This window comes from Podarcis filfolensis, assembly GCF_964270895.1.
Source record: "Podarcis filfolensis genome assembly, chromosome: 17".
Lineage (NCBI taxonomy): Eukaryota > Metazoa > Chordata > Lepidosauria > Squamata > Lacertidae > Podarcis > Podarcis filfolensis.
The window spans coordinates 26,859,457-27,003,635 of NC_139621.1; the positions used below are offsets into that span (position 1 = coordinate 26,859,457).

The 144,179-nt window shown below is 43.5% G+C and overlaps 1 protein-coding gene and 1 long non-coding RNA gene across 2 annotated transcripts; one reads left to right on the forward strand and one right to left on the reverse strand.

The window, feature by feature from the left end:
* Positions 1-284: 284 nt before the first annotated feature.
* Positions 285-107,667, reverse strand: GRIN3A (glutamate ionotropic receptor NMDA type subunit 3A). The gene is given in 11 exon segments (XM_083592919.1): positions 285-2,558; positions 6,428-6,501; positions 7,696-7,860; positions 19,750-19,901; positions 33,493-33,608; positions 34,394-34,539; positions 48,027-49,074; positions 52,783-53,387; positions 105,271-105,687; positions 105,690-105,830; positions 105,832-107,667. Coding segments are annotated over 11 exon segments (3,417 nt in total). The 5' UTR covers positions 106,015-107,667; the 3' UTR covers positions 285-2,188.
* Positions 4,006-6,264, forward strand: LOC310753169. The gene is made up of 2 exons (XR_014543252.1): positions 4,006-4,097; positions 5,799-6,264. It is a non-coding gene; the product is annotated as an uncharacterized lncRNA (long non-coding RNA).
* Positions 107,668-144,179: the final 36,512 nt, after the last annotated feature.

Genomic DNA, 144,179 nt, shown 5'->3' on the forward strand with positions numbered 1-144,179 from the left:
GGCAACCCAATCAGATGGGTATAAGTATATTATTTATTTATTTACTTATTTAGGGCCAAATGAATCCATAAGAACTGTAGAGCCCTTGGAATGCGTCTAACTCTTTGAAGTGTGATAATTCCTCTTGCTTGTCTTTATGGAGAGATGTGGGGATGCCTCTGATTCTCTCTCTCCCCCTCCCCCCCGTATAAAGGTCACAGTTACCCCGATAGCTCCACCCACTTTTGTCTCTTGCCCCACCCACCCCTGGAACACACCCCTTGTGAAGGAATATGTCCCTCCACCCCTTACCTATGGAAACAGGGATATAGTATGTCTCAAAGCAACATGCTAAATGGCCCACACTGGTAAAAGAATCTTTGTCCCTTATCAGTGGTGTACAGTGAAATTTTTCGTAGGGGGAGCAGCTCACAAGGGCGATGGGGATGTTGTGTGTGTGAGCATCGTACCTCCCTCCCTAAGCCAGACAGAAGCTTCCTGGGCTTTGGGAAAGAGTCGTCAGGCCTGATGGGATGCTGGAGCCCTGCCGCCTCCTTCCCAAAGCCAGTTGGACGTTGGGAAGAGGGTAAAAAATGGTTCTTGAATCCTTCAAAGCATCGTGTCTCTTTCCCTAAGCCAGGCAGAAGCTTCCCGGTTTTGGGGGAAGAGGCGCCAGGCTTTAATGCTTTAATACTCTAATTTACTGGGAACGTTTAGGGAACTAATCTAGTCCCCTTAGTCCACCGACTGAACGTCACTGCTCCTTATGTATGCATGGGTTGTGGGGAAGTGTAGGTGGGATGATTTGCCTGTTTGGTTGTATGCCGTTGGACATTTTTTTGCACCCACTGCTTGCATAGCACCCGCATAAAGAACAAACACCGACAACTGGAGAGCAAGCCACCACCGGCAACTTACACAACACATTTCACGGAAGGATACCACGTCGTGCTTCAAAAACATTTAAAGCCATGGCGCCGGCTTTTAGACCAACCCAATAAGCCAGAGGTTCCCCATCAACAGCCTTAAAACAACAGGTCCCGAAATCATGACTGGGAATCTTAGGCAAAATAGATAAAAGCACTCTGGAAAACTAGAAACACTCCAAGATAAACCATACAATAGATAATTTTATCTGTAGCTTTTTTCAAAAAATAATAATTTTAAAATATTCTTTTTTTGTGTGGAAAACCGGAGTACAAAGCCTGCTGATTCTCTGAAAGAACCTGAGGGTGGCTGGGCCCTGCCCTGACAACTGATTTTTGAGAAGGGAACAGGGCAGAAGTTAGCAAGGAGATGTCTGATTGTATTTGATCGCTGAGAGCTGATCCACACACCAGAGCCAGGATGTGGCAGTTGAGTTCTGGACTGTACCATTGAAGACGGGAAGAGCGGGAAGCCACATTTTGAGTGCTCCCCTACAGGGAAAAAATGAGAACCCTGCCTGCATGTTGGTTAAGGCTTGGTGCTGATAACACCAAGGCTACAGGTTTGATTCCCATATGGGACAACTGCAAAGTCCTGGCTTGCAGAGGGCTGGACTAGATGATTTCTTGGGTCCCTTCCAACTCTACAGTGGTTCGGTTCAGCAGCCCAGCATAGGGGGATATCGATAGCAGTGTTGTTGAGATTGGCTAATGAAATTAACAGAAAGGTTTCACGCTAACAACGCCTTGGGGTTCCTCGGCACGCAAAGGTGTATTTCCCCCCCACCCACCCCCACCCCCCAGGCAGGCCGTAACAAATTCCACTAGCAAACTCCAAGCAAAGCACCACCAGGACGCACAAATCTGAATCATCATTTTAAGTCTTTCAAAAAATAAAATAAAAAGCACAGAAAGGGCTAAAAAGTGGGGATTCCATTTGAGAGCGTGGCAAGAAGAAAACCAGGGAGCTGTGTGTTCTGGATGCTTGGAATAGTCCCCCAGAGGCTTGGAAGTGTTTCCTGCAGCCTGAGGGTCAACCCTTCTTCAGATGGAGGGCGAAGTTTTCCCACGGAGCTGTTGCCTCTTTGAAACGTTCCCGGAAGAGGGAACCAAGGGTGCTGGTGCCTTCTGCAAAAAAATGCTGGTTTTGCAGGAAGCAGCCGTATTGCTTGTTGATTCCGGTGCCGCTTTCTGGCATTACAAAAAAAAGGGAGAGAGAAAGAAAAGTGCATTATGAATAGTTACAGGGAAGAGAGGGCTTGTGAGGGCCGGAGCCCAGCCACTTAGGGCTCCGCAGTCCTGTTTGTCCTCTGAAACTCTTCCAGCTCCAGTTTCCTGCTCATGGCCAACTGCAGTTCCTGCTTGATAACCTGAATCTGCTTCTCCAGCTCGGAGAGCTCTTGGATCACAGAGGTCCTGGCCACGTTGAGGGAGTCCGCTTTCCCGTTTGTGGTCAGCGATGCTGGGGAGTCTCTCGTCAGGAGGGGGAGAGGGATGTCTTGCTGCTGCTGCTGCTGCTGCGGCGGCGGCGACTGTTGCTGCTTAAGCACCACTTCGTTCTGGCTCTCTTCACTGCAGATGTATTTCTTCCGAAGGCAGTTGCCTGGGCTGGCTGTGTTCCAGACTGAATGCTGGCTGTTCCCTGCGTTGGACCTGGAAAAAAAAAGTCAGTTATTTCTGCCCTACCTACAGTGATGGAATATTTGCTGAAAGCACTCAAAATTTCACAAATGGCCAAACAGATACAATCATACCTCGGGTTACAGCCGCTTCAGGTTGTGTTTTTTTTTGGGTTGTGGACCGCTGAAAACCGGAAGTACCAGAACGAGTTACTTCCGGGTTTCGGCAGTCGCGCATGCGCAGAAGCGCTAAATCACGCTTTGTGCATGCGCAGAAGCGCCGAATCGCAACCTGCGGTATTTTCAATTACCATGGAAAATATGGATTGATATAATAGAGTATGGAATAAGATGCAGCTTTAAATGTTTAAAATGGGACTCCAGGGAGGGGATAGGGGGAAGTCCTGAAATTTGGAGGAATCTCTGTATATGTATTTGATTTTTTAAAAATAATTTTGTATTGTAAAATCAAATAAAAGTGATTTCATTTTTATTTATTATTATTATTATTATTATTATTATTATTATTAAACAAGACTTCCTTATTTTCATAGGAGAAATGTTGGAGGGTACGTCAGGAGTGGGGATGGTGTGGCTCTCCCAATGTGAATGGACTCCCACCAGGATGGTCCGGGATGATGGTTTCCCAGCCCTGACTTACATTGTGCCAATGGTAAAGTAATGGGAAATCCCCACCTCTTCCTCCGCCTATTCTCGGCCACCTCTTGCTTCCAATGTGTGTATGCAGGTGATGCAAATGTAGGAATACTGCTAGATCAGTGGTTCTGAACCTGTGGGTCCCCAGATGTTGTTGGACTACAACTCCCATCCCTGAGCTCTGGCCTTGCTAGCTAGGGGTGATGGGAGTTGTAGTTCAACAACATCTGGAGACACACAGGTTGAGAAAGGCCGTGCTAGATGAAACTAAGGGCCCATCAGGTTCAGCATCTTATTTTGAACAGCATCCAGCTGGAAAGTCCACCAGCCCCCCCTTCCCTTGTTTGCTTTCCCACGAGGCGGCATCCATCAACAAAACTACAGAGAAAATGTCCAGCCCATAGGGCATCAGATTTCGGTTCTACAGACTCTTTTTAAGAGGTAAGAGCTGAGCAATAAACAGAAATGGCCCGGGGCATATGCTAAGCACAGACACACTGTGGGGCAGTGCAGAATCCACCTGCAATGAGCTTTTGTTTTCAAAAAAGAAAACAGGGGCCAAAAATATGCCACAGATCCAGACTGTGTATGAACCACGTAGAAGAAACAAGCATACAGTCTCCACTGATTCTAGAATAAAATGTTGTGTGTATGCAGCCCTATACTAAAATATGCTCCACTTATCAGACGTTGTTTCATTTTCATCTTAGTTATTTTATTACAACATTTTAATCACATCATTTTCTAAACGTTTGCAGGCCTTATTACTCAAATTTAAGTTTGTTTTCTTCTTTTGCTCTTATTGTACGGAGTATTTTCAACTGGTGTATTCTTTGCAAATCTTATATATTGTGTGCATGTTTACAATAGACAGTTGAAGAAGACCTCTGGTCAAAACATCTTTGGTTTAGGTATGGTAAGTTTTCCGAAAACGAGTTCATATTATTCTGTTTCGTGGAATTTTGATATCCAGATCCCAATTTGCTTGCAGAGGTTCGTGTCCCCACTCAGCCATGAAGCTCACTGGGTGACCTTGGGCCATTCCCGGTCTCTCAGCCTAACCAACCTCACAGGGCTGTTGTTAGGATGAAATGGGGAGGTGGAGAACCATACACATCCTGGTCTGTGGGATGCAGGAGTTGACGGCAGATGGCGAACATCTTACCCGCTGCCAGCTAACAATCTCGCTTGTAAGATTTTTTGCTTCTGCTAGATCCACATAGAGAATGTTGACCCCTAGGCCAAAGAATTTGCACTTAGCAAAATCTATGCTGACTGAAGCAAATGAATCCTGATACACTTGAAACCGTCAAAGAGGCAAGGGTGTGCATGTACTCTGTTTTTTATAGGTAAAAGGTAAAGGACCCCTGGGCGGTTAAGTCCAGTCAAAGGGGACTATGGGGTTGCGGCGCTCATCTCGCTTTCGGGCCGAGGGAGCCAGCGTTTGTCCACAGACAGCTTTCCAGGTCATGTGGCCAGAATGACTAAACCGCTTCCAGCGCAATGGAAGTGCGCAATGGAAGTGCGCTGGGGAGTGCACAGAAGTGCACAGAAATGCCATTTACTTTCCCGCTGCAGCGGTACCTATTTATCTACTTGCACTGGTGTGCTTTTGAACTGCTAGGTTGGCAGGTGCTGGGACAGAGCAACTGGAGCTCACCACGTCACAGGGATTCGAACTGCCGACCTTCTGACCGGCAAGCCCAAGAGGCTCAGTGGTTTGCACCACAGTGCCACCCGTATATGTTTGTGTGTGTGTGTGTGTGTGTGTGTGTGCACGCACGCACACCCTATGCCTTCTGGGAAATGTATGATTGAAGAAAGTGCCAGAGTATTATTCCCTAGAGAAATAATAATACAGTAGAAGCTACTTTCATCAATCCTCTGTTTCTTCTCGTTTTCCAATGCAGCAGCTATCTAAAGGAATAAATGAGTTTTATCGTGGGATGGAGGGGGAGTTTTGCTACACTGTTCGACTGCATTAATTCATTATAGTTTGGTGCCTATGCTCTGGGTCAGCAGCATGGCCCTGTGGACATTCTCGGTGAATCTGCAACAGAAACGCTGCTGGTTTGAACAGGCTTGGGGCTGGGAGGGTTCCAATTAGACCCAGCAAATGTAAAAGGGATATTTTTTATGATGGTGCACGACCCTTCCTGCTGGAGAGATCTTGGCCCCGGCATCTCACGCAGAATTGTTCTTTCTATCAAGAGTGTTTGGGAAGTCACATTTGCCCCGGGGATTTAGTTCTGTCAGATTTCCCAAACTTGCCCTACGGTCAGGCTGGGTTTGTTACGGGGACATGGAAAGGGAAGGCAAAATGGGCTCCGTGGAAAAGCAGAGGCAGGCACAGTTTGTGTGACTCATGGCATGAGTAACGCCAGGGCACTAAAAACACAGCTGTCAGACTTGACACAGTGTTGCGGTGCCAGCTTGTATACTTAAGCCTTTTAAAGAGCAATGGCATCATGTTGTAAACGACGCATTATTATTATTTTTTAAAAAAAGGTCCGTGGTAACAGTGTTGGAGAAAACAGGTTCACAACTGTGGTGCATTTTTCCAACAAGTCTGAATAGGCCGAAAATAAATGTATGCCTAATTATAATTTCTGAACAGATCGTACAATGCCTGGCATTGCGAGGCTTTCTCCATTCCTCAGTTTGCACATAAGGAAAGGGATTTGAGCACACAGAACAGCTTGGCCTACATCTGCAAACCTGCACTGGGATGCTGACCTTTTGGTGGGGATGAAAGGGCAAATTCAAAAATTTGCCTTCCGTGAGTGTGCTGCTGCTACAGATGAGGAAGTCGACTGAGGGGTGCAGCTGCCACTGTGGGTTGCTCCCCCTGTTTTTCTAGACGTGGTTGTCTTAATGGGAAGTTTGTGTGCCAAGCACATTGAAAGGAAAAAAAGTGATTACATGTCTGACTGTCATGTCACTGCTGGGTCAGACAGCTATAGTGTATATATAATAAAATGATGTGAATGGAATTGCTCCCTCATATAAAGTCATACAGCCAAAGGCCATTCTTTATGATTTACGATTCTCTTGGCACAATAATAAAAATGATTTTCAGTTTCTCTTCAGTGTGTGACTCACATTATACACTACAGTTTTCCCAAGTGTTTCTCTTTCCTTTTCCTTAACAAAAAAAAAAAAAGGGGGGGGAGTGTTTTGTGTCATGGGAGCCAATATCTACAGATTCATCTGGAAACAAGGGGTTTTAAAAGTCATTTTTCTTACCTCTTTTCAACTCGCTTTGCTTTAGGCTGGTGTTTGTCTTCAATAAATGAACTATTTAGAGCACGGTGCAATCTCTAGAGGAAAAGCAGGGAACAAATTAATCAGTAGCGTAATCAGCCTTGCATTTTAGGGTGGAGTGGACAGGAAAAATGAACGCTGCATGTAACAGGCTGCGGTTTTGTTGAAGCGAAGCACAGTGGAACCTTGGTTCTCGAACGGCTTAGTTGACGAACAAATCGACTCCCCAACACTGAAAACCCAGAAGTAAGTGTTCTGGTTTTCAAATGTTTTTGGGAAGCCAAACGTCCGATGCAGCAGTCTGCTATTGTTTCCAGGACGCCTGCACCAGTTGGAAGCCACACCTTGGTTTTTGAACGTTTCGGGAATCGAACGGACTTCCGGAACGGAAGAAGTTCGAGAACCAAGGTACCACTGTACTGAGCTGTTGGTGTATGACCCCCACCATGTGATTCTCAGAGCGATCCCACCCATCCCATTTTCACCGATGCTGTATGGTTTGGGAAGAGACCACAGAAGATAGCTAGAACCTTTCTCATTTAGACAAGATGCTTAGAAAGTTGAAGTAATTTTGATCCTTTCTAGTATTTTAACATTTGTTTGTATGTATGTTTGTTTAATTTGTATACCGTCCTATACCCGCAGATCTCAGGGCGGTTCACAACATAAAATCACAAAATAAAAACACAAAATACATAATAAGAACAAGAACAAGAACAAGAATTCCCCTGCTCCCCAACACATTTCAAAAGGGCATTGGATGTCAATCGGCTGAAGGCCTGGTTAAAGAGGAATGTTTTTGCCTGGTGCCTAAAGGTACATAATGAAGGCACTGGTCAAACCTCCCTGGGGAGAGCATTCCACAAACTGGGAGCCACTGCAGAGAAGGCCCCACTCTTGTGATGCCATTCTCTGGACCCTCATGGAGTAGGCTCATTAAGAAGGGTCTCAGAAGATGATCTTAGGGTCTGGGTAGGTTCATATGTAAAGAGGAGGTCCCTGAGATACTGTGTTTTGAAGTATGGCTGTGATTCCCCTCCCCCATTTTCTTGTTTTGTCTTTTTGTAAACAGCTTTGAGGGTTTTCCCCACTCAGTTAAGTAGTGTTAAATTTTTATGAAATAAAATAAATACAAATTAAAAAAATTAAACCTTTGCTTCTCTGGATGGAGGATATAGAGAGGTTACCCAAGGCAGTTTTGTGGTGTAATCCATTGAGAACAAGAGTGATTTAATAATAGGAGGACGTACCTGACTTGTATGAAGCCAGTATCTCAGCTTGGATTTCTTTTTGATTCGTGGGATCACCAGCCTGTATACGATGTGCTCTCCAATAGTAGTGAGAATTGACAAGCCAAACCCAATGCATAGCATCACAAAGAGTCCAGAAAAGTGCTTGATGCCCATCTGCAGTGTCTGTTAAGAAAACAAAGGAAGTGAGCAACATTAGAAAAACTGGAATAAGGATATAGTCTGGTTGATTTCCTTCTTGCTGGTTTAGTCCTTGTCCCACCCAGGTCTAATCAGACCCAAGACCCACGATTCACTGCTTCTGCGCACGTGCGTGACGTGATTTTGAGCGTCTGTGCATGCGCGAGTGGCGAAACCCAGAAGTAACCTGTTCCATTACTTCTGGGTCTCCGTGGGACGTATCCTGAAAGAACGTAACCTGAACCGAACATAACAAGAGGTATGACTGTATAGGGAAGTTTTTAATGTTTGGTGTTTTATTATGCTTTTATGTTTGTTGGAAGCCTCCCAGAGTGGCCAGGGCAACCCAGTCCGATGGGCAGGGTACAAATAATAAAATCATCATAATCTTTTAAGCTCACTACCTTAGCCACAGGAAAAAAGGTAAATTTACCTTGTTTACCACCTAGTAACCCTTGTTAAGTACCTGACCAATTTGTAGCTATCTCTGGAGACAACCAGGGATTGCAGACAAAATGTATGACATGCGATTAATACCAGCTTGATGCCCTTTTGTCCATTAGGACATTCTCCTCAATAAGCCCCCATGAAATACGTAAAACTTTGGTGTTTCTGCTATAATATTCTGTCTCGTGTTAATTAATGAGTGAAGGGTGCTATTGAATGACGCTCTCAAATTTGTCTTGACCAACCCTATGCAAAACAAATAGATGGGTTCCTAATGGAGGCACTTCAATGTATGGGTAGTTTTCGGTTAGTAGGTAGGTGTGCATCAGAACAAATATCTTTCTCTGTTCACAAAGGAGATGCCAAAACAAAGCATGAGCGAAACAGCCGATAAATATGCTGTGACAGCTCTCTTGAAAGCCTACATTTCAGATGCACATTTAAATAAAAATAGAAGAAGAGGAGGCAAATATAATTACAGCAACAGCAGATTTACAAACTGGCAATTTTCTTAGCTGTATATATCATAACACACACACACACACATTTTGGGCAATCATAGAGCAAAATATGTATAAATTTCAATAAAGACAACAGAGCCTTGTGGCACCTTAAAGAACTGACCAAAGCAGAATAAAGTGGTATTATTCCATTCCTTGATCTGGACGCTATGTTGATGAAGCCTAGAATAGCATTAGCTGTTGTTTTGCTGCTGTATCACACTGTTAACTCATATCAAACTTAAGGTTTACCAAGACCTCTAGAACTTTTTCACGTGCATCGCTAACAAGGCAGGTGTCACCTGTTCTAAATTTTGGCATTGGATAATTCCTGCCTTAGGGCTTATCCATACACCTGTTTGTCCTGAGACTTCCCCCAGGAAAACCTTTCGTTTAGTGCTGAATCAGAACAAAGGGAGTGGGCTTTCTGTGGATTACCATTTGTTTCGATTTAGCGCTAAAGAGCTGGGGAAAGTGGCGGGTCAAAGGCAAACTTGCTTGGACCTGTGTCTAGAAAACACAGGGTGAGCAAAAAACATATTGGACCCATGTTTTCTATGTATGGGGCAAGCAGAAAGTATGGATGACCCCTGAGTATAGTACCTTACATTTGAAATTCATTTTGTTTATTAGTCTGCCCCCACCCCCCGTAATCAGCTCTGGTAAGTAGTCTAGCCACAGTCTCTTAAAACTAAATGCTCCCCAAATGCTATTGTTGTTATTAAAATGCATTACAAAATGCAATTCAGAGCACGACTGTGATGGAGGGAAAAGGATAAAAGCAACCACAACAGCAACATCACCACAAGCCCAAAGAATGTGGCTAATACAACAACAACAGCAGCAACAATTTTATTATTTGTACCCTGGGTTATCATGCCCAATTTGGCCCCAGGACTGAAAGAGCAGGTTCTTTCGATGGCACAGATAAGCTCCTCCAAGCTGAAAAAACCAGAATTGATCCAGCTCCAGGGTATGCCAATCTCAATAAAAAAATTTTTTGTTTTGTTTTCGTTTCACCCCCTTTCTTTTCTATATACCGCATTAGCGAAATCTAATCTTGCTCACTTGCTGAAGCAAGCTTTGTAATGAAAATGCACCACTGCAGAAAAAGTTTCAATATCATTCCCTTCCTATTCAGAACTGATAGCAAAAAAGTGTGGCATCTGTGCTTGATTAATTAAGTAATGAGCTTAATGATTCTAGTTACTTAATGGAGGGGGGGCCCTGATCAATTTCAATGAGCTGAGGCCAAATCAAAGTGAAGGTGGAATTCAAAGTGAAATATCCGAGTAGACCGGACACCTGTGGGGTTTGGGTTTTTCTTGCAGGGATTCCACTGTGAAAGTATTCCCTTTAAATGGGACCTTTGTAAAACTGGATGGCTTCTGGAAAATAGAAAATAGAAGACCTTGGAGGGTCTGAATGTACAGAGTTATGTGATTTAGAGGAAAGCGTCCAGACAGATCCTGCAGAGGTGCAAAAGTTGTCCTCTTCCATGCCTGAGTTGGGAAGAGGAGGAAGATGCAAAATGCCAAGAAAGGCTTGGGGTTCAGGCAGAGAACTGAGCCGCCCATTGAACAGTCAGCAAAGTCCGACTCCAACGAAAGACTCAGCAAGACACTTTGTGATAGAAATGGGAAGTAAGGCCAGCTGAGGAGTTGCCAACGGTAGACATTTTGGCCTAGACATTTGCAAATTTCTTTGCAAAAATGTGTCTGTTAGGAGAAAACCAGGGCAAAATGCTGGTGAATTTTCAGGGTGTGTATGTGTGTGAATCTGTGGGATGTCACACATAGAAAGCAGTCAAGTACAACATTCCTAGAGTGGACATGAAAGGGGATGTTTGCTCCAGCCAGTCAGAACTTCCTGTGTCCTCCTGAGCTGGTACAAACTTCCTCTGCATGCGACTAGGGGGGGGGGTGACCTTGCCTGCTCAGGTAACAAAAAGACAAGGCACACTTCCTTCTTTTGGACTTCTTTTGGACTAACTTTTCCATCTTGTTTTCGTCGTGTGAGCAGCAGTGACTGCCTGTGGGGTAGTTCCACATGTATATACTTTGTAACCTAAGTCTGCCTTCGGGGATCCATCTGTGAACTGAATGTGTGAGTAAACTTCTTTTATAATACTTTGCACAAGACTGTGTCGTGTCTATTCTTTTTAAGGGGGAGAAAAGGGGATTACCAGGAATCCTATATTGAGAAGCTTAAACAAGCTTGCAACAAGTTAACTGTTGTGCGTTTAAAGGGGAATGTTAAAACTCTGCTAAGTTATAGAACTTGCTGATGCAAGTTAGGAAGGATATTATAAAACAATATATCCTCTCCAGCCTCCTTGAACATTCCAACAGAATCATAGACTGGTGTAAAAATGTAGAGAACTAATATAGGAAAAAAGAGGAAGCAAGAGAAACTGAAATTGATAGATTTGCCCATCCCTACCACAAACGTTGTGCAAAAAAAGCAGGGTGAAGGCACGATAAACAGGTCTCCTAGCCACAACCCCTGTGTTGTGGGAGGCATCTAGATATTCTTTGACCTGTGCTCTACCCACAAGACTGTCATTTCCTAATAAAACTTAAATCGATCAAGCAGCTAACACATGATTAGATGAAGCAGGCAAACAGCTCTGCCCAAGGAAAACAGCACCTTTCCCCCACAGAACAAGTTCAACTGTTTGCTTTTTTTAAAAAAAAATGTAAGGGAAAGCAAAATCTAGAAATCAATTCACAGAATATTTCATCTGGGAATAAAGTGAAAATGCATTGTGTGTCTAAAAATGGGTTATAACACCACAGAGGTAGCAGTGAAAGCACAAAGATGGATATTTTGCTGTTTAAAAGGGTCATCACAATCAATATTTCACTTACAGATATGAGCAGGGTTGTGCCATTATTCTTTGCTGACACGTCCTTGTAGACCAGCCAAAAAATTCATTTAAAGAAGAAGAAAGATGCAAGGGGAAAACTGTATGGAACCTTGCACTGGTTATTACAAATATCCAGGTTCCCATTGTAGCATGTAGCAAGGGAGAATATCCTCTTTGCCAATTCTTTCAGCCCAGAGAGATTTGCAGTGGAGCCAGCAGAAATGCAGAGAATAGGCTGAGGGGATTGTTATGAGGCTTAGGCGGCAGTCCTGTGCCCACTTACCTGGGCGTAAGCCTCACTGAAATCAATGGGATTTACATCCAAGTAGACGTGTATAAGGGACATGTATGAGGGATGCGGGTAGCGGGAAGCCTATTTCCAGACCAATTTGTAGGCTTTGCGCTTAGAAACCTAGTGGGGAGACCAAGATCCACTGGGCTGTTAATGCTGTGAGCCCTTCAATCTTATACTCAGCCTAAATACAGTGGTACCTCGGGTTAAGAGCTAAATTCGTTCTGAAGGTCCGTTCTTAACCTGAAACTGTTCTTAACCTGAGGTACCACTTTAGCTAACGGGGTCTCCCATTGCCGCTGCAGAAAATTTCTGTTCTCATCCTGAAGCAAAGTTCTTAACCCAGGGTACTATTTCTGGGTTAGCGGAGTCTGTAACCTGAAGCATCTGTAACCTGAAGCGCCTGTAACCCGAGGTACCACTGTATATGTGCAAATAGAACCATACATCACCAAGGCACCATTCTTGTAAGGAAATCAAACCTGAGGTATGCACTGGAATGCTTGAAATCTCTCACCACCTGGAGCAGGCTTCCTCAACCTCGGCCCTCCAGATGTTTTTGGCCTACAACTCCCATGACCCCTAGCTAGCAGGACCAGTGGTCAGGGATGATTGGAACTGTAGTCTCAAAACTTCTGGAGGGCCGAGTTTGAGGAAGTCTAGCCTGGAGACTGGGGAGCATATAACAAAGGTAAACAAGCCAATCCTAACATTTCCTTAAAAGGATTTACTGCTGAGACTAGACAATACATTTCCCATATGATCATATCTCTCTCTCTCTCTCTCTCTCTCTCTCTCTCTCTCTCTCTCTCTCTCTCACACACACACACACACATATCTATATCTATCTATCTATCTATCTATCTATCTATCTATCTATGAATAGTATTGCAGATTCAAGTGGTAACAAGAATAGCACTATCACATAAGTGTGTTTGTTGTGTAACTGTGACTCTTCCATCTTATTTCCTCCTTTGCTAGGCCTCTGGGAACTGGACATGCACACACAGCTTTCGCTTGGCAAGTGTAAAGAAGGATGCAGCCTTGAGCTCGACAGATAAACTCAATATCCTGCCTTTAGCCTGCACAGATATCTCAGATGTAAGCGACGGTTATCTAATCTGCAGAAGGATTTTTCAGCTAGGGTTATGTTCTGCTTTAACAGTTCACATCTCCTCTAGTATAAACTTAACATTTTTTTGTTGTTACATAGAATCATAGAATCGTTGAATTGTAGTGTTGCAAGGAACCATGAGGACCATCTAGTCAACCCCCTGTGATGCAGGAACCTTTCAGGCTCAAACCCACAACCCTAAGATTAAGAGACTCATGCTCTACCGATTCAGCAAGGCTGGGAGAATATTCGAAGCCACTTCACCTCATGTTCCAGGGCCCATGTTCAATGGCCAAGATCTTCTGTTCTAAAAGGCTCATCACTTAGCAGGAGCGAGAGAAGCTTCTGCCTGAAACAATGGACAGCCTTGGCCAGTATATAATTCTAGGCTAAACGGATCAATGGTGTGACTCAGTAGAAACTCCCAAAACAGCGAATTTTTTTATGAGCCAATATATTGTGTTGGTACTTTATAAACAGTAGAAGAAGAAGAAACACCATTCATGCTAGTTCAGTTTATTCTCTTTCTGCTGCCCATGCAGAAGGATGATATTTAGCTTCTGAGACTTGAAAATAAGTTGTCTAGATAATTTCCACCTGATGCTTTGTAACTGAAGAGCTCAAGGGGGAGGTGCTTTTTGTCAGGATTGTGACTGGCGAGGGGAGGGGAGGGTGAAGCCTCCCTCCCCTCTGGTGTGTTGCTGCCCTGATGAAAATTGGTATTAAGTTTTTAAAAACCCTGAAACAGTTGTTAACAAAGCATTTAGCAGCACATGTAGTTTGATGCTCTTTGGCAGGGGTGTCTAATCTGTGGTCCTCCAGGACTTGTTGGGACTACAACTCCCATCATCCCTGATTTTTAACAAGGCTGGCTGGAACTCCAGCATCATCTTGGAGCCACCTCTGCTGTACAGACCAAAAGGATGCTGAAATCCTCTAGAATCAAAGATCACAATTCATGGTTACATTTAAAAAATACATAGAGGGCTGCAAAGCATGGTTCTTAAGCAAGCAAGCAAGCAAGCAAGCAAGCAAAATGCATGCAATCCTTTACTTAAATTTAGAAACACAAAGATTGCTTTTCAGCATTCCTAATAGGCAATTTTGTGCAATGCCTCAAAGGCTCAACTAGATGTCTCTCTTCCAGTACAGATTAACTTCAGCTTTTGAGTGTCATCACACATTTACTCCATTGTGGTTTAACTTTTAATTCAATAGGAGGCTTCTAAATAAATGCCATTACATTTTTGCAGGAGTTGCCAAGAAGTGTTGCCCCCCGCCTCATTTAAACAACAACAACTTGACAGACTTTTCTTTCTGACCTTTTAGCTCCTTACAGGGGGGAAAAAGGAAGAAGAAGAAAGTTATATCGTTTTTGCATTTCGCAGGCCAGCTTTTTCCTGGCAAAGGTACTGTTTCCTCTGTAAGTACCTTGATGCTAATGGACGGCAATTGCCTGTTGTTCCTTTTAATACAATTTCATCCAAGAGGACAATATTCCAGAGTATGTAAAGGACCAAGAGGTCAGAGATTATAGAGTTTGCTGGGTGCAGGTGTGCTGCCTTGAAAACTGGCATCCCCCCAATAACATTTTATTTAGGATGACACTGTTGTTGGAGAATGTGGAGTGCATCTTGCTTTCAAGAAACATCTCGAGATCAGCAGGTTGTCGGTATTAACCTACTCTGCTTAAAGCCTACTGATTTCTACACAGCTGCTGCCATGAGTGTTGGAGGGAAGACCACTCACTGCTGCAAGGCCCATTTCTACCTGGCCTAGGGGGCAGGGCCCACACTCACCCTGAACAGCTAAAAGAGGCTCCTGGGAGGCCACTCGGACATTGCCGGAGCAGCTCTTGGGTTGGGGCAACTGGCTAAAATGCTTTAAATGTTTCTAATTTTGGTTCCTCTGTTTCATTTTTGTTGGGTTGGTGTTGGTTAAATGTTTAGTTGGGGTTGGTGGTTACTTTAATTTGGGTATAACTGTAAATTGTTTATTCTGATTATTATTGTTATGGATTTTTATTGATTTGTTTGTTGCTTGTATAGGATATCTTGTTTTTTATGTTTGATGTTTTGTTGTGTTTTATATGTTGTAAGCCGGCCAGAGTTGCTGGGGAAACCCAGCTAGATGGGCGGGATATAAAATAATAATAATAATAATAATAATAATAATAATAATAATAATAATAATAATAATATAGCCCCATCTATTTTTCTGTGCTCTACAACATCCAGAGCTGGAGAACCACTGGCTCTCTAAATGTTGTTGGGCTCCAACTCCCATATACTCCAGCTAGCATAACTGCTAGTCAGGGATGTATTGGGGCATGGGCAAAGTGCCCATTCAACACGCCAGCGGAGTGTGCCAATGGAACAGAAAAACACGAGACAGTCCCAGGTAGGGTCAGTCCCTTTACTGATAATATAATGCAGCTTCACAGCTTATAGGTTGCATACAGTTGTAATATACAGTCCTTCCAGCAGTATGCAGGCTGGATCTAGACACATCCAAAAAATGTTTCTGAAAAACGTATTATAAACCTCATCATGGGAAATCACATTGCTGAAAGACGTAATATCACAGCGGCATCTGGTGTCATGGCATTATAATGCATTTAAAATGCCTTTTTTTTCCCACAGTCTCATTGCAGTGTTCCAAGACAGACTAGGCTCTGGCCAAGGCAGTAGTAGAGCATATGCCCTCACTGCCCAGGGCAGACACGCTCCCAAGGGGTGCGGGGCACAGAGGGTGCCCTCCCAAGAACGGGATAGCTACTCGGGTGCACGGAGCAGTGCACATGCCCTGCAGCCAGGGGTGGAGTGAGCCACGGATGGCATACATTTCGCCCGCAGCCTGCCTGCAACTTCCAAGCCTCCCCCAGCTGTCAAAACAAAGGGGGAAGGGGGGGAGTGCTGCTGGCAAAGTGGCACAGCTCCTCTGTTCCCCCGACGACTCGGGGTAGGCTTGGGAGTCGCAGGCAGGCAGTGTTTCCAAATGTCACCCCCCTCAGCGAAGGCACCTGGGATGGTCCGCCCCCACCTCACCCCTTCCTCCGCCCCCTCGGCCAAGGGCAAGGGTCAAGAGCAAAATTTGCTTCAAACACAAGTGCATTTATACTTCAGATTGTGCTGACTCGCTCTCAGATGCTTGCTGCTGCAGGACAAACACACTCGAAAATCAACCAAAACACCTAACTCAACCCTTTCTTGTCCTTTCTCTTTGCATGCGCCAACCCATATACATTAAACAGATGATGGGAGTTGGAGTGCAGCATCCTCTGTGGGACCACAGGTTCCCCTCTCTTGCAACATACAATCCAGTTTTGCAAGTTCACAAGCTGCGTATCTCTCAGCCTTAGAGATGAATCCTGAAGTTTCCTTCCCTTTTAAGGTGCCATTCCATCAAAAGGCAGCAGCGATTGTTCTCATAGTTCTCGCCACACATCACCATAATCCCCAAACTGTAAAATTGCTACGTTTGTATTAGCAGAGGGCGTTTATTTTCCCGGTGTTTTTCACCCCACTGTCCCTTGCATTAACAGTGATTTGTCCTACTTTTTGCCATGCTGAAGCACAATTATTCACTTTAGCATATGGCTTTGGATTAATGGAAGCAGCTACATTTTGCCATGGTAACTAATACGGCTGTAGCTCAGCAGCAGAGTGCACAGACGGCAAGCAAGAGGTCTCATGTTCAACGTGACATCTCCAAGTAGGGCTGGAAAGGCTCCAGCCAAAACTCTGGAGAGCCACCGCCACTCAGCATTGCCAATGAGCTGACTTTGCACAGGCCTGATGACTATTGGGCTGTGATAACGCAGAGGTGGGATTTTCCACTGCATTATGGAACTCATTCCCTGAAATATGAGAGGCCCCAGCTTTTGAAGACGGAAGAAGTGCCTATTCACCTAGATCAGTGTTTCCCAAACTTGGGTCTCCAGCTGTTTTTGGACTACAGTTCCCATTATCCCTGACCACTGGTCCTGATAGCTAGGGATGATGGGAGTTGCAGAGACCCAAGTTTCGGAAACACTGACCTAGAAATTTCTAAGGTTTCTCATCTCGAATCACCTGTTTTCAATTGCTCTACAGTGGTACCTCGGGTTAAGAACTGAATTCGTTCTGGAGGTCTGTTCTTAACCTGAAACTGTTCTTAACCTGAAGCACCACTTTAGCTAATGGGGCCTCCCGCTGCCACTGCGCTGCCACTGCGCAATTTCTGTTCTCATCCTGAAGCAAAGTTCTTAACCTGAGGTACAATTTCTGGGTTAGCGGAGTCTGTAACCTGAAGCTTCTGTAACCCGAGGTACCACTGTATTGTCTTAATGCTGCTACTTTAATGTGCATCTTAATAGTGGATGCTTATATTGCAACGTTTGCACAACTTCTTATACTTTGTCGACCATGTGGCTGCTTTGCTTACACAAACCCCACAGCAGCGTGGGTTCACAGCCACTGAAAAGGGTCACCCAGACCACTGTGTGGCTGCATTTTGAAATGAATCAGTAGAGTAAATCTTTGGCATTTGACTGGCTTACATTGGTCCTCTGTATTCATCCTGCTGCAGCTTCCAAAACCACCTGGGTGTGTCAGGGATTGGCTGGATGAGGAGGAGTGGTGGAAGCTGCCCGACCCAGAGCCCCCTCAGGAAAAGCACAGAGGGAGAGAATTTGGATCCTGGCTCCTGGTGGTGAGAAACTGGCCACACCCCAGAGGAGGGGAGGAGCTGGGAGGTAATGGAGGCTGAAAGCTTGAAGGATGACAAAGAGGAAACAGGTAGGTGCCCCAGTACAGGACAGGGACAGGAATCAGACTTGGCAGCTCCACCACAGAGCCACCTGGACAGATTCTGTGCTGACAGCCTGCAAGTCCCTGCTCCCCACCCCGCTCCCAGAACAAGGCATCTATTGCATGTTACTGATCAGAGAGCCAGGCAGAAACAAAGAGGGTCCCTTGGGGCTCACCATTGACAGAGGGAGGGGCCTGACACAGAGGGCTAAGAAGTGAAGGGGGAGCTACAAGCCAGTCCAGGCAACTGCTTCATTAAGACAGGAGCAACCTTTACAAGTCTCCTTGTGTTCTCTGTTCTGCTTCCTTTATAAATAAACTAACTCTAAGTTAGCCGGTGTTTCACTGACTTTCTCTGATCTGCAAACGACCTGTTCTCCTTGTCGGCTCCCTGACAATGTGTCACTTAACCGTACATCATACAGTGATACCTCGGTTTAAGAACAGCCCTGTTTATGAACTATTCGGTTACGAACTCCGCAAAACCGGAAGTAGTATCCCAGTTTGTGAACTTTACCTCAGTCTAAGAATGGAAGCCGAACAGTGGAAGGGCACTGGCGGCAGGAGATCTCATTAGGGAAAGCGTGCCTCGGTTTAAGAATGGTTTCGGTTTAAGAACGGACTTCTGGAACGGATTAAGTTTGTAAACTGAGGTACCACTGTATTAGCATTTTACCAAAGTCCTGCTCAGAGGCTTGTCGTATTATTTCTCTCTCCACCAGTTCTAATAGTCATTGTTATTCAGACCTCCAAACACAAATACAAAGGACAGGAGCCCACCTACATGAACAGCTACCTCTATTCACTCTGTTTTGCTCCCTTGACACCTTTTTAAACCCCCCCTGTAATTTCTGTATTTTTTGTTTGGTTTTATTCTTTAATTCTCAAGAAGCACACATGGTTTGCTTTTCGCGCAGGGCAGCGAGAGCAATTGCTGCCCATTTATGGTCCGTACTTAGAGGGAGCCACCGTTGCACCTTGGTGCATCGAGGTTTGGGATTTAGCAATACTGGAAAAGCTGATTCAAGAAGGCCTGATTGCTTAAGGGGCAAATTCAACATGACAAGGTTTCACAATACATGGTTTTCTTTTATTAAATTTCCAACAGGACACAAGGAGTTCAGAAAAAGTTCCTTTGCAGTACACATTTCTGTGGAATGAACATGTATTGTTGCTCTGGTGGATACCTTGACAGGTTAACAGAACATCTATACAAGAAACATTTGGCCTGGGGTAAAAGCCAGGAGAAATATAATTGTTAGATGGTTGCGTCTCTCCCCACTTTACTTTGTATTATTTTATTTCCTTCTAAAGAAAAGGAAAATCTTTTTTTAAAAGAAACACACCACATGGTCACATTGCAGCTGCCTTTGCATGCTAATCCCACACACTTCTTGGAATAACTCTGCAAACAGCACTCTTTACATCAACCAGAGGCAGAGGAAGCTGCTTGGGCTCCTGGGACGGTGTGCCCAGGATTGGGGTGAGCTGCCCATAGGGGGGTCTCTGGAGTCTGCCTGCCTCCTCCCACTCAGCTGCCCTATAGCTGGGGGGAGGCAGTGGGCGGACCGTTTGGGCAGCACGGAGCCTGAGCGAATCCAAGCCACTGTGTGTCTCCCAGGAGAGATGTGTGACTCAGGCGCAGAGTGCCGTCTGGCATTTTGTCACCCCCCTCAGTGGTGAAACCTGGCACGGACCGCATCCCCCCTTCCTCCACTCCTGACATCAACACCAATTATCTTTTAATTTCCCCCCTTGCTGCATGCCATGTACTGAGTATGTGTGCGTACATGTAAGTAAGAATCTGAGCCAAGAGAAAAACAAGGATGCTGTCGGTTGGGTAACTATGAAACGTCTCTTACCTCAGTCACAGCAAAGCTTCTTTTCCCACACGGTACAACCTTGTACCACTTGTCATGCAAGACATCCATGAAGCCGTGGGACTTATACTGGCTTATCAGTTCAGAAATATTTGAGGTTAGTGGAGAGTTTGGAGGAAGGCCAATACCATACCCTATGGAAAGACAAAGCACAGTGCAATTAGAGAGGCACAAACTTGGAAGACATCTCACGAGGTCACCCTTGTCCATTGTTTTGCCATGATGACCATAATAATAATACCCACATTTTCCTGAGTACTCTTCAGCTTGCTTATATATTCCATGAACAGTGGATGTTGCCAGCTGGATGTCCAAACTGAATTAGGACTAATCCAATTTAAAATTCAGTGTCTATCCAGGGGTCTCCTGAGAACAATTGATTGGCTGCACAGCTGAATGTGGGTTGCTGTTTTTCTTATAATGAAGCAAAGGTTCCTCTCCCTCCCCCAGATCATTAATTAAGGCTTTATTTGTCTATTAGTATCTTCATTTTGGCAATAAAAGTCCAATAACAGATGCTGGTTAGCCAATCATCATACCTTCAAAATGTCAACAAATTTGCTTCTCCCACTTTCTCACATCAGCTGTGGGGGGAGGGGGGAAAGCATAACTTATTTGTCCTTCCTGATCCACTCCAAACAGATAATATGCAAGGGATATTAACCCTAACCCTAACCTACCATGGAGGGACGTGGGCGGCACTGTGGGTTAAACCACAGAGCCTAGGACTTGCTGATCAGAAGGTCAGCGGTTCGAATCCCCGCGACGCGGTGAGCTCCCGTTGCTTGGTTCCTGCTCCTGCCAACCTAGCAGTTCGAAAGCACATCAAAGTGCAAGTAGATAAATAGGTACCGCTCCGGCGGGAAGGTAAACGGCGTTTCCGTGCACTGCTCTGGTTCGCCAGAAGCGGCTCAGTCATGCTGGCCACATGACCCGGAAGCTGTACGCCGGCTCCCTTGGCCAATAAAGCGAGATGAGTGCCGCAACCCCAGAGTCAGCCACGACTGGACCTAATGGTCAGGGGTCCCTTTACCTTTACCTTTAACCTACCTTGTAGAATGAAGGTAAAGTACCTCCCCCCCCCGTTCCACAGAATAATGTTTTAAAATATAAATGTTAACAAATATATGCATATGTATTTATTCAGTTCCCTGGAATGCTGTGTGGTGCTTGGGATATAGTTTTGTGACTGGTGAACAATCAACAAAATTCTATACCTCCCCCATCGTGGACCCCCAGTTCTAAACACACTATAATTCTATTATGCGAAATAGGTCGCTTGAAGATGAAATGTCTCCACTATTGTATGAGGGTTTTCCACCCTAATTTGCTTTGTTCAATTTTGATGTTCATTGTCAACTGGCCAGAATCAAGGATCTCTCTGTGAGCCACAAGAATAAGTGATAGCTATTGGCAAATGTGGAGGCTTTTCAAGGTCACATAAGTAATAATGAGGTAACCCAAACGGGGAGCTCATCAGAACCACAAGATTGAAGCTATTTCCACCAGAGCAGTCACAATCTCCTCTAGTACTACTTCAGATTGTGTTGTGATTTGCAGACAATACATCTGTTATTGTGCACAAATGTGAATGTGTGCGTGCATGTACACCCACACACCATGTGGATTCTTTGTCCCCCATCCCCCCCGTGTATACACATAAGTTCATTTGTCTCTTCATCTACTGACAAGCTGGATACAGACAAGGAAAATGCTGTCATAATGACTGATGGGGGTGTTTGCAGAGGGTTCGTATAATGCAGAGGTGGCCAACTCCCAAGAGTCTGCGATCTATTCACAAAGATAAAAGTTGACTGTGATCGGACTTCCGGAGGCGGCGCGACCGGTAATGGCTGCCTTCTCCGAGTAAGGAGAAGGGAGCTCCGCTGTAAACGGGTCGTCCGCTACGGCGAAGCGGAGACCCATTCAGGAAAACCACAGGTGGCAGAAGCCTGTGGTCTCGGGACCCGGCGGGCGCCAGAAGCAGCCCCCAAAACGCTGAAGGGACCCCGTAAGGGGCTCCGGATCGCGGAGGGGGTAGCGGCGCTGTGGGTCGTTGCGCAAACAGCGAAGTGAAGCCGCGTTGCTGTTGCCGGTCAGCGCTGTCCTTTCTTCCTGCAACTTTTCTGAACTTTGGAAACTACAACCCGTGAGTAAATTTGGACATTGAAAACTTTCTGAAACTTTTGTCAACTTTCTGAAACTTCTTGAGAACTTTATGAAACTTTTAAAACTTTTTTAAAAAGTTGAAATCTGGCTGAAAACGGAGTGAGGATAAGCAGGAAGCCCATCTCCCGCTATACTGAACTTTAAGCAAAGAGCAGGAGGAGTGGAGACAAAAAGTTATGCGTTAACTAAATGCTGGCACCCTGTTAAAGCAGTTTTCTGAGTGAAAGACTTTGAGCTATTGACTTTTGCTGGTCATATTCGGGGTGCATTGATATCCTTCTTCTGTGGCACCAGTGGATTATAAAATAAATAAGAATCTCTGGTGCTGGAGCTGCCTGGATGAGCACCAGTTTGCAACTTTGGATACATTGAATTCAGGTTTTGAAACATTCTGAGTTGGAACTGGATACTTTGAAACTGTTGCAGTCAAGGCACTGTAAGAAACACTGTTTTGCTTTAAGTTTTACTCTGCTAAAAATAATACATTGTGGAGGCGATAGACATGGATTTAAATTTATAAGTTTAACTTGGATTTGATCTTTTCCCTGAAGACGTATTAAGCTCCCTCTAGAGGATTTTGGACTTACAGCAGTGACTTTGTTTTACTTTCCCTTTCCCGGCCTCTGTTTGACTATTGTATCTGGGACTCTGCTTTCTCATGGGAACAACTTGGATTGACCTTGGATTACAGATAACTTTGGAATGAGTGGCGCAAGGAGAAGAGGAAGGACTAAACAAACAACTCTAACTTTATCTGCAGCCTCACAGCGTAGATCTTCTGTGCCGGCCTTGCCTTCCACTTTGCCTCCAGACATAGAGGCGGCCTCCCTAATACAGGCAGGGGAGGGTGAGACAGAGGAGCTGCACCTGGGAGATATGGCTTCAGGGACAAGTAGCTCTGTCTTGGAGAAAATTTTGGAGAAACTGGAGGCTCTGGACAAGAAGGCTGATTTGCATACAGCTAAAATTGAACAGAACACAGAAAGCTTGAATAAGCTGACTGGACAAGTTGCACAGAATGCCCAGTCTATTGGAGAATTAAAGGAGGCTGTAGGTGAAAATCGTAAACTGGCTGAAGATACTAGTCAAAGATTGGAAGAACTTGAGAAAGAAGTAAGACCACTCAGCAAACAAGTTGGAGAACATCAGATTTACTTTTTGATGACAGAACTGCGAAACAGGGAGACCAACTTGAGGATACGGTCAATACCAGAGGTGGAAGAAGATAATTTTATTGAATTTCTAACTAAGGAATTTGCCAAGTTTTGGAAGTTAGAGGAAAAAGACTTTAAAATTGTATCTGCTTTCAGGCTTGGCAGAGTCAGAAGGACAGAGAAGCCCAGAGATTGTTTGATAACACTGAGATCAAAGGAGGAAAGGGACAAGATTTTGGGCCTGCACTACGAAAAGTCACTAGACATTTTGGGCAAGAGAATTGAAATCTACAAGGACATTCCTAAGCAGTTGCTGGACCTTAGATCTAACTACACGGAATTGGCAAGACTGTTGAGAAGCAACGCAATTATCTTCAGGTGGGAGTTTCCACAAGGATTATCCTTTACCTACAGAGGGAGAAAGATCAAAATCAAAACAGTGGAAGATAGAGACAAGTTTTTGGGAGCACACGGAGAAGACCTCCACAAAGGACTTGGATTGCCAGCGCCAGAACTTCCAGGGGAGCCCGCCCCCTCGGATCCTCAAGGACCGGAGAACAAGGTACCACCCCAGAAAGAATAACCAGACCTATCCAGGATGTCTCTGCAGCTTTTGAGCTGGAACATAAATGGCTGTAACAGTCCCGAAAAAAGGTCTAAAATTTTTCATATTTTAAAAAAGGAACAATTGGACATTATATGCTTACAAGAAACACATGTGATTAGGCTCCATAGAAAGGTGTTAATAAATAAAAGGCTTGGTCAAGAATTTATATCATCGGATACAGTTAAAAAGAGAGGTGTAGTGATCTATGCAAAAGAGAGCCTTTCACCAAAATTTCTCTTTAAAGATGAAAGTGGAAGAATCCTCGCAATAGAAGTACAGTATCAAGGAGAAAAAATTTTGATATTAGGAATTTATGCTCCAAATGAAGGAAAATCGGATTTTTATAAGAAGTTGCACGAGACCATGCTGGATTATCTGGATTACAACAACGTCATCATGATGGGGGACATGAACGGGGTCGTATCAACAAATATGGATAAGTCACAGAACCAGAACATTACTAAAGAGGGAAGACTACCTAAGACCTTTTTTGAAATGACTGACAATATGGACTGGGTTGACATCTGGAGAGTTAGAAACCCCCTGGGAAGAGAAGGAACATTCTTTTCTGAAGCTCAACTGACTTGGACACGAATCGACCAAATATGGATAACTAGAAGTCTGGCACCTAAGGTGAGGAAGGTGGAAATCTGCCCCAAAACATGCTCCGACCATAACGCCTTGAGAATGGATATGACATTGATCCCAATCGGCTCCTTTAGATGGAAGATGAATGATGGCCTGTTTAGAGACCAAAGAATTGTAAAGAAGGCCCAAAAAACCTTAAAGGACTATTTTGAGATTAATTTGAACACTACGGTGGAAAAAAGAACTATCTGGGATGCAAGTAAAGCTGTGATGAGAGGGTTCTTGATTCAACAGAATTCCTTAAAGAAAAGACTGCAAAATGAAAAGAAAGATAAAATTCTGGAAAGTATCAAAGAGTTGGAGAAGAAGTTAAGATCTAACCCGAAGTCCCAACCGATTCTGAGAGAAATTAAACTTTATCAGGCGCAATATTCCAAGCTGATAAATCAGGAAATAGAATGGAAGATTAAAACAATGAAACAAAAAACTTTTGAATCGGCAAATAAATGTGGGAAACTGCTAGCTTGGCAGTTGAAAAGGAGACAAAGATTAAATACAGTAACAAACTTAGAGGTTGAAGGAAGGAACATTCAGAACCCGGGAGAGATTAGAAAGTGCTTCCAGAGGTATTTTAAAAAGTTATATACTCAAGGGCCACAAGATGAAATAGAGATTACACAATTTTTGGAGAGAAATGGATTAGCAAAGCTGTCAGAAGAAAATAGAACAATTTTAAATGGCAAAATAACACGACAAGAGATTGAACAGGCCATCCTGAGTCTGAAACAGGGCAAATCACCAGGGCCAGATGGACTGACCTCTAACTACTATAAGACATTGAAGGATTATTTGATACAACCTTTGTTGGAGGTCAGTAATGAAATAATGGAGGGGAAGAAGGCGCCTGAATCGTGGAAAGAAGCATTTATCACATTGATTCCAAAGTCAGAAACTGAAAAGACACAACTCAAGAATTACCGTCCCATCTCCCTTTTAAATGTGGATTACAAAATATTTGCAGATGTTTTGGCACGAAGATTTAAGAAAGTTTTAAGTGAGATAATCCATAAAGACCAGGCAGGCTTTCTCCCGGGCAGACATATGTTTACTAACACAAGGAACATCATAGACATATTGGAACTTTTACAAACAAACATAAACACTAAAGCAGTTTTAATTTTTATAGACGCGGAGAAAGCCTTTGACAACATATCTTGGAAATTTATGAAGGGGAATTTAAAAGAAATGGGAGTGGGACGGGGGTTTGAGAACGGGATTGAGGCAATATATTCAGAACAAAAGGCTAAACTGATAGTTAACAATGTGGTTACAGAAGAGTTTAAAATTGAAAAAGGTACACGACAAGGCTGCCCGATTTCCCCATTACTGTTTATTTCGGTTCTGGAAGTGCTCCTGAATATGATTAGGGGGGACCGGTTGGTGGAAGGGATTCAGGTCGGAGCGAAACAATATAAACTTAAAGCTTTTGCAGATGACCTAGTTCTGACATTACAGGAGCCGGAGTCTAGTTTGAAAAGAGTACTACAACTGATTCAAAACTTTGGTCGAGTGGCAGGATTTAAGTTAAATAAGCAAAAAACTAAAGTTTTGGGGAAAAACGTGACAGATATTGAGTTGGAACAGCTTCAGAAAGAGACAGAACTAAATGTGGTTAAAAAAGTTAAATACCTAGGGGTAAACATAACAGCAAAAAATCTGAGTTTATTTAAAGATAATTATGAAAAATGTTGGTCAGAGATTAAGAGAGACTTGGATAGTTGGTCAAGACTAAAACTTTCTTTGTTAGGCCGAATAGCTGCCATCAAGATGAATGTATTGCCAAAAATGTTATTTTTGTTTCAGACACTGCAGATTGTAGACAAGACAGAGTGCTTCCGGAAGTGGCAGAAAGATATTTCTAAATTTGTCTGGCAGGGCAAAAAGCCCAGAATCAAATTTAAAATATTAACAGATGCGAAAGAAAGAGGGGGCTTTGCCCTGCCAGATTTAAAGTTGTATTATGAAGCTGCAGCTTTCTGCTGGTTAAAAGATTGGTTACTTCTTGAAGATACGGATGTCTTGGATTTGGAAGGTTTTAATAATGCGTTTGGATGGCATGCATATTTATGGTATGATAAAGCTAAGATAAATAAGGCCTTCAAGAACCATATTGTCAGAAAATCAGTTTTTAATGTCTGGACAAAATATAAAGACTTACTGGAGAATAAAACTCCGAGGTGGCTGTCACCCCTGGAGGCTAAGGCTCGGAAAAGAGCCAATATGGAGGCCAACTGGCCAAAATATTGGGAGATAATAGAAAAGGATGGTGACAACTGGAAATTGCAGAGTTTAGAAAAGATGAGAGACAAAGTGCGAGACTGGTTACACTATGCTCAGATTAAAGAAGTGTTTAAAAATGACAAAAAGCTAGGATTCCAAGTGGAAAAGTCAAAGTTAGAAACTGAACTGTTAGAACCTAAGACTAAGGTACTTTCAAGAATGTATAACTTGCTGCTGAAATGGAACACACATGACGAAATGGTAAAATCAACAATGATAAAATGGGCGCAGGATATTGGGTATAATATTATGTTTGAAGATTGGGAAAGGTTGTGGACCTCTGGGCTGAACTTCACTGCATGTAATGCGTTGAAGGAAAATGTGATGAAAATGATGTATAGATGGTACATGACCCCTGTTAAACTGGCTAAAATATACCATTCGTCTGATAGCAAATGTTGGAAATGTAAGGAAAATGAAGGAACATTTTTTCACCTCTGGTGGACCTGCCCTAGAGTGAAGGCCTTTTGGGAGAAGATATATAATGAATTAAAAAAGGTGTTTAAATACACCTTTACTAAGAAATCAGAGGCCTTTCTCCTGGGTATTGTCGGCCAGAGTGTGTTAAAAAAGGACAGAACATTCTTTTTGTACGCAACAACAGCAGCAAGAATATTAATTGCCAAGAATTGGAAAACTCAGGAGCTACCCACTGTGGAAGAATGGCAGATGCAACTGATGGACTATATGCAATTAGCCGAGATGACCGGCAGAATTCGAGACCAGGGAGAAGAAAGGATGGAAGAAGACTGGAGGAAATTTAAGATTTATTTACAAAAATATTGTAATTTGGCTGAGTGCTGAATTGGATGCCAGTGCAGACAATTGTCTACCATTAAATTAGATTTAAGGCTGAATTATATGTCAAACCAAATTAAGATTATTAATTAAGATGAGTTAAATGATAATTTGTTTGAAATTAATTTAATAATGATGTAAGTGTATGCGGGAGGTGTGGGGGAGTCCCATGTAACAATTGAGAGATGTTAAATGGACAATGATAAGTGGTGTTTATCTAATATATGCTTTATTTGAAAACTTCAATAAATATATTATAAAAAAAAAAAAAAAAGTTGACTGTGATCAACCCCATTTTGGGGGGTTCAGGTCAACGTTGAGGTTTTTTTAGGGGAGCCAAGGTTCTTGAGCTTCTTGGGGGGGGGAACCGGTGATCTATCGCTGATCTACCACAGATGTCCAGTGATCTACCGGTAGATCACAATCTACCTTTTGGACGTGCCTGGTATAATGCAAAGCAAACCTCTGGTTCCTTTGCATCTAGAGACATTTTGAACCTCGGATCCCAGTCAGCGTGCGTTGGGTTCCCCCCACTCCATCACAGCCCCAAAGCGTAGCACTTTACGTTTCCCTCAGATGGAAATGATAACTGTTCACCTATCTTGGAACAGAGGCAACGGCTTGCGCCAAAGATTGGGGCAGCGTTGCATGCATGACATGTGACGTCGCATCACAACGGTTGGGAGGAGGCAGAAGCAGAGCTGAACACAGTGCCAGAAGCTCCTCCTCTCAGGTGCTCAGCCTCCTCCTCCTGCCATTGGGGGGCCGCCTCCCCACCAAAAAATATTGGGGGGCACATGAGCCCAGCCCTTAGGAGATGGCACCCTTGTCTTGCAGAAGGTAATGGGGAGTACTTGGAATGGAAGCTTGACCAGCTCCTTCTCTCATCAGAAACCAGCCATTGTGAATCATGGCTGCTTCCATCCTCTCAGCCCCAAGGCGGATTCTATTCCTTGGTCACACTATAGGGCAACAGAGTGCTGGGAACTACTGCAATGCACTCTACGTGGGACTACCTTTGAAGGTGACCCGGAAGCTACAACTAATCCAGAATGCGGCAGCTAGACTAGTGACTGGGAGTGGCCGCCAAGACCACATAACACCGGTCCTGAAAGACCTACATTGGCCCCCAGTACATTTCCAGGCACAATTCAAAGTGTGGGTGCTGACCTTTAAAGCCCTAAATGGCCTCGGACCAGTATACCTTGTTGTAAACAAAAATCTGCCCTTTTCCCCTTATGGGGTATCCAAGAGCCCATATAGAGTCCTTACGTAGGTTCCCTATTGGTAGGAGAAAATAACAGAGGCCAACCAGAGAATATTGAGAAGCAAAGCAGCTAGTAAGCCTGATCTTTATTGATCTGTTGCAACAGGGTCCTCACTCACCATACGCCGGAGGGAGGAGGAACCCAGAACAATGGCACGCAAGGCAAAGGAGCGTCTCCACTCCTATCGTTCAGCCTGGACACTGAGGTCCAGCTCCGAGGGCCTTCTGGCTGTTCCCTCACTGCGAGAAGTGAGGTTATAGGGAACCAGGCAGAGGGCCTTCTTGGTAGTGGCACCCGCCCTGTGGAATGCCCTCCCATCAGATGTCAAGGAAATAAACAACTATCTGACTTTTAGAAGACAGCTGAAGGCAGCCCTTCAGGGAAGTTTTAAATACCGGTACCTGGTGTTTTATTGTATTTTTAATATTTTGTTGGAAGCCACCCAGAGTGGCTGGGGAAACCCAGCCAGATGGGCGGGGTATAAATAAATTATTATTATTATTATTATTATTATTATTGGAAAGTGGGGCAGAATATTGGAAACTATTTCTAGTAAGGTGTAGATCTCTTTGCATGTATGTATGTGGAGGGGGATGCTTGTGGTTTGCCTTGTCATAAACTGGATGTACAATAACTATGCTACATTGCTTCCCACTAACTATGCATGTGAGTCCTGCATTCAAATGCCAACTCATAGCTTCAAACATCCTTTGTATGAAGGGGTGGGGGAGGAAATTGGGCTGGCTGGGGTCAATGAGAGTTGTAGCCCAAAATAATGCAGGGTACCAGGTTGATGAAGAGTGGTACTGATAGGCATAGGGGTATGTTTATGTGTGTGTCTGGTAAGAAATAAAAAAACTACATGTATTTTGCGTGCCACAGTTAGTTCACTGTCACAACACCTCTAAGTGCACAGAGAGAAGCAGCAGGTTCAGACTAGTAAAACAGAAGAAGCAAAAAGCTTTTATGCCTATTAAGTGGGTGAATTCACAAACAACTCTGCAAGTTGCCAGTGGGAGATTGCTAATTGCTTGTATAATCACCCTTTTTAGCACATGCAAATTCATGACTATTTGCGGCAGAAGAGTAGCCCACAAAGCCATGAGCACAAAGCCAAGAAGCAGCGGGAGGTCGGCAGCCCCACTGCCATGTTATACAACTAGGAAATTAGGCGACGTTGTAGTGTGTGTTTATATATTTATATATATATGGGTATATACACATGAAGCTATATTTAGCTGGTTGAGCTGGCCTGCTCTAGGGGCTTGCCCGTTCTAATCAGCTAAACACACATAGGCGGGAGGGGAAAGTCAGGCTACCGAAAGTTTAAAGTCCAGTTCTAGAGAGAGGCAGGCAGGAAACCCAAAGAAGGCTCAGAGAAAGAGAACTGCGTGTTCAGGACTTGTGCACTTGGATTTGGCAACTACGGATGCACCAGGGGAGTGAAACAATTGCCCGAAGGAACAGAGGAAACAGACCAGTTTCAATGTGCAAACCAGTTCCTGGATTGCATCTCTTTGTCACACTACAGCGTGACCAGAAGAAGAAGAGAAGAAGAGTTTGGATTTGATATCCTGCTTTATCACTACCCTAAGGAGTCTCAAAGTGGCTAACAATCTCCTTTCCTTTCCTCCCCCACAACAAACACTCTGTGAGGTGAGTGAGACTGAGAGACTTCAGAGGAGTGTGACTGGCCCAAGGTCACCCAGCAGCTGCATGTGGAGGAGCGGGGAAGCGAACCCAGTTCACCAGATTACGAGTCCACCGCTCTTAACCACTACGCCACACTGGCTCGCTGACCAAAAACCTGAATGCCGGGCAGATCTATGGTTGATTCGAGAGCTGCATTAACATTCTATGGGCTGTCCTGCAGGCTAACGGTACACTCATTCTCTGAGTGTTGATCCTTAAGTCACCAAAACACCACCATCAACAGACAAGAGGAAGGTACCAGCAGAGTGCATGGGTGAGGAATCCCAAGGCTGGCAAAAAAGCAAAAAGCAAAACCCTTGGGTTTTTTGGGGGGGACCCCTTAGGTAGGAAATTGCAGAACAGCTAAATGAGGACATGCTCTGTGGCCACAAAAGACTGGATAGTTCAAATACATAGACCCTCCAAGTGTTCCTATTTTCCAGGGACAGTCCTGGATTTTACAGAAGCCACCCTAGTTTCTGATTAGACCCCAGAATGTCCCACTTTTCCTTAGGAGGTCCTTATTTTCATCGGAGGGTGTGGAGTTATGCGACCCCTGAGCCAAGGAGATATACAACCTTTTGAAGACATCAGGAGGCAGCCCTGTATAGGAAAGGTGTATACACACACACACACACACACACACAACATTTAATGTTTTATTATATTTTTGTATATGTTGGAATCCACTGGGTTGGGGCAACCCAGCCAGATGGGTGGGGAATAATAATAATAATAATAATAATAATAATAATAATAATAATAGCAGCAAGGTCCCTCTTTTCATCAGAGAAATGTTGGAGGGGATGTAACCTTTCTGCTTTTATCTGTGGAAAAAATAGAGAGTAAGTTACTGGTGCTGAGAGCCTGTGACTGCTGCATGCAAGCCATGGCTCTAAAGGACATTTAAAACACACCCGAAGGATTCTTTGAGTTATCAAATGTGTGGTGTGTTTGCAGCCAAGGGCTGGGGGACCTCTGACTCTGCAGATGCCATCGATCTACAGCTCCTCTCATCCCTGACCACTGGCCATGCTGAATACAGCTGATAAGAGTTCCCCAGCCCTGGCTTAAGCCTTGCAATACGAGCTTTCAAGGGATTCGGTAATCTGAGACAGCAGCTACCATGTCATTATTCATCCACAGCAACAGAGAGCTTAAAATGGCTTTTCAAACTGTCAGGTGGGACCGCAGCACCGCCAAAGTCTTTAAAATGGCAGTGCTCGAGTTACAGATAGAACCACTCGACTTCTCTTGGCTTCATTTAGCACATCAAGTGGCAGAAAGTGTGCTTGGTCCAGCACAAAGGTCAGTGGGTGTAGAGTTTGATAGATTGTCACAGAAAGCGGGGACGGGAAGTGGTGAAAGGGCATCAATCACGTCCAGCTTGGATCATTCTTCCCAGAAGAGTGAAGAAGCCCAAAGTCTAACGGCTCCTATTATGGTCCATGGTGGTTATGTAACTGTTGCTGGTCCTTCAAGCTGTTCTTTTGAGTTTCCTTCATGTCAGCCTCAAGGGAGCACAGCGGTGGGAGAGGCAGAGGAAGAAAGTGAGCCACTTAACTCAAACCACCCGTTTGGTTGAAAAGTCAAGACGTCTGTTTGGAAGAGGTATCGGGGGAACCCAATTTAGGGTGTAGTTGTGCACCAACAGCACCAGTGAAACCAGGACTCTGAGTCGTGAACCACTGGAACTTTAGTGAGCGCCTTCAGTTGCAATCCTGTGCCACACACACATTTACTTGGAGTAAATCCAATTGAACTCACCGAGACTTCTGAGTAGACATGTGTTGGATTGAGCTGTTTTGTCATTTAATGCCCAAACAGACAAACCCCAAAAACCTGATTATAAAAGAAGTGAGATGTACTGGAAATGATGGAAGTGATTAATGTTGTGACAAATATCAGTGACGATTATGGATGGTAGGCAGCCTGAAATAATCCCAGAGAGGAAAGCATACAACAGCAGCACAGTCTCATGTCTAATCAGAAGTAATCCCCGTTAAGTTCAACGGAATTTACTCCCAGGTAAGTGAGTTAAGGATTTCAGCCAAGACGGCTTTGGCTTGCATCCAATGTTAGCATAGATCCACCGAAATCCAATGTAGCACAGATCCACTGAGATTAAACAATATTTTTAAATTTGATCCATTCAGTTCAATGGGTCCGATCTGAGTATACAGCCCTTTGATTCCAGAGGCTGAATTGATGACTCATTACACAGACCCAAGACATACTGCTTTTCATGCTACATCCTGGGCTGTCGCTTATTTATTTAATTGTATTCTAAAACTTTAAATGATTGCTATTCTTGTACTGTTTTCAATACTGAAATGCTTCGAATTTTATTATTGTAAGTCGTCTGGTGGGCTTGTGTAAAAGAGAGAGAATCATAGAATTGTAGAGTTGGAAGGGACCACGAGGATCATCTAGTCCAACCCCTTGCAATGCAGGAATATTTTGCCCAATGTGGGGATCAAACCCCCAACCCTGGGATTAAGAGTCTCATGCTCTACTGACTGTTAGGCTTTGGGGAATTGGCTTCCTCCCCTGTGGCCGTAAACGAGCAGATCAATGAAAGGGAATTCTTACCAGTTTGTTTCTTTAATAAACACAGCGAAGGACAAAAGAAAGCATCTAACCAGAATGGCGGTGCTCCCAATTAAGGTCTCTCCCCTCTCCATCCCTATTAATCCATGTCACTCCCACATTTTGTAATCTGAGCTTGTACCCTCTGTGCTTTCTGTTCTGACACTTTCTGAGCTCTCCAGGACTTTGGGGAAGGGGGTGGATACTATCCAGAGACTGTGAATCTGTTAACTCTCTCTCTCCCTGTGCTTCTTCTCCTAGCTGTTCCCCATGCAGTATTCCCCAGCTTCTGCCTTCTGAACTATGCCCCTCTGCAAACCATTGTTCCAAATCTATACTGTCCTTCTGCTCCTGGGAAGATCCAGGATCAGGGGGAGGGGGTGGCTCCCACCATTATTCCTCAGTGCAGCCCTCCTCTGGGGTAGCACACTGACTGAGCTACCCCAGTTAGCTGAATGTATGTATAAGAAATAAAGAATAACTGAGTGCCCATACGCATTTGTAGAAAGATATTTCCTACCTTCAATAGCAAATGGTTTCCCCACTGTTAAAAGTTTGCAGTCGGCATCTATTGACACTTCATAATCCAGGAGCGCTTTGTCCATGATGAAGGCATCTAGTTTCTCTGGATCATGCCTGCAAGTCAAAGCATAAAACCACCACCACCAAGAAAAATCACTTGATAAGGAACAAGAAGCTATTCCGCTGTACTCATCTGCAGAGGCCTTATTGTTTCTGGATGGAAATTCTGGATCTATTTTAGCTAATCCTCAAGAAGCCTTTAACATAAACACTGTACAAAATCAAACAGAAATCTAATTTATAAGTCAATAAACACAAGTGCTTGATGCTGATGTCAGAACACATAGTAGTCAATCGATTTATTTATCTGATTTTTTGGTGTGTGTGTTTTTAAAAAACACACCTCTACGAATTGAAACTAAGTTGGTTTATAAATGCTTAAAAATGCATTTTATCTAAAATATAATTAAAAATAACCAGAGATTATTTTAAAGGAAATGGGTAATATTTTTTTTAAAAAAACAATTAAAGGTTGTCTGGAAGGATTCCCTAAATAAAAATGATTTGATGGGTCCAGAAGGCTAAAAATATATTGGCCACAACACACCTGTAGTTAAGAATTTCAGTGGGAAATATTTAAAGGCATGTATAATTCATTACAATTGATGGAGCTTTCAAGTACTTAACTTTGACTTTGAGTTCATAGAGCATTGTACAGACTTCTCTGGTGGCTTAGCTTTGATGGTTTTTAGTAATCTCTGCCAATTTACACAGGCTAAGCATCTAGGTGGAACTGAGCCAAACAGTGGCAATTAAGTCAATCTATAGGAAACCTACCAGATCCCAAAGGTCCACCTCGAGATACAGTATCTTTATGTGAAATTGCAATGTGCACTTACTTCAGGTATTCCACTCCATCGGGAGTTGCAGGCACATTGAATCTTTTCATGTACTCGTGCATGTCTGGAAAGCTTTGCTTGAAATAATCTTCCGCGCTGCTTTCTCGCACAGTTCCAAAGCGAAACCCTTGTGAAGGGTGGTGCAGCTAAGGAAAAACGCGGAAACATTTTTTTTCAAAAAAGACGAAGGAATATGTATTATGATTTCTGTGTCCTGGGCAGCTGTCTACCAGCTCTGTCTGGTACGCAGACTGAGACCCTACCTGCCTGCAGATTGTCTCGCCAGAGTGGTGCATGCTCTGCTTATCTCCAACTTTGACTATTGCAACGTGCTCTATGTGGGGCTACCTTTGAAGGTGACCCAGAAACTGCAACTCCCGAATGCAGCAGCTAGACTGGTGACTGGGAGCGGCCACCGAAACCACATAAAACCGGTCTTGAAAGACTTACTTTTGCTCCCAGGACGTTTCCGAGCACAATTCAAAGTGTTGGTGCTGATCTTTAAAGCCCCTAAATGACCTCAGCCCAATATACCTGAAGGAGCGTCTCCACCCCCATTGTTCTGCCCAGACACTGAGGTCCAGCTCTGAGGGCCTTCTGCCGGTTCCCTCACTGTGAGACGTGATGTTACAGGGAACCGGGCAGAGGGCCTTCTTGGTAGTGGCACCTGCCTTGTAGAACACCTTCCCATCAGGGAGTATAAATAAAAAAATATTATTATTATTATTATTATTATTATTATTATTATTATTATTTGTGAAGGGCTGCACAGTCACTGTGGGATCATTATCCTGATCTAGGATTCCAACATTCTCCCAATTGAGAGAACTGTATGCTTACACTTTGCTTTCCATTCTCTTCCTTCTACATTTTATTTATTTATTAAATTTATTTCTTGCCCTTCTTCCCAAAAGAGCCCAGGACTCTAAATGATAAAACAATGGAAGTATCTAAAAACAATTTAATTGCAGATGCAGACTGTTTTGAGGAGTTTTTAAAAAATCAACCTTGGAGGTAAGCATGTAGGCAGGCAGGCGCTTTGAAAGCTCAGTCAATACTCAGGACTTAGCTATACAGATGCAAATAAAATGCTACGTGTTGTAAGGTGCATTTTACAAATGTGACACTAGATGGCGATGGTGAGCTATGGAAAAAATTCAATACATTTTTCAAAACTTTTTTTAAAAAGCATTTTCACAGTGTTTTTTAAATACCTGTCTAGATTCTACCTCAGTCAACATATTGTTTCAACGGAGGAGCCAGATCAGAGTCAGCTTCTTTTATAGGAACAGCTACAAACTTTGGGTGTCACCTGTCCTCTGTTCAGCAGGTAGCTGCAATACCATTTTCTGTCCATCTATGGTGGTGGCACCAAAGTACAGCAGAGACCAGATGCGCTATCATTTGGCAAGTTTATACTGTGGCACAGACTATAAAGTATCTGAATGACAAAACACCAGTTGCAAAGAATAAAGTATTCTTTTAAATCTATATTACGCCTAATTTTCCTACAGTTAACAAGAGAAAGCCATGGTCTTTTAGAATGTTCAGTATCCCCTCCCCCCACCCTTTCATACAGTTCAACCAATTTTCAGATTTTAGATACAGAAGGTGCCAATACGTATGCACCCTAATATACTGCATTGTTGTATGTCCCCCCCCTAATGTCTTCACTTTCCTGCACACTTTCCCCCTAATATATGCAATTTTGTGAACAGGGTTTTGTTGGAGAATTGGATTGCAAAATTCAAAAAAGTGTGAACTTCAAAAGATAGCTGTGTTTTAGTTCACATATTATTTCAGAAAGTGTGAATTTGATACATTCAAAATCTCCCCTTTCCCCGAAATTTTAATCAAATTGCACATGCGAAATTCAATACGGAATTGTGTGACTGTAAAATTTTGCAACAATATTCCATGTTTTTGAGTACTTTAGACTTGATGGAATCTCTTTATAGTTCAAGCATAAAATATGAATCTCAGCTGTCAAATGCTACAGACCATTGCATATTAAATACCAAATACCATTTCAGGCCAACTACCAAATTCGAGAAGATATGAAATACCGTTGCATTCCAACATATTAATGCTTCAGTTGCAACACATGAAAAAAAAATTATGTCAAAGTACTGAATGCAATGATCAAATATTGTAATAAAATATCAAACAGGGAAATTCAATACTTTCATATTTCAGGTACAAGTATCACTTGTTCAGCAAATGTTCAGCAAACATTTGAATATTCAGAGAATATGGTGAACTTCCAATACAAACACTTGCAGAGGAGAATTGGAAGAATATGTTTTGCGAGCAAATTCATTTCCACAATAACTCTTCTCTGTGGCCAAAGTCCCTCAGGGGAAATGGGACTGATTTGGGAGACCAGGCATACTTCACTACAGAGCTACTTCACATTACCTCATCTTTTCTCAATGTTTTTCTGATCATAAATAAGACATGGAAAAGCTTGTGAGGAGAATGTTTAAGTCTCCTTCTCCTTAATGTTCAATGTCATTTAGTGCCATTTGGAAAATAGACCTGTACTATCATCAGGCTAGTTGTGGGCCTACTTCTGTCTTTTCACTATGCTTGCAATCATTATTACATCAAAACACCTCTGATGCTCCTTAACTGAGTGACATGATTCCAGAGTTTCAGATACAGTGGTACCTCGGGTTACATATGCTTCAGGTTACATATGCTTCAGGTTACAGACTCTGCTAACCCAGAAGTAGTGCTTCAGGTTAAGAACTTTGCTTCAGGATGAGGAGAGAAATTGTGCTCTGGCAGCATGGCAGCAGCAGGAGGCCCCATTAGCTAAAGTGGTGCTTCAGGTTAAGAACAGTTTCAGGTTAAGTATGGACCTCCGGAACGAATTAAGTACTTAACCCGAGGTACCACTGTACTTAACAAGTCCTTGAAGGACACTTCATGTCTAAAGTCCGTTTCGGTGGCCCAATTTGGCCTGGCGGTCGGTTTAATCCGGCCCCTGTGGCAGTTGATTTCCTGGGGTAAAATCCTAAAAAAACCCTCAACAACTTCAATCCTAAAAAAAAGCTCAACAATGTTGGTTGGCCCTTTACTTCATCAAATCTGGCCCTCTTTGAAAAAAGTTTGGACACCACATAACCACTTGCTAGTCAAAGAGCTCACAACTGTATTGTGAACAAGAGTATTTGAAAACTGAATATGCATGCCTCTCTGTAGCATAGTTATTTCTCCTCTTTATCAGTTAAGGTGTTTGTCAAATCAAGGTAACAGAATTGCCCAGCAAACCTAAAGAGGTTCAAATAATATTTCCAAGACATGCACACATGCCCCATCTTGATGACCCCTCTGCTGTTCTGTTCTGCTTGTCTGCCATGACCCCGATACACACTCTCCTATTTTCCAGGGACAGTCCCGGAATTACAGAAGGTGTCCCGGTGTCTGATTTGATCCCAGAATGCCCCAGTTTCCCCTTCTTCCTCCCCTCCATGTCTCAGAGAACCACTAAAAGTGGGGTATGTGGAGATGCAAAAATGGAGTCCTGTTTATATTGAAAATAAAATTCCTGCACTAAATGAAGAAAATGGTGAAGCTGGCATACGAAGCCTTCCCTATAATTTTGAAGGAAAATGTCACCAAGACACCTTAAATTCTTTAACTGCAATGCTTCACCAGCCAGCCATTTTTTTTAAAAGGAAATGTGTAAAGTGTTTATTCTTTTATTGTAAATGGAGCTTTATGCTGCAAGCCTTTATATGTCTACTCAGATGTAAGTCACACTGTATTCAATGGTGCTTACTCCCAGGTAACTGGGTAAAGGCTGTGAAGTCTTACACTGCTATCCTAAGCATTTTTATACAGAACTAAGTCCCATCGAGTTCATTCTCTCAGTTTCTTCTTCTTCTTCTTCTTCTTCTTCTTCTTCTTCTTCTTCTTCTTTTTCCTCCTCCTCCTCCTCCTCCTCCTCCTCCTCCTCCTCCTCCTCCTCCTCCTCCTCTTCTCCCTACTACTATTACTATAATACCTTTTCCCCTGGCAGGGGCCCAAAACAGCTTACAGCCAAATTTTTATTTCATTGTATTTATCTATGTAAGATGTTGTACGTGATCCCTTCCCTCACACAACCATCTTTCTTTTGAACAATCCTGTAAGGTAGGATTGGCAGAGATCTTGTAATTGGTTCAAGATGACAGATTTATATGTGTACAATACGTCTAGGTGTCTGTCAAGATCTAACACAGGAGAAGCTTCCTGATGTAGAATAGAAACACTTCTCTTTTTACTGGAGAAATGTTGGAGGGTATGATCTAAAGGCACCTCTGCAGCTTTAGATAACAGAAATGCATCCCAGAAATTAGCTATTTCCCCATTTAATTTGCAGTTGAGCCAAACAGAAAGTTGAATAATTGCCCCATAAACGCAGCAGGGGGGGCAATGCTTTATTGGGGGACGTACAGCGCACTCTCTCATGCGCTTGGCAAAGGCTGCTTTCATTGCAGTCATGTGCTCACTGATTCACTCTGATTAAATCTCTCTGAACTAAAAGGCTGCAGATTCATCTCCAGCTCTGTGACACAGCCGGTCTTGCAAAAATGCAGATAGGGTGCCCAAGGCTGCTGTAAAAGTCAGCGACATTAGCACGCACGGCTGTCAGGAACGGAGGCCTGGGCTAGTCCAGAAATCACTTTTCCTAACATCTGTAGCAGAGCTCTTTCCAAGCAGTAATCCAAATGGGTCCTTACTTTAAAATTTGATCTTATTTTTGCCTCAGGGATTTCTGAGGTCCAGTTCTTAATAGCTTTGTTGTTGCCACCTGGAACGCCATTGCACAAGGAAAGATATATGTGACAGTTTTACCACACCACTGCACCTGATGCTGTAAAAAAAAATATTGTTACTGCTGTGTGGGATGATACAGAATTTTGGGAATGACATGTAGCCAGAGAGGCTCATGGGACGCCCATGCAGATGTGGTGATTTTCATCACTCCAAGGCTATCTCTTGCAACCATAAAGGCTCCTTCTCAAAAGAAAGGTTTACAATGTCTGATGCTGCTTCCACAGGGCTGTCAGGAAATTGGCTCTTGACTATGAGGGCAATTGGAAATGGGAATGATGGGCAGTGACTCTGAAAGACAAGGACTTACCCTCCCAAAATGGCTGAGCACCCTGCCCCCCAAGCTAAGCATGGTATTGAAAAAAAGAGTGCTGTTGTAGTCAAGGCTAATTCACAATGTACATTATAATACACGGTTGTCATATTTCTAGAAGTAAAATACAGGACACAAAGCTTTTTTTGGGGGGGAGCATGGAACTCAAAGTTGTTAAGCATTTTGGGGGAAGAGCTTTGTCAAAGAGTAAGTAGCTCAGAGCAGCTGAACTCAAGCCTTTTTCAGGGTGTGAGGAGGGGAAGGAAAATAATCCTTTTTGAAATCCTGGAGGGCAGCTGCAGGACCAGGGCCGGATTTAGGTTTGATGAGGCCCTAAGCTACTGAAGGTGATGGGGCCCTTTATATGTTCTTTGTCAACAACAAATTGTCGCTTTTTTGTGTTGAATATATGCTATATGGTAATTTATGGACCTAATAGGTATCTGAAGCCATTTGCACATGCAGAATGTAGGCACCCTATATATAGAAATGAGCAAACCCGTGATATTCTAGGGAGCAGGCTAGCAGGCGGGGCCCATTACTTACATCATAGGAGCCTACACAACACAAAACACTGTTGCTGTATGTAAGATTTATTTCATTTGTTTTTCATCTTATATTTTGGAAATGTACATCCAGGTTTTTTCCTTTTTTGCCCCCCCCCAAGAGAGTGGGGCCCTAAGCTATAGCTTATTTAGCTTATACATAAATCTGGCACTGGTACAGGACAGTGCAGCTCATGGATAGGCAAACTAAGGCCCGGGGGCTGGTTCCGGCCCAATCGCCTTCTCAATCCGGCCTGTGAACAGTTCGGGAATCAGCGTGTTTTTACATGAGTAGAATGTGTGCTTTTATTTAAAATGCATCTCTGGGTTATTTGTGGGGCATAGGGATCTGTTCCCCAAAATATAGTCTGGGCCCCCACAAGATCTGAGGGACAGTGGACTGACCCCCTGCTGAAAAAGTTTGCTGACCCCTGCTGTAGCTGGTCCTCGACTCGGTGCAAGGCAGCTTCCAATGTTCCCTGTCCTTAAGGAGCAGGTCCTGAAGTCCGAGGCTCATCGCTGTAGGATTTGTTGATCCAAAGAGCTCCTAGTGCCCTCCTAATCCTTCTTGACAGTTCCTGAATGTACATCATCATCAACTGTCAGATTACATATCTACATAGAGAATGGCAGGAGATGACAAAGAGCAATTTCACTTCTAATATTTTAGGGCCAAATTAGAGGAGGGGTGAAAATGCATGTATAGTGGTACCTCGGGTTAAGAACTTAATTCGTTCCGGAGGTCCGTTCTTAACCTGAAACTGTTCTCTCTTTTTTTGAATTTTTTATTAGGAATTTAAACAGAACATATTATCTTAAAACATATCATCCTTAATTCCTCCCCATTTCCCCCTCCCTCACATAAAACACCCCCCCTCCCCGCCCCCCGACTTCTCTCAGTTCTAATCTCTGGTTTCTCTCACAAACTTTTTATTGATAATAACCAATTAGACAAATTAAGGATTTATACAATTTTGTAACATGCAGAGAATAACCTGAAACTGTTCTTAACCTGAAGCACCACTTTAGCTAACAGGGCCTCCCACTGCTGCCGTGCCGCTGCCGCCCGATTTCTGTTCTCATCCTGAAGCAAAGTTCTTAACCCGAGGTACTATTTCTGGGTTTGTGGAGTCTGTAACCTGAAGCGCCTGTAACCCAAGGTACCACTGTAGTAGGGGTATGTGTTAGATGCTATTTATTGAAGGGTTTCTTTTTGGGGTGGGGTGGTAGAATGGCTAACGATCCAGATTGGTGGAGGAGGATTTAGCCCTGTCCTCCCTTGCTGCAGTTGGTTAGAGCTTGGTGCTGATGACGCCAAGGTTGCAAGTTAGATCCCCGTATGGGGCAGCTGCATATTCCTGCATTGCAAGGGGTTGGACTAGATGATCCATGGGGTCCCTTCCAATTCTATGATTCTATGAAGCTGCTTGTTTGCATAGGGAGCAAATCCCCCACTAGGGCCAATGACGGATTTCCCCAAAAGCAAATCCCAGCTTGAGAGGTGGAATTTTCTTCAGGAGCAGAGTTAGAGTTAAGTCCCCCCCCCCCCACCTCTCTAGGAACTCCATCATTATCAGCTACCACCCTTTCAATGATGCCATTTGCATTAAAAATATAAAATAAAAAACTGTATGTGGTTTGACCCGCAGAAAAATCTGTTTTTGGATCCTGTTCTATCATACCAAGAATACACAGTGTTTCGTATGAGTTATATACCAGTGATTTCTTCACTGAAAATTAAGTGGTCTGCCTGTAGCCATCACTGACCTTAGACAGTGGAAGTCGCTATGCTTGACATACTGGTCTTGCAGTAGTGGGATTTGCAACTGGCTCATCAGATGCAAAAGATCTAACCTGATTAAAGTAGGACTCTGTTATTGCCGTTTTGCAATGCTGGCAATTTGCTGCTAATGTAATAAGGTTTTTGATTCTGGAAGCAGTTACCTATCTTCTAAAAACACACACACACACAAAAAAACCCCAACTCCCTTTCAAAACAACAGTGATGGCTAATGGTTCTTACTTGGTGCTCCTTCCCTTTTTAATTCTTCAGAGTGCAAACGTAAAGCCCATTTGCCATGCTCCAGTGCTTTTGATCTTTATCTGAATTTAGATTGCTTTTTTGCTGCTACTGTTCTAGTTCACACACAGTTTAATTGCCAGGAGATTCCATTTTTAGAAACACATAGAGAAGGGTGGGAGAAATGTCAGGGGGCTAGGCTGGTGACTGCCTGATCCCAATCTACATCTGGAAGCCCTCCCACACAGGGTCCCCAAGGCCTGTGACCTATGCTGGAACAGATGTGAGGAACCATTGGTCCTCCGTATGCTGCCGAACTACAACTCCCATCAGCCCTAGCAATCATGGCCAATGGCCAGGGATGATGGGAGTTGGAGTTCAGCAACATCTGGAAGCCCACCAATTTCTCACTCATGTTCTCTGACTTGATCCATTGAAATGAATGGCAATGACTAACTAATGTCTATTCATTTCATTGGGTTTTAGTCTGGGGTAAAGCTAATAGAATACAACCCTTTCTATCACTTTCTCTTATAATCTGTCCCTCACTATCTGGAAAAGATGAAGAGACATCATAAAATACAAACACTATATTATAAAATATAGTATGTAGCCAATCATGTATGGATCCTGATATTCAAATGTTTCTTTTAAATTATCACCACCATCATCATTAGTCTTCTGAGTTTAAGAGCCCAGTATCAGGGCGTGATATCAGTGAGGACAAAAATTTGGCGCCCCCTAAATATTTCCTATTTTCATGTTCTCCTCCCCTTTGCCTTCCATTCTGCACATTTTCTAAAGTGCACTAGGTCATAGTGGTGGCAACTCAATTTCCTCTATGACTTGGGCCTAACGTTGAGTAAGGTAAAGGTAAAGGGACCCCTGACCGTTAGGTCCAGACGCGGATGACTCTGGGGTTGAGGCGCTCATCTCGCTTTACAGGCCGAGGGAGCCGGCGTACAGTTTTTGGGTCATGTGGCCAGCATGACTAAGCCACTTCTGGCGAACCAGAGCAGCACACGGAAACGCTGTGTACCTTCCCGCCGGAGCGGTACCTATTTATCTACTTGCACTTCGTGCTTTTGAACTGTTAGGTTGGCAGGAGCAGGGACCGAGCAATGAGAGCTGACCCATTGTGGGGATTCGAACCACCAACCTTCTGATCGGCAAGCCCTAGGCTCTGTGGTTTAACCCACAGTGCCACCCGTGTCCCAACTTTGAGTAGGTACCCGTATAAATATAGGTATCATCATCATCATCATCATGCACCCCCTCGGCTTGGCTCTCTGTGTGGGGGAACCCCCCTCACTGCCGAAAATCGGGCACTGTTAGCATTGCAGGGTAGCAAATTCTCACCTCCCATATAGCTATTTGTGTCATTGGATGGAATGAACAAGCTTTACGAATTTTGCTCGGTCAATACTTAATGTATTGCCTGAAACCCAGAGAGGAATGTATATACTGTTACTTACATGGATGAAGACCTTCATTTCCCTCCCAGAGCTACAATTCCTTAGAATGATCGAACAATCAATCCCTCTTCACAGGAAAATCTGATGATGCTTGCTCTCTGCAGAGGATAGGAATTTCCTAAGAGCTCTTAGCACCCTTAACAGACTAAAGCTCCCAGGATTCTTTGGGGGCAGCCATGACGGTTTAAAGTGGTCTCATAGCGCTTTCAGTGTGTGATGTGATTGGGCCTTGGACTGAGGAGACCTGGGTTCAAATCCCCACCTGCCTATGGAGCTGAACACAAGGCGTTGGGCTAGTCTCTCACCTGAGGCTAACTTACAGGGAGGATGTGGGTAGCGCTGTAGTCTAAACCACTGAGCCTCTTGGGCTTGCCGATTGGAAGGTCACGGTTCGAATCCCTGCGACAGGGTGAGCTCCCGTTGCTCTGTCCCAGCTCCTGCCAACCTAGCAGTTCGAAAGCACCCCAGTGCAAGTAGATAAATAGGTACCGCTTGGGCGAGAAGGTAAACGGCGTTTCCATGTGCTCTGGTTTCTGGTGTCCCGTTGTGCTGGAAGCAGTTTAGTCCTGCTGGCCACATGACCTCTGGACAAACGCCGGCTCCCTCAGCCTAAAAAGCAGGATGAGCGCTGCAACCCCATAGTCGCCTTTGACTAGACATAACTGCCCAGGGGTCCTTTACCTTACAGGGCTATTGAAAAATGACTGTACATTGCTCTAAGCTCCTTGGAGGAAGAGGAAAGGGGTTTAATTTTTTAAAATAAATAACATGTAGTTTAAATGTCTGGAAAAGGAATGCAGGTGGTGCTGTGGGTTAAACCACAGAGCCTAGGACTTGCTGATCAGAAGGTTGGCGGTTCGAATCCCCGTGACAGGGTGAGCTCCCGTTGCTCGGTCCCTGCTCCTGCCAACCTAGCAGTTCGAAAGCACGTCAAAGTGCAAGTAGATAAATAGGTGGGAAGGTAAATGGCGTTTCCGTGCGCTGCTCTGGTTTGCCAGAAGCGGCTTAGTCATGCTGGCCACATGACCTGGAAGCTGTACGCCGGCTCCCTCGGCCAATAAAGCGAGATGAGCGCAGCAACCCCAGAGTCGGCCATGACTAGACCTAATGGTCAGGGGTCCCTTTACCTTTACCTTAAATGTCTGGCAGGAAGAAATGAACAGGAGCTTTTATCCTGCATGGAGAAGTAGTGATGGGCAAACTCCACCTGTTGATGTCTGCCTCCTTGGCACTTGTTAAAGAGATGGAGGACTTGTGAAGAAAAATAGTTGATGCTACATTTCAAACACCCTTTAAGACTCTTAGCCCCTGTGATGGTGTGACTGATGAGTTCTTCACATACCTTAGCATGCCTTCTTATTGTGCATTTTGATAGGGAGACAGACAGCTTTGTTTCCATCTGACCCTGCTTATCTCTTGGAGGCACCAATGTACCCTGGCAATGGCGACTTTGGATGGGAAAGTTCTTAATCTCCTTTTTTTTCCGGGGCAGAAAGTCTGTTTAATATTTCAGCGCAGACTGCCGACTCGCTTGAGAGCTCGCAGGGGATTTTATTTCTGTGTCAAACCTGCCATCTGCCAGCCCCAAATCATACTTGTCTTCCACCACCTTGAAAAGGTTAGCATTTGTTAAAAGATTTTTTTAATGCTCCCCACTAAAACCAAAAAAGGATCCAAGAGGCAATTTGAGTGGGAGGAGGCCATCAAGAAGAAAGCCTTGAGAAATGCAGTTTGATACTATTTGATCTGTTTGATTTTTTTCCTCATTCATACTACTGGTTTCAAAGTCAGGGCACAGTTAGAGTTTTTGTGGTGATATGCCCCACAGCTATTTTTAGATTTATTAGGTCTTTTTATTGTACATGTAAGAGTCAAATTAGATGCCAGCAGCCATTTGTCTTCCCCAATCATTATAAAGTAGGGTGGAATAAGAACGTAAGAAAAGTCTGCGGGATCAATTCCAGCTTCTTGTTCTCACATTGGCCAATGAGATGTTTTCTAGATTATACTGCAGCCTCTGCGTGCTTAGTTGGTGGAAACCAGAAGGAGAGTCTTCTTTGCGGTGGCCCCCTTATTGCAGAACTCCCTTCCTTAGGGCTCTTCCAGATACCATTTCTATTGCACATGATGGTTGGCATTGGGCTGGTGGTTATATGGTTGGTATTGCTGGGTAGGGATAGTGGGAGTAGGATGTCCCTATTGTCATCAGAGAAATGTTGGGTGGTATGCAGCTTGCAGAAGACGAAGCAGCAGGACCCAGAAGGAGAGGACGTGGGGCAGATTTGGGTGTGCTGTGGACCACACCCAGCCCACAGCCAAGCAGTTCCCCACCCCTATTTTAACTGGGCCCACAACATAAACAGGGAGAAGAAAGGAGAAGAAATGTAAGGAGTGCATTTCTCCCATGTTTTCCTTTCACCTAATGAATAGATTCCACCCACTGCAGGAGCTAATTGTGCACAAAGGAGAGAGGAAGGATTTGTCATAGCCAATCAAGGAGAGGGCAATAGTCACCCAGAGGCTTTCCAGTTAATTAAACACTTCTGGTGGGGGGGGGGGAGGGAGAGAAAGCCAATTAATTTGATAGGAACTGGTCTGGACTTCCCTTGAAAGTAGCTGCTGTTTTATCACTACATTTGCCAAGCTTCTAACCAATATTAATATCGTAAGCCATCTCACCACTGTTCTCTTCAGCTAGAACAAAGAAACCCTGTTCTACATTCTCGTCTGGGCTAGAAACGGAATGAAGAAAGGAGCAGTAGACATTATGGGATGACATGCACAGAAGTAATTTCAAAGTGATCTAAGAACTGAGATGGCTTTTCTCCCAAAGAAAGGTAAATGCATACATATTTCCAAACCGATGAGAAAAAGACAGAGCCAACTCTTGTTAACTGCAGTATCTCAAAACCAGAGGATGCTTGAAATTCATCCATGAATTAAAGTATTACAATGGACCCTACATGAAAACTCGAGTCCTATGCATGCTCAGAAGAGCATAGTGAGACACACTTGCAAGTAAGTGTGTTTATTATTATTATTATTGATTGATTGATTGAATTTATCTACTGCCCTATATCCACAGGTCTCAGGACAGTTCACTGGATATAGGATTTCACTGAACATAGACAGAAATTTCATTTGAAACCTTCCTTCTAGAAAGAAAACCCAGACATTTTGTCGAAACATTTTCCAGCAATATTTTGAGTGCTAACCTGTCACTTAATTTCAAAAGCAATCCTGCATTTATTTATTTAATTCCACCCCACACATCCTCAGATCTTCCCATTAATATTCTTTTTGCACACAAGAAGATCCTTGCTGTAAGAGAGCAGAGATCCATCTAATCTAGCAGTCTGTTCTCACAGTGGCCAATCAGATGCAACAGCCAAGCACAACAGCCCTTTCGCCTCTCTTGTGATTCCCAACAACTGGTAGCCAGAGGCATAAACTATTTTAAGTTAAGACCTGCTAGTACAATCCACTCCAATGGAACCAACTGGAACCAATTTGGTTCTCATTTTAAAAGCTGCTAATGCAAGAGAAGAAGAAAAAAGAAACCTAGATTTTTGCCCTCTAGCATATGGAACCATGTTCACACACCACCTTTGTGAGGACTATCCAAAATGTCATAAAATAACCTTTCTGTTTCTCCAGAACTCATCACCAGGCCAGATGTTAAGCAAAGTAAAGGGGTGAATTGGGCTCTATACTCACTACCTCAGGTTTGAGAAATCCATGACCCTCCCTACATAGGTGGACTCCAGTTCCCAGCAGCCAGCATGACCAATGGTCAAGGATGATGGGAGCTGTAGTCCAGCAGAAGTTTTCCCACTCCTCTGCTATGTGTTATGAATGGGGATGCACATTTCCACTTGTACTGCAAGGTACATAGGAATGTGTAGGGTGTCCAGGTCCCATGTCAATTGTGGCTCATGATTACGTTCAATCAAGGCTGCTGCTAGTGCATGTATTGCATACATAGTTTTTCATCACTTGATGACTCAACCATTGCAGTCTCACCGCTGAATGTACAACGAGCACTCAATTTGAAAGCAGGCATTGGAGCTGACATGTGGCACAAAATCTTGTCCGTGATGATTGATCCGTGGTGGCTCATTCATACATAGAATCACAGAACTGTAGAGTTGGAAGGGAACCCAAGGATCATCAACCCCTTGCGATCCAGGAATCTTTTGCCTAACTTGGGGCTCAAACCCACAACTCTGAGATTAAGAGTCTCCTGCTCTACCGCTTCTTGCTGCAGTCATCAAGTGATGAACAGTATGTCTGAACCAGCTCCCTCAAAGGCCTTACAATGGGGAGACATGAAATACAGTTCTAAATGTGACACTGAGGCATAACGAAATAATTTGCACAAACAGAAGTAGGGAAGACTTTTCTTATAATGAAAATAACCAAAAGCTGACTATATAAATAAACAGCTGGTCCTTACTTTTGGATCGTGTATTCCAGACAGTTCTTCGTAGATTTTCTCTCCCACCATGACAGCAGCCAGATTAGCTGTGTACGTCGACAGACAAAATAAACAAAAAATGGCCCAGAGGTTCATGAGAAACCTTCCAGTCCAGCACTTGGGGGGTTTGATGGCAGCTGTTCTACCAAACAAGATGGCGTAACAGACGTTCAAGGCAGAGGAGAAGGAGAAAACTTTATCCCTGTTTCTTCCCTTGGGGGTCATCCCAAAGGGGCTTTTCCATTCATACAGGGTGAGGAAGATTGCAGTGATGTGCAGCGCCACAAAAATCCCCAACCACATGGTCCAGTGGAGCGGCCACATAAAAGCTCCAATAGGAGCCGCAGTGTCTTTGGTTCTCACCAGGATGCCCAAGCTGGTGGAAAAGAATGGGCTGGTGAAATCAATCACTTGGCTACGGGCTGTGTTGATGCTGAATGATGTCACAGCCATGTGGGCTGTCCCAGCCAGGAGGTCGCCTACAAGCCCTGTCCACTGACCGTTCTTCAGAGCCCCATATTTCCCGTCGCCGACAATGTACAGGTCGAAATCGAAGTTCATATCCTCCGCTAATTTTTCCAGCAAATCTATAGTGTAGCCATAGCAGCATTTCTTCAGCTCTGTGGGCACTGTGTCATTGCCCCCTTGGAGGCTTTCGAAGAGGGCATCCAGCACCGCTGAATCATTGGTCAAGGGGTCCAAGCAGAGCTGTCCAGCTGGGCATAGTCCTTCATCATCCACAGCCCTTGTGAACACGAAGGGATGCTCAATGAGGGTCACCACCCTCAGGTGCAGCCGGGTGGGATGCTGGTTGTGATTCTTGTGCCTCTGGGCCTGCTCTGGCCAGATCCCGTAATCCATTATGATCTTTCCTTCTTGCCAGCTCCCCAAACGAGTCCACATCGGGTTCCCTACCGGATCGTGCTGCAGATTCCAAATGAAGAAGTTGTTTTCCGAACTGATGATGGAGGAGCCTTTCACTTTAATGTGGCCACTGAGCCCGTGAAAAGTGGTATTGGCTAAAAACCTATGGGACAAATGCAAGATGTTACAAAGAGAGAATCAAGACAACAGATCTCCCACAGCAGAAATTTGCTTTGCCCGCTCCTTCCTATGCTTTTTCTTCAAAAGAGCCTAAAACTGTAATCCAAAAGCTATCTACTCAGAAGTAAGCCCCCCTGACTGCAGTGGTAAATGGGATTAGGACTGAAGTTTAAGGCCAAATTCAGATTTTTCTCTAGGATGATCCTTTTCCCATGATGGAAGAGTGGGGATGCTGTATTTGTGGTTTTCAGACTCAAAAAAAGAAGGCGAGACGTCAGGGTTATTTAATCATGGGAGCATCTGTGTGGAACACCTGCATCATATATTACATTATGGATCTGATAGAATATTGAGGGCATGTCTGCACACCCAGTGGCGGAGGAAGCTTCTCTTGCACCTGGGGCGGTGTGTCCAGGGGTGGGGCGAACCGCTCATAGAGAGGGAGGGGACGGGGCACGTGGCACCCATTCCAGTCCCCTGGTTTGTTTGCTTGCCTGCCTCCTTCCCATCCTCTCCCCTGCCTGCCTGCCTCCTCCAGCTGGGAGTGCGGGGCAACGGTGAGCCACCCACCTGCGACTCTCCCCTGACTCCCGGGTTGTCAAAATGAAGGGGGAAGGGCACCAGCAAAGTGGTGAAGGCTCAGGACTCTACCCCGAGCTGTTGGGGGAAGGGGGGGAGCTGTGCTGCTTTGCCCGCAGCCTTCCCCCTTTGTTTTGACAGCTCAGGAGGCTTGGGAGTTGCAGACGGGGAGGGGGGATGCCGAATGTCACCCCCCTCAGGATGACACCCAGGGCAGACCGCCCCCCTGACCCCTTTCTCTGCTACTGCCTTTACCATGGGAGAAAGATCTTTGGCCTGGGCAGAAATATATGAGATTTGTCTAAGGCAGGGGTGGCCAACTCCCAAGTGACTGTGATCTACTCACAGAGTTAAAAACTGGCAGTGATCTACCCCCTTTTTGGGGGGTTCAGGTCAAAGTTGTTGAGCAGGGACAAAGTTGCAGTGCAGGGACAAAATGTTGAGCTTTTTTAAGGCGGACCAAAGTTGTTGAACTTCTGGGGGGGGAGCCAGTGATCTACCACAGACGTCCAGTGATCTACCGGTAGATCACAATCTACCTGTTGGACGTGCCTGGTCTAAGGCAATGCTTAAGGCCTTGCTGGCGTAAAGTGAATGATAAATGCAACAAAGGACTTCAGCTTTGGCCAACTACATCTCCCTAGTAGTGTGCTAGTATGATACATACAGTGGACGCTCGGGTTGCGAACGTGATCTGTGTGGAAGGCACGTTCGCAACCCGCAGCATTCGCAACCTGCAGTGCCGTGTCTGCGCACACACGGGTCATGATTCAGTGCTTCTGTGCATGTGCAAAGTGCAATTTGGTGCTTCTGCGCATGTGCGAGCACCAAAACCCAGAAGTAACCCTTTCCAGTACTTCTGGGTTCAGCGCAGTGCGCAGCCCAAAAACGCGCAACCTAAAGCGTCTGTAACCCGAGGTATGACTGTACTTGTCATCTTCACACTTTACATTTTAGGTGGACACTTATTTTTTTTAAAAAAAGCTTAGTTGTGTGCCTAAAATGTAATGTGTGCAGCCAGTAGCTCATAAACACAAAGGCACTGCATTTTGGTTCTTTTCATGAAGATTTCAAAACACTGGTGCTTCTCTCCCAAAGAGTCACAGTAGTCAACATTCGCTGATGGGTTAATTCAATTATTCTGCATTCATTAGTCTGATGACTTGGTCATTCTGTCTTTATCTCGCAAAGTTTAGTACAGAATGAGAAAATGAGTATGGGCAGCAAGTCAAATCACCCAGTGCTTTAATTACCTAAATAGCATAGTTAAAACACCATAATTTACAGATGAGATGGGCCTTTCAAGTCCTAATGCTTTTTACCCTGTTACAAGGGTGATCAGCAGAAATTCTCTCATCACGAAGCCTCTAATGCATGTGATCCACTGCAAAAGCGCAGCCGCAAACTTATGCGAGAACTGTTGAGAGACCCCAGTTTTTAAACTACAGAGATTGCTCTCCTGTACTAGCAAAGAGTGTGGGTTTCATCTGCAAAGTACAATGTAATAGCTTTAAAAAATAATTAGCCTTTAGAAACTTATAATGACCATAAATTCCACAAATAAGGAATAATACAATCATAAAATAGGAGAGTTGGAAGGGACCCCAAGGGTTATCTAGTCCAGCCCCCTCCAATACAGGAATAAGAATACTGTCATAAATCAGGGATGGGGAATCCTTGGCCCTCCACAGGTTTGGCCACCCAGTTTCCTGTTTCCCTGGCCATTGGTCATGTTAGCCAGGGCTGATGAGACTTGAAGTCCAATAACTTCTGGGAGCAGGGTACAGGCTTCCTACTGCTGTCCTAAAATTTTCTCATATCCTCTATCATTACTGTTCTCCAGTCTTCCTGAAAAAAACCAGCAACTCAGTTTAGCTCCTATGACTGAACATACCAAGGTGATTAATCATAGGAGGTAAATGGAGTCCCCCCTCCCCTTCCAGGATGGCTTAATAAGCCTAACAAAAGTGACTGTGCTTTTCAAAATATCCCCAGGTCAAAGGGGAGGTCAGGTTGAAACACTACTATTTTGAGGGTCATCACCTGCCACCATATTTTTTTTTCAAACCATTACAAGTTCTATTCTAAAAGCAAGCTGTACACCTTTAAATGGAAGCTGTCACATCACAGAATTTAAAAGTCAACTTAAAAAAAAAAAAAAAAAACTTAGGTGGGGCAAATCATCTGGATAAATCCTTAGATATCATAGTGTAATAGTCAAATGGCTTAATTGCCGCAGCAACATCATGGTCCAAAAGCCTCCCTTGTATTTGAGAAAGCCAGACTTGTGAGAGAGGAGATGTTTTGTTACTTTATATAACCATTCAGAAAGCTTCTCTATAATAGGTGAGAATAGGCTAGCTCTTGGTTCTGTATGGCCACTGAGTCCTGTGATCACTGGAAATGGCCATAATGTGTTGATATTCCCTTGACGCCATCATAGTTGGGTCATGCCAGCTGTCACATTATTTCTGCTCCTGGTAAGGAGAGTTCTCACATCAGCACTGGCATTTCTGGAAAGGAAGTGATGATGTGATGGCCATAGTCATTTCCACCAGACTCTCCATGATGTCATTATTGTGTGTTCTGTCTAGTACTCCACTGAGGTCAACATGAAAATCCAAGTAAAATTATTATACAGTCAATCATACAAATAATAGCCTACAGAGCACATGAAATAAAAAAGAAGCTGTTTCACTGGAAATAAGGGCTAGATTGAATGGTTGGCAGAAGACCCAGGACTCCACTGAGCAGCTGCAAAGTGAGTGAGGATGCAAGTTATAGTGGAGAAGTTGCAGTTGGGTTAACAGTGCTTTAATTCCCTCTCCCCATTGCTTTCCTCCTACACTTCAAACCCCAGCTCAGGTTCCCAGGCCCAAGTTTCCTGAGGCTGAGAGAAAACTAGCTGGAGAAGTAGAGCTCCAGGGAAAAACATGAGGCAGGGTCAGGGTTAAGCACCTCATCCTTGCCCTCTTGCTTCTGTTCTCTAAGTCCCACCCTACTCAGTACCATCTGGACCTTTAGGCAAGTCCTGACTGAACCCTTAAATATGGAGTGTCAGCATCACACATTCACAGTGCTTGCAAGGAAATTAATTGAGAAATAATCTTACTTTGATAAATACTGGCCCGAAGTGAGATTTTTTCTCTCAGTGTTCAAGCAATTGGTTGTACTTGGAATAAGCGCCAGTTCTGGTTGGATCATTGTAGCGGAAGCAACAGCTCTAGCTACAAGCTCCATTGCATCCTGTACGTAGTCTTCAAAAAAAGACTGTGTTGTTTTCCCATGAGCTATGAGACCCAACGGCAAGCCTTCTGTCCTCAGCTCTTCCACGTTGTGCGAATCTCCAAGAATCCAGTGGAGATCAGGAGGCATCACCCCAAATTGGGTGGTAATTTCAAAAATCCTCCTTGTGCTTTCCATGTCGCAGCCAAACATCACCACCGTTGACGTTGTGTCCTTAATGTTCTCCAGATGAACTTGCAAGTAAGTCAAGAGGTTGCTGGTTGACGTGAGGTTCCCTGTGATATTTATAATGGATCCCAAATGAAACTTGGAGCTCTGCTGTGTGAGGAAGAGAAAATCTGTGATGTTCCACTCTTCCTGGCACACCATCAAGCTAAAGTTATACCAGTTGTTCAAGGCCAAGATGGAGAAAGTGACATCAGCGTCAAAACTTAATGAGCGCTCTAAGCTCAGCTGCAGGTGAAGGGGATTCTGTAAAATAAGAAAAATATTGGTTAGGGAAAGCCTTGACCACAAATATATTATACTTGGAAGGGGATGTTTTGTGGGGTGGGGAAGCAAATGTATGCAAAACTCTGTTGCCATAAATCATAGAATCCTTTAAAACTATCTAATTCACCTTGGTGTTTCAATTTTTATTGACCTTGTAGCATATGTTCAATTTACATCTGCAATCAAGTATCCTGTTCCTGGCTGCTATTTGAAATAGCTCATCCCCTAAGAAAACTCCCACAGAATGAAAACCCATCTTACATATGCTTGCTTGGCTCTGGAGTCCTAGCTTCCAAAATGAGGCAAACCTATCTTCCCATGTTTTGACTGTTCATGAAAACATTCCATGTCCAGCCTTTCCTAGCTTTTCAGGAAGTCTCACAGGCTATGTGCCAATCAAATTCAACTTTTCTATCTAGCTTAACTATTTTGGGGTACTCTTCATATTTCTCATTTTGAGGGAGAGATGCAGAAATGTCCTATTTTCAGATTTATTTTTTTAAAAGCACACAATTAGGGTGCACCAAATTCAAGGCTTTATATCGTGTGGAGGCATCCAAATAATTTTGGTCAAGGTAAGTGAGTGACTACCAAGCATCATTATATATATGCCATTTTGTAAAAGGTAAAAGTAAAGGACCCCTGGATGGTTGAGTCCAGTCAAAGGTGACTATGGGGTTGTGGCGCTCATCTCGCTTTCAGGCCGAGGGAGCCAGTGTTTGTCCACAGACAGCTTTCCATGTCATGTGGCCAGCATGACTAAACAGCTTCTGGTGCAACAGGACACCGTGATGGAAACCAGAGCGCATGGAAACACCATTTACTTTCCCGCCACAGTGGTACCTATTTATCTACTTGTACTTCATGTTTTCGAACAGCTAGGTTGGCAGGTGCTGGAGCAGAGCAACAGGAGCTCACCCTGTCATGGGGATTCCAACTGCTGACCTTCTGATTGCCAAGCCCAAGAGGCTCAGTGGTTTAGACCACAGTGCCACCCACATCCCTGTGCCATTTTGTATAACATGTTGATCACTAGAATCATGCAGCTTGGAAGCATCAAAAGGCTACTGAATGTAACCTCCCATTTGAGTGCAAGACCAGCCACACACTAAGCTCCAAATACTAAGAGGTGCAGCCTAGGCTACAAGGTTTTACAAGTCAAAGTGAGTAAAAGCAAGACATACCCCATACATTTATTTTGTTTTGCCCAGTGCTTGTGGCCTTTACATTTTCAAAACACCAGAGACAGGTATACGGATTTGCAGTGTGGAAATCACATAAGAAAGCTTATTAACATGGGAAATGTTTGCAGCATGTTAATCCACAGCGAGATGAATATGCAGTAGCAAGAACAGATTTGTAATGAGCCAATGATGTAATTCCCAAAAGTGTGATAAGAAAAGCTTCAGTTCAGGATATTCAGTCTTCCCCCTCCCCTACTCCTCCTTTAAGTATCCAAAACCTCTTTCACAGACCAGCTAATTAAATGGATAAGAGCAACACAATCAATATGCATCTTGTAATAGCAATAATTTACTTGGACTGTAGAATGAATAAAATGTGCTGATGGCTTGGAATTGCACAAAACCAGCAGCCACTGAAGAGGGCATGGCATACTCTCCAATGGTACTATTTCATAAATAGTTCAGTAATCTTTTCTCTCTATGCATAAAGTGATGCTTCCACACCAGAGTTTATCATTGATGCTGCTCAGGTTTTGTGCAGCATCCACACGCTATCATCGTCTTCAAAACCTCGTCCCATATTATTTTTACAGTTTAATCTGGATTTACCATAGAAAACCCAGCACGTAAATAAAAATGCAGAAAAAGTAAATGCAGATTGAAATGGGGGAGGTGGCAGGAGGAGAAATATGGGATAACACTTTGAAGAACACAATATCACGTGGTTCCTGCAAAAATTTCACACGCATCAACAGTGCCAGGTCCACAATAAACCACAGTTCGGAAGTGCCTTTAGTAATCTAGAATATAGCAGCAAAACTGTTACAAAACAACAAACATGCAAACAACCCATTACATATTAGCAATGGGCTTCAGCTTACAAATTTTGCTCTCCACTGATCCAAGGGTGAGACTTTAAACATCTTTACTAAAATGTAGATTCTCTGCTAAAATCACGAACGGCACCTCTCTCCTTCCGCTGTGTCTCTGTGTTGTAAGCATCCTCATTTACATATATACACACAGGCAGGTCCTCATGTCTTAGTTCTCCTGTTGAGTGACAGACCTAAAACTTTTGATGCATTCACAAGATTTAGTCACAAGTCACCTTACCACACCCAGTGGAAAGTTACTAGCTCTGTCCCTATACCCAACACACACACACACAAATCAACGCTTATAATACACTTAAACACAGCTTTGTTATGCACATGAAATTTATAACTTCAGCACTGGGGACATGGCCCAGATGCATCAGACGATCTCTAAATTTGCCTCACTGTGCTGTGATGCTGAGCCTGGGTCCTATATAGATATCTAGAAAGGCTGTATGCCATCTTAAGATAAGGGACCATTGCAGGCAGGAAGTGAGAACCACAAGAGGAAGGAACAGCAAGCTGCAACTAGGATAGGTGAGTGTACAGTGGTACCTCGGGTTAAGAACTTAATTCGTTCTGGAGGTCCGTTCTTAACCTGAAACTGTTCTTAACCTGAGGTACCACTTTAGCTAATGGGGCCTCCCGCTGCCGCCATGTGATTTCTGTTCTCATCCTGAAGCAAAGTTCTTAACCTGAGGTACTACTTCTGGGTTAGCGGAGTCTGTAACCTGAAGCATCTGTAACCTGAAGCATCTGTAACCTGAGGTACCACTGTATATGTTTGTTCAAAGTGGTATCTCAGTGCTTAAAAAGTATGGTGTGAATGTGGCCTAGGACTGAGGAGACCTGGGTTTAAATCCCACTTTGTCATGAAGCTGTCTACATGATGTTGGGCCAGTCTCTTGGCTGAAGCTCCGTTACAGGGCTATGGTGCGAGAGAGAAATGGCCATTGTACATTACTCTGAGCTCATTGGGGGTTTCTTTTTGTTTTGTTCCCCCCTGGCATTAGCTGAATCATATGAAGATGATCCCATTTAGTTCTCTTAGTCACAAAATGCATATTGGAGCACAGTTCCAATATTCCGTTTATGTGCTTGGGGATCTGGCTCAGGAAATGTAAGCCTGCTGCAACTGCAGTTTTGGCCCACAAGTCTCTGGAGTTCTTCCACTTATATTAATAGGCGTTGGATCAAACTCATTACTCTGATTTACTGATCATGTTAAGCCTGCCTGATGTATAGTGCTATTTCGTTTCTTAGATGGGAGTACTTCTAGAACTTATTTGTTCCTTTTTTTGATGGCTTCAGGTTTTGCTACACCACTGTAGTAAGAACTGTTATTTCATTTAACAAGCAAAGGCTTGTAGCTGTGCCTTGATCAGCGACTTCCTTGTGCAGGAGTGAGTCCCACAATTATATTGTCTCCACGTGATGCAGCATGAGCTATCTTCAGTTGTAAAACTTAATTATTTTTATACCTTTAAGCTGCTGTAATCTCCCCTGGGACCTCATGCTAGAGGGTGGGCAAATAACTGAACAACAGCAAATTCTTTTCCGACCCACTATTTAATTCAGAAGGAGCCATGTTGAAATTGCCCAAACTCTTTGATCAAAACCACCAACATATTACCTCTCTCTTTGGGAAAAAGATTTCTCTCCAGGATGTGTGAAATTTTCTGCCTTATTTAGAAAGAATTTTCCACTGTCCCTCCCTCTGTATCCTTCATAGTGTTCAATATTCATGTGGCATGGCTCAGATACCTTCATGTGCGCAGGGGTATGGTCAGCCCTGCGTGATTGGGGAAGGGGGGTTCCCGGCTGTGTCACTGCCCAGGCAACCAAGCCAATTGCTCTAGGGGTGTGGCCTGCTTGATTTAAGCAGGACGCAGCAGGAATCTCACCCCTTTTCATGCTTCCAGGTGCTCTGGCTTGGCGGTTAGGAATTGGAATATTGCTGGACAAGAGAGGAGGGGAGGTAGCGCCATCACCTCCCCCGCACATTGAAGGGTATTCTGTTAAAGGATTCAGAGTGCGTGGCCCTGTCCAAAGCCTGGGGAGGCTAGGGCCTAAGGCATGACCCCTATCGGTGGCATTGGGGGAGCTCCTACTGGTGGTTAACCCTTCCTGGACTCCGTGCAGATGGGCAGGAGTCAGATATAGTCAGTTAGGTGAGAGCCAGTGTGGTGTAGTGGTTAAGAGCGGTAGTCACGTAATCTGGGGAACCGGGTTCGCGTCTCCGCTCCTCCACATGCAGCTGCTGGGTGACCCTGGGCCAGTCACACTTCTTTGAAGTCTCTCAGCCCCACTCACCTCACAGAGTGTTTGTTGTGGGGGAGGAAGGGAAAGGAGATTGTTAGCCGCTTTGAGACTCCTGAAGGGGAGTGAAAGGCGGGATATCAAATCCAAACTCTTCTTCTTCTTCTTCTTCTTCTTCTTCTTAGGTCCAATGCCTAAGCCAATACCGCTCACAGTCTGTAACCAATAAAGTTGTGGCCTTTTTTTTAGCCCATTAAACTAAAATACTGTTGTCAAGTGTCTTATTCAACATCGTGGGGTGGTGGTGGTTTGGGACCTTGCCACGCAACATCTGCCGACAGACATGCACTACCGTATCTCTAAAATAAGAAAGCAGCAATGAAACTCTTTGCCTAAGGAATCGTGGCCCAATGCAGACAAATGTATGGATGAACAGCAGCAAGGGGGGGAAGAGTGGTTCAGCGAGATCCATTCCCACCTGCCTATTCTTGGAGCTGCTCCATATATGCGCCTGTAGGAAGCTGAATATGGAACTATGTTTCTCTGTGTATTTAGCAAGCTAGATTTCAGAATCAACTTCTGAAATGTTCACGAAGGGAGCTTCAGAAATGGAAGCTAATTTAGACAGTCTTAAAGATCCCTTGCTCCTTGCAGCAAAAGCAACTTGGCAACCAGCCAAGCATCACAAATATGCAGACCTCCAACTATTGATTTAAAAAAAGCAGCAAAATGTTAATCACCCTCTCTTTTGATTAATTTAAAGGTTCTCTGAATTTTGTCTTTGGACCAGTTTGTGGACCACGGCTCGCAGGGTTGCTGAGCATTTTGAAAGGCTGCACACCAGCCCCCCAACTTAGCGCATATGAATATTTCAAGCTTTTGTACAAGGTCAGAGAGGCTCTAAACAAAAACCAAAAAAAGCAAAATTATGAAAAGTCAGCCATTTTAGGAGAGAATGATCTATTATTTATTCACGTTTCTGGTTACAAATGAGGATAAATACTGTGGCTCCAGAAACTTGCAAGTGTTCTCCATTAAAGGGCATTTAAAGGGAGCAGAAAAATTGGAATCTAGTACAGGCTATTTTAAGTTATGAAAATTAGATCAATGAACAGTGGTGGCTCCATCGAAGCATGGCATGATGTTGAAGCTAAATGGGAATACTATACAAAGGGGCTTTCAAATTATTTATACTGCAGCCTGTTTTCTACTGCCTGTGTTTCTGAAGCCACACTACAGAATACAGATCCTCAGCAAACATGATGCCTAACTATAGCTTGTTTTCCTTACCAACCACCATTAAACCTAGTATCTGAATACCTAAAGCACAATTAATGACTGGTCAGCAGCCACAAAACAGGATTTAATACGATGGCTAAACTGTACAGCCGTACCAAGCAAACCATAATTAAAGCATCTTTCTACTTGGATACTGGAAGACACATCAGACTAAAAGTGTGAATTATCAAATATTGCAATCTATCAATATCATGGCCAATAAATAAGCAGCCAGGCAGGTCTCACCAGTGTCCAAACATAATCATGGGTCCGTGGTATGTTTAGGATTTTAACTAGGCCAAAGGCAACAAACTATGGTTACAATTAACCACAGAGCCTAGGGCTTGCCGATCAGAAGGTCGGCGGTTTGAATGCCCACGACGGGGTGAGCTCCTGTTGCTCGGTCCCTGCTCCTGCCAACTTAGCAGTTCGAAAGCACACCAAAAAGTGCAAGTAGATAAATAGGTACCACTCCGGCAGGAAGGTAAACAGCGTTTCCGTGCGCTGCTCTGGTTCGCCAGAAGCGGCTTAGTCATGCTGGCTGCATGACCCGGAAGCTGTATGCTGGCTCCCTCGGCCAATAAAGCGAGATGAGCGCTGCAACCCCAGAGACATCTGTGACTGGACCTAATGATCAGGGGCCCCTTTACCCATTAAGAATTGTTTACACTGGGTCCCAGCCATATCCATATCACACACAATCTTGCTTTAAGTGCTTGGACTTTGCCGTCTGCAGGGAAAATCTTCAGATTCTGACAGAGGAGGAAGGAGAACAGTAGAGTGTTTCTCAACATTTGGCAGGATGGTGTAGATAGTCAGGCTTACTACATTCCATTTGGTAGCTGACCCAGAGCAAAGGGTGGAAATGAGCAGTTCTGGGTGGATAAGAACACACACAGGACAAGATAAAAAATTGTTCTTATATGCAACAACTGCAGCAAGAATCTTATTAGTCCGAAAGTGGAAACAGCATGAAGTACCAACAAAAAAAGAGTGGCAGATGAAAATGATGGACTTTGCAGAACTGGCGAAACTGACGGGAAGAATCCGGAACCAGCAAAATCAAGCATTCCAAAAAGACTGGAACAAATTTATATTATACTTGAAAGACAACTGTAAGCAATTAACATCATTAGCAGGGTTATCTGAAGATTTGTAAGATGAATTAGTTACCTATTCAGGTTGATTAATATTTTAAGTAATGATATAACAAGAATAGGAAAAGAAGTGAAATGCAATAATATAAAATTTTAATTTTGTAAACCAGCAGTGGGAGGGAGGGAAGTCGTTTAGGCTCCATTGAGCCAAGAGATTTAATAAGAGGATACGATGTTACATATTGTGATTATATGTAAAACTAATAATTTTTTTTAAAAAAAGAACACACACAGGAGAGAACTGCAACCATTACAAAAATATGCATGAAAACTTATCATTTGGATAGAGCCACTCAAGTGATGCTGATCAATTGCTAGGAGTCCAGTGGAAATTCAATATCCCTAACATCTTCATCTGTAAAATGAGATTAATAGCAACCTGTTTGTACCATTTTCAAGTTGAATACTACTGATTTTCCCCTGTAAGCATTGAACAACGAAGGTGGGCAAGTTATAAAATGGTCTGAGGATTCCTCTCCCATGCCCCCACCCCAGTAGTGCCTGCACAAGCTGCCAGTCCTTGACAAAACTGAGGCATATCTGGACACCGACATGCAGCACAACCTTTTGACTATTCACCATATGTTTGCTCAGGAAAGTCTCTTATTCTTGGAGCCACAGCATAACACTGAACAAGACCTAAAATATGAGAAAGGTACTGTGTTGTACTCAGTGCATATAACATAAGCTCTATCAGTAAAGATACAATGTAACAAAACAAAACAATGTACAGTGGTACCTCGGGTTACAGACACTTCAGGTTACAGGTACAGAAATAGTACCTCAGGTTAAGAACTTTGCTTCAGGAAGAGAATAGAAATTGCGTGGCGGCGGCGCAGCAACAGCAGGAGGCACCATTAGCTAAAGTGGTACCTCAGGTTAAGAACAATTTCAGGTTAAGAATGGACCTCCAGAACAAATTAAGTTCTTAACCCGAGATACTGCTGTACACCAGAAAATATAAATCAGAAGATGCAACACAGCCCTCCACTGTCCTGAGACAGCCCGCTTTTATTTTGTTTTATTCTTCAGTAGGTTTACAAAAAGAAAAGCACTCACCAATAAATCAATTTTAGAAAGGGGTAAGATTTGATGCAGATGCACAAAGCATTCCCCCCCCCCCAAAGATCAAGACTCCTTGCTCTCCACACCCCCTTCTTCCCATCCAGGGCAGCCCTGTTGTCTGCTTGCCCCTCAGGGCTGGCACATCACACAGGGCTGGGCATCGCCAGCCGCAGCCTCTCTTCCTCCTCACCTGCTCTCCAGCAGCTGCTATGAGCTGCCCAAAGGAGGAGGCTGGCAGCAGCAGCTACGGAGAGGCCATGGAGAGACAAGAGGATGCTTCTTCGCAGCCACCAAAGCTGCAGCCACTGTTGCTTGGGGCAAGCACTGACTCATCTTCCTCCCTGAGCTGGGAAGTGGCTGGACTGGCAGGGGAAACAGGGACATTCCAGGATCAGATCAGAAGCCGGGATGGCTTTCGTAATTCCCGGACTGACCCTGGGAAATCAGGACACTGGGAAGGCATGTAACAACAATCTTTCAACAACAGCAAAAGAAAAGATTTCATATACCTTTTCCAAGCGAGCCAAGACCAATGGACTGGTATGACTACCCTGACTTACTGGTAGAATTGACATGTGGAATTGACAGCTTGCTACTGTCATAGAGCTGCCCAATCATGAAACCAGATACTGCCAAGCCTCCATGGCCCTCATAATCTGTCTGGGGCTTGCTGGACTTGACTGGTGCCTACAGGGTAGGATGTGTGTCAGCTCAAGTCAACGGCATGCAACACAGACAGCGCTCAGTTTACTTTTCCTGCAAGAAACGCAATTGTGTTCTGTGATCGTAACAATGCAGTTCTACCTGTGTCTAATGCTGGGTGCATGAAAAGCTTTAGCATTCTCATTCTCTGGACCAATAGATGGCACTCTATATCCACTTTGCAAAAGAGCACCACCCAGCTCTGTATCCCTCTTCTAATTGCCAGAACACACCTTGCCAGGTCTCCCACACCTTGAGGCCCTTTGACATACTCTGTTTGGTATCTAAGCAGCCCCACTGTCAAGGAAATCTCTGCAGAATGACAACAGATTCATCACTGTTTTAGAACCTGAAATTCTTATTCTCTGGAGCGTTCCTGGTTCCTTCATGTAATTGTGAGAATAGTCTTATGATTAAGGATTGCTGGTGGGAGGAAAAGCTGGAGGACCAGTGCTTTATGTGGGCTGGGACAAAAGACCACTCGGAGCACATAGTGAAGGCACTAAATGCCATGCACCAGTGGGGTGGCTCGCTCTCCCCGTTGCCTGCCTCTGCCACCCAGCGGTGGTTGTAAGGGTGATGCCCGAGTCTGAGTGGGTTCAGGGGGTGGTGGTGTCAGGAGCTCAGCCTACACTCAAGTAGGACCCTGGCAGAGACACATGCCCAACTGGCATGTTCTCTCCCTCCTGGTCATTTGTTCGGGAGCTTCGAAAGCTTTCTTCTGCCTGAACATCACAGCGACTGATGCCAACAGACACCAGCACACTTAGGGATCCGCGGAGTCTGCGCAGTTCGCATGACAGACCTCAGCAACTCAGCATTTTGGCTAATCTACTTTATTTACATATAATCACACACGGAGCACTGCAACATGGCTCCCTCTCCCTCTCTAGCATTAGAAAGCAAAGAGGAAAAAAACAAAGGACAATAGTCCCACTTCACGGAACACAGTAACACAAACATCTTGTCTCTGTCACATCCCACTCTGTGGAGTCAAAACATATACCGTCATGTGAAAGACAACAATCGCATGACTGTAATCATGGAGCAGGAATTCTAACAGGCGGCACATGCACACACTCTTCCACTGACAGAGAAGGAAGGCGCGGAAGGGGGAAAAGAATGAATACTGCAGCATAGCGACACCCCTCTCACTGTGCATTCCTGTGGCACCTGGGGGTGGGCTGCTCCTCTCGCCCCCCCTTCCTCCGCCAGTGACTGGTGGGGCAGAAGGCCAGCAGTCTAACAGTAACTGGAGCCTGAGACAGACTGAACTTGATGGGGCATTGGCCCATTTGCCTGGATAGTCCAGCCTGCAAACATTTCAGACTAGCTGCAGCCACTGTTGACAAGGGGGGTGGGGTGCCACTATCCAATAAAGTAAGCTATGCACGCTGGCAGCGGATGAGAAAGCAGAGCGTACATACTTTATGGATTATTTTCAGCTGACATTAAAGGAGCCCCCTTCCTCATGATGGTGTCTGAAGCCTAAACCTCTCATCCAGCATTTGCTTAAGGAGCATCTGGTGCGCTTTCAACCATTCAGACACGGGGATTTCTTCCGTCAGTCTTCCTGGCTGTAAAATATTCAGTGGTGAAATTAAGTTGGCCCGCAGAGCGTATAAATCAGCTTGATTTCGCACCCCAGGCTTGTAAAAGATCCTGCTCCTGGGCCACTTCTAATGCTGTTTTTAAAATGTATATGAAAGCATGCATTTAAAAAAGCCCCTGATACTTTTAATAAGAGTGAAGCGTTTTTATGACCTCATTGAAGGTGACTTTGAAAATGGAGCGCACGCACACACACATACACACACACACACCAGTCACTGAGAACAGAGTTGGGCCCTTTTAAAACTAGTCAAGGAATTTCAAGAAAGCATTACTTAGGGAAAGAGGAAGCTGCCACACTGAGTCAGATCATTGGTCTATCTAGCTCAATGTCTGCAATAACTTGCAGTAGTTCTCAAAGATTTCAGAGAGTATTCTCTTCCATCCCCACCTGCAGATGCCAGGGGTTGAACAAGGAACTTTCTGTGTGCATAACACATGCTCCACCACTGAGCTATAGTCCTTCCTTGATCAACCTTTTCCACACTAAATGTGGCCTTTTCCACATTAACTTAATTATTTACTTGTGGATACAGTATTTTTGGTCTGAACTGGAGAGAGAATGGCAGAGAGGGTGTTTAAAGAAGGCGTTAAAGGTAAAGGGACCCCTGACCATTAGGTCCAGTAACGGATGACTCTGGGGTTGCGGTGCTCATCTCGCTTTACAGGCCGAGAGAGCCAGCGTTTGTCCGCTTCCACAGACAGTTTTTCCGGGTCATGTGGGCAGCATGACTAAGCTGCTTCTGGCGAACCAGAGCAGCACACAGAAACACCATTTACCTTCCCGCCGGAGCGATACCTATTTATCTACTTGCACTTTGACGTGCTTTCGAACTGCTAGGTTGGCAGGAGCTGGGACCGAGCAATGGGAGCCCAAGTCACAGGGATTCGAACTGCCAACCTTCCGATCGGCAAGCCCAAGAGGCTCTGTGGTTTAGACCACAGCTCCACCTGCGTTCCTAAAGAAGGTGTTAAGAGGGTGCAATTTTCACTTATACATGTGGAGGCCTGTAATGCAACCCTCACATAAGTGGGGGGGAGGACACACCTGTAATATATTTGTGTGTGTGTGTGTGTGTGTGTGTGTGTGTGTGTTTAAATAATGCATAGAATTTTGCCATTACAATCCTGGAAATTATTATCTTTTAGCATTTTCTCCAGTTTTTGTCACTCTTACCAATTTAATTGAATAAGTTGTTTTGATGCTGCATTTTATTGTTTCCATCATAGGCAGCCTTGGGGACACATTATCTAAAGGGCGGGCTATAAATTTATGAATGAATAAATGATGGGCCTTTGTTCCTGCAAAAGGTTGGATGAGACAAACCAAAGACACAATTCTTTCTCTTGTTTTGTTTTTTAATGCATTCACAATGATTTGTACTCATGATGGCTTGGGGGCAGCTATATGTGATTCTGCTTTCAAATACTGTTGACATCTGCAAAAGTTTCAGGGTAGACATGCTGCTTCATTTCCAATCAAGGTATGTCCCATAACTTCCCTTTGAAACCCTGTGACTTTTTATACCAGAAATCTTCCAGATTACCTTTTTGCCCTGCTTTTGTCACCCCATCTGCACCATACATTTAAAGCACTATCATGCCACCTTAGACAGACATAGCTTCAGAACCGTCTTTCCCATTGGGTTTACTGGCGCACTGTGCCAGGGCGCCAGCCTCTCAAGGGCGCCCCAGCAAGTGGGAGAGCTGTGCGGCTTTGCCGGCGGCCTCCCCTTTCCATCCTGCACACCTGCCAGCTGCGCCCCATCAACCATATGGCTGGTGGGCGTGCAGCTTCCTTCCCAAGCCCCCGCAGGAGAAGAGAGATCCCCAGAGAGGCTTGGAAAAAGGTCAACAACTTTGGGAAATGGGGGTGGGGCGCCAGAGGGATCTTTGCACCTCAGTGCCGGATATGCTTAAGATGGCCCTGCATGTTGTTGTTTAGTCGTTTAGTCGTGTCTGACTCTTCGTGACCCCCTGGACCAGAGCACGCCAGGCACTCCTGTCTTCCATTGCCTCCCGCAGTTTGGTCAAACTCATGCTGGTAGCTTCGAGAACACTATCCAACCACCTCGTCCTCTGTCGTCCCCTTCTCCTTGTGCCCTCCATCTTTCCCAACATCAGGGTCTTTTCCAGGGAGTCTTCTTTTCTCATGAGGTGGCCAAAGTATTGGAGTCTCAGCTTCAGGATCTGTCCTTCCAGTGAGCACTCAGGGCTGATTTCCTTCAGAATGGAGAGTTTGGATCTTCTTGCAGTCCATGGGACTCTCAAGAGTCTCCTCCAGCACCATAATTCAAAAGCATCAATTCTTTGGCGATCAGCCTTCTTTATGGTCCAGCTCTCACTTCCATACATCACTACTGGGAAAACCATAGCTTTAACTATACGGACCTTTGTTGTTGTTTTTTTAAAATAATTTTTATTAACTGGCCAATCACATCAAATTAAATCACATCACATAATTCCAAATTACAAAGCCAAATTTTTAAATTTTGTTGTGGGAACCCATACTTCAAGATCCAAAGGGGGATTCAAATCATCTTCTTATTACTGCGTTAATGTCCAAATCAGTCCCAATCAGTCCAGACAAAGTTCATAATTCTATCCAGTCTTATCTTGGTGTTTCCACATCATATCTTGTTCATATAATTTCTATTTTTCCTTTACGATCTCTTCTGTTAGTCTCCTTAAGCCGATAAGCAAAATAATAATCCTGTGTGGATTTCCCGTTCCTCCACTAAGTCCAGATGGTTTCCATATATCTCCTTCGTAGATAGCATCATTCTTTCCATCATGAATTTGGCATTTGTCGCTCTTAAGTCCCACTGAGGAGTTGATCCACGATATGTAAACAACTCTATTTCTCTCTTTCTCCTCCCAGACCCAAGAGCTCCAACAATGCCTCCCAAAATGGCGACGGCATTTTTAACTGCGTCATTCCAAAACTCTTAACTTTCCAGCTTCATCTTGAAACATTGCTTTGGTTTGAAAGTTTATCTCCACACAGCCTTAAATCCACAGCTTAAGTCCTTAGTTTCTGACTCATTAGGGGAGGGGATTGTTGTTAAATCACATAAGAAAAAGGAAGGCAGGTTTCCCCCCTCCCCCCTCAGTCATTTGTCATACCGTATCTTGACGTATCTTCTCATATTTTATTCTTGTCTTGTTATCAGAGATCTCTTCTGTCAGCAGTCTTTACTCCCCCTTTTCCTTGAAGCATGTGCAATTTATCTCGTCCAAATTGTTTCTTTTGAAGATGCTTGCAACTAGCGGCGCGAATCAGGGACGGCGTCCAGGAGTGCTGGAATCCCACAGGAGGGCTTTGTACCTAGTGCCCCCACCCCCACAAATTCGGGGGTGGTATAGGGCACAGCAGGCAAGGGCCGTCCCCCCCACAATCCTGGGGGGGTTAAGGAGGCTAGTTACCCCCATCATAGCCTCCAAATTACCTTGTGTGGGTCGGAGAGATGTTATTGTCAGCCATCTTCCGATGCGCCACCTAGTGGCCCCCTATACGGACCTTTGTTGACAAGGTGATGTCTCTGCTTTTTTCATGGATCATTGCCTTGCCGGGGCGAAGGGGCTTGAATAACTCAGAGAAGATATGAACTATGCCGTGCAGGGCACCCAAGACGGACAGGTCATAGTGGAGGGTTTTGACCAAATGTGATCCACCTGGAGCAGGAGTATCCCTGCCAAGAAAACTCTATGGACAAAGACAATGGCCCTGCATAGCTTCCCTCAAAGAATCCAGAACACTGCATTTTGTTAAGGATGCTGAGATTTGTTAAATACCCCTGTTCCCCTCACAGAGCTACAATTCCCAGAGTTCCCTGGGAAAAGAGGCAGACTGTTAAATTACTCTGAGAAATGTAGTTCTGTGAGGGGAATAGGGGATCTCTTAACAACTCAGCACAGTTACCAAATGTGTGTGTGTGTTTTGTGCAGATGGGGCTGCGGTAGCAATAATGCAGTAACACTGGGGCATTGCAGAATAACTAAAAAAGTGGGACGACGTGTGGACGGTCCAGCATAAATGAGCTTTTATTGTGTCAATCACATGCTGCAGAATATACCTACAAAAAACACCTGTCTGCAGAGGCTCTGTGAAAAGGTCTTTGAGAAATAGCAGGTTTGACAACAAAGCAGGCACACAACATAAAAGTCTCCATTTCCCAGTTACTAGAAGAGATCAGGAGGTGGTGTTGAACTGTTTAATTAATGGGAGGACTTCCTGTGGGAAGCCAGCATCTGAAACTGAGACCATATTTTATTTCTTGCTGATGTTGCTCTTCTGCCGCAGGACCAGGTATACTCCCACTTCTCAAAGAAAGCCTCATTTGAAATGGTTATTTCACCCCCCTCCTCTTTGTAACACCTGCTTTTGGGTTGTAAGTTATAAATAGCTTCACGTTTCGCTAGGAGAAAAGTGCATCCGTCTTCTGAACAGGCTAGCTTAAAACTGGAATGGCCCAACTTCTCAGGAGTAAATCGTGGTCTGAAAACAAAACAAGCCCCACAACTGTTTTGCATGTTTAGCTGCATCACCTGAATTCCATTTTTATGAATGGTAGGCCGTGCTTTCTTTTCTAGAAAAAGAGGTGTAGGAACTCCCACTTTCCTTTGACAGACAACCAAAGTCATTGAGCTTTTTTTAGGGGGAGCCAAAGTTGTTGGGGGGTGGGGGCTGATGGTTAGCTGTGTTACCATTAGCAGACCGGTCTTTGATTTTTTTTATTTTCACATGAATGTTTTAAAAGAAGCTGGAGCCACTGAAGTATCCACCAACATTCCACCAACCCCACACCCCACAACTGATCCTACTCAACCCCCCATTTTTTACCACCCCCCCACAGAGCATTTCCTGTCGGAAGAAGGGCAGGTACCACCACCACCACCACATGAATGGAACAAAGCATACACACCCTTCTCTGTCATGAGAAAAACCCCCTCATCCCTATTTTATTTTATTGTTGCACAGGCCACTGCTGAAAGTTGAAAGATCAAAGTCTCCATCCCTGCAGGATGGGAATGCTGGAGCTGTGTGCATGAGAAGAGATCATGCCTTCCCTCAAAGAGGGCACGTGTTGCGGTGAGACCTGGAGACCAACCTTCTGTGTTTTGGGTGGGTAAGATTGGATGGCCACAACACCCAATTGGTAGGTCCCTCGATGTTGGGTTTAATCTGGCCAATGGGACACAGTCCAAACAGATCTAGCAACCTATATATACCCATGCATATGACCCAGAGCTTCCTCTTTTGGCTCGTGCATTGGAACACTCCCCTACCTCTCCCTATAGTTAGGGCATTTTGCGATTGACCTTGTTATGCCGTCGTGTGTCGTCTGTCGTTGGGACAGGGGCACGGCAGGAATTTTCCCCACTTGGCTGATTGGCTGTTGCCATTTGGGTTTCGCCTGCTGCATAGCAAATCGTCACAACTTGTAAGGTTGCGGATAGGCACTGGTTCAGGTGATAGGGATGGGAGAATGGTCTCGCCATCCCTATGTGAAAGGTATTCCGTTAAAGGAATCCAGGGACTCAGCTGGTTTGGTCAACCCCCGAGAGGGGGTTGTGCCCATGCCTGAGTCCAGGGGAGCATCTGGGGGGTTAACATAGTCTGTTCCCAGCTTTTCGCTTACCCAGGTGGTCACCCTTGGCTGACCTGTGCTGGTGCCCTGGGTCAGCGCTGCCTGCAAGGGTGCAGGGAACTAGTTGAACCAGAGCCTATGCAACCACTCACTTTCTGTAGTCAATAAAGTTGTGGCCTAAATTCTGCCAAAAACCAAAACTAAAATTGGAGTCAAATGTGTATTTATTTAGGGGGGAGGTCTCTGGGTCTGAACACGCACAAGGGGAGAGGTGAGGAAGGAATGTGCGGGCACATAGCTTGATAAACCAGAAAGCATGGATCAGCAACTGGGTGGCATTATGTCTGAACCAAGCCATTGTCTCTAGCCATGGTGTCAGTCTTCAACACGGGACACTTTTGCTCCTGACTCTCAAATGTCAGGAATATCCCCACTCTGGGATTGCTTTGGCGACAGAGAGTCGGCTAGAAATATTTTAAATAAGTCAACAGAAGGCAGATTTCATGCCAGTAACTTCACAGGAAAATGACCCCTTGCCTGCACATCTCTCTCTCTCTCTTTCTCTCTGGTGTCCCTATTGCCCTCTGGAAATTTGTTCTTCCTCACATGGAGGTTATAGTAACTTTGTTGACGTGAAGTACTTGGAGTGCTAAAAATGATTATGTCAGCCATAACTGTCAGCAAGATGCTATTTATGCTTCGGAATGTTAAGGACACTGCATTAAGCATTAGATCTTCTTATAAAGCATCTATGGAAATGGAAGACTCGGGTAAGGCATTGGCTCCCACTGCAAAAAAGGAAAGAGAGAAAAGCTTCCAGAATACAAAGATCAAATGGAAGGGCTACTAGAGATCAATGCCATACAAGTAAAGGACAAACACTATTGTGGCTTTTCAGAATTCGGCCCATTCTTTGGCACCTGGGTCATTATGCCAAACATAGTTTCCTTCTTGCCTCCATCTGAAACAGGCACCAGAGGCTTAGCAAGCCCAGGTGCTACACAATGCGATTTTTTTTTTGTCAACCCCCCCCCCAACATCGACAGCTCAGGTAGGCTTGGGAGTCGCAGGCAGGTGCAGAATGTCCCCCCCCCTAGTGATGACATCTAGGGTGGTCCGCTCCCCTTCCTATGCCATGGCTCCTGTCTGCCCCTCCCTGGCTCGCTGTAAAGCAGCAAAGCAGGAACTGCTTACGGCGAGCCAGGGAGGCTGGGAGGCTGGGAGGGGGGGTAAGCGGCTCCTGCCAGTGGTGGAGGGATTCCACTGCCATCCGTAGGGCGTTCCAGCAGCACCGGTGGCAAACCGCTATGTACAGCACATGTGCGGCGTCACTACACACAGCGCATGCATGCGACACCGTGCGTGCGGTGTATGCAGCAGTTTGCTGCCGGCGCCGCTGTGAAGTGAGAATGTACCCATTTTTAAAAAGCATGAGATTGTAAATATATTCTTTTCAGTTATAAGCTAATGACAATAAAGTTCTTTTGAATATAAAGACTCTGGACATTGTATAGTCTTTACAAAGAAGCTATACATCACTTGGAACAGTTATTTAGCTTCCTGGGTATAAGTTTCTCTGCTACTTTTCATATCATCAACATTTATTATTTACATACCACCTCTGACAGTAAGGGAGAAATTCAGAGCTATAATCATTGGAGGTCTCATAAAAAGACTTCCAGTGCTGATCCAAAGCCTAGGACTATTTATTTCTTAAGGGATTTCTTTTGGCCTGCTAACATACTATTTTTCAAAAAACAAAATAATTCAATCAAATTTAACAAAGGTTCTACCATCTCAACAGCCACCATTTAAAAAAATTGTATCAAGATGATCTATCAGTGGTACCTGGAATGCTTGGATATCTTATCAAGTTGGAAAAACTGGAAATGCCAGGTGTTGGCACAGTGGAAAGGATTTCATTCATCTGTGACGGAAATGTACCAAAGCAAAAAGCTGTTGGATTATGAGAAATAAAATTCAGGTATGGTATCCCATTACACACACCTCTCCCCTGAATTAATTAAATGATAGGATAATGACTCAAGTATTGAACACTGTAACTTTGGTCATTTGATTGCCCACTGCTGTCTTTTTTATTTGTATATATTTTATTTGTATATATTGCTTGTTTTATGTTGCTATGGCCATTGGCTAATGCGAATAAAGTTTATCTTATCTCTCTGTCAAAACAATGGCTATAACTTTATATGCAAATGCAGTCATACTTTGGAAGTCAAACAGCTTAGTTCCCAAACATTTTGGCTCCTGAATGCCGCAAACCTGGAAGTGACTGTTGTTGTTTGTGAATTATTTTTGGAAGCTGAACATCTGACGGGGCTTCCGTGGCTTCCGACTGGCTGCAGGAGCTTCCTGCAGCCAATTAGAAGCCGCACTTTGGTTTTCAAACGTTTTGGAAGTCGAACGGACTTCTGGAACCAATTCCGTTCGACTTCCAAGCTACGACTGTAGTTGGAAATAAAGAGGAAACAGGGTAGAACAGGTGAGCTAGATATTACAAAACCAACTACTATGATTAGAGAGAAAGGAAGATTTAGGGAAAAGATAAATGGTTGGAATCTAGTAACACAATTTGTAACACCCTCCCCCAAAGTAGCAATCTGAGGAGAAGGAATTTTTAATGTAATTTATATCCTTCATGGAATGAGATGGAGTTGTGACCTAAATTAAATAATGTGATGATAGATTATTCAGAAGTTTTTACTTTTTATACTATCAGTGCTAGAAAATATCTATACTCCCACACAATCTTAGTGGTACCTACTTAAAAACAGTTGACTCAGAAGTACATGTACTAAACTGTAGATAACTTAATACTGGCATACAGTGTTCAATTGTCATATGATTTGTGTATATAGTACATTAATATCATGCAACCCTTACTCTCCAAATGGTCCACTGGGTGGTTGCTGAATCCAGGCCTACTCTCCCACATTAGGTACCATCACCAAACAACACACAAACACCACTCCTGCCCCAGGAACCAGGGATATTCACACATTACATTCAATTAGTGTACAAGCTGTGTTCTTGTGTGCACAAATGGATGAGCTGTACACATGTTATGCTCAAGGAATGTATTGTCTGTATACCTTGAACATAATGGTTATACAAATCAACAAATGTGCACTCTCTTACACAAACCCTGTGTACAGTCTGAATCTGTGTTCTGTGCTGTATGTGAATAAGCCTCCTCTTTTGTGATGGCTGATCAATGTGCTTTATTTCAAAGTATTACAGTACAAAAGAAAATATTTTGCTCTTGGTTCCTTTGAAAGAACCTAGTATCACCACAGTCAAAACTAACACCCTGTAAAAAAAAAAAAAGTACAGCTGAGTGAGGACATAATAAATATTGTGAGAGAGATTGCACTCACTAAGGAGAATCTTCTGGGTGTAATCGGATGCAAACACAGCACTAATTGCTTTAGCCAGCATGTAAGTACCCGACACAAAGTGAATAATTCATACTGATTAGAAAAAGTGGCCCTGGAGATGATTGGGTAAATGACAGCTTTGGCTCCAAACAGTCACTTCCGCAGCAAGATTTTTAATAGGAGTTCACAAGAGAGCACCGTGGAAATGCAATAGTGCTATGCTCTGTGCTGTGCCGACACACTTAATGAACCTGTTTATTTTCAGAAGAAGAGTTTTCCTCCATGCATCTCCGTACAGTGACAATGAACAGAGGTAAAAATCTGGCTTTTACCCAGAGGTCCAAAAAATAATAATATACAGGGCCATTTTTTCCCTTTTTGTTTTTTTGTTGGTAGGTTGACAATACTAATCATGTCTCTCTCTCCTTCTTAGCTTTTTTCTTTAGCTGCAGGCGGAGATGCTGAAACTCAAATGATCCAAGAGCAAACCCCTCTGTTAGTGTTGTCATGTGGCCAGGATTCCTAGGCTTTTTGACATGACATGTTTAGTCCTTCAGCTACTTCAGATTCCTAAGTTTGAAAAGCAAGGCTGCAGCAGTCCTAACCCCACTTACCTGGAAGTAAGCCTCCTTGAATTCAACAGGATTTACTTCTGGATAGTCATGGTTAGGATTATACAGTTTGTCTTTAGGCCTTTTAGAATTAATGTGGTTAGAGGTGCTTGAGGAACTCAGTCTTTGTGAATTCCATTATAAAATGCCCTGATCCAATGGGGCTTACTCCCAAGTAAGCAGGGTTAGGATTTTCAGCCTTAGTTATTCTCTGGGGTTGTTATGAGGATAAAATGAAGGTGGTGAGAACCATGTACTAAACTTCCGGGGGGGGGAGTGGTATAGAAATGTAGTAGTAGTAAAATAATAACAATACAGTGGTACCTCGCAAGACGAATGCCTCAGAAGACGAAAAACTCGCAGGACGAAAGAGTTTTTCGTTTTTTGAGTTGCTTCGCAAGACGAATTTCCCTATGGGCTTGCTTCGCAAGACGAAAACGTCTTGCAAGTTTGTTTCCTTTTTCTTAAAACCACTTGAAGAGGTGCAGTTGTGACTTGACCGTGCTTCGCAAGACGAAAAATTCGCAAGACGAAAAAACTCGCAGAACGAATTAATTTCGTCTTGCGAGGGACCACTGTAATGACAACAATAACCATATGGCTCATGCTGAAGCATATTCTTTTTTTCTTTTCTTTTTCTTCACAAACACATTTTCCTCTTTAATAATAATAATAATAATTTATTATTTATACCCCGCCCATCTGGCTGAGTTTCCCCAGCCACTCTGGGCGGCTCCCAATCAAATGTTAAAAACAGTACAGCATTAAATATTAAAAACTTAAATATTTTAAAACAATAATATTTACTGCAAAAATGTGGTTCCTTAAATGTTATCAGCAATGTAGCTAAAGTGTTCTTTGGTCATCTTTGGGAAGCAAGTACTGCATTTGATAATAGTTCTCTGTCCTTTGCACTGAGATTTTAAAACGCTACCTGAGCAATCTGAGATAAACGTATGGGGTTTAGTTCCCCATAAGAGTCTTTTATAAAACTTCATCAGCGCAGAGCGTGTATCCAATACATCGTTCGCATGTCTAAGAGCACAGAAAAACTGGAGTGCAACTTAGACTGCCATTAGGGAAATACAGAAATCTTGACAAAAATGCCCTGGCAGCATATTTTCTACTTTCGGTTATGTCTTCCCCATTTCCTTTCCCAATTTGTGAAAGAAACACTGGGAATATAGAAGAAAGCTGGTGATGAATCAGCAGTAAAGATTCCATAGCTGAAAATAAAAGGCTGTTCGGCTTTGAATTGCTGGACACTTTAAATCTTGCGATATGATTCTAGCAGTCAAATGATGGCCATCATTTCCCCATTCATTCCTCATTGGCAGTGGCTAATGGTCCACCAATGTCTTCCACCCCTCCATCTGCCGCTTGCAGCTATTCAGATTTCGCAAGCGGAAACCTTTTCAGAGGAAAGTTAATTAGCCAGCACGCTGCAGATCAAATATTTCCAGGCTGCTGCCGAATGAATGCCTTCTTGTCAGCTGCTGCAAGGTGTCCCTATCAATCTCTGCCACTCTAGACCCAGCATTGTCACCCCTCAGACTTGTGAGATTCTGATCTCAAAGGGAAGCCCAGGCAGCAGCCAGCAATGGCTGGTCTCCCCTAGAACTGGTAGGGCAGGAGGGAGGGAGGCCAGCAGCAGGTGGCACTAGAGCTAATGACAAGCAGAGCCACCCCCCTCACTAAACAAAATAAAAATGCATATATCATAAGCATGTGTTATGTTATGCAAAAATGCTTTGCAAACATGGGAACATTAGGCAAAGTTGCATATCTGAATATTAGGGGGAATTTGCACTAAAACACTGATGATTTATGGAACTGATGTGGGGATGTGGAGAACTTACACCTGGTAAAATGAGAAATGGAGAGAAACTGAAAACAACAGATTTGCTCAGCCCTAGTTCTGCGTGATCATCCCTAGGAGTCACCCTTTTAGACTAGGTTTCTAGTTCAGGGTTCACCAGACCCTTAACTGCAACAGCCACATAAGGCTTAACTGCAGCTTGCACAGCTGAGGAATGGTGAGTTGTACCACTTTAGGAATCAGCTCCTGGTGTCGTGTGCAGTCGAATCAGATGTTTGATGGAGGAGAGACCTTGCACCTTTGAATTGCAAGGTGGCTGCGACATTTGGAGGAAACCCATGTTGCCTCTGGCTTTCCTAGTTGCTAACATTAGATCGAAAGGTCCTGCCATTCCAGAGCTCATAGACAAAAGTAGACAGGAAGGGGGGAGGGAGAAAGAGAGTGCTGCATTCTCCCTTCCCATTGGCTTTCTGAGTGTGAGCACAGCAGCAGGAAGGCTGGACAACTGGCCAGAGATTGGCCTTTTAATCTTTTTACCTTAGCAACCTCACAACATGGCCTGTTCTGAACTTACCAAAACAATAAAGGTAAAGGTAAAGGACCCCTGACAATTAAGTCCAGTTGCGAATGACTCTGGGATTGTGGCACTCATTTTGCTTTACAGGCCGAGGGAGCCGGCGTTTGTCCGCTTCTGCAGACAGTTTTTCTGGGTCATGTGGCCAGCATGACTAAGTCGCTTCTGGCGAAACCAGAGCAGCACACAGAAACGCTGTTTACCTTCCCGCCGGAGGGGTACCTATTTATCTACTTGCACTCTGGCGTGCTTTCGAACTGCTAGGTTGGCAGGAGCTGGGACTGAACAACGATACACCAACCTAAACACAGCTATCCTTTGAAATTTGTACTTGTCTGAATGTTGTGATGCAGTTCTCCAACAAATGTTTACAAAAATGCGTATATCATGGGAGTGTGCATGAAAATGCAGGCATTAGCGAAAGAAACATACAAGACTGCGTTATTTTAGGGAAAGCTGCTTGCAAATGTGCATGCGTTAGTCACAACTGCATATAAAAAGGAGCTCATTAGGAGAAATTCACGGGAAAAAGCTGGTGAATTTTCATGAAAATTTGTGTGTGAATTGCTGCAAAATGTGGAGAATTGAATTCAAGATTGCAGAAATGAGAACCTGAGAGAACTGAAACTGATAGATCCTTAAACCTGTACCTGCAGCTGAAAAGAGTTCTCCAACAAACCAAAAACTTGAAGCAAAGTTGCAGGTCTCTAAAATAAGAGAGCAAAAGATCAAGAATACAAAGAGTGGAATTTTTGTGTGGAGTACTTAGAAAATAATTGTAAACAAGTGAAAATGCTAGCAGGATTATTTAAATTCAACAGTATGCTACATAATAAAGGAAGAATAAGGGGAGGAAGTGAACTAAATGGATATATAAGAATATATAGGAACGGTGGGAAAATCAAAGGAACCAGGGAAGAGGAAGAAGGGAAGTCATTGAATGTTTTATTATAAAGAAAGATATTAATGGTGGAAATGCATATTTGAATGTGAATGTGATTTTGGAAATGGTATATATATAAGCTTTAAACAAAGCCACTCTGAAGTTCCAATCCTATTCTCATTTACCTGGGAGTAAGCTTCATTATACTTAGTTGTGGATTATTCCTGAGTAGGCATGTATAGGATTACACTGTCAGGATAGAAACAAAGAAATGGATTTCCCAAGGGCACATAAATTTCATTTCGGTTATTTTTGTTTGCCACAAATGAATGACTACTTGCATTTGATTTGCGCAGTCAGAAAGAGCCAATTGCCTTTTGCTCTCAGTCATACAAGCAGCCTTGCAAGCACCGTCATTCCTGTGCACAACTATAGCATTATGCTACATTAGCACAAGTTCCATCCTTACCATGGCTTTGCTTGAGAAATCCATCCGGGGGAATATTCTCCCGTCTGTGGCTTGGCTTGGCCTTTTCATCACATTACCGAATCAATAGGGGTAATGATTTCATACAAGTCGGCCGCAGAGGTGTTTTGTCATGCGATGTCAGATAAATGAAACAAGCCAAGTAGCAGAGTGCATGCCTTCTCTTTGACAACTCCAAAAGGGAGGGGAGAAAAGTAATTAATTCTGGCGTCTCACCCACTCGCTGTTTTAAGAAATTGCTACAACTTCGCCAACCTTGCTAGCTTTGAAAAATCGAAAGGGCTGCACCCAACAGCTATTTGCTTAGACTTGACAGATATGATTTGCAAAATGCTAATTGGAGAGGTCAAAGGTTTACAGAGGAAGCTTTGTGAGTGGCTGTGAGAGGAATAAGAGATAGTGCTTTTTCAGCTAGTCACTTTGTTCCTTTGAAGTGTGTGTGTGTGTGTCGGGTAGGCGAGTGTAACCTTTTATTGGGACCAACTGATCACGCACTGAGCAGCAAGCTTATCACTTCCCTAGAACTTTTCTTTAAGTTAGATATTCAGAGGTTGGGGGGAGAGAAAAACGTATTTCAGGCTATTACAAAGAGCCCCAAATTTTGCTAGTTTTGGATAGAGCTGGGCGATATATCGATCTAGCGCCAAAAGCTAATTTGGAGTCCATACCGTGATATCGGTTTCTTAATTTTTGACCTGGCAATATATTCTGAATCATGTGTGTGTGTGTGTGTGTGTGTGCACGCGCTATGCAAAAATCACAATGCGGGAAAAACTGTGAAGCCAGCCAATGCCTCTACATAGCTCCATCCTTATTTCAGATATCGTGATATATCAGTAAATCGCAATGTTTAGCCGGTGACATATCACAACATTGAAAACCTGATATCGCCGAACCCTACTGTTCACCTCTGCATAGTTCCACCATTATTTCCGACATGATTATTAATTAATTAAATTTATATGCAGCCCTATACCCGCAGGTCTATTGGTCTTTTTATCTCTTGGAAATTCAGCAGATCGTGAGACTTGTTTATATTCCTCAGTGCTCTACCTAAATCAAATCATCTTTCTCTTTCCTCAGATAATGATCTTATAATACCTTGAATCAAATTTCATACTAATGAGTAAACAGACCTGCAAAGGTCAGAGCTGTAGTGCCGTTTATCTATAATCTGCATTTCAATATACACCTGTAAGGCAGAAAACAAGATAAAAATACTAAAAAGTACAATGAATTCAATTAAAAATGCTGGTGAACTACAAAATCAATTAAAAAGTGGAAAGAATAAAAATGAGAGCAATACAATCGGAGCTAAATTATGAAAGTTGGTGGAATATGTTTGTCAGAATGTTATTTCCAGAAAGAGGCCAGGGTCATGTCTACACCATACATTTAAAACACAAGGCTCCCCCCCCAAAGAATTCTGGAACATGTTTAAGGGTTCTGGGAATTATAGCTCAATGGGGTAAACTATAGTTCCCAGGATGGTGTGAGTGTGGCCCAAGACTAGAAAGAATGGGTTGAAACTGTAGCTAAGCATGTTTTGGTCAAATCACACTGGGTTCAGCTGTGGAACAGACTGCCTGAGGAATTGGTGGTGGGCTCCTCTTCACTGAAGGTATTAAAGCAGAGGCTGGATGGTAAGGTGACTGGAGATGCAGAAGAGGACAATTCTCCTGCATAATTAAGTGTGAAAGGGGGAATATTAGCAAATGTAACTTGTCTATTGCACATCTGTCAAGGATGCTACAGGTGTGCCTAGAAATGAACATATTATTGAAAGCACTATACTACCCATGGTAGATGACCAGCCTATCTTTAAAAAAGGATGGCATCTGCCATGGGCCTTTTGGGCAGAGCTTTCAAACAATCGTATCATGCATGAGAAGGTGCTCCTTACGTTTTTCTTTCTTTGAGTCTTTTATCAGCCACATCGAACAATTGTAGGCCTATCACAGCAGTGGGAACCACCAACCCTGGACACTAATTAGGCCCACAAGGCCTCCATATTTGCTTTGCTTGTCTGTTTGGCTCAGCTGTGCCTAGCTATGCATCACCTGATGTCATGTGATATCAGGCACAGGGCAGAGAAAAGCTTGGCTTCCAACAGCGGTTGCTAAGGAATACCCTCCAACATCTTGCTAATCAAAATTGGGATGTTCATTTTTTGGTTTTGAGAACTTATGAGAGCTGGGTGATTTGTGCCAGAGTGTAAGACCAAAAAAACACAAACCCCAGTGATTTTTTGTCTGGTACTCTGGCACGAGCTAGCCAATTCATGCCACAGCGCTGGACCAAAAATTGGGACATTCTGGAATCCCATCAGAAGTTGGCTTGGCTTCCATAATTCCAGAATATCCCACTAAATCAGGATGGTTGAGGGGTATGCAAACACATATTGCTTTGTCGCCACGGGTTGAATATGATGCCTGACATTGTCACTCTCCTTCTGCCAAAGATCACCAGTGACAATGGAATGATTCTGCAACATCAACTTCATTGGGCTAGTCATGTTGTGTGGATGCCTGATTATCGTCTTCCAAACCAACTACTCCATTCCAAACTTAAAAATGGTAAACGTAATGCTGGTGGTCAACAAAGGAGGTTCAAAGACTCTCCCAAGGCAAATCTTTAAAAATGTAGTACAAACACTGACAACTGGGAAACACTGGCCTGTGAGCGCTCCAGTTGGAGAACAGCCTTTACCAAAGGTGTCATGGGTTTTGAAGACGCCCGAACTCAGGGCGAAAGAGAGAAATGCGCTAAGAGGAAGACATGCTTGGCAAATCCACACCGTGATCAACTTCCGCCCAGAAACCTTGGTCCCCACTGTGGAAGGATGTGTGGATCCAGAATTGGCCTCTACAGTCACTTACGGACTCACTTTTAAAATCATGTTTATGGAAGACAATCTTACTCGGCTATGAGTGATTGCCAAAGAAGAAGAAGACACTCAAGAGATCTTCATTGCACCAGAAAGCTCTCAATTCTTCCTTGGCAGCTGTGTCTTGAATACAAGCTGAGGTTGCCAAGAAATAATCTTTATAGCTACAGCTTAAATTCATTTTGAATTCAAACTCTGTTTGCAAAGGAAGAACTGGCATTAAGTGACCCTCCTTTTACATTTCAGTCTTCTGATGTCAGGTAACTGACAGCTGGGCTGCTCCATCCACCTGTCAAAGTGGTCCACAGAGGGTTGCTCACTTCTGGGTCCTTTAGCTGGATTCAATTCCTCATCCCTGACTTAGAACAATACAATATTGTTTTTCTTCCTTTGGTGGTGGGAGAATAATCCCTAAAGTGCACCACAACCAATAGGGAACCATTGCTAACCAATACTGGAACATAGTAAGAGTCCTGGTTGATTAGGCCACAACAGTGGAGGCTGCTCTATCAACCTCAATGCATCCTTAGCCAGGTCTGACCTACCTGCCTTCAGAATAACAACCAGTCCAGGAGGTGGTCCTGGCTGTCAGCTTTCTCCTTCTCCATCTCAGTGCTGCCCTTGTAGAACTCAGCAAGGAAGAGGATGGGGACAAAACTAGAAATAATTGTCTCTGCCTGTCATTGTCTCTGGGTCCACCAACTGTGGCATCTCTAATCCTGGAGGTTTCTTCTTCTTCTGTTCAAGTTACCTTACAACATCACTTGGTGGGTCAGATGTAATCACCATTGAGCTAGAATAAGCTTCCTTCTAGCAACGGTATTTCTGAAGAGGAAACGTTTCAGGTCAAGCATTAAACTCCCAGAAATGGACCTCAGAAATATCATAGGGTTGTTATCAAGACTATTATAAGTATCAAATTCTGTGTGCAGAATATAAGGATGAATGAATCTGTAACTTTCAGTTTCTCTCCATTTTTCATTTTTTACACCAGCATTTTAATTTTCCACATTTTTGAACCAGTTTGCAATCTTTCTCATATATTTTCATATATGTGTGTGTGTGTGTGTTTTCACAAAAAAATGCCAGCATGATAGTGTGCTTCTCCTAATATAGACATTTTTGTGTATGCATTTTGGGCTAATAAATACATTTTCCTGCAAGTAATTTTCTCCAACACAATGTATTTTGTATATTTTTCCTATTAATATATTCATGTTTATGTACACTTTCCCTAATATGCCTTGGTGGTTGCACATTCTTTGGTTGGAGAAGAGCACTGCAAAATTCAAAGAAATGCAAATTTCAAAGGATAGCTGGATTTACAGATTGTATTGCGAAGTGCAAATCTGGCAGGTTCACATTGAAAACTGAACTGAACCAAATCTCACCCCCATTCCTAGGAGCAAAAGTAGGATGTGATGCAGGATGCCCTGAGTTTTTAATGCCATCTCAGCCATGCCTTTTCTAGGTTTCTCATCCTTTTATCCTAATTTGGGAATAATATTATTGCTATCACTTTCACATTTACTATATGGTTCACTGAGAATGTAGAGCAATTAGGAAAAGTGTGTCATAAATATTAAATAGTATAGACATGAAGCTGAGAGAGAGAGAGAGAGAGACAATCCCCATGTTTTCATGCAAAATGTAGTTGTAGATAATTAACAGGAGTTGCTGGGGAAAGAGACAGAATATTTGTGGCACGGTAGCATTCAGCTAAGCTTCAGTTAAGTATGGTGGGTTGTTGTTGTTTTTAAAAAGAAAAAGGCAAATGTTAATTCGTCACATTTTAGAACACACAATTTATACATGACAACAGGGGGTACTCTTGGGAGTTAGTACCAATCTAGTGCCTTAACTGCCCACAATGTAAATTGCTTTAGTTGCATGCTAGAAGATCTGAAAAGCAGCAGTTAAAACAGGAATTTTTTTGGTAGACCAGGTGTCAGCCAAACTGTATGTTACATTCGTCACAATGTTTCTGAAGCATGATTAAATTGGTCATTTTTATTTTGAAGAAAAAGCAGCTCTGGGACCTTGTCCAGAACATGCTCCAGATCTGGACTGGTATCCCACATTCAACATTCTTCTCAGAATCCCTTAGTGCATTTTAGGAGCTTATAACAGGTGTGAACAGAAAGCTGGCATCTCCCACTTCGACCTCACAATCTAGGTTTTAAAAAAACATTCTGTACTGGAATCCCGGGGCTACAGTTTCTTCAAAATAAAAGTTATGAGTTCCAACAAACATTTTTAACAGCATGAGTAAAGTAACATGCAGTTTGGTCTTGGGTTAAATCGATTCTCTATGGCATCTGAATTGGCATCAGTTAGACATATGACTTGTTACAGAACATATGCCATTAGAGTGCAGACACGGCAATTCCAAATATGTTTGTATTGCACCAAAAAGAACCCCATCTGCTATAAGTGGCACTGATGACTCCTTTCAGACCATGCCAAAAACCCACAAATGGCTGATGCTAGCACTGAGAGGAAGGTTCAGGTATTGGTGACTTCAAGGTTGGATTACTGCAATGCGCTCCATGTGTGCCAAAAAGAGTTCACATGGCTTATGTTGGAACAGGTGTTCCAGAAGGATCAGAATGAAAACATTTATTGTTACCGTTTTGCTCAGTTTAAATGTATTTAAGCTTACAGTGATACATGTTGGTTCTCAGAAGATGCCTTGATGCCTACAAAGTAGTCTTTGAAGTGGAAGCTATACCACTTTGTATTCTCTCTGGAATGAATCCAGTTTTCCATGAAATATTTTAGAAGCTTTTACTGACAAACTTGAACTTGATCTCTTACCGGGAGTGCTGCCCCATCCAGAAAAGGATATCAACCTACTCCATGAACTTCAGAACCTCTAACCAGTGATACTGTCAACTTTCCTGGGCTGTGTTTGTTTCTTCCAGTGCAAATGTCGAGCATCAATTCAGCACAGTGAAGTTGCTCGTGTGTTTATGCATGTCTGCACTCTTCCTAAATCAGAGGCTCCAAAAGCAGAGGACAAGCAAAGTTCCCTAATGACCCTGGATTCCTGCATAAAGACCTTCTTAAGCAATTGTGTACAGCAGCGAAACATGTATAGTGCATAATTGGAAGTTTCCCAAGCAACCTTCTGAACAGCAGAGGATTGATAAAATTGAGGACACTATGATTATATACACATTTACTCAACAAGTGCAGCAAGCAAGAAACTTCAACTTTAAAAAAAAGAAAGATATGGCACAATACTATAGTTTCCATAGGTCTCCTGTTTGGAAGCCCTTCAAGTCTCTGACCAAATTTCAAATACAGATGCATATGTTTTCTTTGGTTTTGCTGTCTTTCAGCTATGTAATTAGCACAATCCTATATATTAGGGCTATGCACTGGGACCCATGTTCATAGTAAATCGAAAACACGAGTAGTGTTAAGATATATCTGTTTTATATTTATTATTTCATAAAATTTACACACTGCTTGATTGTTTTTTTTAAAAAAACCCTTAATGCAATTTTTTAAAAAGAACAAAACAACAAAATTACTATCAAAAGAGTTTTTTTTTTTTAAAATGACTATTTAAAGCATTCAAAAAATGAAAGTAAAAGACTAAAAACAGATTAAAACACATGCCAACGTTTGATGCATCTGGGTGGGCTTGTCTAAAGACACCTGTTTTTAGCAGGTGCCAAAAACAGTACAGTGAAGGTGCCTGTCTGATGTTGATAGGTAGGGAGTTCCAAAGTGTAGGCTTCTTAAAAATGGGGAATGAATATTACATGGCACCTGCAATCATGCTGGTTCTGCAGGGTAGGGAGAATCGTGTGTTGGAACACACCTCAGTCACTCATGCTTTCAATTTCCTTTTATATAATTGAAGCATAAGAAGATCCTGCTACATCAGTTTAATGGTCCATCTAGTCCAGAACATTCTCACAGTGGCCATCCATATGCAGATGCCTATGGCGGAAAGTGGGAATGGAGGTGTGCCCTGTGGGAAGACCCTGCGGCACCCACAGGGCACCCTCAATTCCCATGTGTGCCTTGGAACTGTGAGGTTTCAGGAAAAGCCTTAGAGGCCTGTTCTTCTCCTGTTTTCTGGTTAGCCTAACTGATGCCATTTTGCTTCTGTAAAAAACTGCCCGCTTTAGAATTTAGAAGGGTGCGCCACAAATATGTGAAGACCAGATAACGTTGCCAGGTGAATTTCAGGAAAACCTGAAACTCTCCCCTTCAAGGTCTCCAAGCAAGGTGTCCTGTTTTGATCAGCGCAATGAACCTTGAAACCTTGAAAGGGGGAAAGGGGATGCTCATAAAAAGTATGAACAAAGGCTATTTGGGATGGCTTCACCATCACACTGGTGAGTGTGGCTCGCCCGCTCTGTTTTATTCAGCTGAATAGACAAGTGATTATGGGGATCTCCTCTGTCTATGGCATTTATTGGCTTTTCTGGGACCAAGGCAGCTTGGGCCCAATTAGCGGACCCCAACAGAACCATCTGGTTAACAAAGGCCATCTTGTTGAGAAACTAGAAAATGTGGCTCATAGGCTTCAAAATGAATGAAGCACAGGTGAAGCCAAACATTCCCAGACTTGCTACAAAGAGGGCCCAGTAATGGGATTGGCTTTGTCTCCATTTGGGACCCCACCTCTTCCTCCTTTTCCTTCCCATATCCCCTTAATTTCTTCATTCTGAAGGAACTCAGCACATCTCGCCAGCAGCCTGGAAGCCTACCAAGAAGACATCCATAACTCATGAGGCTCTTTAGTCACTGCAAAGCCACTCTTCATTTCTATTATATAGACTCAGTCTCGCAGCAGCATCTCGGCTATCACATTTTTAAAAATGACTTGGCCAGCTAATTAGTACAGAAGACATTCATTCTTTCTTACAGGAAACTGAACTTTCTTTTGGCAGCATAGAAGTACACTTTGTTTCTGGGTTGCCTGCATTTTCAGCTTACCATCAAGCCTTGCTTCATAGGTAATTTATTTTTTAAAAAACCCTTTATGTTCATCTGTGAAAATGCTTCCCTCTCACACTTTTTATGCACACAATATCTTCTGCTTGTTTAAAGTTATAAGAAATGGAGAACTTCCACATTTCAGTCTTGCCTCTCCCCTTTGATGTTGCACATCATCTGTCCTCTTGCTTGCTGTTTTGTGTTTTAAAATGGTCTTCAAATATACAGGCTTGCATGGAATGTCATGCCAGTCACAGCCTCTCCATGCTACATGGTGCCATCCTCATTATGGAGAATGGCCACTGTTGAGATGGGTTGCAGCTAAGCAGGCAGAACATCTGCTTTGCATGCAGAAGGCAGATTCCATCCCTGGCATTCCCAGGTAGGGCTAGTAAAGGCCCCCTCTCTGAAACCTGAATCGCACGTCTTTTGTACCTGCAATTATTGTACATTGGGAACAGAGGCACTGCATTCTAAAGATGAAACTGAGTATTGCATATGTTTGTGTGTGTACTTAAAGAGACTGTCAGCCGCAAACTCCTCTCTCTCCAAAACAATTACCTGTCAGATCTTCAACACAACGAGCACTATTATCAAGGAAAATCCTAACCATCTTTGCTAAACGATTGCTTCAAATTGCAGCATTTTGCTCACAGTTATGATTTATTTATTTCCAAACGGACGTCAGGAAGTAAGCAGCCTTCCATGGTAATAACAATGTTTGGATTTATTGTCAGCAGACATTACCAAATAAATCTTATGGAGGGTGGATAGAGAAGAAAAGCAGGCAGTTATATCAGATTGTTCCCTTCTGGCATTGTCCTGATGTCTGGTGTGTTTACATTTTGGTTTTGGATTGTTTTTTTTAAGATCTACATTTCTCTGCCTGGCTGAACACCTGCATTCCCAGCTTCAGGATTAGGTTTGTGATATATGTATTTTGCTAGTGTTGCCAAAAGTTACAAACACTCTGTATTGGGCTACAGTACTTTGCTGTTGTTTCACATAGTTGCTTGATGGCCAGTTATAAAACACTAGCACCAGGGTTGTGCACTGGATTCTGCGATCTGTATAAAATGAGGCACACTAAACACACCTTGACATTCTGGACTCTTGTGTACAATTTATATGAGTTCTTCTAGTGAGGATGGTCAAAGTGATAAGCCATCCCATTCTCCCTCTTTTTTTGTATAATAATAATAATAATAATAATAATAATAATAATAATAATAATAATAATATATTATTTATACCCCACCCATCTGGCTGGGTTTCCCCAGCCACTCTGGGTGGCTTCCAACAGAATACTAAAACACAATAGTCTATTAAACATTAAAGCTTCCCTAAACTTTGTTAATAAATTTTACACTGCACATTTAAATTCAAACATTAAACACCCTGAATCCTTAGACTCCCCTCCATTCTACCATTGTTACCATTGTCAATCTTGCGTATTTTCTCTATTTTTCTTAAATAGTCCAATTTTCACCTTAGTTTTTAGTACATTACAAGCATTACTCAAATCCTGCCAAAGTTTTTAGTTGTTTACAGTGTTCTCTTAAGGACATTGTGAATTTCCCCCATTCCTTATTAAAGTTCCTCTCTTCTTGGTTTCTGATTTTCCCGGTTATTTTCACCATTTCGGCATAGTCCATCATCTTCATCAGCCATTTGTCTCTGGTCAGGACTTTATCTTGTTTCCATCTCTGGGCCAGTAGTATCTGCGCTGCTGTCATTGCATATATAAATCATTGTTTCTGCTCCTTTGGTATCTCTGCACCAAGCCAACTCATTCTCAGACCACTGGAAAATTCTTTTGGCATTAGATCCAATGTGGAAAATCCAAGAATAGGATCCCCTGCAGGTCCCCCCCCCCGAATTTAAAAGTAGCTGTAGGGAAGAGATGATGGCAGCACCCACATATTGACACCAGACAAGCACCTTCGCTGTACTCTTTTCAGTGCCCCCTAAATACATTTTTGTTTAGACAAGCCTACCCAGACATCTAGAAAGTTGGCATGTGTTTTAATCGGTATGCCGCTTATCATTGATTTTAATTAATTTTCAAATGTTTTAAATAGCTGCTTTTAACTGTTTTTACTTATCTTTTTTATTCTTTTTGTGAACTATGTTAAGGTGGTTAGGGGATTTTTCTACAGTCTATTGGTATATACATTTTATGAAATAAATAAATGAAATGATGGCTGCAGGGGGAAATAAACTCTTTCCATCAAAAAATTATCTCTCTTTCAGTTGCCAACTACCCTTTGAAGCTGCTGTTTGCCCTGCAGAGGAGAATATACAGCACTCTCAAGTGTATCTTGATGTTTTTATCCATGGGACCAATAGCAGCTTCAGAGGAAGGTGATTTAGATTGGGAAATCATTGTCATAGAAAAGGTTGAAGTCACAACAACAAAACCAACCAAGTCTCCCCTAGCACCATGGTTCCGAAAGTCTGTTTTTAAAAAGCAGAAAGTCTTGCTCTTGCTTCTTTTTTGAGCCTGAGATTCAGCAGACATTGCTCACAAAACTCCACATCATGAAAAGGCACTTCCAAACTGTTGCTATTTTCAGATGGGATTCCATCATATACTGGCAAATCCAGCGTGCTCAGTAACAGCTGATTTGGAGCTCTTGCACAACAAACATGCTTCCCCTAACTCCTAACACCTGGGCTTCTTGCAACCAGGAAAGCAGTGGGAAAATGCACTGGAAAGTGTGGGGTAACATTTGCCGGATGCAATTTTATCTGACCTTCTAGCAAACAAATCAGAATGAATGTCCAGCAGATAGTTAGAATCATCTAGTCTCCCTGAAAACAAATCAGGACGAATGCTCTATAAACAGTTTGTCTGTAAGAGGTCCATAACTATGGAGTTGCTTTGAAAAGCAAAATTAAGATATTTTTGGCTTTAAAGGGGGGTTAGATGAATTCAGTGGCTCCTGGACACCATGATGCTATCTTCAGTATATGTTAAAGAGGAAGTGTACACAGGGGCCTATGAGGCCTCAGCCTCCGGTAACAGGACACTCATGAAGCGTTCGGCAGCAGTCCTGTATCTCAGCGACTCATATCTGCTCATATGAGCACACAAAACAGCAGAGTAAATGAAAGCTTGGCTGCGGAAGTATGTAGCATCGCTAATTTTATTGCTATACGTCAAATCAAACCAAATCAAAACAAATCATAATAAAGAAAATAACAAGAGTGCGAGGAGCATCTCACACAGACATCCTATCTGTCCGGGAGACAGAACAAAAAGCAGAAATACAAAAGCACAGAGAACGGAAGTGCTGTGTCTCAGTTTCCATTCTCACACTTCCAGAGGAATGGAATGTAAACAGTGTGGATCACAAGATCCAACAGCAATGGGAGAATGAATAATACTAACATGCCCCACCACTACTCCTGACACACGCACACAATGGTTACTTGATGCTTTGCTACAGAAGCAAGCCTAGCTCCCAACTCTAGTGCAAAGAAATGGGGACCCCATTAGGGCACCTCTGGAAACTTGGAGTTACTTCCTATACTATGGTCTGTTGCACAGGTTAAGCAGAGGACTTGACTTCTAGCTATACATTCCATTAAAACTGGCAGTACTTATGAAAAATGTGTTGTGGATCAAGCTGCAAGACAAGCTGACACTAACTAGTAATAAATAACATCATCACATCTGACGACCCCCATCCTGTGCTCTGAAACTCACACACAGATGCACAATTTTTTATCCATTTTTAAAAGCATAGCAGTCAGTAAGAGCTGAGCTACATGACCAGCAGAATCTTATGATGCCTCGAATCTGGACTTTACTATTAAAGACTGCAGCTGGGGGACGGACGGACTGAATCAGGGCTATACCATGTCAAAAACAAACAAACAAGACACCCAGCCACACTTTACCTGCAAAACTGCCACAGTGGACAGAAACCTAGCCTAGAATCTTTTTGCATGTCCAGAGGGTTTCATTTACACAAGTGAGCATTGATTAATGCCTTCAGATCCTCATCTGCATTCTGAGCTGGCACACTCAACAACAGCTACACCTAAAGAGTCTGCTGTTTGTGTATCTTGGTAGAAAAGGAATCGTCCTCTCAGGCTGCAGTCCTGCAACCACATACATTTCTTCTAACTGTGACTCACAGCGCTGGGGTAATTTGTGCGACTACAGCTATGGAAATGTTGTGATATATGCCTCTTTCCCCTTCCTGTGTCCTATATATTTCTCAGGGAGATATTCGAACCAGTTGTCAAGCACACCAGTCCTTGTTCAATTGACACCTCTGCTCTGCTCCAGGCACCCCATAGCACAAGGAAGCCAATTTAATAGAAATGCTCTCAGCTCGTTTCCACGGAATATGCCACCCCACTGCAAAGCTTGTACCAGCTATACATTACTGCTCCACCTAGCCCTGGATCTACATTTTCTCTCTCTGTGATTGTATTTCAAAGATAGCTTTCACTGCTGTCACCTTCAAGCAACCTTACTAAGTTCTTGTCAGGAGCTGCCAGCCTCAAAGGAAGAAAGGTCTGCTCCCTGGATGTCAGCTCAAATCAGCATGCTGTCAGAGAGCTGGTGAGTGGGGCTGAGATGCAAAAGTCACAGCACTGCTCTTTGCCTCCTTTCTCCTGGCTGGTTCAGCCTTCCTGAACCTGGCACCCTTCAGATGATGCTGGACTACAACTCCCATCATCTCCACCCCTTAGCCATGCTGGCTGGGGCTGATGAGAATTGTAGTTCCTCCTAAATCTGAAAGGCTGGAGAAAGACTGGGCTACACCAATGCAGGAAGCATTTCAGGACTTGTACCTGCACTGTATAGGAAGTGCTTCCCACATACATGCAATTCTAGCCTATTGATATTGCATACCTTTCAACATTCCTCCAATGAAAATAGGGACATCCTTTCAACAACAACAACAATTTTGTTATTTATATCCCACCCATCTGACTGGGTGGGACGTGGGTGGTGCTGTGGTCTAAACCACAGAGCCTAGGGCTTGTCAGCGGTTTGACTCCCCATGACGGGGTGAGCTCCTGTTGCTCGGTCCCAGCTCCTGCCAACCTAGCAGTTCAAAAGCACTTCAAGTGCAAGTAGATAAACACGTACCACCCTGGCAGGAAGGTATACGGCATTTCCGTGCACTGCTCTGGTTCTACAGAAGTTGCTTAGTCATGCTGGCCACATGACCTGGAAGCTGTCTGCGGACAAATGCCGGCTCCTCGGCCTATAGAGCGAGATGAACCTCAGAGTCATCCGCAACTGGACCTAACTGTCAGGGGTCCCTTTACCTTTACCTATTCAACAACAACAACAATTTTGTTATTTATACCCCACCCATCTGACTGGGTTGCCTCAGCCACTCTGGGCAGCTTCCAACACATATAAAAACATTTTAAGACATTAAACATTAAGAAACTTCCCCATACAGGGCTGTCTTCTAAAGGTTGTATAGTTACTTATCTCCTTGGCTTGTGGGTCACATAACTCCATACCCTCCAACATTTCTCCAGTGTATATATGGACATCCTAAGGAAAAGTAGGACATTCCAGGATCAAATCAGAAACCAGAATGGCTTCTTTAAATCCAGGACTTCCCCTCGAAAATAGGGACACCTGGAGGGTCTGATATTATCACTTGGGCTCTGCTTATCATCCCATCATCCAGAGCACATAAGAGCAAGGCCTGCAGCAGCTGAGAAGTTTGTGAATAAGTTCCTGGAAGAGGTGGGGCGATGCATCTCATTAATTGAAATGTAATCCTCACCAGTTAACTGCAGAGATTTTGGCTGCATACCCATTTTATTCCAGAATCAGTGGAGACAGAGTATTTGCTTTTTTCTACGTAGCCCACACACAGTCTAGATCAATTGCTTATATTTCGTCCCTGCAAAGCACTTACTGAGAAACTGGTTTATTCCAAAAATAAAGCTCATTGCAAATTGAATCTGCATCGCTCCACAGTATACCCTTTCGAAAACAGATGCAGGCAGGCCTAGCGATGGGGGTTGTATTCATACATGCCCAGTGATGCTGTATAATAATAATAATAATAATAATAATAATAATAATAATAATAATTTATTATTTATACCCCGCCCATCTGGCTGGGTTTCCCCAGCCACTCTGGGCGGCTTCCAACTGAATATTAAAAACAATACAGCATTAGACATTAAAAACTTCCCTAAAAAGGGCTGTTATCACAAGTGCTACTTCTTCATTCACCTGGGGCATGTGTAGGGAGGAAAAGTCACAGGTAATCTAATCCCAGAGAGGGTTTTTTAAAGCTTTACAAGTAACCACACCTATCCTTGTGAATGGCAGGATCTATAATTAATCTAGATTGAAAACACCATGTTGAGGACAAGCATGAACAATTCTGAATTGAGAGGGGGAAACTGCATTCTGTGCTATTAACAGGGTAGCATGTACACAGCTTTGGAAATACCACTTGCTGAGGCTGAATTGTTAGGAGATGCTGTTTATCTGTGCTGATCTGCCTGCCTTTTAATATAATGCAGTGACCTGATTCAACATTTTTGTTATTTCTATTGACAGTCTCTCTCTCCCCATCCATCCCCACCCCTGGCCAAGCTAATTTGTAAGCCTCATATTGGCTGGAGAGGTGAAGAACAATGCAATGTTCCAACTAGGTTTTACAAGCTTCTGCAGACACATCCCCATCTGGACAGTTGATGGGGACAGAGTGTCACCAGCACTAAATTCTGGTGCTTAAAACCTTGTGTTGACTGCCTATACACTACTAGGTCAGGTTCAAGACACTTGGATTAATTTACAAGGCCTGTGACGACTTGGGACCAGGATAGCTCAGGGACTACCTGATCCCTTGCAACTCTGAGGTCTTCAAGGAAGTCACTGTTAATGACTCAGATGCACAACTCATATCCTTCAGAAGCCATGCTGCATTCAGTATTGTGAGCCCAGTTTTGTGGAACTTCCTTCCAGCTGAGGTCAGATAGGCCCACTCCCCCTGTTGAACTTCTAGCTCTTACTGAAGGCTTTTTTTTTCTATTCTAGCAGGTTTTCGAACTGAATTCTGATTTTGTAGGTTTTAGCTCATTTTCAGTCTTATTGTATTGGGTCCCTTGTACACTGCTCAGGGATGACTGTCACTAAGCAGAATACAAAATGTTGAAATAAATAACTATATGGAGTGGGAGATTTCAGAAAAGAATTAGAAATGAAGGAGTATAGTCTTCTTAACTGTTGCTAACTTCCCCAAGCATGAAGTTTTTATTTGAGACCATCACTCTAATTCTTTCTTGACCTCTGTCCTTAAATTATCATGATTATATTTAGCCAGTTTTTGTCTACATCTATCTATCTATCTATCTATCTATCTATCTATCTATCTATCTATATCTATCTATCTATCTATCTATCTATCTATATCTATCTATCATCTATCATCTATCATCTATCTATCATCTATCATCTATCATCTATCATCTATCATCTATCTATCATCTATCTATCTATCATCTATCTATCATCTATCAATCATCTATCTATCTATCTATCTATCTATCTATCTAATCTATCATCTATCATCTATCATCTATCATCTATCATCTATCATCTATCTATCATCTATCTATCATCTATCTATCATCTATCTATCTATCTATCTATCTATCTATCTATCATCTATCTATCATCTATCATCTATCTATCATCTATCTATTTTATATCTTTATACATTCACACACCCAAAATAGCTTATAGGGGATTTTTTTCCTGGGCACTTTATCATATGTTCTGTTAACATTGAATTCCACCCTTTCTGATTTTGTTAAATTAATTTCATACCTCAACAGCTTGCTAAATTCATCAATCAAACTCAAAACATTTCCCAAAAAATTCAGGATGTTTGACAAATAATGCATCATCAGCATAGAGATTAACTGCCTGCGCTAATGGCTCAATGGAGAGCACAAACAACCAGGGTGATGAGGGTCAACCTTGTTATGTATCAACTTAGGTCACAGGTGACTAACCTTCAAATCTGCCCTTCAAATCTGCTGGATTCCAACTCCTATCAGCTCTAGCCGACATGGCCAATAGTCAGAGATGATGGGATCTGCAGTCAAGCATCATTGGGGACCCCATTCCTAGGCTTATTCCCTGGCATGTATAATTGAAAAGCAGCTCAGATAGCACAGCTGGGAAATGTACCTTTTTAACACTATCAAGCAGAGGTGGAGAACCTCAGGATTGTGGTCCTTGAAACTCTCTCCAGGCCATGCCCCTCAGTGTCAGGAACTGGCAGGATGAAGAAGAGTGGGGGGAGGCACCCACCCACAAGACCCCAGGGACAGCACAGAAGATGACTTAGATCCTGGATCCTGGTAGTGGGACACTGAAGAGCAGTCAGCAGAAGGGACAAGCTGGGAGGTGCTAGAAACAGGAGGTGTGAGCAATTAAGAGGGGTCAGGAGAAGGAGGGTCTTCCAGAACAGGGTGAGAGGCTGAGAGTCACAGTCTGACTGCAGACTCAGATAGAGTGGAGTCAGAGAGTGGCCCCGCTACCCACCAGCAGGACAGTCCCAGTCCTGCTGACTTACCTTCCCCTCTGAGACCCTGATCAAGCAGAGTCCTGCACATTGCTGAGCAACAGGCCAGACAGGCCCAGAGAAGGAGCTCGCCACTAGATGCAACCTTTGTCTTCTTGGGAGGGATCCAAAGTGAAAGACTAGAGGAAGAAGGGTGGAACTACAGTGGTACCTCTGGTTATGAACTTAATTCGTTCTGGAGGTCCGTTCTTAACCTGAAGCCGTTCTTAACCTGAGGTGCCACTTTAGCTAACGGAGTCTCCCGCTGCTGCCATGCAGCCAGCACACGATTTCTGTTCTCATCCTGAGGTAAAGTTATTAACCCGAGGTGCTACTTCCGGGTTAGCGGAGTCTGTAACCCAAAGTGTTTGTAACCTGAGGTGTTTGTAACCCGAGGTACCACTGTAGTGGCCAGTTTCAGCAACCTCTCAGCTAGAGTAAGGTGAACCATAGTGTTATTATTTTCTGTTAATGAAGAGCGAATTGTGTCCTGTGCCTGCCATGTGTGTGCCTGCCCTGTGGTTGACCAGTCTCCTTGACCCTCAGTGACCCTCAGTGACCCTCATGAGCACCCTGAGTGTAATGTGTCCTTGAACTCTGACCATGCCTTTTGCTTATCTAGATGGCTGGTGCAGATGGATGTTTGAGTAGGTGTAGAAACTACCCTACTTTGCCCCTCCCACTTTTGCCTCTGGCCTTGCCCACCACTGAAATGTGGTCCTCTAAAGGTTGCTCAGAAAGGAATGTGGTCCTGCAGCCAAAACATTGGGAAACCTGCTGTAGATAGCTGTAGCAAGTCAGGGTAGGCAGTGCTCAGTGAAACGTCTCATTAGCACAACTCTGTAAGGCAGTCCCTTATATTATGGTTCTGTTCTTGCTCCCCAGCCTAACTCAGCAGTGTGGCTTATGTCCTCAAATCACCCCATTTGCAGAGGAAGGTCGCAACTCTTTTTTCAGAGTCCACTTCCGTGTCCATTAACAAGCAACCTGACTGCTTGATTCAAGATAGGAAGGGCCAGAAAGCAGCTCAGTTCCTAAGTTCCTAATCGTAGTTTCAGCTCCTTGATGCTTTGCTCTGAGTGGTACAGTGCAGAGCACATGTCAAGTGATGCTCTGCCCCTGGATGATATATGGACAGAAGGTAGCAAATAGAGGGATGACCTGGAAGACTCAAGAGGGAGCAAATTAAGCACTAGCCTTGTGAGAGAAGCAGAGTGGACAATTTCAATGCAAATTATGCTGTACTTTATGAATGTGAATGCATTTTTCTAGGTTATAAATGCACCATTAGAAGTAGAAATATCCTTACAGCACAATAACTTTTATTATACAATAACTGCAGGGGATGGGGGAAGATGGCGACGGAGATAGCAGCACAGTCAGGTTCGCCTGCTTTCAATTAAGATTTTAAGTAGTTTTTTATTCTTCCTGGACTCTAATTTTATAGTTTTAATGATTTATTGGCTGCCTTATCACCTCACCACTGCCTCTGTTTTTCTTAGTTAACGTTTTATGCCTTGTTATCTTGATGTCCGGAGGGTTTGCTCCCCGCGCTGCTACGCTCCTCAAGTTTGACCGATAATAAGGAAAACGGGCGACGGCTGATCTATTGCCAACTTCGTGTTATGCCCTGAACTACAAGCTATCAAATTATTACAAACTATAAACAGCTATCCCAAATCTTGCCTCAACTTGGATCTTAGCCTATAGCTGGGTGGAGCTTCCGACTTCCTAAGAGACATAGTTTTTGAAATAGGAAGAATAACCCTGATTGGTAACAAAGATTTACAAATGGTACTTACTAGAAAGAAATGTAGGGACCTGGGGATAGTGACAAGCCCATTGTTCCAGGAGTGTTATGAGAAACAGAGTAAAATCACGCAATACTTTCTACATACAAGGGACAATGAGAATGGAAATGGAAATGGGCAAAAGATGGCTGAGATGGTTGAGTCGAAGCAGGATGAGGCTCTTCTTTTTCCCTCTGCTGCTCAAGATCACTCAACCTCCTCTAGAGGAATACAGGACACGGAGAATAACAACCAAAATAGAAACACAATGAGCCTGGCCCACGAAATAGTCTTGGCTGAGATATTATCTTCAGAACTACAGGAAGAATCCCGAAACTCCCAGAAATCCCAGACTTCATCTATGGGCTCCCAGACGGAAAACAATGACTGCTATCCTCAGGACTGGCTGCTCTCTATAAATCTGGATCTGGCAGCTATGAAAAAATACTTAACAATAACAAATGGGCTGCTCCTGACATTAGTGGAAAATTATCCCCTTCAAGCTAAAGGCTCAGAATTTCATGGTGCCGATCTACCAACCACCCTTCAAGAGCCAGAATATACAAAGCAACCAGCAACCAGCAAGTGCACACAAGGATCAGCAGCGGAAAATCATTTACACCAAGGAAAGGACATAGGGTTGTATGTACCTGTCCCTAAAACTGAATTTCCTATCGAAGTAAATCAAAAGAGGCGAGGCATCAGTAAGAGATCCCATAAGAAGAAAGCTGAAACTAAAAAGAAAAGTAAGAACATAAAAATTGCAAGGAAATCTGTTATAAATCGACGTGCATGTAAAGTATGCTGGAAAAGACTATATAAGCTGATCCCAACAAAATCAAAAACAAACTCTAACAAACCTGCTATACATGGTAGCAGAGAGAACAACAGTGTGGATTCAGGAAAAAAGATCCAGCTGAAGTCTTTGAAAGAAACATCATCGCTGCCTAACAAAACAAGTGAGGAAACGGAATCACAACCCGGGTGCTCTATGCTGAAACCCCAAGGATCCATAAATATTAAAGAAGACTCACCCCATACCATTGATCATGGCAGATCTCAAGTTGAGCCAGTATGGAAACTGATGTTGGCAGATAGGAAGTTAGCATTTCTTAACTACCCGAAGCCAAAGGGCTTCCTTACACAGGAAGAACGCTCGGTGCACTTTGTGAATACTTTAGATGACATGCTGCCAGGGAAAATAAAATTAAAGGACATTACCTCAGTAGATTTCATATTCTACAATGGATACTCTCTGCGAGTGATTGCCTCCTTCAAAGATCAAAACTTGGCTAAATATATATATAGATCAAGACATTTGCTGTTAAAGAAAAGGATAACGGTAACAAGATTCTTTGAAAACAGCACATGTTTGAAATTGTTTCCCGATGAGTTTACGACAGCTGAGATAAGATTTTCTTGTAAACCAAAGGTGGAGAGAGGACACTCAAAAGACAAACTGGAACATACTGAGCAAGGGTCCTTGAAACTAAGACAGGAGATGAGACTGCCTAATGAGGGGACGGATAACTTCTATCCAGAAGAAAAGGCATTAATAAATCAGTTTGGATTGTTGCCTTTCCCTGCCCAATCTGAGATCTTGAGAAGATTGGAGACCCTTAGAAATAAGCTAACAGAGATGAATGCTCCGGAAAAAGTAAGAGAGAAAGAACCGGCAACGGACCAATTAAAGAAAGAGAACCTCTCTGAAAAAGCCAAGACAGACCCCATGAAAGACTACTCTTATAATACCTCTGCATCTGCAGAGATAAACCTGTTAACAACAGATCTAACACAGTGCGCAAGGGACAAACTACCATCTAAGAAGGAAACCATCCCTATGGCAACCATGAAAGACTACCTTTATAATACCTCTGCAGTTGCAGAGATAAACCTGACAGCAACAGATCTAACACAGTGCGTAAGGGACAGCAACAATCTACCATCTAAGAAGGAAACCATCCCTATGACAATCACAACGCGCTCTTGGACCAGCATGAGATACCTGGATGAGGATGAACTTGGTACCAGTCAAATAGAACACCTCAAGGTAGATTCGCCAAAAAAAGGAGTACTGATCACTAATGTTAGCACGCTGCACCCTTCAATTGATTCCATTGAGTACCTGGGCGACAATACATCTATGGACATTGCCAAAATGAATGAAATCCAATTAACAGATAAAAAGATAGGCCCAAAAAATCTTTTAAAGGCAAATTGACTAAGATCAATGTTTGGCAAGACAGCGTGCAACCTTGCCTTGCTAACTTGGAATATTGCAGGTTGGCAAAAGAGGGTTTCTGACCAATCCTTTGCTAAATACATCCAGAGACATGACATTGTGTTCCTCCAGGAGACCTGGAGCACAAGTGAAGTGGAGCTAAATGGTTTTTCTGCGTTCTCCCTCCCAGGTCTTTTAAGTACTAGAGGGGGGCGAGTTAAAGGTGGGTTAGTTACCCTAATTTCAACAAGGCTAAGGGCCATATTTAAAGAACTAGACCCACTAGACCATCTGGCCACAGCTGTGCATGTACAGTGGAGAACCCACAGCTTGCTGCTGATTAACGTATACCTACCCCCACAAAGAGAGAAAAGATTGATAAGAAACACTTGGGCTCAGTTAGAACAGTATCTTGACAAACTATCAAATCAATTTCCTGATGCCTCTGTAGTGGTGGCAGGCGACCTAAATGCCAGAACTGGACAATCTGATGAGGCTTTGTATGCCCATTTCCACGAAACAGTCCCCATTATAGAGGAAACCCACCCAATACCAGCTAGAGTCTCAAAGGATAAAGGCTGCAATTATGCCGGCTTATGCCTACTACACTTGGTCAACAACTTGGACTTGGTTATACTAAATGGCCGTACAGAGGGGGAGAAGGTTGGAGAATTCACATTTATATCTAACAATGGCGCCTCCACAATTGACTATATAATCGTGTCGTATGATTTTCAAAACAAAGTTCTGGAATGTAAAGTGGAGGAGCGCTTAGACAGTGACCATCTGCCATTAAGTGCTCTCGTAGCTGCGGGAAAGGATTTATCCTGCGCTGAGAAAATCGAGCATTCGAGCCCTACAGCTCTGGAGCTCAGATATTCGCGTATCAGATGGACAGATGAACTGCATAAGGAAATTTCAAGTAGGCTATGCTCAAAGGAATTCCTCACTAAGAGAGAAAACCTTATAACTTCCTCTAGACATGAACTAAAGATAAATTTATTTCAGGAGTTAATTTCACTCCTTCAAGATTCCCTGAAGGAAAAAAGGAACAGGCCAAGTAGGCAATCTTCAGCATATAAAAACTCCAAACCCTGGTTTGATCAAGAATGTCAGGACATGAAGCTAAACTTACTGAAAAAATACAAGAATTATAGATCTGCCAATTTACCCCAACTCCCCACGGGCTGGTTTGAAGATAAACGAAATTATAAAATTCTGATCAAAAACAAAAAACTCCTGGCACAGAAAAGAGAATGGAAATGCCTAATAGATGCATCCAGAGAGAGAGATTCAGCCACCTTCTGGAGACTGGTAGCAAATGGAGTGCGATCTACTTCCTCAGAAGTGGAGTATACAATACCTGCAGGGACTTGGGAGGCATTTTTTCAATCTTTATATTCAGCTCTGCCTTTGACACAGCCACTAATACAGTGTGCGGCAGGTGATGAGTGGCCTCCGGTGTCGGTTGCGGAGATTAGGAGGCTTATTCAGGCACTCAAACATAGAAAAGCCCCGGGAGCAGATAATATCTCTCCTGAGCTTCTCAAAGCCAATATTGACTGGTGGGCCCCAGTCCTTGCCACCCTTTTCACCAGCATAGATCAAACAGCAATAATACCAGAGGACTGGGGACTGGCAATCATCGTTCCCATATTCAAGAAAGGCTGTAAACTTGATCCAGCCAATTACAGACCAATCAGTCTCTTAAGCATCATTAGCAAACTTTATGCAACTCACTTACGTGAAAAGTTTGCGGACTGGCTGGAACAGGAGCACATCCTAAAGGAAGCCCAGGCTGGTTTCAGGGCACATAGATCAACTCTAGACCAAGGACTGGTATTGCAACATCTAGTGGAGAAATACACCTCAAAGAAAGGAGGCTCTCTCTATGTAGCCTTTATAGATTTCAAATCAGCTTTCGATTCGATACCCCGGCATAGACTTTGGGAAAAATTAAATGCCACAAACATCGATAGACGTCTTTTGCTTCTTATCCGTAGACTACATGAAAATACTCGGATCCGTGTTAGATGCGACCGTTATGGGAACCTATCAAAGGAAATCCAAAGTTTCCATGGTGTCAAGCAAGGCTGTGTCCTTGCCCCTATTCTATTCAACTTCTATATAAACTCCTTAGTCGGAAAGATGGAGGAAGCAAGTACTCACTCCCCAAACCTAAACAATATACCAATCCCAGTCCTTTTGTACGCAGATGATGCGGCACTTATTTCCTTCTCTTGTGTGGGTCTAAGAAAACTTTTACGAGCTCTTACAGAGTATTGCGAAGCTGAACACCTAATAATAAATTACACTAAATCAAAAATTATGGTGTTCCCCAAGAGAAAACTCCGACATAAATGGAAAATCAATAACCAACCTATTGAGCAAGTAACATCTTTTAGATATCTTGGAATAATTTTTGATGAGAAGGGATCTTGGTGCCATCAGATTAAGAATTCCATTGCAAATGCGCAAAGATCTTTTAGAGCTATCATAAGATTCTTTTACAGAAAAGGAGGTCAATATGTTCCTGCCGCCTCCCAGGTCTTTGTTGCAAAAATACTTCCACAACTGATGTATGGCACCCAGATATTTAACTGCCAAAAACTTAAGTCCCTGGAATCTGTACAAACTAAATTTTACCGCTCCCTACTAGGGTTACCTACCTGTGTCTCCAACACTGCCATTAGGCTGGAGGTAGGTCAACTCCCTATTAATGCCAGGATATGGATCCTGAAGATTCACTTCTGGCTAAAACTCATATTTTTCCCAGTGGGAGTGGCTCCATTGACTTTATTAGACCCGTTTCAGTCTAAATGGAGATTGTCGCTTTATGAAAAATTGAAGGGCCTGGGGCTTTCCCTACAAGAACTTATAGCCGCAGGTTTTGAAAAGGCTAAAATGATGGTGAGCCAGCGAATAGGAGATGTAGAGCTTCAGGACCATATGAGCAAGATAGATAAATACCCAGCTATCCAAGATTATGGGAAAGGGTTTAATTTAACCCCATATTTGCTGGATCTACAAATCGCAAAATATAGGCGGGCGTTTACCCTTACCAGATTTGATGTACTGCCATCTGCCTTACTAAAGGGCAGATACGAGGGCACACCCTATGCCGAACGAGTTTGCCCATGTGGTCTGAAGGAGGTGGAAACGGCTTCACATGTGTTGTTACACTGCGACCTCTACGGGGATATCAGGTCACTGTTTATCTCTCCTATCGTTCAGAAATTTCCAGGTCGATCTGAATCTCAGCGGCTGAAAATCCTACTAGGAGATAAAAACCCAGAAGTAACACTGAAAGTGGCCAAGTTTTCTGCGGCCGCGATCAAGCGGAGGGCATTAGTTGTAAAAAAGTAAAAGATCTGACCCTTGGACAAGCCCCCCCCCCTTTTTTTTTTTTGTGTGTGGGTGTGAGTGCATATGTGTATTGTTTTTATGTATAATTTTACAACTTTTAATTGACACCATCATTCCCTCGTAAACTACTGTTGTCTTTATGTTTTTTCCTTCTGGTCTATGACCGTAATAAACTTATTCATTCATTCATTCAATAACTGCAGGCCTATTTTAATAGCTTTATAAGTTCATAGCAGTACCACTGACTCTTCTTCTGGGGTATTAAGTTGCTCTGTAGTCCTGGAGGACAAGAACCCCAAGGAGTCAGCTAAAGTGTGTTGACAATTCTGGAGAAAAGCAACCATGTTAGGACATCATCCTTTGGAACTAAGAGGGTAATGGTGTGGTGTTTTTCTAATGGGCTACACAGGAGGAAAAGATGGCTTGGGTGGCAAGGGTGCAGTGAAAGAAGTTAAAATTGCATCTTAAACTATGTTGATGACCTGATGGCTGAAAAGCAGGAAGTAAATATACCCAACAAATGAATAGACATTTTTCAGTGGTGCAGCTGCCAATGGGGAAGCCAGATAATTGCTTGTATAAAGTAAGGATGGGAAATTCATGGCCCTCCAGATGTTGTTGGACTCCAACTCCCATTAGCCCCAGTCAGCAAGGCCAATTGCCAGCGATGATGGGAACTGTAGTCCAGAAGCATCTGGTGAGTCAAAGGTCCCATGTTTTAGAATGCTGGCACAGTAGAGAGAGGATGAAATTTAGCACAGTCCATTCCCTCATATGCACGCAGGGAATGTTTTACGGGGAGGTGGCATAAAAAAAAAATGATCACGTACAGCAGCTGTCTAAAGTGGCAAAGCCTCATCATGTTATTTCTGACACATGGTGGAAATATACAGAAAACAGCAGTGCTACAATTAAATGAATGCAATATAAATTCATTTCTTTCAAAAAGACATGGGGGCAGTTTTTACCACATCAGCTGTGTCCAAGAATTGAAGCTCACTAACTTTGTCCATAATATCTCAGTGGACATATTTGAGAATTAAGCTTTCCCCAATCTGTACAGCCCCATTCTGGGTTCCACTGAATAGCAATTGACAAAGAGACAAAACCCAGGAACTAACATCTACAGGTATAACTTCTAACAGGTGATGTGTTAAATATGGTCAATGGTATTACATGTTCGCATTATCCTGGGCCTCATGTGGAACTCAAGACCAGAGCTGGCCCAAGACCATCAGTTAAGCATCACAAAATGGCAGACTTCTGACAAGTGGGAACCGCTTCCCCTCTGGGTCTATTTCAAAACAATTTGACATGAGATGGACCACAATGTGTCACAAGCAGAGAGCAGGAGCAAATAAGAAACACTGCATCAATTAAATGGCAGAGCCAAGGGTTCCAGGTAACTAATTCAGACTCTGCAGCAAAGGGAGGTGGGAGAGCCCACATCTGTCCAGGTAATGGACTCCAACTCTCATCAGCCTAAGCCAACATAGCCAGTGCTTATGGAGTATGGGAGCTGTAGTTCAGCCATATCTGGAGAGCCAGAGGTCTCTCACCCGCTCTGCAAGAAAAGCCCCTCCACACATCCTGGGTCAATACCCAATGTGACTTAGAGGGGAAATGCACCTAATCAGTCTTACTGAAAGAACACCTTCCATTTTACCTTCTACCTGCCAAGTAACATCTTATCTCTATCTGTTCAGTTCCAAAACATTCATTTATCAGTAATGTATTGATGAGATGTTTATACAGGTAGCAGCAGGCTTTCACAATTTATAACCTATCAAGCTGAATGCAACCCATCTTGTAGAGACATCAAAGCCTAGAATGTATAGCAACCTGGTAAAGATTATGATGCCTCTACCTGGGACGGCAAATAGAAGGGGAGGAACTGCAAGCTACAATGCATGAGTACCAGTGAGCTCCATTCCATTTCCTGGAACTCAAGCTGTAGTCTAGTCAATAGTACAAATTCTGCATAAGTGCACTGTCCCTCCTTTAAAATGCCTTTGTTGAGAACCACCCAGCAGCTGAATCTTGGGCTATAGATTTGTCATGCTGAAGTCAAAGTTAAAGCAAGTGATGGCATTTCAAAAATGGTAAAGACGGAGAACATCACGTGGGAAGAGAGCTTGCAGAGGTCTTACAATTGCAGAGAGTGGGTTACAGAGGTCTCACACTCCTAAACCATAGTGAAATCTCTCTCTCTCTCTCTCTCTCTCTCACACACACACACACACACTGCCCCAGGCCATTTTAATTACTTGCAGCCAAATTCTATACATGTTTACTTTGCAAGTATGTCTGACTGAGTTAAATGGGGCTCACTTCCCAAGTAAATAAGTATAGGATTGCTTTCTCAGGCTACAATACTATGCACACTTGACTGGGAGTATGCCTGAGTAGATACATAGAGGGTTGTATTGGTATGGCAACATATTGGCATCTTTTCACCAAAGCCAGATTAAATGTATTCCCATCAGACGTGTTAAATGGCAGACTGAGAGGTATTCCTTACCAAAATAGGATCTGTGTATGCTCTCAGGATGTTGACTGCATGAGGCATATTTTATTGCGTAGTGGACAATATGACCAAGCTAGGGAACTATTGATTAAACCACACTTGGGAAATCGGCTGTGTCAATCTGAAGCCTACTATATCAAATATCTTCTGGACGACAAGTCCAATGATATCACAGTGGTTGTGGCAAAGTTTCTTTCAGTAGTCATACAAATCAAAGATCAACATACCCATGACGAAACAAATAACACTTCGGTCTCCCTTCCCTGAGGGGGTCGTCTGTATGAATCTGTATTTTATTCTGAATCCATATTGTGTTGGACCACAATAAAGATTATTATATATTATATTATATTATATTATATTATATTATATTATATTATATTATATTATATTATATTGGTATGGTGTCTGTATGCCCTGGTTCTCCATCTAGATAGAAGAAGAAAAACCCACAACAGCTTCATCACTCTCTGAATTGCCTTTTTAGATGCAAGACTATTACCTGCAGTGAGCTAAATGAAGAGGAAAATGTAAGTTGTCACAGAGTGAAAGAAGATGGTGCCAACATTCATCACCTTTCCATGGACTTAAGACAGATGAGTCACATCCCTGACCTCTGATCTTAAATAGGAAGCAAAGTAACATGGGAATTTCTCCAAAATCCATGACTGGGCAATGCCAGCCAAAATGCCAAAAAATCCGAAGGCCTGGCTTAGTGGCCTAGGACCTGGGAGACCACTGATCAAATCCCCACTCAGCCATGAAGCTCATAGGTTAACCTTTGGTCAATCAGTGCCTCTCAACCTAACCTACCTCATAGGGGTGTTGTGAGGATAAAATGAGGAGGTGGTTAAGTGTGTTTGCCACTGAGCTCCTCAGAGGAAAGGTGAGATATAAATGCAAGAACAGAATGTGGCAGACCTTTGAGTTTTCCAGAAAACTTCATCCATCATGATGTTACATAAATCAAGGGATGGGGGAGAGAGAGGGAGGCTGGCGGGGGGTGGATAAAAAGATGCCTTGAAGTTGCTTAGCTAAGTTAGACTTATGTAGTGCCTTGTATGTTGAAAAGTGTATACAAATAAACAAACAATAGTTTAGCATCTCAAATATGACTGTTCATCTCACCCACCTCTGGGATTGTGTGTATGTGTGTGTGGGTGTTATTCGGGAATAAATGTGTGTATTTATCTGCAGCATGCATATGTTTGCAGGAATGAGAGAGAATAAGAATGAGACTGAAGAATGCATCTACTCAAGCATTAAATGATCTTAAAGAAGTGGAGTAGTCACCACTGAGAACGTGGAGTTGTTTAACAGCTTCATGAGCTTTAAAACCACACCAGTCTCTCTCTATAACGCACAGATGTTCAGGGTAAAGTTAAAACAAAACGGATCTCTCTCTGCGCCTGGGTGCTTAGATTTGGTGTGTATCCATCTGGATTCATCTCTGAGAACAAGCAAAGTCTCTAGGCAGAAGCTTATGAGTGAATTAAAAGTTCATTTAGCATGAATTACAAAAACGTGGAACCAGGTGGGGAACATCTGCCGGCCTGATCCCAAGCGCCTTTGCCAAGTGGAGCTACTCTCTCAGTGGAAAGAAAACGGGGAAGGAAGACAAGAAACCCAGAATAGCAAACGCTCACGCGCAAGTGAGCGCTCTTTGATGAAAGACGGTTTTGTTGTAGTGTTGTTATTTTTTTGAACGCGGAAGTGCTGGGACCGTCTCTGCATAAAGCAGTACTGTACTGTAGTTACCAGGTGCGCTGTCCGTTGTGCTGAAACATCAAACTGTCCGTTGTGCTGAAATTAGCAAACTGAAGCAGAACTTGCCTGAACTCACATTCTCCATTGGAACCGCCCCCCTTCCCCTTCCCCTTTCGGAAGCTCTTAAATATGTATAGTGGCTCCGGGCCATTTCCCCTCCTCCCCTCCCCTTCATCACTTTCCCCGGTACGCTCACAGAGGCGAGACCCCAGGCATCCCTTTCTCTCTCCCCACCCCAACGCCCCCCGCCCCACAAACCCTCCACCCGCACCTACCAGGCTCTTTCTAGGGAACTCGTTGAGCACGATGCTGATCACGGGGATGTGAAGCGCGGTGGCGACGAAGTCCATCTCCAGCATCTCGCTTCTGCTCTGCGGGAAGGCGAGGATGGCCGAGACCCCTTGTACCACGACGGTGTGGCAGATGCTTTGCAGGAAGGAGACCGGGTCGTTGCTCCACGAGGCGCTGGGCGAGGAGAAGGGGAAGAGAGGTAGATCGCCCAGCCCCGCTTCGATGGCCATCACGACCTCCAGGGACAGGTTGTAAGGCAGAAGCCCCTTGACACGGTTGAGGGTCTCCACCGCCGACAGCAGCGCCTCCCGGGGCAGCAGCGGAGGGAGACCCTCGTCGCCACTCCCGTTGCCCAAGTGTGCCCTGCTCCTCAAGCCGGTTCCCGCTCGCCACCTCCCTGGAGACCCTCCGGACCCCTTCCACTCGGCCGCCCTAGGCGCCTGCGGCTCGGCTTGGGGTCCGGCTGCCGCCTCTCGCCCTCCTTCTCTTCCGAGCGCAATGCCATGGTGCGGTCCTGGTCCCCAGGCGTCCGCGCCGGCGGGGGAAGTGGCAGCCCAGGGCTGCAGGTGCGCCGCGCCGATCCTCACCGTGTGCCCGATCCGCTTGAGGATTTGGCAGGGCTGCGGGTGGCAGGAGGAAACGGGCACCCTGGCCAGCACCAGGGCGCAGGGCGGCAGCAGCAAAAGGCACACCCTGCTCAGGAGCCACCACACGCTCAGTCTCCACATCACGGGAGAAGAGCCCGGTGCCCTGCGCGCAAGGAGAAGCCCCCTTCTCCCCCGCTGGCTTGGCACCTCAGCCGCCGCCTCCTCCTCCTCCTGCGACGCTAGGCGCTCCTCTCCCAGCCCCTCGCCTTCCGCCAGCCATACAACTCGGACGGCTCGCCAGTCGCTCCGGGCGCCTTGCGGGCTCCTAAAGTCCACATCAGCCAGGGCGGGGAGAACACCGACGGGCAGCCGCCGCCTCCCGTCGGCGAAGGCTTCGGATCCCCGCCTCGAAAGGGAGACCTTCCGCTGGCCGCTCTCGTCGTCCTCCTCGCGCCTTCCACCCAACCCGACGACGCGCCCCAGGGCTTAGCAGGGGAGTCGCGAGAGCCACTCCATCCCGGGCGGATCGCCGCAGCCCTTCGGGGCGATCCCTTCTGGCGCCATGGCTTGCGTCTGCTAGGAGGGAACAAGCGGGGAAGCCAGATCTCCAGATCGCCACGGAGGGAAGCAGACTCGGGATCCCAGCCTCCAGATCTGCCTCATCTCCCTTCGGTCACTTTGCTTCTCCTTCTTTTCTCCACTCCTTCCTTCCTTCCTTCCTTCCTTCCTTCCTTCCTTCCTTCCTTCCTTCCTTTCCTCCCTTGCTGCTGCTTCTTCTTCTTCTTCTTCTTCTTCTTCTTCTTCTTCTTCTTCTTCTTCTTCTTCTTCTTCTTCTTCTTCTTCTTCTTCTTCTTCCCTCTCTTTCCCCCTCTCCAAGGTGCTTCCCCTTCCCGCTTTGGAGTCTCTTGCGAAGAGGAGACCAAAGTTGCCCGGCGCGGAGGCTGAAGCCAGAGGCAGCCGCTCTCGCCGCTCGCCGCTTGTCCGAAGTGGCTCCAGTCGGTCGCTTGGCTGCGCTAAACTCCCACCGACTGGCTGACTGGCTGCCGAAGACGGCTTTGGGGGAGGCGAGCAGGTAGCGCCCCGAGCGGGACAAGCTCCCCGCGAGGGATGTTGGGGGTTGTAGTCAACACAGCCCGGGTGCTGGGAAGCGCCCACAGCTCCAGGGCTTAGAGGAAAAAACGCCTTGGCGTCATCGTAGGCATAGTTTAGAAGGCTGCTTCCCCCCTCCTCCTCTCCCCATCGTCACAGATTGTCTAATATTTGATGAGCTAGAAGAGAGCTGGAAATCACCAAGAAGGATGGGGCACACCCCTATTTCCCAAATAATTTCCTGGAACGTCTAACCCAGTGTTCCCTGCACTGGTTGGTAGTGGCTCTCCAGGATTTCACACAGAGCAGTGAACCAGGGAATTGCATGGAAAGCAGATGCTTAGATAGATAGATGATAGATAGATTTGTAGAGTTGGAAGAGACCACGAGGGTCATCTAGTTCCTTGCAATGCAGGAATGCAATGCAGGAATCTTTCTACTGAGATACAGCAATCATACCCTCCAGCTATGGGTTGCACTCCCCACAGCTGCATGACAGCTGCATGACAGGTAGAAAATCAACAGGTGCACTGTTCCCTCCATAAAAAGAAGGGATGGGAAAAATCCACTCATCAAACGAATATAAAAATAGACCTAACTGAAGATCAGACTGAAGACTTATCAAGTCTAGAATTCTGTTGTCACACTGGCTGGCCAGATGCCTGTGCGAAGCACATGGGATCATAAGAGTTGGAAGGGACCTAGTCCAAGACCCTACAATGCAGGAAATTGCAACCTTAGTGTTATTAGCACCATGTTCTAACCAACTGAGCATGCGCACAAGAGCTTCCCAGTGAGAAGATCCAGTAAGAGCCCCTGTGGTATAGTGGTTAGAGCAGAGATTTTCAACCTTTTCAAGCCTATGGCTCACTTGGCCAACTGCATTCTTTTCGTGGCACCCCTGTGGGGCTCAAAAGCCCAGTTATGTCACCCCTTGACTGCAGAGCTGGCAGCTTCTCACCCTTTTTCAAACACCCTCCCTTGTGGAGGGTTCCCCCCAGCCTCCTCTCCCCTCTCCTTGGGAGTCCTTTAGGCAGCTGCAACTTCTTCCCCTGGTCTCTGAGCGCCCCCCGCCCCCCCGCACCACAAAGAGAGATGCCTCCTCACACTGCTCCTCAGGGAATTGAGAAAGCAGCCTTGATTAGCCCCAGAGGCACCATTCACCTGCAGAGCTTATAGCCAGGGTCGCTGCAACAAACAGCTGTGCAAGGCTTTGGGAGGCAGAGACACAAGAGGGCATCAGAAGAGGGAGGGAAGGGAAGGAAAGAAAGAAAGAAAGAAAGAAAGAAAGAAAGAAAGAAGAGTTTGGATTTGATATCCCGCTTTATCACTACCCGAAGGAGTCTCAAAGAGGCTAACATTCTCCTTTCCCTTCCTCCCTCACAACAAACACTCTGTGAGGTGAGTGGGGCTGAGAGACTTCAGGGAAGTGTGACTAGCCCAAGGTCACCCAGCAGCTGCATGCGGAGGAGTGGGGAAGCAAACCCGGTTCACCAGATTACGAGTCCACCACTCTTAACCACTACACCACACTGGCAGAAAGAAAGAAAGAAAGAAAGAAAGAGGCCACTGGTTGAAAATACTGGGTTAGAGTACCTGGGAAAGCAGGGGTCTGGTCCCCACTTGGCTGCAAAGCTCATTTGGTAACCTTAGGCAAATCACTGTCTCTTGGCCCAACCTACCTCACAGGGTTGTTGTGAGGATAAAATGGAGAAGGGAGAACCGCTTATGTCACATTGAGTGCCTTGGAGGAAAGGTGGAATATAAACTAAGTACAGTCATACCTCGGGTTAAAGTAGCTTCAGGTTGAGCGTTTTCAGGTTGTGCTCCGCGGTGACCCGGAAGTAATGGAACGGGTTACTTCTGGGTTTCGCTGCTCGCGCATGCGCAGACACTCAAAATGACGTCGGCGGCGAATTGCGACCTGCGCATGCACAGACGCGGGTTGCGTTCTGCTCAGGATGTGAACGGGGCTCCGGAACAGATCCCGTTCTCATCCAGAGGTACCACTGTAAATAAGAGTGCCAGGACCTACAGTAGTATTTCTGGAAACAGGGGCAGACTTCGGTAATCTTTCGCAGTATGGTGCCCTGTGTGGGGCCAAATTTTGGTGGCCCCAATTGGATCTTCTCAGTTAAGGATCTTCTCCTTGGCTCAGACCCTGTGTAATGGAACTGCCCACACTGCCTTAGATCCAGTACTGCTGAAAATGTGCCTCTGATACTGAAAATGATGCTGCGGAATCATGACAAGTGGCATTTTAGAGAAAAGGTGTTTAAGGCATGCTAAAAATTTCTGAAATTATGCAGGGTATGGAGAAAGAGTCTCTCTCTCTCTCCTTCTCCCTCCCTCTCTGTTGGGGACATCCAATGAAGCTGAATGTTGGAAGGTTTAGGATGGACAAAATAAAATATTTCTTGACACAGCACATAGTTAAACTATGCAATTCAGCCCCCACAAGATATAGTGATGGCCACAATTTGGATGGTTTTAAAAGACGTTTAGACAAGTTCTTGGGGCATAAGGCTACCAATGACTGCTAGCTCTGATTCCAAAGTCAAAGGATATCAGTTGCTGTTCAGGTCCTGCATGGAGGCTTAGCCACTGTGAGAAAAAGATGCTGGATTAGTGGTATTATTATTATTATTAGTAGTAGTAGTCTATATCGCCCTTCACCCAAAGTTCACAAAGCAGTTTACAATATAAAACACAAAGATACACACCATACAGTGGTACCTTGGGTGAAGTACTTAATTCCGGAGGTTCGTTCTTAACCTGAAACTGTTCTTAACATGAAGCACCACTTTAGCTAATGGGGCCTCCTGCTGCTGCTGCGCCACCGGAGCATGATTTCTGTTCTCATCCTGAAGCAAAGTTCTTAACCCGAGGTACTATTTCTGGGTTAGTGGAGTCTGTAACCTGAAGCGTCTGTAACCTGAAGCATATGTACCCTGAGGTACCACTGTAATCACAAACAAAAACACCAGCAACAGTTTAAAAGGCAATAGATTGCTTAATTAGCCAATATTTCTAGGTTATCTTTGAAATATGTCATATTAAGAGTTGTTTTAAAAGAAAAGTGTGAAATCATTTTTGTGTCATTTGCATGACCATCTCATTTTCGAGATACTGTATTAGTAAATGTGGATATGTGTGCAATGTTTGTTTCTTTGATTTTTCCAATGACATAATGTTGTGGGTGATCATTTAGCTAAGTATATATTTCTATGGAAAAATATGTGTGTTATAAGGGCATCAATATAGTGATTTTATTAGTCGATTTGAGGTTTGCAAAGGCGATTCTTGGAAAATAAAATATAGTATTTTCCTACACAGCTGCTGTTATTGTTTTCCTGATTGCTTTTGCAGCTGGCTTGATCTCACTTGTTATTTCCAATCTTGCTTCATATCTTACATCTTATAAACATTGGAACTGATCCCTGAGTACAGAGCAACCTCTCAACATATCATTCGTTCATAAATTTATTCATTCCAATGTATCAGCAGTCCTGCCATATGCTTAGAAACCTCCCAGGGCAGCCAAACCCCAATTAAAAAACATAAAATTGAATCCATATAATATAAGAAAATCAATTTGGAACGTAAACACCATCAATAACAATTACAAATTCCCCCCCAAACCAACAGCAGGCTCCAATAAAAGACCTCATACCTGGAATAAAATGCACCTTTCTTGTAATGCTCACATCACAAGAACAATATGGATCTAGCTGAATTTTTAAAAATGACAAAACAAGCTGATGTGCTGAATCTCTCTTGGGAGGCAGTTCCATAATCAAGACCACCAAAGTCTTTGTGGGCCAGCCTAAGATCTACCAGTGCTGAAACTTAGAGCAAGGCCTTGTATGATGACTTCCATGCATTGGTTGTTTCAGACAGGAGAAGGCATTCCCTGATGTATCCTGGGGTGAAGCTGATTAGGACTTCAAAGGCAAAAAACACCACTTTGAATTGTGCCTGGAAGCTCATTGGTGCTTTCATGCCCACCCTCCTAAGCATTCAAAATATAACTTCACACCTGCAGTCTGAAGTGGTGCAACCTCAGTCTACCACTTCATCTGCTAGTTTGAGCAATTGCCACTGTAGTTCCATCAGACACAGTCCACAATGTTTAGCAGGCCACTTTCTGCTATCTGAAGAGACTTTATTGGGGTGGGGGGTAGAAGAGGAGGAAAGAGAAGGGAAATACCAGGTCCATGAGATTGGCTTCTGCTCATGAGACACAGAATATGATTCACATTGTTGATATATACATGGTGACATTTAATGTTATTGACATTGTCCCTTGCCTTTCTGCAATATACCATTTATTCATGCATTCTTTCCATTTATCAGCCAGCCAATAAGAATGATTCTTTGGGCAACATACACAACAAAACAGATTACAAATCACATTTCCAATAAAGCATGACTCAATAAAGCTGCAAATAAAACAAATCTAACACCAGGACAATCATTTCAAATCAGAGATCTTGAGAGTCCAGCATCAGACCAATGATAGTCAAATACAGCAAACTAAAATGATACATTCCAAAAAGTTAAAACAACCATGACAAAACCACAGTAAAACAAAGTTGTGGTTGTTGTTTTTATATTTTAAAAGCCCTGGGAAAATGAAAGAAAAATGATTTTCCTAGCACTCAAAATATATTTAGGTAGGCTCCAGGTGGGTGTCTCTGGAGTGGGCATTTTGCAATCTGGTTGGGTACAACTGAAAAGAACTTTTCAAGGTGGTCTACAATGATAAACCGACAAAGTGCAAATGAACAATCAAAATACAGTGGTACCTCGGGTTAAGTACTTAATTTGTTCCGGAGGTCTGTACTTAACCTGAAACTGTTCTTAACCTGAAGCACCACTTTAGCTAATGGGGCCTCCTGCTGCCACCGCGCTGCCAGAGCACAATTTCTGTTCTCATCCAGAAGCAAAGTTCTTAACCTGAAGCACTATTTCTGGGTTAGTGGAGTCTGTAACCTGAAGCGTATATAACCCAAGGTACCACTGTAATGATAAATGGATCTGAAACTAATGCAGAATGTAGTTAATTTATGAGCTTCATTGCCACATCATATGGTGTTGGTCCAGCACACTCTTCTCATACTCTATGTATGAGAATGGTTGGTTTGTGGTAGCTGAATCACACAGGGGAAGAGCTTCACACAAAGTGTACATCTATTTGAGTCAGGTCTGCCTGTGAGCAGAGAGGCAGACTCCTTTGCACCCTAGGCAAGGAGTTGGATCAGCCCCAATGGCAAGAAAAAACCCACTTTAACACAATATGACTATCAGAAGTTACTAAATTTTATGTGATCCAAGTATTCAAAATGTCCAGAGTGAGGGCAAGGTGAGGAAGAAGGGTGAAAAATAAATAAATAAAAACTCAAATGGCCTTTGCCATGGTGAGAGAAGGATGAAAAGCTTATTCCATGTTTGATCTCGCCACGATAATGGTGGCACATTGCTACACACATATACCGTACATTGTAAACTGCATAGTCTCATACCCTCCAACATTTCTCAAATGAAAATAGGGATGTCCTATTAAATAATAATAATAATAATAATTTCACTATTTGTACCCCACCCATCTGACTGGGTTGCTGTAGCCACTCTGGACGGTTTCCAACATATCTAAAAACATAATAAAACATTAAAACGTCCCTATACAGGGCTGCCTTCAGATGTCTTCTAAAGGTTGTATAGTTGCTTATCTTACATGACTTCATTCCCTTCAACATTTCTCTGATGAAAACAGAGATGTCCTAAGGAAAAGTGGGACGTTCCAGGATCAAATCAGAAACCAGGATGACTTCTGTAAATCTGGGTCTGCCCCTGGAAAATAGGGACACTTGGAGGGTCTGTAGGTGATTTTTGCACACCCATCCACCAGTTGTGCACCCCTCGCGGGGTCTGTTTTGCCAACCCCTAGGTATGCCTCTCCCTGAGAGTCCAGGAACAGTCCACTGCACAGCCAATGCAATCATCTGAGGGCCAGGGCATAGCAGCTTGGATTTGGATTTCTTATGAATCACCAGCCAGCCAAGCTGTGTATTCTGATTTGATCTGACTGAGAGCAATTTGGCCTGGCCTGTGACTGCCTACAAAGCGCCATCCTTTTCTATTGATGGCACACAATGTTCATTAGGACAAACGAAGCAGGGTAGCGGAGAGAAACCTGACGAAGGTAACCACAAAGGAACTTTAGCACTGCCAATAAAACGTGCAAGTCATTATATTCATCATCCCCAAATTGCCCACGTGGGCATTAGCTGGGTTACTTCGTGCAAGGAACATCATTGTTTCCACACCAATTAATGCATTTCAAAGGCGGAGGAAACAGGAACTATGTAATAAGGGAAGAGCAAAAGAGAAAATAAAACAAATCATTAGACCGAGCTCATGTGGCATGATCAAAATATACGATAGCATGGGGCCCTCTAAAGGTTTATTGCTATTTGTTTGGAAAGACATCCCACACAAATCCTTATAGTGCCTCACATATTAAGTTGTGTTCTCCTCCCCTTTGTATGTCAGAGGCTCAAATCCTGCATTTCTCCTCTGATTTTAGATGGGTTTTAGGTTCTTCCTTGGGACAATCTTAATGAATATCTCTGTAGTTTCTGGCCATATCCATATTATGGATTTAAACTGCATTAACATCCATTCTATCTCCCAAGGGAACCCTGGAAAAAGGTCATCTCTCCCCTTTTTAAACCAATCGATCATTGCACTCTGCAAGAGAGGGCTTCCATCAGGAGGTCTGTTCCATATGAAGTAGGAATTGGGACTTTAGTGTGGTGATACCTACCTTTTGGAACTCCCTCCCATTACACATCAGACAGGCACCATCGCTATTATATTTTCAGTTCCTACTGATGACTTATCCAACCAGCCTTTTAAGAAGAGATAATAGAATCAGTTAATTGTATAGTTGGAAGGTACTCCAAGGGCCATCTAGTCTAACCTCTGGCAATGCAGGAATCTCAGCTAACGCAGCCATGACAGACAGCCATCCAACCTCTGCTTAAAAACCTCCAAGGAAGGAGAGTCCACAACCTCCAGAGGAGACCGTTCCACTGTCAAACAACTCTTACTGTCAGAAAGTTCTTCCTGATGTTGAGTCAGAATCTCCTTTCTTGTAACTTGAAGCCATTGGTTCAAGTTCTACCCTCCAGAGCAGGAGAAAACAAGCTTGTTCCCTCTTCCATATGGCAGCCCTTGAGATATTTGAAGATAGCTATCATATCTCCTCTCAGTTTCCTTTTCTCTAGGCTAAATATACCCAGCTCCTTCAATTGTCCCTCATAAGGCTTGGTTTCCAGACCCTTGATAACCTTGGTTGCCCTCCTCTGCACATGTTCCAGCTTCTCAACATCGTTCTTAAATAGTGGTGCCCAGAATAGTCTACCACTGAGCTAAGGTCCTTCACTGTCCATCTGCTGGTGCATAGCTGAAGCCTGCACCAGAACTCCCACACCAGGAACACTTCTCTCTACCATTGGAGGCCAGCTGAGGTGTAGGATTGCAGCTTTAAAATAATAATATCTTAAACAGATAAATTTTATCTGCTTCAGGTGCTGTCAGAATTAAGCATATTCCTATCAGTATAGTCTTGTTTTGTTTGTCTCATTCAAATGAAAATGTTCTGGTTAGGGTTAGGATGACAGAAGATTGGTAAGCCGCAGATACAGGCAAGTGATGTTCCGAGGCACCAGATGAGTCAGTGAAATTGTGTATATTTGAAACACAATTGGAAAAGCCTGCAAACACCCTCTAAATCTCTGGATACCCTTGGAAAATGCTTTTAAAAACCTAGCAGCCCTACCAGAGAGGCAAGAATGGTGTCAGTCTTCTTCATTGCTGGAGGACAATATGTGTCAGGGACTGGCTGGATGAGGAGGAGTGCTGGAAGCCACCTTACGAAGAGGGAGAGGATTTGGATCTGGGCTCCTGGTGGTGGGAAGCTGGCCACACCCCAGAGAAGAGGGCGAGCTGGGAAATACTGGAGGCAGGAAGCTTAAAAGATAGTGAAGAAGAGATAACAGTGAGGTGCCCCAGTTCAGAGCAGAGGCAGGAATCAGATCTGGCAACTCCACCACGCAGCCTGCCTGACAGCTTCTTTGTGTCAATCTGCAAGCCCTCTCACTCCCAAAACTTGGCATCTGTTGCATATTGCCAAGCAGAGAGCCAGGCAGACACACAGAAGGTCCCTTGCAGCTCACCCTAGACAGAGGGAGGAGACTGAGACAGAAGGCTAGGGAGTGAAGGGAGAGTTACAATTCAGTCAGCACAACTGCTTCATCTGGACAGAAGCAATTCTTAGGGCTGGTGAAACAAAGGTTGTGTACAGACCACACCAGGGGTCAGCAAACTTTTTCAGCAGGGGGCCGGTCCACTGTCCTTCAGACCTTGTGGGGGGCTAGACCATATTTTTTTTTGGGGGGGTGAACAAATTCCTATGCCCCACAAATAACTCAGAGATGCATTCTAAATAAAAGGACACATTCTACTCATGTAAAAACACACTGATTCCCGGACCGTCCGTGGGCCAGATTTAGAAGGCAATTGGGCCGGATCTGGCCCCCAGGCCTTAGTTTGCCTACTCATGGACCACACTATACCTTTAAAGCACTTTTGAAGCACATTCTTAGTTCAAAAAAATTCTGGGCGCTGTAGTTTATCCCTCACAGAGTTACAACTCCCAGCAACCCTTAACAAACTACAGCAACCAGAGGTCTTTGATGTAAAGAATGTGCTATGAATGTGCCTGTAGCTTAAAGAAGCTATTTTTGTACGGATAACTTGAAAGCAAATAAGCCTTCAAACTTTAATCATTTTAAGAGGTAGATTAATCAGATAAAACTCTGATTCATTGTTGAGGGGGTCAGTTTTGATGAGCAGGGGCTCATTTTAATTGGTGCAGCTGAGACCATTGTTTATATTTTGAAGTTACTTTATTTTTGATGTTCTCCTGTAATAGGGAATGCAAAAAAGATGATATAAATGGCGACTTTCCTTCAAAGGACGAGCAACAGGTTCTGTTCATCCTATTCCTCATTACCTTTCTGTACTTCAAAAAGGTACCTATTATATATTGAGGTTTGGTGATATGCAAATTTATTTAGCTTTAATCCTTTGGTCTGCACTATTGGACACAGAGGGTGTTACTTGAGAGTAAACTTTATTTATATGGCATTGATTCTATCATACATTGCTGAGGTATAAAACTCAAGTTGCTTTGCAAATAAAGCAAACTAACAAATAAGCCACACAAAATTTAAAAGCAGCCTAACAATATAGCCAATGAACCAGCCAGCCAACCAAAGGGGTACTGAACAAAGTTATAATCAGAGTAGACGCACTGGGTGGTATTCAGGTAAGTTTTACTCAGAGTAGATCCGATGAAATTAATGGACCTAACTTAGTCATTTCCATTGATTTCAATGGGTCTACTCTGACCCATTGAATATCACCCATTGAAGTCAATGAACTGAAGCTGGTCATGATCTCCATTGACTAAAAAACTAAGCTAAACTGTCAGCTCAGAACAGCACCACCGCAATAGCTTAGCTCTTTAGCAAGTTAATTAAAAAATGAATATCCTGGCTTTGTAAGAGATCAGCAGCGTATTAGGACTATGATTTACAAACCATGAAATAGGTGGTAATGGGGGAAGCAATCCACCCTCAACCTCTAGCAACAGTTCAGTGCAGATGGCTATTCATGGACATAGCAATGCATGGAATGGAAGAATTTGAACTTGTCCTCTGGCTCCACCCTCCATGTATTAATGAGCTCTTCTACACTGTATACAAGCCATGCACTTCCTTTCTGCACTGTTGTGTACAATGTCTCTGCATAATCTGTACCCCACATTCAGTGCCAGATTTAGAGCAGTGCTGGTATTTCCACCACGCAGGACACCAAGCTGAGGGGCTGCAACATTGAGAGTATCCATAATCGAGAAGATCTGTTTTGGAGCACCAAATTTTGCCCCTCATGCAGATGAAGGATTTCTAAAGTTTGTCCCTGCTTCGTTGTTTTCAGGGTGCAGAATGTGCATGCAGAAATTGAATGTGCACATGCAGTTTTTACACAGGTAGACTCTGTGCAGAAGAGTCCATCAATGTGTGGACATCAAGGGACACAAACCTGCTCGCTTGCTCCTTAGGTATCTACAAGCACCCCACTGCTTGTCCCAAAAGTAGTTGGGCCTTCACGAGCATTTCTACTGAATACTCAAATTTGTGTGTGTGTTAAATGTGAATTCTTGCCTCCCACCCCACAAAAACAGAGAAGGTTTTCACAGAGCAGCCTCCTCTGCCAAGGCCTCCTGACATAGGAAAGCTCCCTGCCCCAGGGCCCTTTGCTTGGGACTCACTGAAACTTGGAGCCAGCCCTGGACAGAATGCTTTCCTCTTCTCTTCATATGAGAGTATTTTCAGGCAGTATTCAGTTGCATACTGGCAAATTAAGGTAGTACAATTATAGTTGATTGGGAGATTTTCTTCAACAAACCCACTTCCCCCAAAAGGCTTGTTGTTTAGTCATTTAGTTGTGTCCGACTCTTTGTGAGCCTACGCCAGGGACTCCTGTCTTCCACTGCCTCCCGCAGTTTGGTCAAACTCATGTTAGTAGCTTTGAGAACACTGTCCAACCATCTCGTCCTCTGTCGTCCCCTTCTCCTTGGGATAACACTTGCTTTGATGCAACAGTAATTGAACCTCCCCACAAAAAATGCATAATGGATGCTTTTTAAATGGCCAGCACCATCTAATCTCTCTGAAAACAAATAAGGATAAAACCCAATAAACAGGCAATCTGGGAACACCCTTAGATTCTCTCTCTCCCCCTGTGTGCTATTTCTCTTGAACACATGAATTAAAGCTAAAGTTTTTCTTATAACAATGGCATTATTGAAAGTGCAGATATGGGGCTGTGCCGGCAACAGAGCTGCTGTTGTGTGGGAGGATAAAGCAAACACTTTTGTAACATGTCATGGGGAAAATTTAATGTAATAACAGGCCCACGGTGAGCAATAAAATAAACAACACAAAAGGGTGCAATGAAGTGAGCCAAGCGACTGAAACAAAATAGTAATAAGCTGTTTGGGTTTTCTTTTTTGAGGGGGGTGGAGGCATAAAGAAATAGAATTAATTATTATTTTCATCTGAAGTGGAGAATCACAATACATATGATTGACAGCAAGATCTTCTGTTTTTATTCATAGGGTTCTATTCAATGAAACCCTACTTTAAGTAGACCCACTGAAATGAATGGACCTTAGTTAGTCATGCCTATGAACTAGGAGCAGCACAGAATGCCACCCTTACCATTTGATGGAGGACTGTAGTTCTGCTTCAGGATATCATCAGTCAACTTATTTAAACATATTCAGGGGTAAAATTCTGAAAAAAAAAAAAGCCAGAGCTAACACTTGTCCAGATGCTCCACCTCTAATGGGATATGTGATAGGACAGATAAATTGGTAGCTTTGGTTCTCACAATATCTCACTTTTCCGCTGTCAGAACTGGGAGGTTGCCACTGCTGCTCTGCTCCTCATGTCTCGCTGCAGAGGTGGGTTTAGGGGATCGCAACCGGTTCGGTCATACAGGGTGCACAGCCTCGGGGGCACTACAACTATGATGTAGAATGGACGGCAAGAGGTGGGGAGGGGGCACCAAATTTTGGCATTGCACAATTATGTTTCTGAGCACAATTCAAAGTGTTGATGCTGACCTTTAAAGCCCTCTAACGGCCTCGGCCCAGTATACCTGAAGGAGCGTCTCCACCCCCATCATTCAGCCCGGACACTGAGGTCCAGCGCTGAGGGCCTTCTGGCTGTTCCCTCACTGCGAGAAGTGAAGTTACAGGGAACCAGGCAGAGGGCCTTCTTGGTAGTGGCACCCGCCCTGTGGAACGCCCTCCCACCAGATGGCAAAGGGAAAAAACAACTACCAGACTTTTAGAAGACATCTGAAGGCAGCCCTGTTTAGGGAAGGTTTTAATATCTGAAGGACTATTGTATTTTAATCTTTTGTTGGACACTGCCCAGAGTGGCTGGGGAAACCCAGCCAGATGGGTGGGGTATAAATAATAATAATAATAATAATAATAATAATAATAATAATAATATATTATCATTATTATTATTATTATTATTTTGAAATTTGAGACTCAAGGTCTGCCACTGCTGGCTGCTAGGTAAAAGTAGTAGCAACAATCTGGGTTCCAATGACTTGGGGTCAGAGATGCCGACTTGTGCCCAAGATTGAAGGCCCCCCGATGTGCATCATGTATGACTTCATGCACCCATTGTGCATTGCACATGTGTGACATGATGCACACAGTGTGAAATATGGACACGACATTGCATCATCAGTTGGAGGATGAACACATTGCACAATGTGGCACAGCTTCAATGGCCGGTGGATTCTCCTCCCTCGTGCTCAGAAGGAGCCAGTCAATGAAGCTGTGCCACACTTGGCTCCACGCTCAGACTCCTTGGTCACCTCAACATTGAGGGGCCCTGGCCCCCTTCCAACAGATATTGGGGTGGGGGCAAAGACACCTCGGCCTAATAGCTTTGGTACTCTTGCTTGGGATTACTTATGAAAAAGGGCTGGAGTAGCCCATAAAGGAAGGAAAAATGGGGATGGCAGGGTTCATTCTGGAAGAAGGCAGATGAGGCAACAGACTGAAGCAAGGGAACCAGCAAAGAGGAGATGGGGGATGTAGGAAGCATAAGGCAGCTGAAGTGGTGCCCTCCAGATGTTGATGAAAAGTTGGTGGGCTTTTTCCCCCCCTTCAAAATCGCAAATAAATTGGATGCTTTTGAGCCAGACTATCCTCCACCAGGGCCTAGGGCTTTTTCAGTGACGGCTCCGACCTGGTGGAATGCTCTGTCCCACAAGACTAGGGCCCTGCAGGACTTGATCTCCTTCTGCAGGGCCTGTAAGACAGAGCTATTCCACCTGGCCTTCAATTTGAATTACCCTGCTCCTCTATTCCCTTTACCCTTTCCTCTTCTATGAACAAACCCTTTCTGGGACCCCACATTTAAATTCTTCCCTCGTCCCCTTGCTGGCCCTAGCAGGACCAACTTGGCCAGTTAGCCCTGGTGATCATTTGAGGTCTACTGACTCGGTTTTTTTCCTTCTTCCCCAAAATGACCCCTGAATTTTTGAAATTTATTGATATTGATGCTGCATTTTATGTTGTATTTTATGCTGTTTTTAAGCTGCATTTTAATCAGTGTTTTATATTTGTTATTAGCCACCCTGAGCCCTGTTTTTAAACTGGGAACGGTGGGATATAAATAAAAAATTATTATTATTATTATATTATTTCTGAGGAAAATCAGGAAAAACAACAGTGCCAACATGGGCTGCCGGATTTTCCTGGACATCTCAACAATTTTCGCCCAGACACTGCTTGTGGCTGCAGTATTCCAGTTATATCAGGGAAATTCTGGCAACCCTACTCCAGGATGATAGGAGTCCAATAACATATGGAAAGCCACTCAGGTTCACCACCCCTGACCTAATGTAAGATAAAGGACCCCTGGGTGGTTAAGTCCAGTCAAAGGTGACTCATCTGAGGGAGCCGGTGTTTGCCCACAGACAGCTTTCCAGGTCATGTGGCCAGCATGACTAAACCGCTTCTGGCGCACAGAGGACCGTAAGGGAACAAGGGTCTGGCATGCACCCATTCACTCTGCTTTTGTTCATCTTTATGGATATGTATCGCTTTTGCTGCACTTGGTGGACATCTTGCAAGTGCAGGTATAATTGGCACATCCAGAATGATTAAATTTCACCTTGACTTAATGTAGGGACAAAATCTCTCACCTTCATTCTGCTGAAGTTTCCGAAGACGCAGAGTCCTTTAAAAGTGAGTGATATGCAGCTGTCTGACCCGTCTCCAGTCACTGGAAAGTAACTAGACCATATGATCACCGGTTCCATATCCCTTAGCATAATTCCTACCATATAATGATCCTGTGGTTCATAACACTTGATAAAAAGGAGCCCACTTATTACTAAAATTACAGCATTTCAAAAGCAACTTCTTCAGAAATCCAGTCCCCGTCTATGGGTCACTGCTACCCTACCAGTTATAAATGTTTCTAAGTAGGAATGGAGTTACACCAATGGATCTTTGTCTAAAATGTGAAGTTTCCTTTTCCCAATGAATAAAACTGGTATCTGTATTGAATTTGATAATGTTTTTTAAATGCCCTCATTTTAACTGTTTTTATACATGTAATGTTTTTAAATTATTTTTATATCTGCACTTATTTTATAAATGCTTTTATTGCATTATGAATTTGCCTTGAGATGGTTGTTAGGAAGCAATCCAGATGACCTCCAGCACTGGTCCTTATCAGCTTGCACTTGCTGTCCATATTGGCACATATTTCTGAGCCAAGTTCAATGTTCTTTTATTAACTTAAAAGGCCCTTAACAACCTGGGTCCAGGATACATTAAGGACCACCTTATTCCTTATATACCTGCCCAGTCACTGAAATATCTGGGAGAGAGTCTCCAATAGTGTTCTCCCATGGCTCAGATGCACAGCTTCCATTCTCCAGAAGTTGTGCATTTATTATGGTCCTCCTCATTCTGTGGAACTCTGTCTTGGCTGAGATTTGACAGGCCCCCTCCCTGTTGAACACCACATGCCAGACAAATCCTATTCAGCATGGATTTAAGGAAGTTTTCTGGTTTTTATTATTACTTTATATTGATTTAATAAAAAACGTTATTAATGTTCTTTGCATGTTTTTAAAGATTTTTTATGTACACAACTTAAAAACTTGGGTAATCAGGTAGCCTATAAATACCTTGAAATAATAAATATGTGCTGTAGATTAGGGGTCACCAACATGATGCTCCTGTCCTCCAGACGCTTTTCTGGTGTCCACAGAGTCCTTCCAACCCTGCCCTGTTGAAATAAGGTCTGAGATAAGCATCTTATGGTGAACAATTGTACTGCTGCATATTTATTATTACAAACACGATAGTGAGGGGAACCTCCCCCCCTCAATTGCTCAGTATGGACTAAACATCTTCAGTGGGCTTAGAATGATGACTGAGGGCATAACTATATTTGTCATTAACAATGCAATTAGTAATCCAATCATGTGTTTTATTATAGTGATTGTTATCAAGATTGCAGCAACGTTCAGATTCTTCTCCTAATGCTAATTACTGTGCCGGGGGAGGGAGATTTAATGGAGATTGTAGCGGCGGGGGGGGGGGGCTCCCCTCCCCATGTACTGTGATACTGATAACAATCACCTGCAATTTGCTGCACCTGGAATTTGATGTTTGAAAAACACACACAGTGTGTTTGCCATTCACATAATTCACATGTTGTTGTTGTTGTTGTGTATATAAACATTTAATGATATGCAATGTACAGACTCTTTATATTCAAAATAATTTTACTTTCATGAACATATAACTGAGAAGAACATATCTACAATCTCATGCTTATTCACTTTGTTCCTTATAGAAAGCACAGGTTTCTTGCTATTAACATTTAGGGATCTTCCTCTGCCTGCCTCACCCCAGACAGACATACACTGTCCTCAGCAGCAGCCAGAGAAACCTCTCTCAGAAGCCATCCCCCCACCTCCAGAGAACCGGGGGAGAACAAAAACAACAGTTACTTGAATAACAGTCACAACAGAATGGATTGCAGTCAGCCAATCACATGAGAGCTTTTGCCAAAGTAAAAATCCCATGCTAAAAATACACAGCAATTCAACATAAGCAAACATTTCCATTTCAGGAAATTAAACTATTATCCTTAACAGTTTTAGACTCTGATTATAGGCAAGAGGGAGAGAGGGAAACTGGAAAGGAGTATGCTGGAAGAGGCATGGCTGACTGGAAGAATCTAAAAGCAGAGCACTCCACAATACAACATTTTGCTGCCTGCCCCATTTGTCATTGATAATGGCCATTGATGGGTCTATTTCCTGGGGACAGATCTACCTCCCAGACTAAATTCAAAAATATGTCCCCCCGTAACAATTAGTTTTCAAACAGGGAGTTCTTCTGTATATGTCATCAAGCAAAATGACATTGCACCATTAAATGTGTCCAATTTAAGTGGAAATATACTGTATTTAGCAGTCATCATTAGACTGTGTGCTATCAGCATATGCGAAACATCGTACCCCGGCTGCTGCTATTTATTATTATAATGTTGCCATTTCCAGCAATAAATATCATGCTGCTTGATGGATTCATGATCTTAATTTCAATTACATGAATAGTCCTTTGGATGCCAGATGGTAAACTTAAGCAATCAAGTCAGAGCTGAGGCTAACTTTGCAACTAAATGAATTAACCGCCATGCCCTTTCCAGTAATTTTACATATGAAAAATGCCATATCAAAAAACCAGTTGTAGTGTGTTAAAATGCCAGAATAATTCCTAAGCCTGTCAGCTTTGCTAATGGCAATGGAACCTTTTGTATGATGTACATTTCATTTATGAGCCTTAACGGTATTCTAAGGCAATTATATGCTTGTCTAAGCATTTCCCCTCATTTGGACGTTGGTGTCTTGATTTTCCTTAGGACCCAAAATAAATTTCAGTTTTGTCATGATTTGCTTTGCCTTGCAGAGATTATGGTCCCTTTTCTCTCATCCTTGTTTAAAATAGCACAACTCTTTGCAAAAATGAAAACCCTCAACTCTGTAAGAGGGGGAAGTATAATAATAATAATAATAATAATAATAATAATAATAATAATAATAATAATAATATTTATTTATACCCCTCCCTCCCCAGCCAAGGCCGGGCTCAGGGTGGCTAACAAGCAATAATAAAAACAAGTTGAATGAATACAACTTAAAAACAAAATTAAAATACAACATTAAAATATTGAAACATTAAAATATTAAAATGTAGCCTCATCGCAGGAGGAGAAAGGAAAAGAAAAAAGAAAGAGGGGGAGGGAATCAAATTGGCTCCAAGCCAAAGGGCAGGCAGAACAACTCTGTCTTACAGGCCCTGCGGAAAGAAATCAGATCCTGCAGGGCCCTGGTCTCATGAGGCAGAGCATTCCACCAGGCCGGAGCCAGTGTTGAAAAGGCCCTGGCTCTGGTTGAGGCTAATCTGACTTCCTTAGGGCCCGGGACCACTAGGGTGTTGCTGTTTATGGACCTTGAGGCTCTCCGTGGGGCATACCAAGAGAGGCGGTCCCATAGGTACGAGGGTCCTATGGGAGGAGCCTGGCAATGGAAAATGGATCCAACTTATTGGTAACACACGTCAGACTTTGGAGCTGGAATATACAGATATTAAGACATTCTTTTAGACTAAGGCTCCCATCTGTACTATACATTTAGAGCTATCTCATAAGACATTTAGAGCTATGTCATGGTTTCACCCAAAGAATCCTTGGAACTGAAGTGTCTTAGGGGTTCTGATAGTTTAAAAAATAAATAAGTAAAATTTCTTTATTAAAAACAAAAATAATTTAAAGACAAAAGATGAATGAAGAAGAAAAAAAAGGGGGGACCCGATAAACTTCCAGATTATTTTTATACAATGAAAGGACAGAAGGTATGTATAAACTCGCAACACATGAAGGGTTCTGTGTGTTGTTAGGAGACCAGCATTTCTCTTGGAGAGCTACAATTTCTAGAGTGGTTTAATAATCACTTCCTTTTCCCAGGGAACTTCTATCAAAAGGATCCCTTCTTGATCCAGACCCCTTTTCGAGTCAATAAATTCGTGTGGGGCAATCTATAAGAACCCTGCTGGACCAGACCAGTGGACCACCTTGGCCAACTTCTTGTTCTCTCAGTGGCCAACCAGATGTCTATGGGAAGCCTGCAAGTAGGAAGGACACAAGCATAAGATTACTCTCCCCTCCTGCAGTTTCCAGTAACTGGTCTTCAGAAGCACACAGCCTCCAACAGTGGTTGAACTTTCCCATGGAAATCAATGAGCTTTAACATACTTACCTTTGCCTCAAATAGTTTGGTGACTGTCATGTAGGTTTCAGAAATGTCCCCACTCAGGTCTTTTGGGATTTAATTGAAAAGGTCATGTTAAGAATATTTTTTCCCCTGCAGGAATGTTGTCTACAGGAGAATTTAAAAACAAAACGGAAGACTTGAGTTGCCGCATTCTCTAAAGTGTCTGATAACCATACTTTAATGATGAATTCTTTTGTCATGTAAAATTAATTTTCGCCCATCTGTTTCTAGATTGTAGACATCTGGTCCCAAGGTACTTACCTCCCCCCGCCCTTCTCAAACCCCAGGGGGATATGCACAGCCACCAATTTTATACTCTTCTCGAAGTCCTGACTGAACATTTCTACTTAAGCAAAACTTTTATGGGTCTTCAATTAATAAGATGTGTTTCAGGCTCTGGTTATGAAACAGCTTGACTGAGTAATGGCTGTGATTTTAATGGGATATACAGCGGATTCCTCATTATTCTTGGCTTTCAGGTGATATATGAAAGGTTCCATGGACTGGATCCAAAGGAGAACAATGGTGGATCCAGAGGCAGCCTTCCATGAGTGAAAGGGAACATTTGTATCCATTCCTCTCCTTGGATCCAACCGCCTATGTCAGGCGGAGAAATCTGTGGTCCTCCTGATGCTTTTGGACTCCCATCAGCCAGCAGGTCAGGGTTGATAGGAGTTGTATGTATTCTGGCAACATCTTGAGAGTCTGCTCATCCTGTCAGTGATGGCCATGTTAGGTAACTGTCTCAGGCTGCAGTTGCTAGATCTCCTCATTGGAGGAAAGAGCTCTGTGTCTTTCAGCTGCTACGCTGGTTGGCTTCTGTATGTAGAATGCGTGAAAGTGAATCTTGTCAGGGAGAGAAATATCTTTGGCTGGATCTGCTGCTATTTGTAATATTTAAAACACTCTCTTTTTCTTTTTCTTACCAGTGATGACCCATTCACACATAATAGTCATGACTTCATGTCACAGGGATCAAGTGATAAAGAGGAATGTCTGAATCCAGCCCATACAAAACATCTTAAATGCCTCTTAAATGGCCCAGAGACTTACTTTTCCATTGCTAAATGTGTTCAACTGCAACAGCATCATAGGACTGGGCTGCCCATTTCCCTTGAAATTCTCAGACTAGATCCTTCCAATCCTCTCATTCCTGGTATAGGAGAGACAGCCTATTAAACCACAAGACACCTTGCTTATGAACATCTGCGTCTGTTCCACTACATTCTCTGACTCATCACTTTTGTCTTAACCGTGAAAAGTCTTTGCTGAGAACAAGGGAGATTCCACCCCCACTCTCCTGTTAATGATAGACTGTAAGCAACGAGAACTCCTAAACCAACTAGGCACTATCCCTTAGGAATTCCTTTCCTGAACTCCACGCTGAGTGGTTTTGAAATGAAATAATGAGGGGATCTGGACAGCATTTCATACAGTTTGCGATGGAATATGTCACTGATTAGTCAAACTGAGATGCCTACGGTGGCTTTCTGGTGCGAACCTGTGCGGGTGCTTCATTCTCCCTTTCCCCATGTACAAAACACAACATGTGCCCTCCACACAAGGGGGGGGAAAGTCCAGGCTGCTAACTTAAGAACTAGCTTATTTGAAGAAGGGGGGGGAGCACCTGAGTAGAAATGGAATTAGACTTGACACAGCACAGGGCAGGATTTATTTCTTTAAAGGGAATGTGGAACAACACCCTAGTTTAAACACTTGCCCAGATGCTGAAGCTGTGCCCATCCTTGTGTGGTGGATGAGGAAAAGGTACCCATCACTCCTCATCCCCATTCTCATAACCTGTGATGCACTCACTCCTTTTGCTTTCTGTCTGACCTGAATGATTCTTTCTTCTTAAACAGCTTGAATTAGATGTTCAGAGCTGCAATTTTCTATGCACCATGTATCCAGCCCCTTAATCAGTTCAGTTGCCTTGATGTTTGTCCTGTGAAGATCTTCAGCCTTGGGTCCCTAAATATTGCTGGATTACAACTCCCATCATTACCACCCAGCCTAGTCAGTGATGAAGGATGATAGAGGGATTGTAGTCTAGCAACTATAACTACTTGGGGACCCAATGATGAAGAAGCCTGGTAGCAAAGATAGATGAGCTAATTTGGACTGAGGGGAATGGTTCTCAATTCAGCCTACACCCGGTATTTGGGAGGGAAAGAAGGTACCAAAAATACATTTGCATTAGAGTAATCCCCACTGAGCCCAGCCTCCCATAGCATTCTGAAATTAGGAGTAGGCACAGACTAGGATAGCCATCTCTTCCCACCAAAAGGCAGATACAGTCCCAAGATTATCCACAATGATTTCACCGACCCCCAAGAAAACAAAATGTTGTCTCTCTTTACAAAGTTATCTTCACAGTCAGAAAGTGATGATGAGCAAATTGAGCCATTGCTCTTCTCCATATTTTCCCTCCCAGACGTAGAGAGCACGAAAACAAACAAAAACCAAGCGTGAAAGATAATAATGCACAAACTAGCTCCTATTATTGCAGCAGAGATGATATCGCACTAATGCAAACATTGGTTGTCTCCCAAACAATCAGGGCTTGCTAAAGAAATTCATCTTGTTGCTCACATTTTATTTCTGGAAATAATAGTATCTTTGCTTGCAGGGTATTAGCTTCCCTGCTGGTAAATTGATGCCTAAGCAGAGCAAATCTCTCAATTCCTTCCATGAATTATACATCAAATGTTATGTATGGCACACCCAAATCTTTCAAAGGAGGAAGTTAGTCAAAAACTATAGTTAGTTTCATTTTCAGTGGCAAAACCCTGGTTTCCTGTAGGGACCAGGGGGAGAAATTTGTTTGTTGACATTTTAATGCAAATCTATCTAGCTTGCACTTCCCCAGACAATATTTCAAGGGGGGAACACGGGGCTCTTCACAAGTAGCTGGACTCCAACTCTCATCAGCCCCGGCCATCATGACCCAGCTATCCTTCAAAATTAGCTCTTCCATTAATTTCACGATGCAGTTATTCAATAAGAAAATGCCTGCAGTGAAAGTATCAGTAAATCCAACTAAACCATAATTGGATTAAACCATTGAAATCAATGGACTTCTGTTCATAGATTTCAATGGGCTTACTCTAACATTGACTATCATTCTTAACTAAGAAAAAGTGTGCAACAATACATGTATCTGTGAAAATAATGTATAAATGCGTTAAACGAGGGACAATTGTTTGAAGAAAATGACTGAATCACAGATAACCATGTACGAAATATTGTACACGAGGAGAAAGCAGCATGAAAATGTTATGAATGTTCATGTGGACATTTCTTTTTATAAAATTGCAAACTGATGTGGAAATGGGATGAAATGAAGTTCAGACTGGAACTAAGAGAGACCAGAATTACCACACCCATCCATCCCTAGTTTCTTAGAATAAATCCAGAATTTGAGATGGAAATTCTATTTCTGGAGCCAAACACTATAAGTATGATATATATATATGATACTTATGTGCCACATGCTTTAACTTTTTGACGTAGACTTCCTACTAGACCCCTTTAATGGGGTACCCATTTATCACACAGTTCTGGGGTGGGAGTGATGCACCCCTACATGATGTTATCTGCTCTGTGTTCTTTGGCTACTAGTAGTCATTGGGGTTGGCTGCAGCTGGCCTTTATTGGGACTCAAGCCCTGCCCACCTGGCCTAACCGGATTGGCTAGGATTTCAACTAAACCAATGGCAGGAAAGCTATTGCCAATCTCCTGGGAATTCCCTACAGCCGGCCGCCTAACCCTGTTGTTGCTCTCAAGGGGGGAGAAGCCCAGCGCGACGAGCCATAACAGCCGCCCACCCTGTGACTGGGTAAGCAGCCATTTACTTTACAATCTACCGCAGCAGATAATGCTAATTCTTTGGTATCCTCACTTAATGAGTAACCCTGACCTACTAATGCAGCAGGTAAAAAAGGTAAAGGACCCCTGGACGGTTAAGTCCAGTCAAAGGCGACTATGGGGTTGCGGCGCTCATTTTTCTTTCAGGCCAAGGGAGCTGGCGTTTGTCCACAGACAGCTTTCTGGGTCATGTGGCCAGCATGACTAAACCGCTACTGGCGCACAAAGAACTGTGACGAGTGCCAGAGCGCATGGAAATGCCATTTACCTTCCCGCCGCAGTGGTACCTATTTATCTACTGGTACTGGTGTGCCTTTGAACTGCTAGGCTGGCACGAGCTGGGACAGAGCAACGGGAGCTCACCCTGATCAGCAAGCCCAAGAGGCTCAGCACCACCTGTGTCCCTAGTGCCTTCAGGAATCTGTAATGTGGAGCTTGTTGCAAAGTAATCACTGGTAGGCAGATGAGGGTGTTGTATGTCCGTCCTTCTTTATACCCATCATATCTTGGCAGGCATCTAATCATTGCAACATCCCTAGGAAAGCCAGTGCTGTCGTCTTCATTTTAGTAGCTGGGGCTTAGTGAGTGAGGGAGAGAGTAGGTTGTCTTCACTTCTATCTTGGAAGAGCTTTGGCCCAGCCTTCCCCATATGTAGCATGTGCTTTTAACCATTGCAGTACACCACTTCACACGCGCTACGACTGGGAACAAATGCTTCCACGCTGCTCACATGTCAAGAACATAGTCAGCCAAAGGCCAATAGCTTAAAGAAATGAGCAATCGTGCAAGGATGCTCACTGACATTTTTGTAATGTGAATTAACTTGGGAGAAAGATGCATGGGGGAAGGCGGGAACCAAGCAATTTATGGAACATGGCTACTTTGGGAATGTGCCCTGCCAGTGCCTTCTGTTATGAACAGAGGTGCGACAATGGAATGATGTGACAAAGCATGAAACCCCTCAGAGGCTGCATGCATGTGCAGTTTCAGCCACGGAACTCAGTGACTGTGGTGGAGAGCAAGTAAAATCTCATCTCCACCACATTATGGTCTTGCTTGAAACATCACCTCCAGTAAGATCTTGGCATTTGCTTGCCTTGAGAATATATGAGCTCCTCGAAGCCTGGAATGGTTAATTATGCCAATGTCAGTATTTTCTTAGCTGCCAAAGAGGCAACATTTCGAATGTCTTGTACAGTCATTAGACAGCTTTAAATTCCTCCCGGAGTAGCTCGTCTCGTCTTCCTTTGTAACTCTCGCAATGCAACCTAATGGCTAGTAAAACCTTTAATGTTGTCACAGATGAAAGGGAAAGGCAGCGTGTGGAGCTTGTTAACATGGGCTGTGACGACCATTTATCTGATATTTTCAGCACATTTGAAGCGATTTCATTACCACTGAGGAGCTTGTTTTAGGTCTGTCTCTTGCAGGCGTTCATTCAGAGAACAACAATGTCAGCAGCACTCTGAAGGAATGTGGTGCCTTGTGGATGAAGCATTTGTTCAGTTTCTGTTAATTGGTTCTCATGGGAAACTTACAGATTCTGGCTTCACACAATTAACTCAAGGCCGTGTCAATTTACTCTTGGCAGAAAGCCAAGGTCAGCTTGACCTAGAAACTACTTACTCTGATTGGTTAACGACCAGCACTCAACTCTGTTATCTAGGGATTGCTAGCACAGTTTGGTGTGTTAGGTGTGTCAGGAGTAGAAGTGCTGTGTATGGTTAAGAGAGAGAGAGAAAGAAAGGATTTATTTTGCTTTGTTTTGTATGCAGAAACTCTGCTGGTTTTATTTTCCTTTTAATAAATCCTGTAAATAGTTATTCTGAGTCTAGCTGACTAGTCATTTCCACCTCAACTAGCTTCTTCGCTGTGCAGGAAAACTCTGCTACGTTTGGGCTAAAGCCATTAGAGCTATGCCTGACACTTCAAAGTTCCATGAGCATTACCTCTCTGCAGAACCTCAGGAAAACACACCAGCAAAATGGTATTAAGCTCTGAAGGAAGAAAAGTAACAGGGGCATCACTTCCTTCCCACCCAGATTACAGAATCAAGGTGTTAAAGCACTTCGGTATCATTTCCATAATAACATACCCAAAAACTATGTTGTATGGATTGCATACCATCTAAATACTGAGCAAAGTGGGAAAAAAATCGTTGGGATTATCTTTGCAAACCACAACCTCTTTATTAATGCATCTCAGCCACAGAGCATATGTCCAACTCTGAGGGCCTCTGGCAGTTCCCTCACTGCGAGAAGTGAGGTTACAGGGAACCAGGCAGAGGGCCTTCCTGGCAGTGGCGCCTGCCCTGTGGAACGCCCTTCCATCAGATGTCAAGGAAATAAAAAGCTATCTGACTTTTAGAAAGCATCTGAAGGCAGCCCTGTTTAGGGAAGTTTCTAATGTTTGATGTTTTGTTGCTTTCTTCTTCTTCTTCTTCTTCTTCTTCTTCTTCTTCTTCTTCTTCTTCTTCTTCTTCTGTTGGGAGCCGCCCAGAGTGGCTGGGGAAACCCAGCCAGATGGGTATGTATGTATAATAATAATAATAATAATAATAATAATAATAATAATAATAATTGTATCTGGAAGGTCCCAGGTTTGATTGCTGGTTAAAAGGAGCAGGCAGCAGGTGATAGAGAGTTGCTGCCAATCAAAGTGCTGCAACAGGTGTGAGGAACCTGTGGCCCTCCACATGTTGCTGGACTCCAATGTCCATCAGTCCCAAGCAACATGATGGGAGTTGTAGTCCAAAAACATCTGGAGGGGCCTAAATTTCCGCACACCTGGAATAGATGGACAAATAATCTGGTGTAAAGCCATTTCCCCTAGGTGTTTTTTTACTTTATTTATATTTAATTCAGTTTGTGTTTAGAAGTAACACATCAGAACCATTTTTCTTTTTATCCTCACATATCATTTCCTATACTTCCCCCATTACTCAATTTCTTCCTCTTTTTCTTTAAAAATAAATAAATCTAGAATGGATTAATCACTTTCTTCCTGAAAGGTATCCAAGACAACCTAAGATTCCTAATGGGTTTTAAATTTGGCTTCACCTGGGAATTCAGCCTGTTCCACAAAACATCCTCAGATGAGAGAATATTTGCTTCCAGATGTCCTTGTTTCTTATACGTTATCCCTTGGCATAAGTGGGCGTTAAATTTCTGAAATGTTATCCCTTGAAAAAGAAGTACCCTCAATAAAGGATATAATGTGGGTGAGAGGGGGAAGTAATTTTCACCTTATGAATATAATCTGTCCTCTTGGTTTTTCTAGCTAATTGTGCTATTAATGCAGCTGTCTTGATGACCGTGAATGGATTTGTCACTGGGCAACTTAATGAGCACCCAAGGATTTTAACAAAAAAGATCCTTAATGTCTTCGAATCTCTCTCCAGTCTTGAGAATGTGACACATGCCAATTTTTGATGGAAGGAAAGGAAATGTCTGTCTGTGTCTGAGATGGGCAGAGAGAGCTGTGAATTGAGCTGGACGTGAAGTAATGTAGGGGAGTGAATAAGCTATTTTGGGAGTTTGGGGCAGGTTCGGTTCACAAAGAGGATAATTAAAAATACACCTTAGTTGTATCCAACTAAGGTCACATCCACACCATGCTTTAAATCACATCCAACACACATTTAAAACACATGAGCAAAGGATCCTGGGAATTGTAGTTTGTAAAGGGTGCTGGAAATTATTGATCAGTCAGTGGGAAACTACAGTTCCTAGAATTCTTTGGGGGAAGTCATGTGTTTTAAATGTATGGTGTGCCCAATGTTCTACTAAAAAAAAGAGACTTAAATCAATGGACTTAAGTCAGCCATGCCCATTCATTTCAATGGGTCTACTCTGAGTATGGCTAATGTTGACTACACTCCTTAGGCTACAATCCTAAACTCATTTACCTGGAAGTAAGTCCCACTTAATTCACTAGGATTGACAACTGAGTAGCATGGTTAGGATTGTTTTGTGAATCTTCAAGAAGTCACTATAGCTTTTGATGGTTCTCCTGCAACAGACTAATATAACTACCTCTCTGGAAACTTTGAATTAGGGTGGTTGTGTCTTTACCTATTAAATATTACATATTACATAATAGAGTTCTCTATTTGGAGGAGTCCTCTGTCCGAAGGGCTGTCTTAGGATCATAAGAATGGGAGGAGAGACCTGAAGTTGTTAATCCAGAGTTCGCACCTGGGCAATAGACTGAGCAGGCACTCAAGTCATCATATATATAGCAGCACATGGAAATGTTGTGCTTATCAGTGTCCTGTTTTGGTGATGCATATGTAGCCCACCCTACTTTTCCAACTTGTGCCTTGGAAGTGGATGGGCACCAATGCAGATGACAAGGCACTGGTATAATATGACCAGCTCATCCAGTCCCACTTAACAATCTAGCGGCCCTGTTCTGGACAGCTGAAATCCCCAGACTGCTTTCAAAGGATCTCCATGTTCATTGCAGTAATCCAAAACCTGATGAACTGTAGCAAGGCATCTCTGTCTGGGTAAGGTTGCATTTCAGCCCAAGCTGGAAAAGATGCTCAGCGTCACTGAGGTCAGCTGTGCCTCTAGTGCAGTCATGGCCAAACTTGGCCCTCCAGCTGTTTTGGGACTACAATTCCCATCATCCCTGACCACTGGTCCTGCTAGCTAGGGATGATGGGAGTTGTAGTCCCAAAAAAGCTGGAGGGCAAAGTTTGGCCATGCCTGCTCTAGTGATAAGATCACACTGAATCTGAGAGCCTAAGTTTGGTGCATGTTCAAGCCCTCCAGATCAATTAGAACACAACGCATCTGGGAAGGCAAACAATTCACTAACAATACCTCCCTCTTTTCTCAGTAGAGGTTCATTTCATTGGTCCTTACCCAGTCTGTTATCTACCAGATGCTCATTCAGAGAACTCACTTCCTCACCTGCATTTGCTGAAAAGAAGAAAATCAACACTTGGGTCAGTTTTGCTCTAACTAAGGTTTGCTTTCTGCATGACAACTCTTGTTTAGGAGACAGCAATTCAGAGGCCCCAGTTACTATGCAGATTGGTTCCAGGAACTAACTAGCTTGTGACCTGGGCATTGGCATTCCTAGCAGTGATTTTGAATATTGATCTGATATGCATGTATAGACACAGACAAACATTCTTGGGTTATTCATAAATCAGCCTGACATGACTGCAGGACAGTCTGTTTGCTTAGGCAACCAACACCCCCCAATCAATTTTTCTTCAAAGTAAAAATGAGATAAAGCACATGCCATATAACCCACACAGGAACTTCAGCTTTGCATCTCACAACCAACATTGAGAAAGAAGGTTGGGATTTGATCTCATTAATCTTTGCACTTTAGATCAGCTCTGGATACTGGGCTGCCAGCTTCCTATTAAGGGCCCACTTCAATTAATTTTATTGCAACATAAGACATCAAGTTTTGTACCCTTGGCAGTGATGGTGGTGATGATGATAATGTAGTAAGATGCACATGGTTGGCCACTAGGAAAGCAGAATGCTAGACTAGACAGACCTTTGGTTTGATGCTGATGTGCTCTTGTTATGTTCTAATGAGAGGGTCTTCTCGAATGCCTCAGATATCAAAGTCACGTCAATACCTTTTCACATATATTCATATACATATTCATATACATATATATTTCACACATATTCATATACCCCAACTTGGGGTTGAGGGAGGGCCATTTGCAGCTGTGCTGCAGGTAGCAAAATGTTCTGGGCTGGCAACTGATTTGTTTGTTTGTTTATTAAATTTTTATACTGCCATATACCTGTAGGTTTCAGGGCAGTTCACAACACAAAGTTACAGCACAAAATACATAATCAAAACAATTAACAATACCAATATATTATACAAACTAATAAAAAAATACACTCCCCAACAAAAGCCCCTAAACCAGGCATAGGCAAACTCGGCCCTCCAGATGTTTTGAGACTACAATTCCCATCATCCCTGACCACTGGTCCTGTTAGCTAGGGATGATGGGCGTTGTAGTCCCAAAACATCTGGAGGGCTGAGTTTGCCTATGCCTGCCCTAAACAATCCCCCAGCCCACAAATAACCCCCCCAAAAAAGCCAAATTAACACACAACATTTCCTCTCGAAAAGCTTCTGTAGGGGTGCAGGAGGTTGAAAAAAAGCAGGGCAGAAGGTTTCAGGACTGGAGTTGATGCCTGGGAACAATATAAACCAGGTTTGTATATGTCTGCTAATACCACTTTTGATCCACAGCAGTTCTACCTTTTCATGGATTTATGTCTCTGCCTTTGAAATAAACAAAAAAACTAACGAATAATTTCCAGCTGTTTACATGGCATTTACGAAGAGCTAATTGGAAATTATCTTGCTACCCTTCCACAGATTTTTAATGAATGGGCACTGGCTTTATACAGGTAAAGGAGTCCATGTTTGGTAGACAGCTGGAAGGAACAGGTGTGTTTCAGGTTTTGTAGCCAATTTACATATCTAATTGAATAAATGATCAAAAAATAGATGGGAGTCACACTCTGACGCTTGTAAGAAAAACACCACTGGGAAAAGCCCTCGCTTCTACTTAACATACCTTGCAATATGTCGCTTTGGAAAACTTACTTGGGGAGAGGGATTAGTTACAATGCTAGACAATGACTCAACTCCATTCCATCTCCTTTCTGGAAAATATATATATATATATATATATATATATATATATATATATATATATATATATGTAGGAACAGGAAGCAGAATGATCAAGCACAAACTCAACTGCTTCAGTCATACAGATTCATAGGTTCCCTGACTTAACTTGGACAGAGATACTGGTTTGCAAGCCAGGCTGTAATTTTGTCACCATAAATTGTTTGGGGTGTTTCAAAGCAAAGAGTAATGAAAAGCTGCTGGATGTAGCATTGTTTTTTATTACGAGTGCAAGAGCCATCAGCTCGCAGTAAAAGTGTCTTGTCGAGCTGTCGATGGACATAGTATTTAAGGAACAGCTTCAGAGTTTTCATCATCATCCTTCGTAGCTCAGGGGCATCCACAGCAAATTGCAAACAAACGCAAGGGATCAAACTCTGGGTCAAACCCAGGGCCGGATTTAGGTTTGATGAGGCCCTAAGCTACTGAAGGTAATGGGTCCCTTTATATGTCCAACCATCCTTTGTCAACAACAAATTGTCACTGTTTTTTTGTGTTGAATATATGCTATATGGTAATTTATGGACCTAATAGGTATCTAAAGCCATTTGCACAGGTTGCCATGCAAAGCCACTCCCGACATAGGGAGGGGGAGTTGCGGGCTCACACCCACCATCATCCGTGCGGGGCTGGCTGCGGCCCCGCACAACCTGGGGAATCCTCGGGCCGCGTCATCCCCTGGGCCAGCCAATCGGCTGGCTGCAGGGGCGGGGCTAGGGTCACTTAAGGACGGCGCGGCCCAAGATCGCCCCTTTCCTTCCTCATTCCAGCTGCGGCATCTCAGGGGCTCCCCCTGTTGGTGTTAACCCTTTCCGGTTCTATGCCGGATTGTCTGATAGGACCAATGCCTAATGCAAATACCGCTCTTACCTGTAACCAATAAAGTTGTGGCCATTTTTCACCCATTAACCTAAAATTCTGGTGTCCTGTGTCTTTATTTATTCCAACTGGGGGGGGGGGACACCACGCAACCAGTCCATGCAGAATGTAGGCACCCTATATATAGAAATGAGCAAACCAGTGATATTTTAGGTAACAGGCTAGCAGGTGGGGCCCATTACTTACATCATAGGAGCCTACACACAACAAACCCCTGTTTCTGTATGTGGATTTCATTTTGTTTTTTAGCTTATATTTTGGAAATGTACATCCAGGTGTGTTTTTTCCTTTAATTTTTTGGGGGCACCCCAAGAGAGTGGGGCCCTATGCTATAGATTGTTTAGCTTATATGTAATTCTGGCACTGATCAAACGCTAGTCTTGCCTGTCTGCTTGAGCCAGGTGGGAGATGAACACCTTAAAATGATGGCTTAAAGCAGCACAGGAATGTTGATTAGTGATGATGGAACTGACCTTAGTGCACATTGACACTGGATGCTGAATATGAGCTATCTGCCAAAATGTGGGATGAAAGTCTTCCTTTCTGTCGAGCTTTTGAATCATGGCTGAATTTTAGCACATGCACATCACTGAAGTAGAAGAAGCTTGGGTGGACAGGTCTCACAGGGTGGGGCAAGGCAGGAGGGAGGTGCCTTAGCTGCTCAGTTTCTCTTATTGCATGGTCTGTGACATTCTGTGCATGTTTGTTTTTTTCTGGTCTCGTCTTGGTAGTTTGAAATTATTTAATGAATTTTTGTAATTTACAGAGCTTCATTCCTGAGGGCAGATTGTGGCCTATCCAACCGTCACGAGTCTCCTCAGGCCACGGCCATCACTAGCCTGTTCTGTTCTTAACCAGAATGTATCCCTGTACTGTAGTGATGCTTGTCTGGATAGAGAGATTTGTGTGTGTAGTATATATAGCTTAGTACACAAAGGTAAGAATCACATCTGTTGCTTGGCTCACTGTTGCATCTGGTTCTGTCCACTCCTGTCCACATGTGCCCCCCGGAAAGCTGTCCATGAAGCAATGTGATAAGTTCTCTCCACCTTTGTGTGCTTGTCGTTTGCTGATATTTTGTGATCATCACCTCATATTTCTGCAAGTGAAATGAATTCTGCACTTGAATTTTGCTAATTTTAGTTATCATTAGTTATTTTGCTAATTTTAGTTATCTCTCAGATATTTTGCATAAAGGTTCCTCTTCAATAGTCGGTGCTCAACGTGTGGGTGTGAGGGGCTGGGCTAGACTGGCTGTACAGCATCGGGAATGGGGCAATCATTCCCTGTCCTTACTCTATATACAGACCCCCCCCTTCATGAAAATAATGCATGAAGGAGACTCTAGAAGCTCTCCTAGCAGCAGGTCAATGGTGTGTAGCCCGGGGTGGGGGCAAGGGGAGTCATGGCCCAGGTGCAGAATTCTGAGGGGGCGCAACCTGGCACCCCACAACAGGGTCTCTTGCTGAGGCTGCCTGGCTGCCACCTTCTGGAACCATGGGGAGGAGAGCTGCTCCTAGGCTGGGGCTGGGGGTCTATGGTGGTGCCTGCTTCTCCTCACAGCTGGCAAAGGGACGGCTGTCCCTGGATGGAACTTCTGCCAGATAGAGCCTGGACTTTTCCCAGCCCATGCTGGACCTTCCCCAGGGCCTCTCTCATCATGTGTGTCCACACACACAGTCCCCAAAGGAAAATGAAACAAAACAGCAACCATCACTCCCAGGGGGCGCAGCCTGGCTAGCTATCCCTCAGCTACAAAGACAGTTGCCTTTTGTCATTCTCTTCACTTCTTTGAAGACCTATTGCCAGAGTAAAAAAAGGGGAGGCAGAACCACACCCACACAGATCAGCCTCTATTACACTAAAATGGGACATAGAAGGATCTAGTTGAGTCTCAAGGGAGTTGCTTCAATTCCCACTAATTGTTTCCAGTTAGCAGTGATCTTCTTGAAAGGTTACCAAAAAAAGCAAGTTTCTGTTCCATGAAACAAACCCCTGATCGAGCAAAGGGCTTTTCTAATCAGCACCCGAACCATCGTACTAAACTGCCATAAAGTATTGATTGCAGTCATAAGGAGCAGAATAGAGAAGCCTCCAAGGATGTCATAACTTCATCCTGGCCTTGTATAATGTTTGCCTTCATTACATCATAAAAGAGCAGCTGTAAATGGATTTACGGCATACACTGAACTCTAAAAAATTTTTGCCTTGACATGCGCTGTGGGGGATAACATTAGATCCATTAATCAAGCTGGGCCACAACAGATGCGCTGGATTACTCCTCCTTGCCATGCTAGCTTCAAAGTGATAAAGGCTAATATTACTTACAAAGCAAGTCCCGTTGGAGTGTGCAAAGCTGCCACACTAGCTTTAATGGCTCAGGATGTTGAGGGTCAGTTTTGTTGCTCATGTTCCACCAAACAGAGCCAAACATGTGTTGTTTGTCTCCATGTGGCAAAGCATTAATTCACAGCACCTTGTGCATGACTTGGGTGATTGTGACCATGCTGTTGTGAATGGTCCTTCTGCCATGCTGTTGAGAAAATTTCCTGAGGCGTGCTGCACATGAACGGCTTACCATGTGGAGGAATGATGCAAAATAATGTCAACTCTGGACATGCATACTGACCCTTACACCCAGGGCTACTTCAGCCACCAGACTAGCAGTTTCTGGGATCTATTCAAGATACTTGTCCAGTTTGATCTTCAGCAGGAATTTAAAAACTGGATCTCCCAGTGAAATATTCTCTCCATTCCATTGGCTCTTCGATACTTGATTTCAATATTTGATATTGGACAATATCAGATCATTGACATGCCATGATACTAACCAGATCACCTTAACTGTGTACAAGAACAGGGTATAAAAGATAAGAAAAGCTTTGCTGGCTCAGACCAAAGGTCCATCTAGTCCAGCATTCTTGTAGCTTATATATCAGTAGCACTCATTATAATGTAATTCTAGTCCATTTAAATTTCAGGAACTGACAATGCAATCCAATGCATGTCTATTCAGAAGTAAGCCCTTTTGAGTTCAAAAGTACTTGCATTTGTGTAACTGACTATACGATTTCATCTTGAATGACTGAAAAGACAAAAATCAAAAGAACACACAATGATCCATCATGGAGTAAACGTCACATCTGATTTGGTTGCAGTAGATGAAATGAAAGGCAAATAAGTAAAGCAAATTTGGGAAACTGTTACACATTAAAAATAAGGTGCAGCAAAGGGCTAATAGAAACTGGAAGATTTATCACTGGTAATGCAGAACCTTGTGTTGGATTGACTGAGCCATGCATTGCAGAGCCAGTCCCTCCGGCCAGATGATCAATGGATTTTTTGAACTCATGGGAATCTCAAAGGCTTTTCAGATTTCAAAACCCACCGAAGTGTAAAGGTGTTATGAAACAATACTAGAGTTGGGGGTCACCCAATGACACTGGAAAAACAGGACATCTTCACATCACATAACTAACACATGAAACTTGCTACCACTAGGTCTTATAGGGTTAGGCAGTCTTGAGAAAAGACTAGACAAATTCATGGATGAAGGGTCTTTAACCATAGTTTTAACGATTATATAAAAACAACTGGTGACCTGATGGGCTATATCTGGTCTCTGAAGCTCTCTTCAGGTGTTCCCTTGTCATGCCAATTAATCATACTAAGGGGTGCTGTAGTGACAAATGTGCCAGGTCTATCCTCACCACGATTTGTGCATTGACCTCCAATGTGTCTGAAGCAGAGAGCTGCCTAATCTTCCAGGGTTCTAGAATGGAGGTGGGGATGAAATGCAGCTGCCCAAAATAAATGAAACCCACAAGCCAAAGTAAGTGCATGCTTAAGGATACAGCTCCTTTAAGGCGTAAGAAGTTTACCACTCCTCCCCTAAAACACATTGTTGTTTGCTGCAAAAACTCATAGTCCTGTACATAATTCAGCCTTCTTCTTCTTCTTCTTCTTCTTCTTCTTCTTCTTCTTCTTCTTCTTCTTCTTATTATTATTATTATTATTATTATTATTACTGTGTTGTTGTTGTTATATTAGTTGTAGTAGTCTTAGTCTTGTTTCTTGTTCAGCTAAAGCTTAACAATGTTACTGTGTAAGTCATCCGAACAGTGAGCTTTTTACAAAGCTGAGAAAAATAAAGTAAAATAAAATAAGGTACTGATTAGAGAAGATGAGGCTTATTTTGTTTCCAGCTCATCTTTTCAAATCCAGTTAAAGAAACTGACAATTACAACTCATCATGTGGGGAGATCAAAATGAAATCTTTGCTTTAGGGTGGTCTCTGTACAAATAAGTAATGTAACCACTTTATTTGATCAACAGCATATGAAGAAATCCTTAATTTTCACAGCCGTGGTTCCGGATCCTGCCGTGCCAATTGCTTTGCTGCCTCTGAAGAGTGCAGCACCAGTAGTTTACAACAGCAAAATCATTCAATGAGCATCGTCAATATGTGGCTCACAGCGGAAGCACAAACTTTGTGAGGTTTAACCAGCAAATCCCCACCATTATTTTAATCTTAAATATCATAACCGTGGCAGTCTTTTGAGAGAGAAAGTATTTAGCAGCAAAATAATTCATATATCACATTGCAAATGTTGGAACTGAATATTCATGTAGACTCTAGGAGGCTAACACGTGGTTAAGTTCCTCTACTACTTTAGCATCTTATTTGGCTCCCCAGACATTATAAAATGCCCTTCAAGCCACATAAGGGGGAGACTGTGGATCAAACAGCCAAGCAGCTCATCTAGAGACCCCTATGCTTTGATCACCTTCTGCTTGCTCTGAGAGACGATGATGCCAGGGAGATCCTGGAAAGAAGCCCCTAGGATGAAATTGACGTGAAGGTCATCAAAGATTTGGCAGACCTAGTCCTGGATGTTGTCTGATAGTCCCTGGATGTTAAAAACCAGGACAGAGCAGGTGGTCTGCAGATGCTCAGTGACCTTATCCAACACTGTCAGAATCCTTGATTCCAAATTCTTCTTCTTACTTATTAAATTTATATATATATAAAATTTTATATATATTTTATATACTGCCCTTCATCCAAGGATCACAGGGTGATATGATATAAAAACACAAAAATACGTATTATAAGAACAAAAAGAGTAGAGCTCCCATATTCATAGATTGCTTAATTATTCAAAGACCTGAGAAAAAAGGATTATTATTTTTTGGTCTGGTATGTAAATATATGTAATGAAGGTGCCAGGAGAGCCTCCCTGGGGAGAGTATTCCACAAGGAGGAAGCCACCACAGAAAAGGCCTGTTCTTGTGTTGCCACCCTCCAGACTTCTCATGGAGGAAGAAGGGCCTCAGTTGATGATCACAGGGTCCAGGTCAGTTGGGGAGAGGTAGTCCTTGATGTACTGAGTTCCTGAGCCACTTAAGGTTTATAGGTCAAAACCAGCACTTTGAATTGGCATTGGAAACTAATTAGAAGCCAGTGCAGTCAAGCCAGCATTAGTGTTATTATGCTCAAACTATTTTGCCTTGGTGAGCAAACTGGCCACTGTACTCTGCAGCAGCTGAAGTTTCTGAACTGTTCTCAGAGATAGCCTCACGTATAAACACATTGCAGTAATATAACCTAGAGGTTACCAGAGCATAGATGAGAAAGGTTAGGCAATACCTGTCCAGATAGGGGCACAGCTGGGCCACCAGCTGAAGCTGATGGAAGGCACTCTGTATCACCAACGCCATCTGAGCCTCAAGTGACAGCAAAGGATCCAGACGTATGCCCCAGCTACATACCTGCTTCTTCAGTGACACATTTCAGTGAACGCCCCCTAAGACTTCCTGACAAAATCAGCTCTGGGGGGTGAGGAAGCCCCCATAGCATACTTGGAGACTTTCCACTATGGAGCAGAAGTTGTTGTACTCACAGAATGACTTCAATGGACTCAGCCCAATGGGTGTATTGAATGATAAACGTCAAAATTTAGAGGACTGTTTGGGAAAGATCCAGCTCTAGGGAGGGTGGAATTCAGTGCAACTAAAACTGAGAACAGAACGACTAAACTCCTCAAGATAGCAAGTTATTGCCAGTGCTTGGTAGTTGAGCATCTAAACTATTAGAGCCTTTGTAGAGGACCCCATTCCAGCTATCAAAGTGGCCCATACTTACCCAATATGAGTTTGTGAAAGACACACTTGGTATGCAAGAAATGGAGCACTGTTTTTACTGTATGCCTCAAGGACACCTCCATCCAGCTGGTCAATAAAGACTTTAATTGAGTCACCCATCTTTGGGCATCCAGTTCAATCACAGAGAAGACAAATCACACAGGATGCGTCGGAAGGATGAGTCTTTACCAAACCAGATTAAAAACCAAGGCTTGGTATCTAGTCTTTTGAGGTGACAGTATAAAGTGGATATAAACAGCAGGGGTGCATAGTGAATTTAGGCAACCGTCCATCATAGCCAAGTCAATTGATTTATGCGGTTGGACATTAAGGCAGCTGAGCCAAGTAAGAATTCAGCATGCTGGGCTCCTAGTTTGATCCACATAGCCAATAAAAGAAAAACCCAATGGCATAAATTGGCTTGTATAGCAGTTTTGAGTCTGTTTTAGGATAAGTAGCTAATTTATGTAGAACTAGGCAGGATTGATTTTCATCCATTGGACATGGTACAGCAAATCTTAGGATGTTGTGGATGGAGAAGAGATGGTTCGTCTAAAGGCAAGAACTCCAGAAGCTCTGAAATGATGATACATGTGCCTCTAGACTGGGGTGGAAATCTATTTTCAGTCAGAGGACCACATTCCCTTCCGAAAACCTCCTGAGAACCACATGCCAGTTGTGGTGGGGCCAAAGTGAGTGAAGAAATAAGTGTGAATCTTGCCTTTGTTTGGGTAGGCTCTTTCCCACATACCCCTCTCTGTTCTCCATCCGGACAAGCAGGAGACATTATTAGAGTTCAAGAGGCATATCTCAACGAGGCAAAACACTCAATGTCAGAAGCTGACCAGTGAGAGGTGTAGCCAGATAGGAAGGTCTGAAGGGCTACACCTGGCCCCTGAGCCTGGGTTTCCCCTCCTCTAGAAGGCAGTGTTTGTCTTCTAAGATTTGCACTAATACATACCTATGGAAAAGTTGATCCATTTTGCTGAACTCACCTAGGTCTTCATCTGTCATTGGGAGAAAGTGGTCCACCCAATCCTCTTATTTCCCCGGCAAGAGATCAATGTCACTGACCACTTTCTTGCCCTAAGTTCATCTCTGTCTGCATCAAAGCAAATGTGAATTCCATTTCAGTGTTGTCCCAGACATCTGCCCCTTAAAATGGGATTGCTCAATCTTGGTCATTTTGGATTTTCTGCATTTAAAAGGGAAGAAGACAACACTGGAATGGGGAGGACATCATGCCTCTACATCAATGGAGAGACAGGCCATTGCAACTCCACATTTTGCTCTAGTGTGGACAAGCTCCTGGTGGATAGAACATTAATATGGGCATCTCCTAGGAACAACCAGTGAAAGAGTCTTTTCTCCCAAGTCTTCCCAAATTGGTCCATTTTATCCTGCAGTTTTAAGTTACTGTTGGTTTTTAAATATGATTTAAATGCATTTTATTTTTAAATTTCTGTATGCCCCCTGGGGATTCTTTGAATTTAGAGCCGTTTATGAATTCTGAAATAGTTTACTGATCTGCAGAATAGTCCTGAGTAAAGAAAGTTGAGACCCATTTGCTCTCCTCAGTCTGTTTTCAATAGACTGTAAAACTTATTGT